Source organism: Carcharhinus amblyrhynchos, chromosome 7, assembly GCF_965287045.1.
Source record: "Carcharhinus amblyrhynchos chromosome 7, sCarAmb.v2.hapA, whole genome shotgun sequence".
NCBI classification, from domain to species: Eukaryota; Metazoa; Chordata; class Chondrichthyes; order Carcharhiniformes; family Carcharhinidae; genus Carcharhinus; species Carcharhinus amblyrhynchos.
The window spans coordinates 95,341,581-95,469,101 of record NC_137330.1 but is presented as its reverse complement, the minus strand read 5'-3'; the positions used below and the strand labels follow the sequence as shown (position 1 = coordinate 95,469,101).

Below are 127,521 nucleotides of genomic sequence, written 5' to 3'. Positions count from 1 at the left end.
CTAGACCAAGCAAGGCCTGTAAGCAACCTGCCAAACTGTCCCCAGTGGGACACCTAGCTTACCTGAGCTCTGGGGCCTCCATGCTACTTTTGTATTGGACCTCCTGCAGTCCCATCAATGAGCACAGCTCTTAGCCCCTAGGAGAATTTAGTTATAGAGTTATCTGGATCATTGGACCTGAAAAGATGATTGAAGGTCTGATCACTGGCAGCTCTTGGAGGCAGGTTCTCATCCTGAAGGCCCCTGGAACCCTGATGTTATTAGGCAGGAATGTGGTCTGGAGCTCCAGAAAATGGCTGAGGTGGGGATGCCTCCAGCTCTCTGGCTGGTTGACAGAACCATTGCCACGGCCATTACATTCAGCCGATAGTTTCCAATCCAATGCCACAATCCACATTCATTAACTTCAACAAAGAACAAAGAAGATTACAGCACAGGAACAGGCCCTTCGGCTCTCCAGGCCTGCTCTAACCATGCTGTATGATTGAACTAAAACCCTTTACCTTTCTGGGAACCATATTCCTCTATTCCTGTCCTATTCATGTGTTTGTCCAGATGCCCCTTTAAAACTCACTATCGTATCTGCTTCCACTACTTCCCTGGACAGCGAGTTCCAGGTACCCACCACCCTCTGTGTAAAAAAAAACTTGCCTCCTGCATCTCCTTTAAACCTTGCCCCTTGCACCTTAAACCTGTGCCCCTTAGTAACTGATTGCTCCACCCTGGGAAAAAGCTTCTGACTATCCACTCTGTCAATACTTCTCATAATCTTGTAGACTTCTATCAGGTCGCCTCTCAACTTCCGTCGTTTCAGTGAGAACAAACCAAATTTCTCCAACCTCTCCTCATAGCTAATGCTCTCCATACCAGGAAACATCCTGGGAAATCTTTCCTGTACCCTCTCTAAAGCCTCCACGTCCTTCTGGTAGTGTGGCAACCAGAATTGAACACTATATTCCAAGTGCAGCCTAACTTAGGTTCTATAAAGCTGTAACGTGACTGGCCAATTTTTAAACTCAGTGCCCTGGCTGATGAAGGCAAGCATGCCACTTTCAGTGACCTGTGTACCTGTACACCCAGATCCCTCTGCTGATCAGTATTCTTAAGCATCCTGCCATTTACTGTATATTTCCTATCTTTATCAGACCTTCCAAGATACACTCACTCACATTTTTCCGGATTAAATTCCATCTGCCATCTGTCCACCCAAACCTCCAATCGATCTGTATCCTGCTGTATACTCTGATGGTCCTCATTGCTATCCGCAAATCCACCAACCTTTGTGTCATTCACAAACTTACTAATTAAACCAATTACTTTTTCTTGCAAATCATTTATATATAATATATATATTACGAACAGCAAAAGTCCCAGCACAGATCCCTGAGGAGTGCCACTTGCCGTAGCCCTCCATTCAGAAACACACTCTTCCACTACTATCCTCTAGCTTCTATGACTGAACCAGTTCTGTATCCACCTTGTCAGCTCAACCAATAATTTCCCTACCACTGATGTAAGGTTCACCGGCCTGTAATGAACTGGATTATTCTTGCTACCCTTCTTAAACAAAGGAACAAAGTTGGCTATTCTCCAATCCTCTGTATATGCCCTGTTTGTGATCAGAACTCCCCACTCACCTGATGAAGGAACAGAGTTTCGAAAGCTCGTGCATTTACTACCAAATAAACCTGTTGGACTTTAACCTGGTATTGTGAGACTTCTTACTGTGTGACCTCCCCTGTAGCCAGTGAGGATACAAAGATTTCTCTCAAGGCCCCAGCAATTTTCTCTCTTGCCTCTCTCAGTATTTTGGGGTATATTCCATCAGGCCCTGGGACTTGTCTACCTTAATGTTTCTCAAGAACCCCCATACCACCTTTTTGATCTCAACATGAGTCAAACTATCTACACACCTTTTCCCAGATTCATCATGCACCAAGTCCTTCTCTTTAGTGAATACTGTTGCAAAGTACTCATTTAATACCTCCCCCATTTCCCCTGGCTCCATTCATAGATTCCCTCCCCTGTCCTTGAGTGGGCCAACCCTCTCCCTGGCTACCCTCTTGCTCTTTATTTAAAAAGCCTTCATTACACTTATTGTCATTGCCTCAGAGATCCTACTTAACATAGAGAAAAATCATCTATCTCTGTTTTTAGCCCTTTTTTTCTGTCTAAAACATACATTTTGTATATAGAAGAGTCATCATTGAATCACAGTAACCTACAGCTCAGAAGAGGCCATTTGACACTGTGTTAGCTCTTAAAATAATTGTGATTAGTCCCACATCCTGCCTTTTGTCTTTAACTCTACACATTCCATAGCCTTGAAAAGCAGCCTGACTCCCATTTAAAATTGTTAGATGAAATCAGCTTCAGTCATCTTTTCAGGTCCAATGATCCAGATAACTCTAAATAAAGTCTCCTCTCAATCCTTTTCCAATGATATGAATCCATAAACTTTTAATGACCTATTGGCCTGGGGAAATACTTTATCAATATGCCTAATCATCATGAACGTCACCATTGATCACCTCTTAACCCTTATTTGTTAGGGAAGAGTTGTAACTTTTCCAGTCTATCCTTATAAATCCTTCATCCCTGCTAACATTCAGGTAGACTTGCATTGCACTCTTTCCAAGGCCTTTATAAATTTTCCTGAAGTGTTGTGCATGAAATTGCTTGCAGTGTTGCAGCTGACTCCAACCAGTGATGTATTAAGTTTTAGAATGATCTCGTTGCTTTTTTTTAAATTCTGTTTTTCTTCTGATAAATCCAGGTAAGCTTTTCAACTTGCCCTACCACCTTTAATGTATTTAAGGACACCAAGGTCTGTCTGCTGTATACTTTTCAAAATTGTGCTATTTATCATGTACTGTATTTATTGGAGCCCCCCACCCCCCCCCAACCAAAGTTCATTTTATACTTACCCACATTTAATTCCATCTGCCATGCTTCTCTGCCCATCTCAGTCAATGTCAGTCTGAAGCTTATAACCGTCATCAACTACTTTGCCAAATTTCATATATGTATTTATCATAGTTCCCCCGCAAAGGTTACTTTACACTTATCCACACTTAATTCCATCTGCCAAGCTTCTCTGGCCATCTTGCCAGTCTGAAGCTTATAACCATCATCAACTACTTTGCTAAATTTCATATAATTGGTAAACTTTATGCCTTAGATCTTTAATCCTGAGTCTAGGTCACTTAAAAAAATTGCAGAGGCTGTTGAATGCAGTGGTATTTGCAAAGTAGTCTGAAAATCATTTATCTTCCTATTGCTGTGCCAATTTTGCCACTTTCAACATTAATCAGTCATCAATTTGATTTATATTTTGGAAACAGCAGGTGGTTACATATTCTCTTGTGAATATTTGGACAAAGTAGACATTCAGCATATTCATGATTCCCTACTTAACCTTAGATTCAAATTCATTTTTATGCCAACCCAATGCGGTTGTGTAAAAGATGATCGTCTGTTACACTTGCCCTCAGATGTTTCGCAGTTCCCTTCTCACCCCATTCTTTGTCTTCTTTGATTTTTGGCCAACAGTTGGAAAGTAACAATGTTATTATATAGAATCTTATCACATCTCAAAAGAATCTCCAAGCAGTTCATTTAAAAAGTACTTTCTCATAGTGTTACCTTATTCAAAGGGCCCCTTTGCATAGTGAACTGCAACCCTAGGACAATGTGATCCTCCAAGCAGTGTGATCTGTGAGTGGCCACTCTGCTGCTGCTCTGCCCTCCAGCGGCTTCCTGCCGACAACTTTTCAGTGCCCACTTAAACACAAGCTTAATGTCTTATTTTTAAGTGACTTACTTAACGATGCATTTTGGACAATGATTCAAAGCAAACAGTGTACCTGAGCAGCCAAGGTTTCTGCTGAGTAGGCAGCAGCACCAATTTGTTCCTTTGCAAAAAAAAGCTTTTAAAGTTAGTTCATCTGGTTGTTTAGATGTTTTATGTGGCTTAATTTAGTAAATTTTTCTTTATTAATAGTTGACATTTATATTGAATCTAAGTTACATATTTAATTTTTTCCAACAATAAAGGGCATTTATATTTACAACCAAATTAATTGTTGCTGGCAGAGTGTCCACATAGACATGTTGGGTAAGTTTTAGGGCTGTTTCATCCCAACGATCGAACAGTTAGTAGCAGTCACTGCCCAAGCACGTCCATTAAAAATGGTCTTTTGGATGACGCACTTGGGCAAAGGACATTGTGACTAGCAAACTCTTAGAATATGTTGCATGCATTTGAGAAGGGAGAGACAATGGGTTAAAACATTTAGAATTTGGCATTAACTTAAAGAAATGCATCATTGTTAAAGGCAATTTGTGACTTGAAAATATTTTTAACCTGAAAAATCTATATGGAAATATTTTTGAAATTTGGATTTATCTATATCCAGGAGAATAATCTGACTTATCACTTCTCCAGAAGCAATCTGAACAGTCAAGTAACTAATAGGTAAACTAGATGGATTTTGGTACTGTTTGGCTTGTAAATCCTATGTCATGAAACAGAAAATTGCAAGCAAGAGGAAATAGAATTAAAAATAGTAGGACCATTGCTCTTTCTGCAAACCATGTATTTTAAGTTATCACCATCAGAGAAATTCTCCAATAAATATTCCTTCTTTTAAAAGGTTATAAACTATTCAATGAAGAGATTAACCTAATCAAAAATAACTTCCAAAAATGCCCGTGAAGCCATTGTGTATAATCATGGAAACCATTCTCGTTAAAGTATGACTATTTTTATTTTGTCTAGCCTCTGGCACCAAACCAGGCCTTTGGCTTTCAACTGCACACCTACATTTGACAGCATCTCTTTAAATAAATGATGTTGGCACTTTATTCTGTGAAGACACAGCACTCTAGGCCTTAATGCAGGTTATCTGTCTTTCAAGTTGTGCTGATTCCACCTGCTTTCAGATGACCTCAGTGATACCTGTGGCTACTGTTATCAGACAAATGCAGAATATGGATGGTTGTATGGAAACTACAAGAGAGCAACACAGTTGAAGTAATTTAGATGATGTCAGATTAAACAAATATTTCTTGTCACAAGAATTCAATTATTATTTCCTTCAGTTCTGAATTCTCTCTACCACTTAGTGATCACATACAAATAAAACAGCAGTTGGTACAAGTTCAAAAGTTCAGAGGCCTTAATACTTGTTTTTTTTTATTTTTATTCTAATTCAATCGAATCAAATCCAATTCAGAGTCTCAACAAATTAAGACATTCCCGATCCAAGCTGACAAGACTGGGCTCTCACCTCCTGTTTTGGGCTTGATCTACATGACCCAAGCTGATTGGAGTAGGCATAGCTCTTCCTCCAAGGCTTGATCTCATTTGCAACTTATCCAAAAGACTGAGATGCTGCTTTTAAAAATTGCTTCAAATGAAGCTAAAATGTAACCTAATGACTTCAACCAAGCACAGCATGTCAATATTACACTTGATCTTAGCCGAAAGGTTGAGAAGAGCTGGCTGTAATCTTTCTTGGTGTTATATAAAATGCAACTAAACTTAAATGATACTGTTTCATTTCATTCAAAGTACAGTAAAATAACGTAAGCCACTTGGAAATGGTTAATAAGGTGTCAGTCAAAGGATACCATGAATGTTTTGAGCTATGAAGAATTATTTTTTATGTTCCATCCATCTTCAAGATTACCTTATAAAACAGCTTAGGTCATTATTGCCTTGTTATTTTATAAATTACAATTATGTTAATTGCAAAAAAACCCCTTCAGTTTCACACTGATATTATTCCATTTTAATTTTTGCTATTAGTGAAAATTTACTGTGATTCAGTACTTTTTGTAGCAGAAATGGAGGCTGTTCACTCTTATAGGACAGTGATTATAGACAGCTCATTACCTTGCTTATTCTGTTTTTTTAAGCAAAGATTGCTGGCTTATATATGTTTCTTCTCACTGACTCTCTGCACAACTCACTGTGTGAAAGTATCCTAATCCTAGTATGACAATCGCTTTACAATGCAGCTTAATATACTGTAATGACATTATATCTCTGTGCCTTTTTCATGAATGAACAAACCAGCTTTTTTATGGTGCGAATAAGATTGATACTGGGTATGCTTTATCTAACACAAACAAATGTCTTTCAAGAATTTTGCAGGCGTACAACATACGTTTCAGAATACACCTGCTCTTAATCCCGCAATTTTGTCAAAAGAGCCACAGTAATCCTCAGAAAAATGTCATGAACTGCATTTACATCCTTTTGCCTGCATTCTTACTTTTCCACCTAAGATTGTCGATTGTGAGACTCCCAATGAGTCCCTCCTTAGTTATATGTTATACATAACCAATGGTGTCCAGACTTTGGTCCATGGTAATCCACTCCACAAGGCTTGTGCAACTTTTCCTGCTTTTCCACCACAATAAAAGTTATAATTTCCTCCACCACATTTCAACAAACTTTAAGTACAGAACACCATTTATTATGCTAATTGTACTGAACCTTTTTACTCAGAATAAATACTGAACTGGAAAATAGTGAAACCAATTGCTGTGCAAGACCCCTCATTTTCTGATGCTTCACTTCAATGTTTCTGTACTTTAAAAACAAATGCATACACTTAAAAATTTAATGCTGTACTTTTGCCAAAATTCTAACCAGTTTGATTTATCCAGTTTGTGAAAATGTAATGCATGCTTTAGAAAAATAAATTGTTAGCACATTGAGACTCCCTTGAGCAGTTTCTTATTAAGCTGCTGATCATTGTTGAAACAGGTTGTGTTTTAAAGATGCAACATTAGAACATTGAAGAACGATTTATAATTGTCACCCGTTTTGATGGGTGTGAATTAAAGTGTCCATTTGATCCACAGAGCGCACTGGGTTTCTAGAGTGAAGTTTGGTATTTAAATGAAATAAAACAGTTAAAGAAGACATATGCAGCCCCAAGCACCTTGTAGCTTTGTTTTCCCAAAACAAGTTTACCATTTACCCAACTTCCACGAGTCAACCATTGTTAAACAAAACTTCAGCTGCGGACGCTCTTATGACTGTGAAGAGGCCCTGGGATGAAAACATGGATTCCAGAGAGATAGAGGTAGGTCAGGGGTATTAAAAGGGGTCTCCCATTTAAGACAGAGATGAGATGAGAAGAAATTATTTCTCTGAGGGCTGTGAATCTTGGAACCCTCTGTCCCACACATTAGTAGAGGCAAAGTCACTGAATATGTTTAAGGCAGCGGTGGCTAGACTCTTTTTACTGACGAGGGAGGGAAAGGTCATCGAGGGAGGTGGAATGTGAAGTTGAAGCCGAAGCCATAATCAGATCAGCCACGATTTTCTGGAATGGTGGAGTAGACTAGAGGGGCCAAATGGCCTACTCCTGCTCCTAATTCCATCACAGAAGCTATTCACTACCTGCTGCACTGAGATTGAAAGGCTTCAGTGCTCACTTTGAAATGCACTTCCAAGTTTAATGCCATGTTAGGACTGTAAATCACAGCATTTACAGAATTACTATTAATATGCAGCTTAAATGGGCAACAATAAGCATCAAGTCAATGGGAAGTCTCATAGCAAGCGCAAACTTCTATAAAGCTTAGCAAGACTGATGGCAAAGAAGGAAATCATCCAACAATTTAAAGAAGCATGACACATCTTGTTTTGTGATTTGATGGATTTTTTAAATAATTAATTAATAATTGAAGATGTCACTCGTGTAGCATCTCAACAATTCATAGCTCCATTACTCCAAAGCATTCTCTATTTGGTTACGTTACAAACTTCTCTAACATAACGAACATACAAATTAGGAGTAGGCCATTGGCCCCTTGAGCCTGCTCTGCCATTAAGCCCATAAGCTGGTCTGATTGTAACCTCAACTTTACATTCCTACCAATCCTTAATAACCTTTCACCACCTTGTTAATCTCAAAATCAAGTTGGATTTTACTATAAACATTGCCATCAAAACAATATTGAAACAGAGTTAGGGATCTTTGTAAAATTTAGTTCTTTGAATATTTATCTACCATTTGAGATATGCCACAAGAACTGTTGTAAGTACCAATACTGCTTTACCTGAGAGACAATAAAAACAGGATTCTGCCGTGCCAAAATGCACATTGGAAATATATTTTTAAAAGTGTTGTGCATGGCCAAAAAAAATTAAATTCCATTGCAATAATCTTAAGATAATGCACCAATTCCATTAAAAATCATACCAAAGGATGGTTAAGATCCTCATATCAAAACAATATGTTCAACAGTAAGCAGAGATGAATGGCTTATTACTTTGCTTGTAAATCATGTTTGCTCATTTGTACTTTTCCCTTCAGTTTGGGCATATCCCATTTATGAATAATCATTCTGAAGATGTCCTTCCCCCTTCAGTCATAAATTCTCTGACACTTTTGCAGGTAAAATAACCCACTTAAAACAAATAGATTAAAATACCAAAGCATATTTTGAACAACCATGTGGTATTTGTATAATTGCAAATGGTATAACTTCTATGCTTTTGGGCAACTATTGTAAAGAGAACAAATTTGCAGGGTTTACAAAGAAATGGTGGCGAGGTATAGGGAAAGGCAAGGGAACTGGGAAAAGGCGAGTGGACTGGGAAAAGATGGGGGATCTCCTGAGAAAAGGTTGGAGGGGGTGCGAAATGATGGGCAACTCTTGCAGGGAGTTGGCACAGACACAATGTAACCATGCTATAATTCTATTCTATGACTCTATTCCAAGTGTTTACTATGCAAGAAGAGGTAAAAACAATGCTATTAAATAGATTTGAGATTTATTATGTGTTGAAATACCAGGATATGCTGAGGGTTCTGCCTGAATAAGAGAATGTAAATGTTCTCCATAATAGTCTTATAATAGTTTTAGGCACCAGCAGTTTTTAAACAAAACAGATTAGGAGCAAGTTGTGATAAGCACATTTGTTTCAAACAATTATCATCTTTGCACAAACAACAAACCTTTCACGAACGAGCAGCATCATGGCACAGCTTCAAAGGCTGTACCTTTGCATGCGAATACACATCCCAGGGAGGGAATTCATAACAATACAAGTGGATTATTTCATCGTATTACAATTGCCTAGCAAATGATGAGATATTTTGTCTTGAGGAGCTAGGAGCTGGAATAACAACCCCTTGTCTCTGCAGTTCACGGAGGACATCCAGTATCGAGTCCAGCTCTGTTCTGAAATTTTCCAGTTCATGGTTTTTAAACTGTGCTAGTTTCTTCCATTTCTCGATCTCTTGAATTTGTTCTGCATCAGCACTCTGTCGAGCTTGTTGAATTAACTGTAATAAATTAAACAAAAAAAGCGCAACTGAAACCTGATAATTATTTAACAATTACTCCTTTAATAAAAAAATGACTCAAACTGATGTTACATGGCAGAAAACAGCATTAATCAAGAGACAAAGAGTAGAGGTTACAAAGAACATCAGAACACCCAGTTTTATTGCTTAGTGCACAAAGGATTGTTTGATTTCGATACCAATATATTTTACTTATAATGAAACATTATGGGTGTGATTTTCCAGTCTTGTCTGTGGCAGGTTCCACGAATGAGAACTGAAAATTTGGCGTTCCAGCCAAAACTCCATTCACTTTCAGCCACAAACGAGGACAGAACATTTCAGCCTTATAATTCTGCAAACAAGTCCAAAGAGGAGCAGATTTGTTGGCTTGGCCATGGTAAATTGCCATTTAGTGTACCAAGGTGTGTAAGTTGGGGGGGGAATTAGGGGGGGTAAATACATGGGATTATGGAAAGGACTTGGTGGGATCTGCTGTTGGCGAATCAGTGCAGACCCACTGGGCCAAATAGAACCCCCACAATGCAGAAGGAGGTTATGATTCTAGGGCTTCGAAATCAAATATGCTGCACTGCATATAACTTGCATTCCCTATCATTAGCAAGCATCTCCTGGGTCTTGCCTGATCACTTTTCGTGAGATGGAGAGACATTTTTGACAGAAGATTTTGAAATGGCTACTCTGTCTTTTGACAGAGATACAGATGTGAGAGCAAAATAAGGTGGACATGGGGACATTTTAACATGTTTGGATTGGCTCTCTTAGGCCTGCAATCACAATGGGTACATGAGAGAGAGCTCTAAGCTGATTGTTGAAGGACTGGCTAATCTTTTTGGTTCACTGCGAGGGGGGGACAGGAATGGACTGAGGGGGTGGGGAGAGTGGTGGGGGGGGGGGGAGCAGTAGTGAGAGAGACAATTTATCTTAGCTATTATCTGCCAATTTCTATCTTCTTCAGAATAACGCCCTTTGTTATACAGGATAACTGAGGTTCCGTTTAAAAAAGGTTATAAAAAAACAGGCCTGCAAAATGTTTTACCTCATCAAACAGAACAATGAACTACTGAAAGATGTAAACATTTTATTTAGAAAGGTTACAGAGAGAAGTTTACCACAATGCTTAAGGTGAAGCATTTCAGTTATGAGGAGAGATTGGAAAAGTTAGGACTGCTCTCAAAACAGGGAAGAAGTGATCAAGTAGATAGAAATTATGGATCAAGAACCACTTAAAATCATTGACAAAAACTCCATAGAATTGCTACAGTGTAGAGCACTCTACCTAGGCCTACTCCCCCAGCCTATCCCCGTAACCTTGTGCATTGATCATGGCCAATCCACCTAATCCAGACATCTTTTAGGAAACCAGAACACCCGGAGGGAACCCATGCAGCCACAGGAAGAATTGAATATTTTTCTCTTAAATAATTTATACATGTTGATTGTGTACAGAGCTCTCCTTTCCAAATTTTCTGCCTGGTTTTCAATCAAATGGCTTCCAAACAGGGTGAAAACTACTCCTGTTATTATGTATTCCTCCCTCACACATTGCAAGCTTTACACATAGGAACACAAAATTCTCCAAGTGAAATTTGAAACTTAGCTTTCAGCTAACTGGGTAAAAAAAGAGTTTTACAGCATAAGAGGAGGCACTTTGGCCATCGTGCCTGTGCTGGCCATTAAGTACCTACCTATACTAATCCCATTGTCCAGCACTTGGTCCATAGCCTTGTTTGCTATGGCATTTAAAGAGCTGAGTTAATACTTGAAACAATTTTTGTCATATGGGTAAATGGGCGGCACAGTGTTTAGCTCTGCTGCCTCACAGTGCCAGGGACCCCGGTTCAATTCTAGTCTTGGGTGACTGTATGGAGTTTCTGATGCAGATGGAGGAGGAGAAAAAAGTGCGAGGGTAGGTGAAATTACAGGGTCTAAAGTAAAGGAGAGGGTACAGGTACAGGAAGAGGCCAAGGATGTCCCAATAATAAAGGGAGTGGGGGTGTGAGTAAGGTTGGTAGCATTCCTGCAAATAGGGTACAGGTGAAGGCTGGGATGAAGGCACTTTATCTAAATGCACGAAGCATTTGGAATAAAGTGAATTAGCTGGTGGCGCAGATCAGCACAAATGGGTATGATCTGGTGGCCATTACAGAGACGTGGCTGCAAGGCGACAGGGACTGGGAGCTGAATGTCCAGGGGTATCAAGTGTTTAGGAAGGATAGACAGGAGGAAAAAGTGGGGGGGGCGTAGCTCTGCTGATTAAGGACAGCATCAGGGTGGTAGTAAGGGAAGATATAGGAGCCAAAGAGCAGAACGTGGAATTGTTGTGGGTGGAGATTAGGAACAGCAAAGGGAGGAAGGTGCTGGTGGGTGTCGTCTATAGGCCCCCAAATAATGATCTGGAGGTGGGGTGGGCTATTAACGCGCAAATAAATGTGGTGTGCAGGAATGGAACGGCGATAATTATGGGGGATTTCAATCTACATATTGATTGGCCGACCCATGTTGGACGCAGTGGGCTTGAGGAAGAGTTCTTGAAATGCTGCTAGGATAGTTTCCTTGAACAGTGTGTATTGGAGCTGACGAGGGAGCGAGCTATCTTGGATCTGGTGTTATGTAATGAGGCAGGTAGAATTAGGGACCTTGTGGTGAAGGATCCTCTTGGGAAGAGTGATCATTGTATGGTGGAGTTTCTGATGCAGATGGAGGAGGAGAAAGTGGGTTCCCAGACCTGTGTCCTTTGTTTGAACAGAGGGGAGTACGATAGGATGAGAGAGGAATTGGCGAATGTTGATCGGGGGAGCACATTGGAAGGTAGGTCTGCTGAGGAACAGTGGAGGATCTTTAAGGAGATCTTTCTTGGTGCTCAGCAGAAATTTATTCCGATGGTTAAAAAGGATTGTAGGAGGAGAGATAATCAGCCATGGATAACGAAGGAGGTAAAGGAGAGTATTAAATTAAAAGCTGATGCGTTTAGAGTGGCTAAGAGTAGTGGGCGAGAAGAGGATTGGGAGAGGTTTAAATACCAACAAAGAATGACGAAGAAGTTGATAAAGGAAGGATAAACTATGAAGCTGGGCTAGCGCTAAATATAAAAAAGGATAGTAAGTTTTTATAAATATATAAAAAGGAAGAGGCTGGCTAGGGTGAACGTTGGACTCTTAGAGGATGAGGGGGGGGGGAACTTAGTGGTGGGGGATGAGGAAATGGCTGAGGCCTTGAATAACTTTTTTGCTTCGGTCTTCACGGAGGAGGACGTGAATAGTTTGCCAGGTGTTAGCGATGGAAAGATGGTAGGAGTGGAGGACCTGAATGACATTATTGTTACTAGAGAGGTAGTGCTCGACAGACTAGAGGGACTGATGGTGGACAAGTCCCCAGGACCAGATGGAATGCATCCGAGGGTTCTGAAAGAAATGGCGGAGGTGATAGTGGATGCCTTGATGATTATTTTCCAAACCTTGCTGGATTCCGGGGAAGTGCCGGAAGATTGGAAAACTGCTAATGTTACGCCGTTGTTTAAAAAGGGGAGCAGACAAAAAGGCAGGGAATTATAGGCCGGTTAGCTTAACGTCTGTTGTAGGTAAAATGCTTGAATCCGTAATCAAGGAGAAAATAGCGAGGCATCTTGAGAATTGTTTGATAGAGCAGACGCAGCACGGCTTCGTTAAGGGGAAGTCATGTCTGACGAATTTATTGGAATTCTATGAGGATGTGTCTAGTGTGGTGGATAGAGGAGAACCGGATGTGGTGTTTCTTGATTTTCAGAAGGCGTTTGATAAGGTGCCGCACAAGAGGTTGTTACAGAAGGTTAGGGGGCATGGAGTTGGGGGTAGGGTGTTAGCATGGATAGGGGATTGGCTGTCAAATAGGAGGCAGAGAGTTGGTATCAATGGGTGCTATTCGGATTGGCGGTTGGTGACTAGTGGAGTGCCCCAGGGGTCGGTGCTGGGGCCTCAGCTATTTACCATTTATATAGATGATCTGGAGGAGCGAACCGTGTGTAAGGTGTTAAAATTTGCTGATGACACAAAGATTGGTGGAATGGCAAATTGTGTGGAGGGTGTGGAAAGTCTGCAGAGGGATCTAGATACGTTGGGCAAATGGGCTGGGAACTGGCAAATGGAATTTAATGTTGGCAAGTGCGAGGTTGTCCACTTTGGTAGGAATAATGGTAGGAAGGACTACTACTCACATGGCAAAAGCTGCAGCATGCTACGGTGCAGAGGGACCTCAGGGTCCTTGTGCATGAGTCGCAAAAACCCAGCCTGCGGGTGCAGCAGGTGGTCAGGAAGGCGAATGGGATGCTGGCCTTCATAGCGAGGGGGATTGAATATAAAAGTAGGGAGGTCTTGCTGCAACTGTACAGGGCACTGGTGAGGCTGCAGCTGGAGTACTGTGTGCAGTTTTGGTTGCCGCACTTACGCAAGGATATTTTGGCCTTGGAGGGAGTGCAGAGGAGGTTCACTAGGCTGATACCGGAGTTGAGGGAGTTGAGCTATGAGGAGAGGCTGAATAAACTAAGCTTGTACTCGTTAGAGTTTAGTAGGATGAGGGGAGATCTCATTGAGACGTACAAGATGATGAATGGGATGGATAGGATAGAGGTGAAGAGGCTCTTCCCACTCAGAAAGGACAGTAGGACTAGAGGGCACATCCTCAAGATAAGGGGGGGGGGGCGGGGAGCGGTTTAGAACGGAGTTGAGGAGGAACTTCTTCACTCAAAGGGTGGTGAATCTCTGCCCGTTGAAGTGGTGGAGGCTGCCTCGCTAAATATATTTAAGACGCGGGTTGATAGGTTTTTGATGAGCAAGGGGATTAAGGGTTATGGGGAGAAGGCGGGAAAGTGGAACTGAGCCACTTCAGATCAGCCATGATCTTATTGAATGGCGGGGCAGGCTCGAGGGGCTAGATGGCCTACTCCTGCTCCTATTTCTTTTGTTCTTATGTACATTGTCCTCGTGTCTGCATAGGTTTCCTCCGGATGCTCTAGTTTCCTCCCACGGTCCAAGGGAATGCAGGTTAAGTTGATTGGCGATGCAAAATTGTTCCTTAGCATGAGGGGACTAGCAGGGTAAACACATGGGGTTATGGAGATAGGCCTGGGTGGAATTATTGTTGGTGCAAGCTTGATGAGCCAAATGGCCTCCTTCAGCACTGTAGGATTCTATGATTCTAATTGATTAAAAAATTTAAAAACGACCCACTTTCTCATTCCATTTCTGTAATCACTTTCACAGTAACTTCATTGCAGTGTTAATGTAAGCCTTACTTGTGACTAATAAATAAAACGTCTAGATGATGAAAAGAACCTGGAACTTGGGGGCACAATTTCAATAAAAAGGAGTCTCTCTAAAACAGAAATGAAGAGGAATTTCTTCGCAGAGAGCTGGGAAACTTTGGAATTCTTTATTCAGAGAGCACAGGGCGGTGGGGGGGTGGTTATTGAATGCATTCAAGTCTGAGTTGGACAGATGTTTGATCTACAATGGAGTTTACTAGGAGGCAGACAGCAAAGTGCAGTGAGGCCACAAGTAGATCAACCCCAATCTTACAGAATGGTAGAGCAGGGTCAAAACCAAGATTTACACATTACCTGTTGGAATTCTTGTTCTCTCTGAGCATACTTGAATTCCATCTTCTGAATTTTCCTTTCCAGAGCTAAGAAGTGCTTCATCTCTGGACTGTGATTCTCTTTAGCTTCTCTAAGTTCTTCCAGAAGTTTAGTTACCTAGGAATTGAAATTTAATCAAATATAGATCACAATTCATTTTCACAAAGAAGTATATACTTTATTATAAAGAGCATGAACATATGATTCTGACCAAAAACAAAGGAAAGATGCACCTCAATATAATGCCTTACACTAGAAACATGAAAGATGAACAAATCACTACTCAGGCAAAAGTGACAGTTTTTACGTACAACAGCATCAATAGACTCACCATCATCATTAGAATTACTGATGAGTAATAAGTAAGAGCACCACAGTGGTTAGCACTGGGTTTGATTCCCAGTTTAAAGTTGAAGTCTATTTATTAGTCATAAGTAAGGCTTACACTAGCAACGCAATGACATTACTGTGAAATTCCCCTAGTTGCCAGTCCAGCGCGTGTTCAGGTCAATTCACCTAACCAGCACATCTTTCAGAATGTGGGAGGAAACTGAAGCACACAGAGGAAACCCATGCAGATACAGGGAGGACATGCAAACTCCACATGGACAGTGACCCAAACCAGGAATCGAACCTGGGTCCCTGTGAAGCAGCAGTGCTAACCACTGTGCTGCCCACACGTTTGGGTTTGGGTCACAGTCTGTATGGAGTTTGCATGTTCTCCCTGTGTCTGCATGGGTTTCCTCCGGGTGCTCCGGTTTCCTCCCACAGTTCGAAAGATGTGCTGGTTAGGTGCACTGGCCGTGCTAAATTCTCCCTCAGTGTACCCGAACAGGCGCCGGACCTTGGCGACTAGGGGATTTTCACAGTGACTATATTGCAGTGTTAATGTAAGCCTATTTGTGACACTACTAAATAAACTTAAAACTAAGGTTTAATTTATTGCCTAACCTTGCATGAACATTTTAAAATAGTCATCATAGTATGATCCAAGTTCAATGCAGTACTTTACAATGTAAAGGGAAAACACATTCTACATTTAGGTATGCCTGACTTCAATGTCTCGAGACAAAGATTGTGTACAGCAAACTGGGGAATTCTGCTCATGGATAAAAAGGTGCAAGACTAATGGGAGGTGATGAAAAAAGTGTTTGCAATACAAAACTAGTCTATACTATTAAGGGGAAAGAGCTCTACACAATAAAAATATGCAATCATTAGATGGACAGAGGCACAAGAGACGACATAAACTAACACAAAAGACATACAATCAACAGAGATGCAAAGATGCATCAAAACAGATGGGAACTACGAAGAGATACTTGTAAAGGATATCAAAGTCAACCCAGTTTTATTAGGGCTGCTCCTTAAGGTTGTGTTATGCTTTATTGGAACAATATACACAATTGAGGATGGAATGGTCAGTGAAACTGGAGTGGAGAACGGAAATCGCAAACAACTGGAAGTTTATGGTCACACGAGTGGACCGAACAGAGGCATTCAGCAGAGCAATCACCTAATCTGCATTCTCACTGTGGAGAGGCTAGAGCAAATAGTGTTCAGAAGAAGCACAAATAAAACTCTGAGAAGGTATAAACCAGTAGGAAGAACAATTTTTTTCTATTGTGGGGACGCTACAAAAATTAACTATGGTTGTACTGGTGTACACAGTGCTACTATCAATAAAATATGTAAAGATGGAGTTGCCATAGTCCCAGATGACCACAGACTGCTCTCCCCTCTCAGGGAGAAAGAGGTGACTGACTGCTGGAGGATCACCACACCTCAGGCGAGAGGCAAGATTGAGAAGGTGGGGCCCTCATTAGTAACCTCAGCCGGTATGGGAATTGAACGCATGCTGTTGGCATCACTCTGCATCACAAACCAGCCATCCAGTCAATTAAGCTAACCGGGGAGATTTCCAAATGTTGAAAAGCTAATGTCCCTGTTCCCCATTAGTAATGGAGATCCTGACTTCAAAAGTCTGTTTGCATATCCATGTACAGTATGCCCCCATATTGGGCTCTCCATGCATACGGTGTGCCTAAATTATGATGGATTCTGTTCATCAGGTGCACAGCTAAGTACAGCCTCCAGGGGGAAGAGGATTATGCCCAGGTAGCACCCTAGCACTGCCTCCTGCCAGGCAGCCATGCTGGGGGAGATTTCAGGCAGTGCTCTCTTTTTTATTCAGTTGGGGCTCACAAGAGTAAATACTCTAAGGGGGCAATCTTCCTGGCTGATCATGCCAGTTGATGGATGGCGCGAGCCTGTAAGATCATGCTAGAGATGAAAAATTAGGTTTGCGCCCAGTTTCTTGCCTCTACGATCTTGCCGGCCCCAGATTTCCAGTGCAGGGCTGATTTCAAGATTTAAATCCTCATTTCCATAGAATTAGTGAATACGGGACACAATTGTCCAGCCTCTCTTGCTGGTGAAGGTCCTCAGAGGTGAGGATCATGTATAGTCCCCATCAATGCAGACCTGATACGGTGGCCTCACCGATCATACCAGAAGCCATTGAGGCCCTGCCCCATCAGGCAGTGCCAAGAGAGTGGTACTTGAGGGGGGTGTAAGAGGAGGGGGCAGGGCAAAAGGGAAGGCAGGCCAGGCCAGGCCTGGTGTACCGCAAGGATCTGTTTTGGGGCCAATACTTTTTGTCATTTTTATAAATGACTTGGATGAGGGCATAGAAAGATGGGTTAGTAAATTTGTGGATGACACTAAAGTTGGTGGAGTTGTGGACAGTGCAGGTTACAGAGGGACATAGATAAGCTGTAGAGCTGGGCTGAGAGGTGGCAAATGGAGTTTAATGCAGAAAAGTGTGAAGTGATTCACTTTGGAAGGAGTAATAGGAATACAAAGTACTGGACTAATGGTACATTACTTGGTATGTGGATCAACAGAGAGATCTCAGTGTCCATGTGCATCTATCCCTGAAAGTTGACAGGACTGTTAAGAAGGTATACACTGTATTAGCTTTTATTGGACAGGGATTGAGTTTCAGAGCCACAAGGTCATGTTGCAGCTGGACTTGGAGTATTGCGTACAGTTCTGGTCGCTGCATTATAGGAAGGATGTGGAAGCATTGGAAAGGGTGCAGAGGAGATTTACCAAGCTGTTGCCTGTTATGGCGGGAAGGTCCTATGAGGAAAGGCTGAGGGACTTGAGGCTGTTTACGTTAGAGAGAAGGAGGTTAAGAGTTGACTTAATAGAGGCATATAAGATGATCAGAGGATTAGAAAGGGTGGACAGTGAGAGCCTTTTTCCTTGGATGGAGGTGGCTAGCACAAGGCGACATAGGTTTAAATTGAGGGGTGATAGATATAGGACAGATGTCAGAGGTAGGTTCTTTACTCAGAGTAGTAAGGGCGTGGAATGCCCTGTCTGCAACAGTAGTGGACTCGCCAACATTAAGGGCATTTAAATGGTCGTTGGATAAACATATGGATGATATTGGAATATTGTAGGTTAGAGGGACTTTAGATTGGTTTCACAGGTCGGTACAATATTGAGAGCTGAAGGCCTGTACTGCGCTGTAATGTTTTATGTTCTAGGCTGGGGCTACCTGCACACTCTGCAACCACCTCTGCAATCAACTGAGCGGTGGTGGGGTGGGGAGCTGCAATCGACCAGCCTGGGGGCAGGTGGTTGTGATCAAAGGGACAGCAATTGGCAGGAGGGCCCCAATATCCGATTGTGCCCTCTGGTGTGAGCAGCTGGCTTTCCCGCAAGCTTAGGCCACATCCCCTCCCCCTAATGGTGGGAATGAAATTTTGCATTATTTTTGCCATAATATTTAATTTGTGGCCTAGCCAGAAAAACAGATCTGAAACTCCCACGTTTTCAGGCTCATTTGGCACTTACAATTTGTTTGGTGATGTTGCCCCCTAAGGGTTATATTGTGAGAAGAGATAACACAAACTATTTCCATTTCCTGAAATTTAGATGGTCATAAAGGTAGTGGGATTGAAGTTTTCAAGACATCAGGGGAATAGATAGGGTAGATAGACACCCAAGAAGCATTGAGTCTAAGATTAAGGGACATGATCTAAAATTTATACACAGGTCTTTTAGTAATTAAATTAGGAAACACTTTAACACACAAGGATAGCAGAAGTTTGGAAATCTCTTTCACAAATGGCAGTTGAAGCAATGCCATTGTTAACTTAAAATCTGGAGATTGACAGGCTGTTATTAATTAAAAATACTAAGGTGTATCCTAGGGAAAAGGCAGGTATATGGAGTTATTCATCTTGCACATCAGGCATAATTACAATGAATTGCAGAACAGACTCAAAGGGCTAACTGTCCTACCCTTCTTCCCGTGTTCTTAAATGAAACTAAATTTAGTGGCATTCATTAAGTGAGGAATCTAGGAAAAATCTTACCACCGTTTACTCTATCTATACCCTTCATAATTTTATATACATCTATTAGATCTCCCCTCAGTCGCCGTCTTTCAAGGGAAAATATAAGGGCAGATATATGGCAAATGGAGTTTAATCCTGATAGGTGTGAGGTGATGCATTTTGGCCGGAAGAATGTAGGGGGGAGTTATATGATAAAGGGTAAACCTATAAAGAGTATAGAGACATAGCGGGACCTGGGGGTGCAGGTGCACGGGTCTTTGAGGGTGGCAATACAGGTGGAGAAGGTTGTGAAGAAAGCTTATGGTATGTTAGCCTTTATAGGAGGGGGTATAGAGTATAAGAGCTGGAGTCTAATGTTGCAGTTGTATAGAACGTTGGTTGGGCCGCATTTGGAGGACTGCGTCCAGTTCTGGTCGCCTTACTACCGGAGGGATGTGGAGACCCTGGAGAGAGTGCAGGGGAGGTTTACCAGGAAGTTGCCTGGTATGGAAGGACTGGGTTATGAGGAAAGATTGAGCAGATTGGGGCTGTTTTCCCTTGAAAGACGGCGGCTGAGGGGGGGATCTAATAGAGGTATAGAAGATTATGAAGGGTATAGATAGAGTAAACAGTGGTAAGCTATTTCCCATGTTAGAAACGCACAGTACGAGGGGCCACGGGCTTAGGGTGAGGGGGGAGAGGTATAACACGGATATTAGAGGGCGGTTTTTCACACAGAGAGTAGTTGGGGTATGGAATGCTCTGCCAAGCAAGGTGGTGGAGGCAAACACGCTGGAGTTGTTTAAGAGTTACTTAGACAGGCACATGAGTGGATTGGAGATGGAAGGATATAGAAGATTGTTTTAAATAAGGTTCATTAGCATTGGGACGTCCCTGGTAATGTATAAGGATGTGGAATGATACTAATGTTTTTCTCTTTTAATTCACAGGTTTTAAGTCGGATCACCTTGTTGTCCAACGAGGGGCATACGCGTGACGGGTCGTACAAGAGCTGCTCTTGGATGTTCGAGAATAGCCTAGTGCTTCATGTCGTTAGTGTACGCTTAAACTGGACCAGATGCTGGGCAACACGACAGCTCAGTGACTATCGCTGATTGCTGTGCAGACACATGGATTTGGGCTGGTGTCTGTGGGAGTTTGCGCATTCTCCCCGTGCTTGCGTGGGTTTTCTCCGGGTGCTCCAGTTTCCTCCCACACACCAAAGATGTGCTCTTAGGCTGATTGGAGGTAATAAATTGTCCCTAAATTAGTTTTCCCTCAATGTGGAATGCCATAAGCATAGATAAGGGTCATGGGTGGAGGGGGGGACTGGTAATGTTAAAATGGCGGCGTGGGCTCGTTGGGCCGAAGGGCCTGTTTCCCGGGCTGTTTTTGTTCTTTGTTCTTTGAATGCTGGTCGGCGATTGAACTGACTAGTGATGCATCAGTGGTGAAGATATTCTTTTGAAAGAGGAGTGCTATCACGTCATGAAACAGCTTGCACTAATGTATCTGCAATGATTTCTTTTTCAATACAGGAAAACCACTACTAAACCTGATATTGAAAAAGTAAAATGCCTATTAACTTAGCAAAATGGAACCTAGATTACCAATCTCGTCAGATAGACTATACTTAAATCTAAGATTGAGTTAAATGAACTCCAAAACAACTCAGGAACATTGTTGGATGCTGCTTCTTTCTTTATACAGATTATAGAAGCAATTTCACAATATGGATGCAACTGCCCAAGGCAGAATACCACCAACTCTGTCTTGACAACCAGGTATGTGCAACAGCCTTGCCTATAACATCCATACCCTGCAAATGACATTTTAAAGTTGGTATATTAAGAAGAGGGTAATGCCAAATCTAAGGCTCACTTGGGAATGCAGACCAGGATTGTGGTTTAGACTCCTGAGGATCACAGGCTTATAGATTTTTTTTCATGTTTTATATGGCTGCTGGATTGAAAATTTAACTGTTTTGTGGGGGATGTCAGTCCGTCTAGCCAGATGTTTCAACTGGAGGCCGGGTCAACATTAATGGGCCAGCCTCATGCCCAACTTGCTAGCCTGCTGCCTGCCAAAACAAAAATTCAGGCATGTAGGAATTAGGAGCAGAAGTAAACAATTCAGCCCTTCAAGCCTGTTCCTCCATCCAAATCAGGTTGTGGCTGACCTGTCCCTGGTCTCAAATCCACCTCCCTACTTGCTCGAGTTCTTTAAGGATGTAACCATAGGGGAACTCATCGGAATATTCATTTGAACTTTGGGCTAACGTCTGAGGTTACTTATGATAGCAGGGTGGTGTGTTGAAGTGGCAAGCAAGAGGAAGGTCAGGGTCCTGCTTGCGGATGGACCAAAGGTGTTCAGCATTCAATTTTCAGTGTTCAGTTTTAACACGGTCTCGTCTACATCAGAGACCAAACAGAGACTGAGTGGTCACTTTGCTGAACCTTGACCTTAAAAGTTAATCATTAGAATTTTGCGGTCTTTGAGGGTATAGATTTACTAAATGGAATACTTTAAAAAATAGTGCATTATACAATTTATCGTAAGTAACGGAGATTTACTAGTTTAAAATAAACACTACAAGCAAACATGTGACATACTCTCAACCCACGTCCACTAAAATATAGGACCCTATAGGACCAGTGTTTTGTTTTTAATTAACAAGTGTCTGTCATTTGCTTTACTGCAGTGAATTGCCAACAGTCTGTAAAGACATCCTTCAGCATCACCAAATTTTCAATTTATAAACTTGAGAAAAGCAGCAAATCGAATTCTAGGATTGTGCATCAATAGCAACTGTAAATTAGCATTCTGTAGTGTTTAAGTGTGTAACTGGGCAATAAATACTTGCCTAGTTCCTTCATCAAAATTCTCAAAGTTGAGAGTTTGGAGCATTAAATTTCTTGGAATTGATTTTGATAGCTCAATCTTGTTGAATTCTCATTTAAGTATTGTAGAATTTTTACAAACATCTTTGAATTTTAACCAGATACATGTCTTTAACTGTTGTTTACATAGACAAGTCCTTTATAACTCTTTCCCTTCTCCATGTTATATGGTTTATTTGATATCTTTTAATGTTATGAGAAGTTGAATGTAGAACTTGTAATGAACTTGACCTGTCTCCAAAACACCTTTGTTCACTTTTACCAGTCAGAGATCTGGAACAAATATGTCAGCTTCTTTTGGCAGTTGCTGCTCTAATGATCATTATTCTTACAGTTAGCGCATTTCAAACTTAGCTTTGGTTACATTTATGATAAGTCATGTTGCACTGTCTTTCCTTTGCTTTTCCTTGTAACCTACCTGAAAATCTTAAATACGGCTTTTTTGGCATTCTGATATTGTTGGAGATTTTAAATACAAGATTTGCATCAGTACCGACATATTCACATCATCTGTTCCCAAAACAGTTAAGTGTGGAAAGATACAAAACTGAACGATGTGTTAGAAGTACTGTCCGTAATATTTCTGTTCTTAGCACACTGATTCTGAAAGTCTTTGAATATCTTGTGTTTGAGAAGAGGCTCCGGTTAGTCAGTCTTCAATATTATTCTTATGTTAGGTTCAATTAACTTATGTCTACTTTTCCCTATGGAGTTTAAAATCCTCTGATTTTCCACTTGGACTTGGCTGCAATTACATTTTTCCACTTCTGAACTTGCACTGCTGTGAATGCAAGCTAGTTTCAATTGTAAAAAATGTTTCATAAGTACCTGAGTTTGCAGGGTTTCTTCACGGAGTTTTACAAAGGAAAGAGCTTCTCGGTCTTTCTGTAGCTCATTAATTTGTTCTCGAAGATGTTTCAGCATAACCTACAATTGAAGAGTGAAGGAAGAAGATAGTGCACAATTATTTTCAGATCTGATTTGTAAAATAAATCATTTCCATCTTGTTTTTAACGATGAAGTGCTTCACAGTTGACATCAGATCCAAGGAAGAGAAGCAGGAAGGAAATTGGGGGAATAGACTGAAAGTTCTCTGGAAAGGGTTTAAACAGTCTTTTAAAGTAGAAGATTTTAGGAGAAGTGAGACAATTAAAGATTGTATCACAAGTGGTGGAATAGCAGTTTAGGGGGCATGAAAGATCAGTAGAGCGAGTATACAGGTATGACTGGAAAGGTGGAGAACTTGCAGATGTAGGGTGGAGCAAGGCTATGGAATGAATTGCAGAAGGGAACAAGAAATTTGAGATGAATTGGGGCAACAATTGAAATCATTTGGGGCTGGGGAGATTGGTAAGCAGGACCTTGGAGAGGACAGGATACAGAGTGGAGTTTCTGTAGGGTGAAGCCAGCAGTGAAGATTTGTTTTATTTGGAATTGGCAATGGCAATGGATTATGGTTTCAGCAGCAGTAAGACCAACAATATTTTAAACAATGTGATTAGGCAGTCTTGTCGATTACTGGATTTGAAGAATAAAACTCAATTTAACAAGAAAACAGCTGCTGTATACAGATTTTACAACAATGATAAAACTAAATTATCATGCTTTTCGAAATTAAACTGGGTTTAACAAGATTTATCTGAACATTTCAATATTTTAATGAATATGGTATTTTAGCATAATTTATCAGACTTTTAAAATGTTTCAAAATATCGCTTTTAAAAAGGGTTCATCGGATTTGTGAAGTGTATGTTGATTCTGAAACTCAACCAAACTTTTATAAAAAGGCCAATTGGCAAAACAGAGGTAGTCTCACTATGAATGGTTGGTTTAGCTCAAAAACAGATTAATGCATTCGGCTCTATGGGAGGTTGTTTACACAGCTCCAAAATCTACTAGCTTTGATTGGTGGCTTTGTAAATTGGTAATTAGTTTATCTTTCTTCAAAGTGGTTTTTAAATGCCAATTTATTTGGACAAGAGTAAGAACTGCTAAAAGGGTTTTTGTTTCAATGGGACTTTCATTACATGTGTTTAGAAACAGAAATTAGCAGCAGGAGTAGGACATCAGGCCCACTGAGCCTGCTCTACCATTCAAAACAATCATGACTGATCCTCTATTGCAATGCCATATTCCCATTCTCTCCCCAAATCCCTTGATACCTTTAGTGTTCAGAAACCTATCTACGTCTTCCTCAAACACATTCAGTGACTTGGCCTCCACAGTCTTTTGTGGTAGAGAATTCTATAGGTTCATGACAAAAAGAAAAGATTTCCCCTCATCAGTCTTTGGGCACAGAAATGGCAAATGGAGTTTTATCTGGACAAATGTGAAGTGATGCATTTCGGAGGATCAAATTTAGATGTTAGTTATACTGCAAATGGCAGAGCCCTTAGGAATATTAGCATACAAAGTGATCTAGGTGCACAGGTCCACAGTTCCCTAAAAGTGGCAAAGTGGCAACGAACAGATTAAGAAGGCATATGGTATGCTTACCTTCATCAGCTGGGGCATTGAGTACAAGAGTTGGGAAATCATGTTGCAGCCAATATCTAATCTTGATTAGGCCACTTTTGGAGGATTGCGTGCAGTTCTGGTCACAACACTTCCAGAAGGATGTGGAAGCTTTGGAGAAAGTGCAAAGAAGGTTCACCAGGATGTTGCCTCATCTCAAGGGTGTTGACTATGAAAGGTTGAATAAATTAGGATTGTTTTCACTGCAAAGACAAGGCTGAGGGGAGACTGATAGAGGTTTACAAAATTATGAGAGGCATAGACAGAATGGATGGTCAGAAGCTTTTTCCAAGGATGGAAGTGTCAATTAAAGAGGGCATAGGTTCAAGGGGAAAGAGGAAATGTACAGGAGAAGTTTTCATACAGTAGTGAAATGCATTGTCAGAGGATGTGGTGGAAGCAGGCATATTAGCACCATTTAAGAGACATCTGGATAGGTACATGAATGGACAGGGAATGGAGGGATATAGACCATGTACAGGCAAGAAAATGTTAGAGAGGCATCTGTGTCAGCACAGACTTGGTGGGCCAAAGGGCCTGCTCCTGTGCTGTTCTTTGAGATGTGCAAGGGAAGCTTTTCATGCCGAGAATGGTGCCTGGAACCCACTGCCAGAGGAGGTGGCGGAAGCAGGCAATTAGCAACATTTAAGAGGCAACTGGATGGGTACATGAATAGGGAGGGAATAGAGGGATATGGACCAAGTAAGGGCAGTAGGTTCTTTCTTTAGTTTAGTTAGGGCATCAGGATCAGCACGGCACAAACTTGGAGACCTGTTCCTGTGCTGTACTTTTTTTCTTTTTGGTTCTAAATGTCCTACCCCATTATCCTGAGACTGTGACCCCTTTTCCTGGACACCCTCTCCATGCCAGTGGAAACACTATTCCTGTGTCCTATCTGTTCAGGTTTGTCAGAATTTTTATGTGTCTTAATGAGATCCCACCTCATTCTTGAATGGTCGACCCAATCTTTCCTCATGTGATAATTCTGCTATCCCAGCAATCAGTCTAGTGAACCTTTGCTGCGCTCCCTCTATGGGAAGAGCATTTTTTTTTAGTTAAGTTGACAAAAGCTGCACACAGAACTCCAGGTATTGTCTTGCCAAGACCCTATACAGCTGAAGTAAGACATCCTTGCTCCTGTGGTCAAATCCTCTTGAAATGAAGGTCAACATACCATTTACCTATCTAACCATTTCGTGCATCCGCATTCTTGGAGTGGTGTTCAAGGATGCCCAGGTCCCTTTGAACATCAACATTTCCCAATCTATCAGCATACAAATAACATTCTGCTGTTTTGTTTGTCCTACCAAAGTAGATAGCTATATTTATCCATGTCGTATTGCATCTGCCATGTATTTGCCTATTCACTGAACTTGTCTAAATTGCCTTGAAACCTCTTCCTCCTCACCGCTCACAATTCCAAGTTTCTGAATAGTTGTGGCCTAAGCATAGATTGTGTGGTACCCCATTATTCACTGCCTTCCACTCTGAAAAATACACAATTATTCCTATCTCTGTTTCTTGTCTGTTAAACAATTCTTAATCTATGCCAGTATATTACCCTCAGTCCCATGAAATTTAATTTTGCACACTAACCTCATATATGGGACTTGATCAAAAGATTTGTTTGACTGGCAACTGCATATGAATGCAAGAAGAGTATTTTTTTCAAAGGGATTTTTGAATGATTGATTACTTTTTTTACTTTATGAGCATTTGAAAAACTTATAAGCGTCAGCATATGGCTCACTTTTTTTAAAGCTTGGTTAATACTGGGTGGGCGGGCACAGAGGAAGCATAAAGGGGACGAGGGGTGGGCTGGTGAATGTTACAGGCCTTAACCATGAACTGGCTTGCTCAGCCATTTCAAAGAGCAGTTAACAGTCAACTACGTTAGTGTTGTTTTAGAGTTGCATGTAGGCGAGACCAGGTAAAGATGGCGGATTTCCTGGCCTAAACAAATATTAGTGAACCAGGTGGGTTTTCATGACAAGCAAAAAGTTGATAAACACAGTAAAAAGTCTGACAACATGTTGGCAAGTGTGAGGTGGTCCACTTTGGTAGGAAGAATGGTAGGAAGGACTATTACTTACGGGGCGAAAAACTGCAGCAGGTGATGGTGCAGAGGGACCTCGGGGTCCTTGTGCATGAGTCGCAAAAACCCAGCTTGCAGGTGCAGCAGGTGGTCAGGAAGGCGAATGGGATGCTGGCCTTCATAGCGAGGGGGATTGAATATAAAAGTAGAGAGGTCTTGCTGCAGCTGTATAGGGCATTGGTGAGGCCGCAGCTGGAGTACTGTGTGCAGTTTTGGGCGCCGCACCTGCGCAAAGATATTTTGGCCTTGGAGGGAGTGCAGAGGAGGTTTACTAGGCTGATACCGGAGTTGAGGGGGTTGAGCTATGAGGAGAGGCTGAATAAACTGGGCTTGTACTCATTAGAGTTTAGAAGAATGAGGGGAGATCTCATTGAGACGTATAAGATGATGAATGGGATGGATAGGATAGAGGTGGAAAGACTCTTCCCGCTCAAAAAAGACAGTAGGACTAGGGGACACAGCCTCAAGATAAAAGGGGGGCGGTTTAGAATGGAGTTGAGGAGGAACTTCTTCACTCAAAGGGTGGTGAATCTCTGGAATTCTCTGCCCGTTGAAGTGGTGGAGGCTGCCTCGCTAAATATTTTTAAGACGCGGGTTGATGGGTTTTTGATAAGAGGGGATTAAGGGTTATGGGGAGAGGGCGGGAAAGTGGAACTAAGCAGTGACAGATCAGCCACGATCTTATTGAATGGGGCAGGCTCGAAGGGCTAGATGGCCTACTCCTGCTCCTATTTCTTATGTTCTTATGTTAAGTCCAACCGATTTATTTGATAGTAAACTCACTAGCTTTCGAGGTTTCCCTCTTCTTCAGGTAAATGGAGAGTTTGTAATTCATTTTTGTACGTGTAGACCTGAATATGTATGTGCATGAAAGTTGGAGTGTTTTTTATTACTTTACTTAAACTGGTTAAGTACAATAAAAGCTATTTTTTCCTTTTAAAAAAAAGCAGAACTCTCCATTCACCTGAAGAAGACGAAGACCTCGAAAGCTAGTGAGTTTACTATCAAATAAATCGGTTGGACTTAAACCTGGTGTTGTCAGACTTTTTACAGTGTTTACCCCAGTCCAATGCCAGCATATCCACATCCACAGGCCACAGAAATCTCAGATCAAAACACTTAATAGAATCTTTTCAAACTGATTGCTTTTGATAATGATCCTTCTTTTGAGTTTTGTTCTGTGATCTCTCCTACCCAGCAGCGGCCACACTAACACTGTGCCAGAACAGGCATGGACAAAAGAGTCAAGCTTCTGACTGAATTGTTAATGCATAGCCACATTCTTCTATTACAAAAGAATGCGTCAGAATCTTTTGACAATGCTCCAGGTCTCTTGGGAGGACGAGTTTCAATTCCTTGCCCTGTCCTCAAGGAGACTGTCAAGCTATAGACAACAAGAAATTTGTGAGGACCAGTGTATTTGGTACCTCTTCTCCCAAGATGAGGAATTTCAGATCCTAGGAATATAGGACTTAGAGGCAAGAGTAGGCTATTCAGCCCTTTGAGCCTGCTCCACCACTTAAGATCATGGCTGATCTGGTTGTGATCACAGCTCTACTTTTCTGTCTGCCTCATAACCCTTGACCCCTCCTGTTTATCAAATATCTGCCTAATGCTGCCTTGAATAAATTCAATGACCCAGCCTCCATTGCTTTCTGGGGTAGAGAATTTCACAATTTGATTTGACTTATTGTCACATGTATTCATGTACAGTGAAAATGGTGATATAAAAATTGGGGGAAGTAGCGGATAGCGAGGAGGATCGTCAGAGGACACAGCAGGATATAAAATCGGCTGGAGACCTGGGCTGCGATGTGAGGTGATGTGATTTGGAAGATCTACTGCAGAAGGAAAGTACACAGTAAATGGTACAGCCCTTAGAAATATTAGCATATAGAGGGATCTAGGCGTGCAGATCCATAGTTCCCTGAAGGTAGAAACTCAGGTGGACAAGGTGGTCAAGAAAGCATATGGCATGCTGCCTGCATCAATCAGGGCACTGAGTATAGGAATTGGAAAACCATGTTGCAGCTGTATAAGACTTTGGTTAAACCGCATTTGGAGTAGATGTTGATGCATTAGAAAAGCTGCAGAAGAGATTTACCAGGATGTTGCCTGGTTTGGAGGATATGGACTATGAAGAAACGTTAAACAAACTTTGATTGTTTTCACTGGAGTGCTGGATGATGAGGGGGGACCTGATAGACCTGATTTACAAGATCTATGATGGGTTGGATAGAGTGGTGCCATCAGACTTTTGAATGGACCTCCCATATATGAAACTGACCTTTCTTTACACTCTAGCTATGACTTTAACACTATATTCTGCACCCTCTCCTTTCCTTCTCCACTCTGTGTTCTACAAATAGTATATTTTTGTCTGTATAGCGCGTAAGAAACAATACTTTTCACTGTATCTCCGTACATGTTATAATAATAAATCTAGTCAAATCAAAAGGATCTCGGTAAGGTCAGTAAATGGGCAAGGAGTTAACTGCTCTTGCCACTACCTGCAGTCCAACAGATGGACTGTAGCGGTTCAAGAAGGTAGCTCACATCATCTTCCCAAAGGCAATTATGACAGGTCACACAACACCAGGTTATAGTCCAACAGGTTTATTTGAAATCACAAGTTTTTGGAGCGCGTTGCTCCTTCGTCAGGTGGAGAGAAGTGCGCTGGCACTGAATGTAGAGGTGGAGTGACAATAGCTCCTATGCACTCCACATCAAGGGCAATTAGGAAGAGCAACAAATGCTGGCGAGCAACTGATGCTCAAATCCCTTCAAAGAATTAAAAAAAATCCAACCTAGCTCAGATGAAAATCCTGGCTATCCAATCCCACTGATACTGTTTCTGTACCTTTGATCTCCCAGCCCCTCACCCATATAATCTGTCTTCTTGTAATAAATAATGTTGCAACATCTTTAATATCGATCAAATTCCATCATAAAAAGCTGCATCAAATAAAGCTCACCTTGCCCACTCCATTAATCCCCCAAAGCCCATAATAAACACACACAACAAATTACTCAATTTTTAAATCCCACATTGTTCATGAAATTCAGAATCTCTCTGCCTGGAGACACTCTTGAACACTAATACTGAAAAGAAATGCTTTTCAGGAGCACTACATTGGAAGTAAATTGTCAGTACCTCTTGAGTGGAGATTTTATTTGTCAATTCAGCCACTTTGGAGGAGGAGTGTTCCAGTGCGTGCTGTGTCAATAACTGTTCAACCTCTTGCTGATGAACTGCTTTTAATGCTGCAACATGCTCAGCAATACCTTCTTGCGCCCTGCAGTGGCAAGAAAATAATTCAAATGCCTTATTTTATAAAAGCTATTAGCAAACAGTGACCATAAACGAGAACATATTAAAGTTTTTTTTTTAAACCCAGCAACATTTTTAAGACACAGTTCCTCATTATTTTTCATCAGATGTCAGTTTAACCTCACCGAGTTTGACTGCGTGTGCAAGCTCAACTCCAGAACTGGAGTACATACCCTGGATCAACACTTTAGTCAAGTGCTGCGAACAGTCCCATCTTCAAGACAGAATGCCATTCCAATGGTTCAGGCAGACATTAAAGGTCCAGCAGAACCATTTGCTTTTTACCTTGGGAGTGGGAAGGGTGGCGGACAGGTGAGGGAGCAGCCCGGAGCAGGTGCAGATAACTTAAGGCCAAGGCTTGAGGCCTATATTTACCTTGGGAGTTGGAGAAGCACACCAGCTACAATGAATTCAAAAGATCAGAGATAAAACAAATTGCAACATCATAGGAAAACCACAAATTAATTGGTTGGTAAGAAACTAATGTTAGGCACTGTGTTTAAAATGTTGCAAATTAGGAGAGCGCATTATTTTTACAAAAAAAACAGCACAGGAACAGGCCCTTTGGCCCTTCAAGCCCATGCCAATCTATTTCCTCCCTATTCATTTACCCATCCAAATGCCTCTTAAATGTTGTTAATGTGTCTGCTTCCACCACTCCTCTGGCAGCACATTCCAGCACCCACCACTCTGAAAAATGTCCCCCGCACATCTCCCTTAAGCTTTTCTCCTCTCACTCTTGTAATTGATACTTTCAGTCTAGGAAAAAGCCTCTGACTTTCCACCCTGTCTATGCCTCTCATAATCTTGTGGACCTCTATCAGGTCTCCCCTCAGCCTCTGGCTTTCCAGTGAAGACAGTCCTAGTTTATTCAACCTCTCCTCCCAGAGCCAATACCCTCAAGATCAGGCAACATCCTGGTGAACCTCCTTTGCACTCTTCCACGTCCTTCTGGTAGTCTGGCGACCAGGACTGCATGCAATACACCAAACGCAGCCTAACCAAGTTTTTGTATGGCTGCAACATTGTTTGCCAATTCTCGCACTTTATGTCCTGCCTGATGAAGGCAAGTACACCATATGCTTTCTGAGTCAGCTTGGCCAACTGCATTGCCACTTTTAGGGAACGGTGGACCTGTACGCCCAGATCGCTCTGTACGTTAATGTTCCGAAGGGTTCTGCCATTTACAGTATAATTCGCATGTAAATTTGATCCTCCAAAACGCATCACCTTGTATTTGTCTGAATTAAACTCCAACTGCCATTTCTGTGCCCAAGTCTCCAATCTATCTATATTCTGTTGTATCCTCTGACAATCCCCAGCACTATCAGTAACTTCACCAATCTTCATGTCATCTGCAAACTCATCAATCAGATCACCCACATTTTATTATTTTTAAGGAAGTAGTTACACTTGGATTTAAGAAGGAAACTCTAGGAATAGTTAATGTAAGGGAACTAAAGCTTAGCTATGGCAGGGCAGCTCGGCTGATGGAACGTGAAGCCTACAATACGTGGGAAGTTAAGGATGCTACCAGAGTTATGGGCAACCACATGAGTAGGAAATTTTGACAGCTGCAAAAATTTAAGTCCTGGGTTTCAGAGCTGGAGCAGCAGCTGGGGTCATTGTGGCATATCTGCCAGGCTTAAAAGTTTTGCAAGATCTTAAAGATCAGCAAGGCTTAAAGTTCAGCACGTTCAGAGAGGTGGTCACCCAGCACCTAAGGGGCCTGGAGGCAGAAAGGGAACTGCCTTGACCAAGAGAACCATGCAATTCATGGAAATGGCTGGAAAGATGATGCAGGAGGAAGGACTTTAGAGTCTTGGGAATTTACACATGTTGGATGGGTTGAGGTTTTAAATGAATACTTTGCATCTGTCTTCATCTTGGTAGTTGATACCAAGGCCATAGTGACAGACAAGAGAACTCTGTCACTAGACCTTCAAAACCGATAAGGAGAAAGCGTTGGATAGACTGTACTTAAAACTGACGAGGCATTGGGCCAAATGAGTTGCACCCAAGATTACTGATGGAAGTGAGAGTGGAAATTAAATAGGTACTGGCCATAATCTTTCAGTCTTCCCCGAGGTGCCACAGGATCGGAAAGTTATAGACGTTATGCCCTTTCGTTCAAAAAGGGTTGCAAGGACAAACCCAGCTTCCAGACCAGTCAGTTTAATTTCAATGATGGGGAAGTTTCCAGGAACAATTATTCTGGATAGAATTGGTAGACACATGGAAAAATGTGGGTTGATTAGGAAGAACCAGCATGGATTTCTAAAGGGAAAATGGTGTTTAACTAATGAAGTTTTTTGAAGAGGTAACAGAAAGGGTCATAGAGGGCAATGATGTTGATGTTGCACGTGAACTTACAAAAGACATCTGATACAATACCACACAACAGAATTGTGAGGAAAGTTATAACTCTTGGAATAACAGGGACAGTCGCATCATGGATACAAAATTGGCTGTTTTTCAGGCTGGAGGAAGGTATGCAGTGGAGTTCCCAGGGGTCTGTAGTGGCACCCTTACTTTTCCATATGCATATTAATGGTTTAGATCTAAGTGTGCAGGGGACAATTTCAAAGTTTGCAGATAACACAAACCTTGGAAGCATTATAACTGTGAGGACAGTGTAGAAATTCAAAAGGACATTGACAAGTTAGTGGAGGGCAGATAAGTCACAGATAATGTTTGATGCAGAGAAGTATGAGGTGATCCATTTTGGCAGGAAGAACATGGACAATACAAAATAAGGGGTACAATTCTGAAGAGGGTGCAGGAGCAGAGTGAGAGAGACCTCTGTACATGTGCATAGATCGTTGAAGGTGGCAGGACAGTGGAAAGAGCAGTCAGTAAAGCATTTAGTATTCTGAGCTGTATTAACAGAAGTATAAGGGGCGATCCTCTGACTCCATTGAGCTATTTTTCTAGCGCAGTGGGGTAAGAGAATCTCAAGGCCAGGCATATGTGGGATTCGTGCATGTGTCCCCACCACATACATCTCAGTGACGGATTTCCAGCACCATGAGATCCGTGCTGGAAACCAGCAGGAAGATAGGTAAGTTCTCTCAATCTTACTTAAATCTATTTCTCATGTAATTAGTGACTGGGGACTGAATTTGCGTGTTCCACCCCCCCCCCCCCCCGCCCCCCCATTTTCTCTCCCCTGGAAATACCCCAGGAGTATTTCACTCTAGTGGGGATTACACTAACTCCCCACTTTTGAGGAGCTAGCGGCCTAACCCCGCTGGAGTGGGGTGAAGAGGGGACAATAAGGCCGCCACCCCCCCCCCCCCCACCAGGGGTCGGACAGTTGGTAGTGGTGCTGCCTGGGCATGGCCACCCTGGCACTGCCCAAGAGGCAAAGTGCCGATGCCTTGGGGGCACCTTGGAACTGCCCATCGGGCATGGAACAGTGTCAAGGGACCGGGGGGGCGGGGGGGGGGGTGCGGTCCTGCTGCCATTCCATGTTGGGATTGATGGGGGCGGGGGGGGGGGGGCCAGCAGCTGGGGCGGGCTGGGAAGTAGGGGTCAACCGGAGAAGTGGTTTGCCTGCAAAAGGGAGGGGGCGGTGGGGAGGAGGCTGTCTGCACTGTAGGGGGTAGGAGAGGTTTGGCTCTGCGGGCTGGAGATTGAAGAGCGCCAGTGGGGGAGGGGGATGGAGGAGTTGAGGTTTGCCTGTAATGGCAGGGAGTCAGCACTGCAGGAGTCCTGAGCGGGCCAGCAAACAGGAGACTGATAGTTCGTGGCCATTACGCATATGCAAAGGCCTACTGGTTTCAGCCTCTCCGCAGGGATAGGTCTCATCCTGTGAAATCTAACGATATTTATGCTGGTGGCCTTTGTATTGCACAGAACATGGGAAATTCTAGTGTGAACTCCCACTGAAGAAAAACAGCGTAACTTACTCCAGTTTTCCTGCAAATTCAGCACTTCAAATTTTTTTGGAAGAATTCTGGCCATAGAATCTAAGAGCAAGGAGATTATGCTGAACTTTTGCAAGACAATAGTTAGACCTCTGCTGGAGTACTGTGAACAGTTCTAAGTGCCATATTATAGTAAGGTAGTGAATGCATTGAGAGTGCAAAAGGGGTTTAACAATTGTTTGAAGGGTGAGAAACTTTAGTTATGAGGATAGATTAGAGAAGTTATGACTCTTCTCCTGGGAGAGAAGGGTAAGAGAAGATTTGTTTAAATTTTATTTTATTAGTGTCATAAGTAGACTTACATTAATACTGCAATGAAGTTACTGTGAAAATCCCCTAGACGCCAGACTCAGGCAACCTGTTTGAGAATTTAGCATGGCCAATGCATCTAATCAGCACGTCTTTTGGGCTGTGAGAGGAAACCAGAGCATCTGGAGGAAACCCACGCAGGCACAAGTAGAACGTGCAGACTCTGAACAGACAGTGACCCAAGCTGGGAATCGAACCTGGGTCCTTGGCGCTGTGATGCAGCAGTGATAACCACTGTCAGAGATGTTCAAAGTCATGAGGGATCTGGACAGAATAAGTAGGGAGAAACTATTCCTGCTTATAAAAGGACTGAGAATGACAGGACATAGATTTAAAGGGAATTGCAGAAGCAAATGCAGTGTGAGCAAAACTTTCTGATACAGCAATTGGTTTGGATCTGGAATGACTGCCTGGAAATGTGATGGAGGCAGGTTTAATCAAGGCATTTATGATGGCGTTAGATGATTTTTGAAAGAAGCAATATCCAGAGAGAGGAGAATGGCACTAAGTCGTAATGCTTATTTGGAGAGATAGTGAAGAAACAATGGGGCCAAATGGCCTCCTCCGTACCGTATCACTTGTGATTTAAAAATAGACGTATTCATCCCACATCCTGACTTGCCTTGCATGATGACTCAGCCGACCTCACCGACATCTTGCTATACAAAATGGTTGTCATGATTGGAGTGCAGTGATTATTGCATAGACAAAGTAATTCAAAGAGAAATAACTGATGTCTTTGTTGCATGTATAAATAAGAAAAAAGTCGTGAGGTATATTTAAAAGCTTGATAAAGCACCACAGCTTAGAAATTCAGGAGCACCGAATAGTGAATCTTGATGTGCCCTGACTTTGGCTCTGGACCTACTTTACAGAGGCAGTGAACTGCCAAGAGTAACACGTGGCTCAACCTGAAGCACAACTGAACAGCTGTTCGCTTGTCAGAGGCTCTCAGGTAAGTGATGGTTAGCCTTTGGACTGGAGGAGGGTTGACAGCGTCATCTTAGCTCTTCCTAAAGTGCGTGCTTTAGTACCACACCACATACTGCACAATTTCCTCAAATTGTAGTTTCACAGAAACACATCAAAAAAGTTAAATCTCATCTTTACCTCCTTGCTTCATTTTCAAATTGGGCCAATTTTGCTCTTTGTTGGTCTATTTCCAAAGAATATCTCTTGATGTTGTTCTTCAGCATGTCATTTTCCTTCAGAACCTCAGAGATATGAGAACCAGAAAAGTCATTTGGCTGGTAAACCTTTTCGTCGATAGTTGCTGGGAAAGACTCTGGGATAGACTCATTGTCCTTTTTGGATTTCTTGGTTGGCTTGAGTTGTGCATATTTGTCAGCTAGTATTTTATTATTAAGGAGCACCCTCCTTTCTCTCTGTAGATGTTCCAAAGTCTTTGAAAGCTCTTGTATTTCTCGGTTTTTGGAAGCCAGTTCTAAGTTGAGATGCTCTATCTTGGCTTGCTGATACGTCTGCTGCATATGCTGGTCAGCCACTCGCAGGGAGCTTTCTTCCCTCTCCATTAACTTTAGTTCTGTCTGGTAGAGTTGATTTTTCAGCTTCTCAATGTCATTCCGGAGTCGATTTTCCTTGGACTTGTGGGCCTCTTTTAACTTGAGAATTTCTTCTTCTAGTACCTTCATTTCTGGATCAGGGTCATCAAAATTTTCTTTCTCATGAGTTGGCTTGTCCACTAAAAGCTGCTCAAGCTCCGAGACTCTCTGTTCATACTGAATCTGGAAAATATACAGAAGTTTAATGAACTTTGTGGTCATAAGAGTGATGGATCAGTGAGATCTAGTGTGTGATGTGAAATAGGCAGCAGAACTTGTTTAGGTCGAAGTGTTAGGTGCATTACAAGTTTTACTGAAGAATTCATTTTATGTTTAAGACTCCACTTCATGGGTAAATGTTCTGCAGAATCTGTTGAAATAAGAAATTGTTACAGAATATCACAAAGCAGTTTGAATGACCAAGGCTACTTTGCAAAGATATCATATAAGTTACTCTGTGTAACTTTCTAATAACTATATTTATCTGTCAGACGACAATATGCTTACTTTACTGCATATCCATAATGACTGTTAAGAGATCACGCTCTGCAGTGCTAATGTAGGTCTGTCTAAACCAAAATCATCATAAAGGAGACATGGTCTTTTTAATTATAAAAGTGAGACTACTGTTTAAGAAAATGTTAGGAAAGATCCAGAGGATAGTCATCCTATGACGGATCTCAACAACTGCGCAACATTTCGAGCAACCTCCTTTTTTTAAATTCATTTGCTGGCTGGCCAACATTTATTGCCCATCTCTAGTTGCCCTTGGAGGGCAATTGAGATTCAACCACATTGCTCTGGAGTCATACGTAGGCCAGATCAGGTAAGGAATGCAGATTTCCGTCCTTAAAGGATATTAGTGAACCAGATGGGTTTTTCTGACAAACAACGGTTTCAGGATCATCAATAGATTATTAATTTCAGATTTTTTTTTACTGAGTTCAAATTCCACCATCTGTCGGATTCAAATCTGGGTCCCCAGAACACTAGGCTGAGTTTTTGGATTAATAGTCTAGTCATATTACCATTTGGCCATCACCTCCCTAAAAAGTCCCCTGCATTGTCTTTATGAATTCCTCTAATAATACTGATATGCAAAGATTCTGTGTCTAGCACTTCAGTTTCTGGCACAAAGGCAAGGGCTCGAAGTTTGTCCTTCTCATGTTGTCAACAGATACTTGGCAAAGTGAAAGTGGAAACATTTGAACTAATTAAGTCTGGAGGCAACAAAGGGCTGAATGACACTCCCAGCAGCAGAGACTTAGGCAGGTCTGAGGGGATAGGCAAAGCCACAAGGAAGCAGTATTTGTGCTCAACAGGGTGTGTATTAGGTCAGAAAACAGCTTGGGGTGACTTGGGACAAGTAAGAAACAGTCACGTTAAGCCTAAGACATTGGGCAAAGAAAGTGGGTCACAAAAGAGTTAAAGGTACTATGTATTGAAATGAACAAGCCATGTGCAACGTAAACAAATGAGAAGAAATACTGTTGAGCACCAAAGGTTAGTTTTGAATTAATTAAAAGTTGTTTAATTGCATCTTCAAATAGTATTGACTAAAGGCAGCATTTCCAACATTTTACACTGGAACAGGATATCATAACCATAATAAAACAGTATGCACAGTTCTCACTTCCAATTTTTTAGTTCAAAAGATTATAGAACACTCACTGTGGCATGTCAACTCTGGTTGATTTTCTATATGCATGTCAGCAGCATCTGCTGTTAGCGAGACAGAGTTAATGGCTTCAGGAGGATAACTTTACATCAGATCCTGAAATGTCATTGACCTGAAGCATTAACTGTGTCCTTCTCTCCATAGGTGCTGCCTGATCTGCTGAGTATTTTCAACATTTTCTGACTTTATTTCCAGAACCCACAGTTTTTTTTTTAAAATTAGACTGCATCTTGTTGAGGCCAGTCAGCTCAGTTGGCCAGCTTCTGGTTCAGGATAATGCCAACACTGCGGGTTCAATGCCTGTTCCAGCTGAGTTGTCTTAAGACTTGTCTCCTCGCCATGCTCCTGAAAGTGGAAGGCAATGGCAAACCAGCACTGACAAAAACTACCAACAAAAACAACTTAAGGTTAAGCATTAGCACACAATGAGCCAAGGATTTTCCTTTGAGCACAGCACACATAAATGAGTGAACATTTTGTTATAATATTGCTTTAATCAATACTTAAAGGCAAAATGTCTGTTTTTGTTGGCAAACTCCTCAGAGGACCTTGGGCCAATCTCAACTAAACCTGGTGGGATGATATCTTGAACCAAGAAGCATGGGGAGTTAACATCTAACCATTTCCAACAGGGACTTTGGCCTTCTGACAGGGGATTCTGCGGTCCTGCCTTTGGTCACAGCATAATTCAAACATGAGTTAACTAAGCTTAACTATAGAATGTCACAAATTTACAATATAAATCCTCAATGCTCTTTCATATTTCATTTGTTTTGTTTTCTCTCCTTTGATTTGCTGCATGCAAGTTATGTTCTGAGACACTACCCATTATTATGTGTTAAGTGAAAGTGATAGGTGGTGTGCAGAGTCAGGCAAGTCGAAAAAAGATAAAACAAAAATACAAAAAGTTGACAGAAAGTAGCAGGCAATAATTAGAGAAAGGAATGATGAGGAGGCTGGAGCAAGAGGTTGACTGAGAGGGACAGAATGCAAGAAATGCCAGGGCTGCAAGTAAGGGACCAAGACTCTTTAAGGAAGCTTTTATCTATGATGCTCATCACAATTGGTGTAAGAGTAGGGATGTAGGAGTAGAGCTGAGAGAGAAATCAGGAGGGCAAAAAAGGGACATGAGATTGTTTTGGCAGATAAGGCAAAGGAGAATCCAGAGTTTCTACAAATACATAAAGAACAAAAAAGAGTAACAAGGGAGAGAATAGGAGCCTCTTAAGAATCAACAAAGTCATCTATATGTGGATCCAGAAGAGACGGGTGAGATTCTAAATGAATATTTCTCATCAGTATTTACTGTTGAGAGGAGTATGGGTGTTAAGGAACTTGGGAAAATAAACAGTGATGTCTTGGGAAGTGTACATGTTACAGAGAAGGTGGTGCCAGAAGTCTTAAGTGCATCAAGGTAGATAAATCCCCGGGACCTGATGAAGTGTATCCCAGGACACTGTGGGAGGCTTGGGAGGAAACTGGGGGTCCCTTAGTAAAGATATTTGAATCATCAATAGCCACAGGTAAGGTGCCTGAAGATTGGAGGGTGGCAAATTTTGTGCCTTTGTTTAAAAAAGGCTGCAGGGAAAAGTCTGGGTACTATAGGCCAGTGAGCCTCACATTTGGGTGGGTAAGTTGTAGGAAGGTAATTTGAGAGACAGGATCTACAGGCAATTAGAGATAGTCAGCATGGCTTTGAGAGTGGAAAATCATGTCTCACAAATTTGGTTAAGGTTTTTGAAGGGACAGCCAAGAAGGCAGATGGGGGCAATGCAGCTGATATTGTCTACATGGACTTTAGCAAGGCCTTTGACAAGATACCGCATGGTAGATTGTTGCATAAGGTTAAATCTCATGGGATCCAGGTTGAGGGAGCTAAACTAATGCAAAATTGGCTTGACGACAGAAGCCAGAGAGCGTTTGTAGAGGGTTGTTTTTCAAACTGGAGGTCTGCGACCAGCAGTGTGCCTCAGGGATCAGTGCTGGGTCCACTGTTATTTGTCATTTATAGTAATGATTTGGATGAGGATTTTGGAGGAATGACACCAAGATTGGTGGCACAGTGGACAGTGAAGAAGGTTATTTCAGACCGCAACGGGATCTTGATCAATTGGGCCAGAGGGCTGACAAATGGCAGATGGAGTTTAATTTAGATAAATGAGAGATGATGCATTTTGGTAGATTGAACCAGGGCAGGACTTACTCAGTTGGGGAGAGTTAGAGCAAAGAGATCTAGGGGTACATGTTCATAGCTCCTTGAAAGTGGAGTCACAGGTGGACAGAATGGTGAAGAAGGCATTCAACATGTTTGGTTTCATTGGTCAGAACACTGAATCCAGGAGTTGGGAAGTCTTGTTAAGTCGTACAAGACATTGATAAGGCCACACTTGGAATATTGTGTACAGTCTGGTCACCCTATTATAGAAAAGATATTATTCAACTAGAAAGAGTGCAGGAAAGATTTACTAGGATGCTACCGGGACTTGATGGTTTGAGTCATGAGGAGGGGCTGAATAGACTGGGACTTTTTCCTCTGGAGCATAGAAGGCTGAGGGCTGATCTTGTAGAGGTCTACAAAATAATAAGGGGCAAGGATAAGGTAGATCGACAATATCATTTCCCAAAGGTAGAAAAGTTTAAAACTAGAGGGCACAGATTTAAGATGAGAAAGGAGCGTTACAAAAGTGTCCAGAGGGGCAACTGTTTCACACAGAGGGTAGTGAGTGTCTGGAACAAGTTGCCAGAGCTAGAAGTAGAGGTGGGTTCAATTTTGTCTTTTAAAAAGCATTTAGACAGTTACATGGCTAAGGTGAGTATGGAGAGATATGAGCCAAATGTGGGCAATTGGGACAAGCTTAGAGCTTTAAAAAAAAAAAGGGGCAGTATGGACAAGTTGGGCTGAAGGGCCTGTTTCCATGCTGGAAACCTAAATGAATTGAGTCAGACCCAGATATTGGCAGCAGTCGGAAGTATTTGAATATTTTTGTGCAATAAAATGGAAAAAAAAAGCTACCTTCAATGTGTTGTGCAAATAGTAAAGTATGATTGCCACCTTTTGTGAGCCTTCTGACACACTGAATGTTCTTGTTCAACAACAAGATCAAAACACTTCTTGGAAAAACATCAGGAAGTATGCCAGCCATGTAGCATCACTGAGAAATCTCTTAACTTGGCTCAAGAAGCAAGAACATGGGGGGTGATTTTGAGCCCATACTCTCCATCTACAGGAATGGTGGCGCATTCTCAAAATCTGGAGAGCATGATTCATATCAGCAAGTCTCTGAGCTCCGATCTCATCAGCTCCTCATCGGTGGAGTGATGTGAAACATGTTGCGGGACCACAGAAAGCTCATTTTAATACATTAGCAAGCACTCTCCAGGACATTTCTCCCCACCCCCACACAGACCGTATATTCAGCAGGTGCCAGAATGACACCACTCTGGCCCCATTTACAATTGGTTCATCTGGACTGAACCTATCATGAGGTCTCCCTGGGTCCTAAAAAAGTGTGTATAGCCCCCCAGGTTGTGGCCTGGCAATGCCCCCGGCACTGCTCCTTGATGCTCTACATCAATTGGTATCAATGTAGATTTTGATTCTGAGGATTTTGAGAACAACCCTGAAGACAGAGAATGATTAGGAGAAATTGCACAGTAAAGATTGTATATCTTAGTAAAGTCAAGCCAAGTGAAGCAAAACAGATGAAAGTAAATTCATTGTGAAAGGAAGTATTTTCCTTCCAATAATAATCATAGAATCCTACAGTGCGAAAGGAGCATTCAGCCCATCGAGTCTGCACCAACCACAATTCCACCCAGTCCCTATCCCCAATGTTGTTCAGCAACATTGCTTTATTTTCCCATTTAAACCTCTTTTCACCAACTGGTAAAGACCCAAATCTTTATTGCAACAGTACTTCTTTAAATGCAGAATTTCTAGTTATTATTTTACTGACGACGTTAATAGAATTAAAACTTTCTGCGCTAGGAAAAAACTACATAAAGCTAGGTATGTGTGAAAAAAAACAGCCCAAGGAATATAAATACAAGTTTTATCACGTGTCTTGCCTTGTGATCTATTTAAATGATAGAATATGGAAATCTAAGGGCGGCACAGTTGTACAGTGGTTAGCACTGGCGCTTCACATCATCAGAGAACCAGGTTCAATCCCTCAGGTCATTGTCTTTGTTTTTGTGGAGTTTGCACATTCTCCCTGTGAATGCGTGGGTTTCCTCTGGGTGCTCTGGTCAAAGATGTGCAGATTAGGTTGACTGGCTATGCTAAATTGACCTAGTGCTAGGGGAACCAGCAGGTTAAATGCGCAGGGTTACGGGAATAGGGCCTGGATGGGATTGTGATCAGTACAGACTCGATTGTTCGAATGGCCGCCTTCCGTACTGGAGGGATTCTATGATTCTAATTGGGGATTGTTCTCTCCCAGTTGAAAAACCAAGTTTACATCTGATGGGTTCAATATTATTCAAGGAATAAACACTCTGCTTCCTTGAAATCTCCGTTATAATTTAAACATCTAGCAGCAAATACAACAGTTCCCCATCTCGCAGTTTTCTTCCAATTCAAGCTTTGCAGCAACATTATAACTGCTTCTTCACTGAGTCCATCCATAGAGTGGCATGCTATCATTAAAATAATCTATCGGCTGGGTATCATTAATTGGGCCTCTTTTTTTAAAAAATTCAAAGCCACAATCCAGTGATATGAGCTAGCAGACAAAGATGGCTACACATGTTGCATCACTACCTTTCACATTCCAACACCATTGAGATAGAGTCTACACATCTGCAAAAACCCACCAAGGACAATAACCTCAGGGAAATGTGAACGAACCATGTTCTCTAGCCCAATAGCACAACGTCCAGTCATCTGGGAGGAGACAAGCTATTACACATAATCACTTGGACACTGGTACCCTAGCTGAGAGAGAGATTCCCAGGCACGAGCTAACCAAGCTACAACTGGAATACACTGGTCATGCCCTTATTTGGATCACCAGGTAGTTGGAGAGGAAGGTTATGAGACAATCCAACCACTTGTGTGTTTTGAGCACTACTTTTTCTGCTGAACAGGACAAGCAGCTGAAGCATTGGAGGAACAAGAACCTGAGTGGGTTCTTCCTCGCCACCCAACTTGAATCCAGGCGGCACAGTCACAGCATTTTGAAAGAAATCAACCCAGTACTAGTGCCTCCAGAAGACCAGAAATCACCCAACTCCATCTTTAAATTGCCTTGATGCAGGAAGCATCAGGACCAAGTGAAAATAGCAGGAATGACAAATTCAGCCTGAAGCTAGTCAAGTCACAAAGTCAAGTATACAAATTGCACACTTTAATTTTACTGGACTCTAATTTGCTTCATCTAAACTTCTCCACTCTTTATGAATGTATGTGGCTGTGTTGGATGCGCATAATATTTTCATTGTACTTAACCCAGTTGAAGTAAAAACTACCCTTTTTCCTTTGCTAACACTCAATAAAACCTGTCATTGTGCATTTTGTGATCACAATGCATAAACAGTTACTAAATTGGCAATCTTATCCATACAACAATAAAATCTGTTCCTGTCAAATGATGAGAGGGAATAAAGGAACTAATCAATCTCTCTTCACCTGATCATAACATACTGTCATTGGAGTTGGTCTGTATAAATACTCTGGAGGGTTTATATTGTTACCATCTTATCAAAGATGTCACCATCTTTGCTGATCTATTCTTTTAATTTACCTGACAACTTTTCTAAAATGCTTGCTATCAAATCTAGCAACCTTCGCTTTAAGCAAAAATAGTTTGAATAATTATCCAATAACAACCCTGCTATTTTGCCACACTTAACCAATTCTATCATCCCATCCACCCCCCCCATGTCACTCCCATCCCATTCCCACCATCCACACGCTATCCCTACCCCTCCCATCAGTGCCACCCTATATCTCACAGGAACAATCTATTAGGCCATCGGGCTTCTCCTGTCTTTTGCCTTTTTATCTTGTCTAGTAATCATCCCTCTCCGTCCCACCCAACCCAACCACTGCTGTCTCCAACGATTATTGATCTCTGACAGCCTAGATACGAGCCAGAGAGTGCAATCCTTTGCCTGCCTCCCTGTACGCATGGCACTGCCCACTAACAGATTAACCCATAACCAATCAACGCATTGTGGATGGACAAAAATAGAGTATAATGATAATAAATGGCAATAAAATGCAATTCCTAAAGAATGGTAAAAGCACTGTAGCAATTTACTTACATTGTATCTTGTAACATCTGAGTCATCCTGCAGACTGCACAGGCAGCTGAGGATTGTCATGACTATACTGATGCCACCTTTGTGACATCAACCATATGTCATTACATTTAACACAAGTTGATGGGAAAGCAAGATGTTCCCAAGGAGCGTGAAATATTTCAAAATGTACAATGCTTGTTAATTGGGCAGATCAATAGCAGAGGTGAGAAAGGGTGGTTAAAGAACTGGGCAGATTAAAGGTCACATTAGCATATGTATTCATAATAATCATTAAACAAAACGCTTTGCGGGGAAAATAGTTCAATGTGCAAGTTGATTAAAGGTTCAGAGAATTGAGGATCAAACAGAGAGAATTCAACTTGGAAGCGCAGTGTTTTTAAAATTATTATGGAAATTCAAATTGAAGAAGATTTAGCGAAGACATAAAGATCGATCTAAAAGCAGAGCAAAGAAAATAGGAAAATAAGACATTTAAAATAGCAGCAAAATGTGAGGGAAAGTAGATGAATAATTTTTAGGATCTTTTTAAAACTTTCTTGCTTGAAGTTTAAACTCTTAAAATTTGAAGTTTTTAAAGTTTATTCATTAGTCACAAGTACGCTTACATTAACACTGCAATGAAGTTCCTGTGAAAATTCCCACACTCTGGCGCCTGTTCGGGTACACTGAGGGAGAATTGAGGATGGCCAATGTACCTAACCAGCACATCTTTTGGACTGTGGGAGGAAACCTAAACACCCAGAGGAAACCCATACAGACATGGGCAGAATGTGCAAACTCCACACAGACAGTGACCCAAGCCGGGAATTGAACCCAGGTCTCTGGCACTATAAGGTAGGAGGGTTAACCACCATGCAGCCCTAACCACTACAAAAATGGTTATAATTATAAGTTGAATGCTGAAAGATGTATAAAAATATGGTAAAACCAAATAAGATATATTACTGTATAAGCTAAGATAAAATAATAATATAAGCTAAGTTAAATTAGAAGAACATTTCCTGACAGCATACAACAAAGATAATACCAATCTAACCTGCTGTTTTTGACATTGCAATTCGCTGAAATAACCGAGAAGAACGAGAAGCTTACAAACACATTTGCGAGAATCAGATGCCATCTCCTATGGCTCTGAAGGAAACTGGAAAGGAACTTATATTCTGGTGTGCAATCCATCAGTGGGCATTCAGTGGGTGAGGTTCTGCAAGCCTGAAGGCAAGGTAGTATGATGAAAAATCCACAGTAAATCCTCTCAAGGGAACTGCCGTGCAAATAATTTATTAATAGGCAAATAGTTGAAAAAATGGAAATAATAAAAATGGTGGAGAATAGAAGTGTACCTTTGTAATAATACCTTCAACCAGAGTAGCCAACATTATCTTAGCAAAGGAAGATCCTGTCTGACAATATTCTTGGCTCTTTAAATTACTGTTTTCCCTATTGAGCTTAGATGAATTTTCGGACAGTTTTAATAAAGGAACATGTGAAATGTCTCTATGAAACTGAAAGCTCCAGGAAGCCAGGCTAGAAATTAGGACCAGTTTTAGGTGTAAAAAGAAGCCGAGAGCATCAAGGGGAATAATGGCAGAATTGTAATAATGTGGTATGGGGTGAGGTCTATGCTACTGGGGTTGGTGAAAATAAAGTTGAGTGGGTGAGTCACTCAGGGCTTGGATCTCTTATTTCTGACCTACATTAACAACCTAGATATAGATTTTAAATGCCAACTTGTCAAATTTGCTGCTATGTGACAAATTGGATTAGCAAAGATGATCAAGTTAAATATTTGGCATAGAACATTTAAAATAAAATGTAAATAATTACACATTGACCACAAAAATGCACATTGTAAATGTAAACTACTCGTACTTGATGCAGAGAGGGAGTCTTAGAAATAGGTTTAGATTAACTCATCACTTTCAACATCTGGACAACCATGTGGAGGAGGAATACAAAATACATTTAAAGTGGCTCCAAATTGTCGTTGGCTTTACAGTACATTGATCGGTAACATTTGTGGATATTCTTTTTCATTTTAGTCAGCAGGATAGCAGAAACACTCAAGTTGCTATGAAGGACAAAAACAGGGACTTCAATTAGTAAAGAGTTGAACTGCAAGAAAAGCTGGATCTCTATAGCTTAGAAAGAAGTTCAAGTGGGGTGTTGTTGGGATGCACAAAATATAGAACAATACAGGTAGGGCAAATCTGATGCATTAATTCAAATTAAGCAGGAAAGATAGTCTCCGGATATACTAATTTAAATATGAAAGGAAGGGTTTTAAAACAGTCTCAGGAAAAATTATTTCATTCAGAGTTTTAAAATATTTAAATGGGGAGGGCAGTGGCATAGTGGTATTGTCACTGGACAAGTAATCCAGAGACCCAGGGTAATGCTCAGGGGACCCAGGTTTGAATCCCCCTCATGGCAGATGGTGAAATTTTGAATTCAATAAAAAAAAAGTCTGGAATTAAATGTCTAATGATGACCATGAAACCATTATCAATTGCTGTAAAAACCCATCTGGTTCATTAATATCCTTTAGGGAAGGAAATCTGCCATCCTTACCTGGTTTGGCCTACATGTGATTACAGACCCAAAGCAATATGGTTGACTCTCAAATGCCCTCTGAAACAGAGGGCAGTTAGGGACGGGCAATAAGTGCTGGTACAGCCAGTTTGATGCCGACATCCCGTGAATGAATTAAAAAAAAAGTCTTGGGGCCAATCTACTAGGTGTAGTAGCAAAAATAAAACCAAGAGAGCCTCTTTCTTATTTTTCAATTGCCTTATATTTTTGTGTAAATAGTTGCATTAAAAAAATCTCAATCTTTTGGCTGAGATCAAGTGTCAGATCAAGCTCAAGATGGGATGCAATACCTTATCGTGTCAGCTTGAATCTTGTTTGTCTCATTTTTTGGAGACCATGAATTGGATTCAATTGGATTTTGAATTTAGTTTTTGGAGTATGAAAGGAATGGATTTGGGGTTGCCCAATCCATTCTAAGCAAGCACTAGCTTTGTAACTTTAAGGATGGAGTAAAAAAAATTAAAAATGAATACCGTTATTAAGAGCCTCCATCTCGTTGAGTTGACTTCTGACTGCTGTCAAACAAGCTGCTCTGGAAATTCTACTCACATTTTGACATTTGAGACAGTTCATTACATTCAAAAACAATTAACGACATTCTAAATAAAACAACCCACATCTTCATCAACCAAACAGGGGCAAAAACATTGGGTCAGATATTCTACCCATCCTGCGTGTTTTGCAGCGGTGGAGGTGGCGTGCAATTGGCTAGTAGAGGCATCTTCTGGTCCTGCCACTGTCAACAGGACTTCCCGTTGAATGCACCCCTTTCCAGAAATCCAAGACAAGGTGCAACATCGGTGAGAACGGCCAGTAAATTCCAGCCATTATCTCCCTCAGCAGCAGAGGTTATGAAGACATCACAGAATACTGACTAATAAAAATAATAAACATATTGAAATTTGTTTGCAAATTAGATGTTTTCTCTAAATCTTCTCCAAATTGACATCTTAGTGTGAAATGACAATAAAATATACCTTCATTTTTTGGAATTGTTGTTCCATTACTCTTAAACTCTTCTTCGCTTCTTCATCTTTTCCTTCAAGATCAGTTTCTAGTTTCTTGATTCTTTTCTCTAGCAATGTTCTTGAATGCAGTTTGCCTGCCATTTCAGAATCTGCTTCAGGTACAGATGCAGCAGCATATATAAGAGCAGGCAAGGAGTTTGGATATCGCCTTCGAATTATTTCTTCCATTTCCTTCACCTGTCAGAATTAAAACAAGGAATTAGCTAGTTTTGTACTTACATGTCATCATGTATTGACCCAAGAAGGGTATTTTTGTTCTTTTTACTCCTCATCTCAGAATTAATGGATTATTATAATTGTGAAAATGGTTTTAACAACAAATGGTAATCTTGCCTCCTTTTAGGTTTTCATATCCAATTCTGGCTAGGCCAACATTTATTACCCATCTCTCATTGCCCTTGAGAAGGTGGTGGCAAGCCATCTTATTGAATCTCAGAGCCATGCGACCTAGTTATACCCATAGTGCTGACAGGAGGGAGTTGCAGGATTTTGATATACTGATAATGAAGAAGCTGCAAAATATTTACAAGTCATGAATCTACATAATTTGGGGGGGAATGGTATACCCAAGTTTTGCTCACCCTTGTTCTTCTAGCTGGTAGAAATCGTGAGTTTGGAAGGTGCAGTCAAAGGAGCCTTGTTGAATTGTTACAGTGCCTCTTGTACATTGGCGCACTGTGGCAGCAATGTGTGCAGTGATGGAGGGAGTGAACATTTAAAATATTGTATAGTGTGTTGAGAAAGTAGGTTGCTTCATCTTCGACATTGAGTGTTGTTGGAACTGTACTCTTTAGGCAAATGAAGAGTGCTCCAGCTTACTCCTGGGTTCTACATTGGAGATGGTGGACAGATAGGCAGCTACCACAGCTTTTGTAGCCACAGTAATTATGTGGCTGGTCCCATTAAGTTTATGGTCAATAACATTCAGTGCATTACCACGGTTGAGTCACTCACTGTTGTGTATTATAGACATGACACCCTGGCTGAGAGAGGGACTCCCGTGCATGAACTAATCAAGTTACAATTAGAATTCACTGGTCATGCCTGTATTTGGATCCTTGGGCAGTTGGAGAGGAAGATCATGCAAGCCAACCACTTGAGTGTTTTCTCCATCTAAAACAACAGTCTGCTTCTTTAAAATTTTCATGAGGCCCAATTCTCCATTGGTTATCACGACTTCAGCCTAGTTCAGTCAAATCATCTCCAGCCATACACGATCCATCAACACTGGAATGTTTCCATTCACTCTCTGTACAGGCAAATCTGCTGTTTGCCCATTGAGCTGCACAGCCACTTCAACACAACCCAAAGGAACTACCTATGTATGTTTCCAGCACTATCCTTAATGGCCTTAAGGGAATGTATTGGAGTTTAGATTGACAAAGAAGTTGATAAAGAAGGGTAGGAGAAACTATGAAGCTAGGCTAGCGCTTAATATAAAAAAGGATAGCAAGAATTTTTATAAATATATAAAAAGGAAGAGGCTGGCTAGGGTGAATGTTGGACCCTTAGAGGATGAGAGGGGGGACTTAGTAGTAGGGGATGGGGAAATGGCTGAGGTCTTGAATAACTTTTTTGTTTCGGTCTTCACGGAGGAGGATGTGAATAATTTGCCAGGTGCTAGCGATGGAAAGATGGTAGGAGTGGAGCGTCTCAATGACATTATTGTTACTAGCGAGGCGGTGCTTGACAGACCGGAGGGACTGATTGTGGACAAGTCCCCAGGACCGGATGGAATGCATCCGAGGGTTCTGAAAGAAATGGCGGAGGTGATAGTGGATGCCTTGGTGGTTATTTTCCAAGTGTCGCTGGATTCCGGGGAAGTGCCGGAAGATTGGAAAATGGCTAATGTTACGCCGTTGTTTAAGAAGGGTGGCAGGCAAAAGGCGGGGAATTATAGGCCGGTTAGTTTAACGTCTGTTGTAGGTAAAATGTTAGAATCCGTCATCAAGGAGGAAATAGCGAGGCATCTTGAGGGGAAATCGCTTGATAAAGCAGACGCAGCACGGTTTCGTTAAGGGGAAGTCGTGTCTGACAAATTTATTGGAGTTCTATGAGGACGTGTCTAGGGCAGTGGATAGAGGAGAGCCAGTGGATGTGGTCTTTCTTGATTTTCAGAAGGCGTTTGACAAGGTACCTCGCAAGAGGTTATTGCAGAAGGTAAGGGGACATGGAGTTGGGGATAGGGTGTTAGTGTGGATAGAGGATTGGTTGTCAAATAGGAGGCAGAGAGTGGGGGTCAATGGGTGCTATTTGGATTGGCGGTTGGTGACTAGTGGAGTGCCCCAGGGGTCGGTGCTGGGGCCTCAGCTATTTACCATTTATATAGATGATCTGGAGGAGGGAACCGAGTGTATGGTGTCAAAATTTGCTGATGACACCAAGATTGGTGGAACGGCAAATTGCGCGGAGGGTGTGGAGAGTCTGCAGAAGGACCTAGATAGGCTGGGTGAATCGGCCAGGAACTGGCAAATGGAATTTAATGTTGGCAAGTGCGAGGTGGTCCACTTTGGTAGGAAGAATGGTAGGAAGGACTATTACTTACGTGGCGAAAAACTGCAGCAGGCGACGGTGCAGAGGGACCTCGGGGTCCTTGTGCATGAATCGCAAAAACCCAGCCTGCAGGTGCAGCAGGTGGTCAGGAAGGCTAATGGGATGCTGGCCTTCATAGCGAGGGGGATTGAATATAAAAGTAGGGAGGTCTTGCTGCAGCTGTACAGGGCATTGGTGAGGCCGCAGCTGGAGTACTGTGTGCAGTTTTGGTCGCCGCACTTACGCAAGGATATTTTGGCCTTGGAGGGAGTGCAGAGGAGGTTTACTAGGCTGATACCGGAGTTGAGGGGGTTGAGCTACGAGGAGAGGCTGAATAAACTAGGCTTGTACTCGTTAGAGTTTAGAAGAATGAGGGGAGATCTCATTGACTCATACAAGATGATGAATGGGATGGATAGGATAAAGGTGGAGAGACTCTTCCTGCTCAGAAAGGACAGTAGGACTAGGGGGCACAGCCTCAAGATAAAGGGGGGGGCGGTTTAGAACGGAGTTGAGGAGGAACTTCTTCACTCAAAGGGTGGTGAATCTCTGGAATTCTCTGCCCGTTGAAGTGGTGGAGGCTGCCTCGCTAAATATTTTTAAGACGCGGGTTGATGGGCAAGCGAGGGGATTAAGGGTTATGGGGAGAGGGTGGGAATGTGGAACTGAGACATGACAGATCAGCCATGATCTTATTGAATTGTGGGGCAGGCTCGAAGGGCTAGATGGCCTGCTCCTGCTCCTATTTCTTATGTTCTCATTGTACACTGTCTTTGACACCAGCGTGATTGCTGCCCCAGCGTCAACTTTCATCCTCGATAACTGTCCATCCAGCAGTCTCAGTATCTGTGTGTAGTAGGAGCAATGCTGAGAACATTTAGTGATAGCTCCTCCATCGATTGAGCCTCTTAGCAGGGATATTTTTTGTTTATTTTGTTTAAATGCTATCATGGTTTGTTCTTGTTAATTTTTATTCATAGCTCATCTTTTCTTCCTCCAGGCATGCTTTATGCGTTCTTTTTTCCACAGCTTTGACATTCTTTATCGTTACAACAGCATTCAACAACAGAATGCTGGGGGGGAGCCACTTAGCTCGGCTGGGGGGACGGAGGGGGAGGGGAGCCGCTTAGCTCAGTTCGCTGCACAGCTGATTTGTGATGCAGAGCGACGCCAACACACATTCAATTCCTGTACAGGCTGAGGTTATTCAAGAAGGCCCGCCTTCTCAACCTTGTCCCTCGTCTGGAGTATGATAATCCTCAGGCTAAATCACCACCAGGCAGCTCTGCCTCTCAAAAGGGTAGAGCAGCCTACGATCATCATGGACCATGGCAACTTTACCTGGCTTCGCAAACTGCTAACATGTACGAGTTTTGGTGACTTTGGGTGCCAATTTAGCATACCTTTTGCGTTTTCAAGTACACAAACTTAATTGCTGAGTCTTCTTTGCAGCCAGTTTCATAGAAACAGTGACTTTAGTGGCCTTCTGCAAAGTAAGATTACTCTCAATTGACAGATGTCTTTGTGTCGCTTCAGAAACAAAGCTGTCCCAAATAGACATTCAGCATATCTCCAAACTCTTAACATTCTGCAAATCTTTTAAGCACTACCATGAAATGCGCAATCGACTCTTCCTCCTCTGGGTTTTTTTTAAATGGAATATGAAGTTCTTTGTAATCGCCAGGGGTTTCGGAGTAAAATTAACCTGCAGAATGTTTACAATCAGTTTGTACATTTTAGTGCTGGGTTTGTCAGGTTACACTGAATTACGGAGCAGATTAAAAGCTTTTCCCTCCATCACGCTCAGGAAAGTGGGCAGCACAATATCTTCAGCTATTTTGTTTGTCTGTGCAAAATAGTCAAGAAGCTTGGTATAACAGCTGCATCGTTCTCCATTTTCATCAAAGGGTTCCATAATACGGAGAACTCTTGCTATTTTGTCACTTAAGCAGGTTTCCCTTATGCATGCTTCACAACAGCTGCCTCCATTTTCTTACACACACAGTCCATATAATTGAACATCTGCCTCTTATTTTCACAGCCAGCTCTACATTCTGCTTGCAGGATATTGTTTACTCACATCCATCTAGCCCATTCGTTTCTGTAGCACATGTGAAAATTTTCTATTTTAATTTCTACTTTTCCTTGCTTAATTTCTTCACTCTGGGTGGCTAGCAAGCGCATGTCTGTAGTCCACATTGCTAGTTTTTGTTATGTATTGGCAATGTGATATGCAGTCCAGATTTTGGTTAAAAGCGGCTATTGCTTTATTAATGGTTCTTCTCTCCCTGTTTCCCACGCTATTCATTTTTGGCACATATATTAATATAGCAGAGCTCCAGTGATAGGAATAAATAAATACATAATATCCCCTAGCATCCTGAGGATTAACAATGACCATAAAGTTAACTGAACCAGCCACTTATCAGCCCAAACCTGAATGTTGTTGAACATGGGCACGGATTGCTTTATCATCCAAGGACTTATGAAAAAAATTGAACACTGTGCAGCCATCAACAGACATCCCCACTCTATGCTGAAACTGTCTTGGCCAACCTGTATTGTCAAGTGTTGTTTTTTTATGGGTGATCATCACATTGTTTCTTCTAAACATATGGGAAGAATTCATTTTGTTTGTTGGAAGAAACAATGTGACCATCACCCATAAAAAACAATATTCTCAACAATGCAGGTACATGGTGCCACACATGATCTCATGCAGCTTGGCCACAACGTTATTTACCACACTGAGTTCATTTTCATCGATGCACTGTAAACCTATTGCATTTTCTCTTAGTCTAACCCCAATCAAAACCTCATGATCTCTTACTCCAGTATGACCTTGTTTCTCCCAATCCTTTGTGAATCTTGCCTCTCCTAATGCTTTTCTGGTGTCCTACAAGTTACATCACCCTGTCAAATAACTTAAACCTTCCAGAAAAGCTAGTGATATTAGTTCCAACTCATTTTAGGTGCAACCAGTCTGGTTTGTAACGATCCCGATTCTCCCAGAACGAGTCCCAATTTTCCAGCAATCTAAAGTTCTCCCTCTTGCACCATCTCCAGCCTCTCATTTATCTGCTCTCCCTTTTTGAAGACACCAGCGACTGGCACCGGCATTAATCTGATGAGAATTATTTATAAGGTCTCTTTCCTAGTTCCCCAAAATCTGCAAGCAGGACTTAATCTTTGTCCCCTTAATCCTGATTAAATACTTTATCAAAATTATACAATACACAAAATCCAAATTAAAGTTTTATGTATTTTATCAAACTTAAGTTTATTTATTTGTGCACAAATAGGCTCACATTAACATTGCAATGAAGTTAATGTGAAAATTCCCTCGTCACCGTATTCCAGCACCTGTTCAGGTATACCGAGCAATTTACATAGCCAATGCACCCAACCAGCACATCTTTCAGACAGGGAGGAAACCAGAGCAACCAGAGGAAACCCACACAAACATGGGGAAAATGTGCAGACTCCAGATAGACAGTGACCCAAGCCAGGAATCCAGCTGTGTCCCTGACGCTGTGAGGCAGTAGTGCTAATCAGTGTTATTGTGCTGCGACCATTGGCTACTCTTAGAATTAATGCAGATTAATTGATCTCACATTTTCTGGGTTGTTTAAATTAAATTTGTTTGCCTGTAGAGTCAGAGCATAGAAAAAGGACCTCTGGCCTATTGTGACTGCACTAGCCATCAGGCACCTATTTATTCTAATCCCATTTTCCAGCACTTGGTCCACAGCCCATGTGTCTCCTTGTGCTGTGCTGTCCAAATGTGATTTTATTTCTTCCCGGTCAGTTCCCAGACTGGGAGAAAGACTCTCTCTTTATCCATCCTGCCCACTGCCTCAGCTTTTCTGGTAAAGGTACTCTATACGTGCAGCTGTAATTGACATACTATGGAAAACAAATCTGAGGAAGAATTATATAAACTACTTGATTCACAAAGTTGTTTATCCTAACCTCGGTAGCTGAGAACTGAACAGCTGATCTAAGAGAACACTATAATTTATAGATGTTAGGCCAACTATAATCGAGAAGGATTTTCACTTTTGAGATGTAATGAGTTTATATGAACCCAGTACATCCCAAAAGTGCTTCACAGCAATAATGTACTTCTGAAGCAGAGACACTGTTGTAGTTTAGGAAACAAGATGGCCAATTTTGGATACAGAACGGTTCCGCAAACAATGTGCTAACAACAAGGTGATCCATTTTAGCCATTTAAGTTGAGAGATAAACATTGGCCACGATAAAAGGAGAAACTGCTATCTATTTTTTTGAAATAGTGCCAAGGGATTTTATAGATCACTCTGAGAAGATAGATAGTGCTTTGGTTTAATGTTTAATGTTTGATCTGAAATATGGCACCTCAGAGTGCAGATTTCCCACTGTATTGCACTGAAGTATCAGTCTAGGTTTTGTGCTCAAGTCTCTCGAGCCTTGAGTGGATGGCGAGCCGAGATGACAGTTTGTCAGAGAGTCCTGACCCCAGCAGAATGAGCAGATGCAGCAGACTCATTCCCCAGTGACTAAGCAGCTTTCAGGAAATAAGCTCAGTCCTCTTCTCATAGACTGGTATTCATTTATTTTTAAAAGAAACTGCTGAACAGAGACTGCATGTACCTGACCTTTATCCCTTAACTGATCAATTGCTAGGTGAAATAGATAGTTGCAGCTGTATCCAAGTGGGGTTAAGAAATTGCAAAGTACAACAAGAAATTCATATGTACACATATCCAGTACCAGCTCACGTAAGGAGTAGAATTTTGTCTTTACTGTCTCGGTGGAAAGGTTGATAGGGAAACAGAGACATAGTAAATTACAGCAGGATTAGGCTATTCAGCCCTTTGAGCTCCATCCAACAATATGATCATGTCTGATCCTCTATCTTAACATCATATTTCTGTGCTCTCCCCTTACCCCTTGATGCATTTAGAATGTAGAAATCTATCCATTTCCTTCTTAAATATATTCAGTGACTTGGCTTCCACAGTCTTCAGTGGCAGACAGAATTCCACAGATTTACTACGCTCTGAGTGAAGAGGTTTCTCCTCATTTCAGTCCTAATAAATAGCCTATCCGGTATCCTGAAACTATAATCCCTTGTTCTAGACACCACAGCCAGAGAAAACAACATCCTGGCACCCAGTCCAGTCTGTCAGAATTATATATCTTTTAATCAGATCTCCTCGCATTCTTTTAAATTCCAGCGAATAAAGGCCTAGGAACATTCTGGAAGCAGATGGTGAGGTCATGCTACACATTATTACTATAGCTTAAAAAGGGATGAGGTCCTGAAAGCTGAACATGGGGAGTTAGGTGATAAATTAAGAAGGAAGACCTCCAGGGTAGTAATCTCAGGATTACTCCCAGTGCTAGTGAGAGCAGAAGTAGAATAGACAGGATGACTGTGTGGCTAGAGGGATGATGTAGGATGATGGGTTTTGGATTCCTTAGACATTGGGATAGGTTCTGGGGAAATGGGACCTCAGAACCTATCCTAAATGTACAAAGAGGATGGGTTACACCTCAACAGTACTGGAACTAATATCAGTGTACAGGTGTTTGCTAGTGCTATTGGGGAGTGAAGAGATTAAAATCACTAGGTGCAGCAGAACTCCCCTGTGAATTGAGAACAGGAGAGTCCCCCTGGAAAAGTGCTGTGAAGTTTGTAGCTGCAGATGGGCTGTATACACAAGATGAACAAGGGAAAAGAGGATGAGAACTTTGATAAACCACAAGGAGGTAGCTGTTACAGTCAAGGTCTGCAGGTGTGGACATTCAGGTTATGTAGCCATGTAGACATGCTTGGGTAGTAATTGATTATAATAATTAGGCAAGCATAACAAGGTTGTATCTGGTTAACTAGATTCACCTGACAAATGAAGTAATCAGATTATAAGCTGTGATTGGATGTCAATGACATCAGAACAAATGTATATGTAAATTACTTGGAAGATTACATCAGTAATTACACCTTTGGTTATGTATCACTCAGGAAGTCTACATGCTACTTTGTGGCAGCAGACTTTCCTGCTACAGCTAGAATAAAGGCCAATTTAAAACTCTAAGTTTTGTCTGGTCTCTTGAGGGAAGTGAAGTATATGATAGCTGAATAGTTGTGAAGCTCCACAATAGGAAGGATTTAAACTAATATGGCAGGAGCAGGGAATTCAAGGAGACAGAAACTGGGTTAGAAACAAAAGGCAGAAAAAGTGAAAGCAAAAGAGGAAAACATAGGAATAAAAGGCTAAAGAAAATCAGTGGCTCTACTGGAATAAAAATATTGGACAAAAAAAGGAACTATAAATGGATGTGAGCCTCAGAAGTACAGGATCCTGCATCCCAAAATCCAGAAGGAGCTGAAAACTGGGTCCTGATCTAGAAAACAACTAAAATCCACATTGGACATTGCTGAATGGCTAGTGGCACGTTGGTTGCTTGTCTTTTGGGTTCGGGATTAATGGTGGAATCATTAATCCGTTATCCCTTTGGATCCCAGGAGGGTTCAGCTTGGTGGAGAAATTCAGCTAAGTGGGGAAGGTATTAAATTTTCCTATTCTCCCGACCTCCCCACCCTAGGACACAAAATCTGGAAAAATCCCTGTACGCAGTATACATCCGGTCCTGAGTTTCCCAGATTCAGGGTCCAGTACCTGTATCATATATAGATCATGTAGTCCAACTGATTAGTCTGTTCATGCAGGACAGAAAGAAAATCAAGCTCCCACGAGGAACAATGATTGATATCAAATGAGATGACACATCACTGAACAAAGGTGAAATCTTTTGATGAATCTCAAAGATTGCCTTGTCTGAATGTCAAATAAAACAGGCAGATTGATATCATTAATTTAAGATCCCAATCAGAGGCAGTAACAGCCTAACAACCCACCATGTCCAAAGAACTCACATAAAACAGGGAAATCGGAACAGATTTTCCAAAACATTGACTTAAATAATACTAATTTTAAAATCATTGCCTGGGTTACTGCAGAGGTTTTGAAGCATAACATGAGACAGGACATGTAGAATCATAGAATCCCTACAGTGCAGAAGGAGGCCATTCAGCCCATCAAGCCAGCACAGACAACAATCCCACCCAGATCCCATACCCGTAACCCCACGCATTTACCTTGTCAGTTTCCCTTGCATGTAGGGATTTTTAGCATGCCCAATCCACCTAACCTGCACATCTTTGGACTGTGGGAGGAAACTGGAGCATGCCTGCAGACACAGAGAAAACATGCTAACTCCACATGGACAGTGACCTGAGGCCAGAATTGAACCCAGTCTCTGATACTGAGACAGCAGTATTAACCACTGTGCCACCACGCCATCCACATAGGCCAAAAATTTTCCAGCCCATCCACTGTGAAAATCGTAGTGTGTGAGGCAGAAAATTGGGTAGACCATTTTAAGGTCACTGAGCTCAGGTGGGAATTTCCAGTCTTGGGGCATGCCTGCCTGTCCACAAATGTATAATATTGCTAATAACAGGAAGAAAGTTTAAAATTTAGAATTAAGAAACAATACGAACCTGCCGCTCAAGGTCCTGAATCCGCTTGGCTTCAAGAGCTCTTCCTTTTGCACGTTTCTCATGAGGTGAATGGTTCTCTTTGGAATAAGCTGCAAGCTTTTCTACCTGCCAAAGTAACAACGTTAAAAATTACAAATTCACTAATTTGTGCACTGAAAACAAAAATTTGAGTGATGCAGGAATTTAAAATGCATTTTATTAACATACAACAATAATTTTTTCTTATTCATGGGATTTGAGCATTGGTGGCTGGAGGAGCATTTATTGCCCGACCCTAATTGCCCTTGAACTGAATTAGGCCCATTTCAAAGTCAATCACAATGGATCAGGAGTCATATTATGGGAAGGCAGTGGCCCAGCGGTATTATTACTCGACTAATAATCCAGAGATGCAGGTTGACACACTGGGGACCCCGATTTGAACCTACCAAGACAGATGGTGAACTGTGAATTCAATAAAAATCTGAAATTAAAAGTCTAAGGCCGGGATTCTCCAAAAAAAATTATAAGTGCCAAATCTGCGTAAAAACTCGAGTAAATACCACTGTTATTTTCAGGAGAATTTTCCAATTGAAACTCCCACACTCCATGTATTACAGAGCGCCTCAGCGTGAATCACGATAAAAATCTGTGGGCAGGGCCTATTCCTACTGGAGAGGCCAGCAGAATAGCTCTGAGGAACCATTGCGCATGCGCCTATTTGTCAGCACCGAGATCGGAACATGCACAGTAGTCCTGCATTGCTAGTCTCCCGATCGCCAGCCCCACAACCCCACAATGCTGCCTTTCCAACCTTCCACACTGTAGGGATTCTATGATTCTACCCAGGCCCTATCCCCATGTATATACCCTGCTAATCCCCCAGGATGGTGTGTGGGTTGCACACATCCTGGACATTAAGGGGGGATTCAGCATGGCCAATCAATCAATCTAACCAGCATACCTCTGGGGTGTGGGAAAAATTGGAGTGCCCAGAGGAAACCCATGCAGACACAGGAAAAACGTGTAAACTTCATATGGATGGTCACCCAAGGCCAGAATCGACCAGGGTCCCTGGTGCTATGAGGCAGCAGTGCTAACCACTGTGGCACCATGTTGTTCCTAATAGTTGACAAAGCAAATGCTACGGGGACTGACTAAAATTCATTGATTTGATGTTTACGTGCATAATTGTACCCATGTAACTTGGAGTCTACTGGCCATACCAACTTAGATTTTGCATACCTCAGGTGATTCACCAACAACCATTCAACTCTGAAGTTGAACTATTGGAAGAAAAGGCTCAGAAATTTGAAACTCTTGGTTCATTGGCATTTATCTAAAATAAATAAAGTTACACTTAAATTCTGCTAAGTATGTTGTGTACCTGTTCCTTCAGCTTCTCAATTTCGACATTTGCTGCTTTAAGTCGTGCTGCATCTTTATCCAGCATCTCCTGGTTTTCCGCATACCACTGTAACCTCTTGTTGAGACGATGGATTTCTTGTTTGTGCTGTTCTTCCATTATTTTCATCTCAAACTCTTTATCACCTAGATAATTTTTTTACACCATGAATATGATTTGTAATTAAAAATACACAAGATAAATTCAAATAAACAAAGGCATTTTACGCATTTTCATTCTTCCAGCCATATCTCCAAGTCTCCCCAGAGCAATATCCAACTGTACCTTCAGTCAATTCAGGATTTTCATCTTCACTATTCTATCTGGGTTCATTTCACGTTTTGATTTCTGCCTCTATATCATCTTCCCCATCTTTAAGATCTTCTGTACAACTCACCTCTCTGAGGTGGTTTCAGGTCACCCTCACAACTTCCATCCCACATCTTTGGCCCAGCATTCATTCTTTTTTTATTATATCTCAGTGAACTGCCTTGGTTTTTATTTGGTTTAAGGCAATATGTAAAGTAAAATAGGTATTGTTAGATGGGTAGATTCAGGTTTCAGGCAGAGTAATGGTATTGTTCAGTTTACACTTCATTCTCTGAAGTCAGCTTACGAGCACAGTTCCTAGTTGTAGATCTGAAGGCTGCAGAGTGTACTGGTGGCTAGAGATAATCAGCTACAAGTAAACCTTAGAAGGTTCAAGAGAAGTAGCAGAACAGGAGAAAGAAGTATAAAATATATCAATAACAAATGGAGAATAACAGATGGAAAGTAAAGCCAGAAAGTTTCTTTAAAATAGGCAACCAATTGGCAACATCTGTCTAAAACACCACTACTTTAGGGTAATCTCAAAATATAATCAAGGATATCTTTACATTTGCCAAATTGTGTTCTAAAACTACTGATTTCACAAAAATGCTGGAACCAATTAATCTTCAAGTCTACTGATGGCTTTCTGTCTTCCAATAATCCAGTCGTCTATTATTTAGCTTTGAAACACTAAGACCAACAACAGCGACTCAAGAACTTCTATATGATCTAAATCACCATGACAAGATTAAACTGTATAACTTGCCTGAAGCATAACTAAGTTGTACTTTAGCCATGTTACATTCTTTCTTCATCTTTTCCAGGTCCATCACTAATGCTTGTTTCTCTTGCTTTAGTTTTTTAATCTCTTCTGTTTGTTTGGCTGCTTCTGTCTGAAAGCAAAGGGTTAAATAAACTGAATACAAGAGAGGCGGAATCTTAAATTCTTGCTCAGAAGACCTGCTTGAAAATTAGTGGCTAGTCAAGGTTGATGAGGATACAATTCGTGAAAGCATGCTGCTTCATGCTAGATGGTAGGAAACAGTAATAAAACTGACAGTCTTGTAAAATAAAATAAATTTCAAATTGCATATTACAGAACAACACTAGAAGCCAAGTAGAGCTTTATAACACAGACTATCCTGCAAAACATTTTAGAGAACGTGCACAAGTCTGTGAAGGAGCAAACTGATTTTAAATAAGGGAACTTAATGAAAGTCAAAAACAAAGTACACAGTTTGTCAACGTTTTAAAGTTAACTTTCAGAAAATTTAAAAGAAATGTCTACATGGGGAACTGACGTAAATTGTTAGACATTATATAGCAAAACGAGAAACTGAGCAAGGCTAATATTTAAAACATCTCACTAGCCTTACTTAAAAGTAAAAGATAAATGAACCAGTTATTTATTATTCATGCTCAATGTTTTTAGTATTGTTAACCTGGTAGACTCAGTCCCTTAATGTCATTGCTCACCAGCCCATTAATTTTTGACTTCCCTGTGATGTGAAACCTAGATTTTTGTTTCTGAGCATGGTTCTAAATCCACAGCCTGTGTAATGGAGAAGGGCTAAGCAAAAGTACAATGCAGCTGAACAGGACTAAAAACAGTGCAAAAGCATGAGTTCAGAGGAGCTCAGCTGGGCTAAAAAAAAATGGAGAGAAAAATTGTGAACTCAGAGAGCTCTGCTCAGCTCCAATCTCTGGAATGCACACCCTGCATTATGCAGGAACTCCAGAATGCTTTGTGCTGGAAGTGTCATTAGTTGCAACAACTTCAGCACCACGTTCACTGCTTGTATTTTAACCGCCCTCCCCCTAACCCTGCCAAAAGGGCAGTAGACAGTGGGGGCATAAAGTCCAGTCCCTTATTTCAGCATTTACCATATTCCCAATCCTCAGAATTTTCAGGCGGAGATTAACCTACCAAAATGAAACGCATTTTCTTCCCAAACAGTGGATGTGGAGTCCACATTTGGGATCCAGTCCAGAATTGTGACCAACTCCAAAAGGTTTTTTTTAAGTTGGCTCTTACAGGAATTTACACCTTCTTTCTGAGGAGCATCCAGCATCCAGCTCCCTTACTCCCCAATCTCAATCACCCTCAGAATGATCAGAAAATTGATTAATGATGCTGGTTTCTTTCCTACAATATTTTGTATCCTGAAGTGTTCCTACTGGCTCAGGCCACTGGAATGATATCAAAAGAATCTTCCCTCAACCCTGCAAACCTTGGTAGTGCATCTCTACATTTATATTGGCATGCGCATACCCAATGGCTATTAGAGGCCTATAAACAATGATCTTTTCAAATGCTGTGACACATTAATTACAAAATTATTACCACATCATAACATGCTTTTTGGACATGACAAATAAAACACTTTCTCTCCATGTGTCTGTGGAAATGTACATCATCTTTTGAGACAGGTACTACTTGCCTGTGTTACTCTCAACTGTGAAAGCAGGTCAGTAATTGTCTGATTTTTAATTTGTTCAGATGACTGTACATCATTGACTGATGCTTGCTTCACATTATTCTTGTCTGACTGTTCCCTAATGAGGAAAATGCCAAAAAAATTACACTTCTTAGAAATTAAATACTTATTTCTTAGATTATTCTAAATACAATTAAAACTAAGCATTCTTGACTAAAACAGTCAATTTATTCAGTGCAGTGACCATTTAGAATTTAATAACCTTTTAAAAGTGCATTTTACAGGATGTAGCTGAAGGTGGAGAGGCCAGTGTTTATTGTCCATCCCAAGTTACCTTTCAGAAGGTATTGGTGAGCTGCCTTCATGAACCGCTGCAGCTCCAAGATGTAAATACACCCAGAATGCAGATAGGGAGGGAGTTCCAGGAGTTTTGACACAGCAACACTTAAGGAACGGTGATATATTTCCAAGTCAGGATGGTGATGACTTGAATTCATTTCATTTATTGTTTTCATTGTATACTCATACATGTGACAAGTATAGTTTCTTGCACACTACACAGACGAAGTATACCATTCACTGAGTAGGAAAGCAGAGAGTGTAGAATGAAATGTTACAGTCATAGCTAGAGTGTAGAGAAAAACCAACTTGGTGCGAAGTAGGTCCATTCAAAAATCTGTTCTTGAATCAGTTGGCATGTGACCTCAGATCTTTGTATCTTTTGCCAACAGAAGTAGTTGGAAGAGTGTGCATCGGGTCATTAATTATGCTGGCTGCTTTTTCCGAGGCAGCAGGAAACGTAGACAAGTCAATGGATGGGAGGCTGGTTTGTGAGATGGATTAGGCTTCATTCATGACCCTTTGTAGTTTCTTGCAGTCTTGGGCAGAGCAGGAGCCATACCAAGCAGTAATACAACCAGGAAGAATGCTTTCTATGGTGCATCTGTAAAAAGTTGGTGAGAGTCGTTGCCGACTTGCCAAATTTCCTTAGTCTTCTTAGAAAGTAGAGGCGTTGGTGGGCTTTCTTAACTATACTGCTGACGTGAGGGGAACCAGGGCAGGTTGTTGGTGATCTGCACACCTTAAAACTTGAAGTTCTCGACATTTCTACTTTGTCCCCATTGATGTAGACAGGGGAACTCCCTGTAGGAGAGGGACCTCCAGGTGGTGGTGTTCCCAGGCGTCTGTTGCTTTTGTCCTTCTAGATGGCATGGTTGTAGGTTTGGAGGGGGTTGCCTAAGGAAACTTTGTTCAGGTGAAGACAGCTTGCAATATCTTTCAGAGACAATTATGCCCCTTTCAAAGGATTCCACTGCAATAATACAAGTTTTTTTTTGCTTATACTATTGAATAAGATTATTTAAAGTCAATTCAGAGTATCAATGCAAACACGAACTATAGAAAAAGCAAACTTAAAACCTTACTTTAGTCGGTGCATTTCAGCCATTAAATGCTGAGTTTCTGTGAACATTTTCTCTTCATTTCTTTTATTAAGAGCCTGAAGCTCTTTCACCTGTGTGTAAAGTCTTTCATTTTCCTGAAACATAAATGTTCTTAAATGTAGTAATAGAAGACATTCCTGTCACATCAAATAATCTGTAGTTTACAAACCCAAAATACTTATGAAAAGAGTGAGAGTCCCAAAAATAAAATACTGCTTTCCAGTTACTATTTCAAAAAGTAGTTTTAAATATTGACTTGAATTTATACAGTGTTTTGCATAATTGTTTGGCATTTCAAAGTGTTTTATAGCCACTGAAGCACTTTGAGAGGTGTAGTGATTTGTGTCAGGCATGAAACGCAGCAGCCAATATAACACAATTCCACCAACAGCAATATGATAATAACCAGATAATCTGTTTTTTTTATGATGTTGATCAAGAGGTTATTGACCAGGATATTGGGGTATAACTCACTTATTCTTTTAAATAGTGCCGATAGAATGGGGTCTTAGTTTAACATCTTATCTGAAAGACACGGTGCATGGTGGCACTGTGGTTAGCACTGATGCCTCACAGCACCAGGGACCCGCATTCGATTCCCAGCTTGGGTCACTGTTTGTGTGGAGTTGGCACATTCTCCCCGTGTCTGCGTGGGTTTCCTCTGGGTGCTCCTGTTTCCTCCCATAGTCCAAATGTGTGGGGCTTAGGTTGATTGGCCATGATAAATTGACGCTAGTTTCGGGGGAGGGGATTAGCAGGGTAAATACGTTGGGTTACGGGGATAGGGTGGATGTGTTGTTAGTGCAGGCTTGATGGGCCAAATGGCCTCCTACTTTACTGTAGGGATTCTATGATTCTACAATTCCAACAGCACAGAACTCCTGCAGTGCTGACTGGAGTGTTGGCCTTCATTTTTGTGCTCATTGAATCACAAGGTTCCAGGTTCAGAGGTGAGTCACAAGATTCCATAGGAGCCATGGTTATTTAGAGAAGGAACACACATTTAAGTCAAAAGCAAAAATAACACTTTTGTCCAGGCAAGAAAGGAACAAAAAAAAGGAAGGGGTGAGCGCAAGAATGATTACACGTGAAAAGTAATGATAAAAAATGAAACAAATATAGAAGCAAAAGATGGGTCCAAGGTTTTAAGGTTACAGCAGAATAGTTGCCCATCATAATCAAGTGAAACTTTTTCACTATTTGATTATACGCTATATCAATGGAACCACGACTTTTCCAACACACCCACTAGAATTATTTTTCTAAACAAAATCAATTCGATATAGAAAGAATAACAACATCAGATATTTACAAAAGTCTCAATGGTCATTCACTATCTCTACGTTTGGTGTGAAGCCAATCACCTCAACCTTCTCGAGAGGATACTAGCAGCCTTAAGGTGGAAAAAGTACACATCTTAGTAGTTTCATAATTGACAGAGAAAAGGCTAAGCTGTACACCTGAGAGCAGTAACATTAATGAGTTGTAGCAAGTTGCATTGCAGCATTCCGAAAATATGAATAGATAACATTACAATTAATTTCTTTATCTGATATGTGAAATATTTGGGGGGTGGTTCTCCCAGCCTCGAATAATGCAGTGGGCTGGGAGGCATCAACGGCAGCCGTTTTGCGGGATTCCCTCTGGGGGTCACAGCCTCTGAGTCTTCCAGTCTTAAGTTTTGTGACATAATCAGCTCCACGCTGGAAATCAGCAGACAGCAGATTATCGTATGGAAATGTCATTGAAATTGAAATTTCCATATGATTGGTGGGCCCGGGATGGAACTCTCCAGGCCTGGTAGTGCCCCACCAGCCCCTGGACCACTAGGAGTGGTTCCCTCCAGCAAGGTATACAATTTCTTCTCACTAAAGGGGAGCAGGTGGCCTGATCCCGCTGGAGGGAAGAGAAGCCATTGAGAACACCCCCAGGAGGTCGGCAGCAAGGGCAGGGTGCCTCTTGGGCATAGCCAACCTGGAAGTGCCAGCCTGGCACCACTCAAGTGACACCTTGGCACTGCCCATCAGGCAGTGCCAAGACAATGGGACCTATGGGTGAGAGGGGGAGGATCTGTTGGAGGGAAGAAGGGGAGGCAACCTGCTGCCATTCTGCAACATGGATCACTGGGAGAAGGAGGGAATGAGGGTGATCAGGGCTGGCCATCCAGGGAGGGGGAGGTGTGGCATAGGGGCTGGCCAGCAATCAAGCTGGTCAGCAATGGGGTGGGGGATGTGGGGGGGCACTGCGTATGCATTGTGGCCCATTCAGCGCTTTGCTGCTTATCTCTCAGGCAGGAATAGACCCTGCCCCCTACTTTTCAGAAGGAATCACACTAGGGCACTCTGCAGCGCTCAGAAGAATCGCTCTGGTAATTACACTAAAAAAAGCAGGATTTACTCCCCTTTTCCCACACGTTAGGAACTTCTTTTCGTGAGAATCCCAGCAGTTATATACATAGGAACAGAATGGGGTGAGTGATTGAGTAATCTTGCAGATTTAAAACATAACTCAGCAGTAACTGGAACAGACCTTTTGATAAAATATAACTGGAAAAAAAACAAACTGTGGATTAAAGTCTTGTGTAATATGATTTTTAAATAATGATAATTGAGAATTAACAATGAAAATAAAAACAAGGGATAAATCATGAAGGCAAAACTATAGATGGGTCACTCCATGCACAAGGCAGATACAGGTGGCCAAGTGGCAAGGCATTGGTCTCGTAAACCAAAAATCATGGATTCGAATCCCATTTGTGCTCGAGTGTAGTTGTGACGCATTTACTTATTCCGGCAGCACGGTAGAAGAGTGGTTAGCACTGCTGCTTCACAGCACCAGGGATCCGGGTTCAATTCCAGGCTTAGGTCACTGTCTGTGTGGAGTTTGCACATTCTCCCCATGTCTGCGTGGGTTTCCTCCAGATGCTCCGGTTTCCTCCTACATTCTGAAAGGTGTGCTGGTTAGGTACACTGACCCAAACAGGCACCAGAGTGTGGCGACTGGGGAAATTTCATTGCAGTGTTAACGTAAGCATTACTTGTGATGAATAAATAAACTTTAATTTTTCTACTTAATAACCAAATAAAAGACAGTACAACATTCAGATAGGAGAGAGAAACAACATCTTTGTTCTAATACCTGATGGTAGCCTCGAATCAAAGTTTCTTGTTCTTGAACCTCCTTTTCAATTAACTTCAGCTTTTCTTCAGTCAAGGGATCCAATTTTCCTTCAAATATCAATTTCTTCCTGCTGGTCTCCAGGCTGCACAGCTTTCAGAAAAAAGTTGCACCATTAAAAAGAATGAAAAAAAGCAAATCTCTCCCGGCACTACAAATCTGGAAACTGAAGTATGCAAGTCCTCATACATCAGATGAAGTTCCAGTGAGAAGCATCTGCTGACAAAATATGCAAATGTCACAAGAAATTGTAGCATTAAGCCAAGTTTGGCCCATTGAAAAATAAAGAGGCAATGACACCATTTGAACAGGAACAAGAGCTTCTCCAAGTGTCCTGAGCAATATTCCTTCTATTACCAATACCATTAAAAACATATCAAGTTAATTATCATGTTATAGTTTGAGAGATTATGGACTGTATCTTCATTTTCCTACAATAAAACCGTTGTTACAGGTCAAGTTGATAAAGTTGTTAAAGAGTGTGAGGGGTTTGGCTTTATAAACAAAGGTATTGAATACAAATTCTTCTAAAACATTATAATTTATTAGTTCAGGTTGAGCTGTAGTGTCATGTTTAATTCAGGGCATCACACCTTTCGGAAAGATGTTAATACCTTTAAGTAGGATTTACCAAAGCGATACTGGGGACGAAGGGCTTCTATTACATGACGTGGAGATGCTGGTATTGGATTGGGATAAGCATAGTAAGGCGTGTAAGACTTCTATTACATGGGCAAACTCAAGCAGCTGGAGTTGATTTTCTTGGAACAAAAAAGACTAAGGGGAAATTGAATGGGAAGTTCAAAGTTCTATTAAGTTTTATTAAAGAGCAAATAAAGAGAAACTTTCCAATGACAAGAGAATTAGACCCAAACTTAAAATAATTGTGAAACAAATCCTTAGGTTTTGGTTTAAAAACCTATCACGTTCTGAAATACACTGCTTGAAATGGTGGTGGAAGCAACTTTCAAAAGGGAATTTGATATTTGGTTGAAAAGGGAAGCATTGCATGGTTACGGGAAAAGCAACAGAGGGGTGGGATTAACTGGATAGCTCTTGCAGAGAATGAGAATTGGCATGATAGCCTGAATGGTCTCATTCTGTGTTAGTATGATTCTATGACATGAAGTTAACAAGTCCATTGACACCCTGATTTTCCCCCCAAAAACAGACATTTTGCCTGTTATCACATTTCAAGTAACGTTGATTATGATATAAAACTTTGCACTTTGTGCATTTCCTCCATCTACATGGTTTGTAGTTAAAAATGCAATTTAATTTTTTTAAAAAACAGTAAATCTCTTTGCCTATATTCATATGTGAATATAATGGATAGGGTCACTTTTGTCCAGTACAGTATTTCAGCAGTTTACAATTTGTTAGTAGATTTTGAAAATTAGTTAACTGATTATCATAACCAACATAACTGCAACAATGGCTACCCATGATGCATTTAAACCATGAATAAGTGTTATAAAAATGTTTATCTTCTTTATTCGTTTAATTATGAAGAAAAGCAATTGTCATTGATTTTGAATACAAGTTTAATTTTAAATATCAGTAACAATTTATTTTAAAGCCATGTCATGATAAAATAGGGCTCTCCTGACATCTCTGCAGTCTCACAAGAATCCACCAAATCTGAAATGGTGTGCAATGTATGCATAAGTTCTCAGAAGAACATTTGTCTGCATTTGGGAGCTTCATCCACCACAAACAAATTGGAAAAAGCAAGACACACCCTTTCGGTTTTTTTGTGTTAAAATAAATATATTAACACATTATAACAATTGTAATACATTGTAACAAGTCCAATTCAAAAGTACTTAATTGGCTGACGACATAAAGAAGACCTTATCTCAGTGAAGACTAGCGTTTAACAAAGCAGTGTCAACACATTAACACTTCATCTTCCTCATTACTGCATGTCACCTTCAGTAAATTATTCGTAGACATGGAGGTAATTTATAGTGAGCGAGGTCTTCCTTTGGGCTGATGGTGAACAATCACAAACAGATATATGATGACATCAACAAGTTCCATCCCATCACCAGACTCACCATGGACTACTCTCCGGAATTGGCTGCATTCTTGGACACTTGCATCTCCATTCAGGACAGTCACCTCAACGCTTCATTGTACCGTAAACTCATGGATAACCTCATGATCTCCACTTCTCCAGCTTCCATCCTAAACACGTTAAAGAAGTCATCCCCTAGGACAAATCCTCCATACACACAGGATCTGCTGAGATGAGGAGGATTGCAACAGACACCTCCAACGCTGAAAGATGCCCTCATAAGAGCAGGATATAGCGCTTGACTCATCGATTGACAGTTCCGACGCGTCACAGCGAAAAACCGCAACAACCTCCTCAAAAGACAAACACGGGACACAGTGAACAGAGTACCCTTCGTTGTCCAGTACTTCCCCGGAGTGGAGAAGCTACAACTTCTTCTCTGGAGCCTTCAACATGTCTTTGATGAAGATGACCATCTCACCAAGGCCATCCACACACCTCCGCTTCTTGCCTTCATTGTCCGCAGCAAACTACCCAGCCTTCAGGAGAACAGTGACCACAACACCAGACAACCCTGCCACAACAACCTCTGCAAGACATGCTGGATCAATCGACACGGATGCCATCATCTCACGTGAGAACACCATCTACCAGGTACACAGTACATACTCTTGCAACTCGGCCAACGTTGTTTACCTGATCTGCTACAGGAAACATAGAAACATAGAACATTACAGCACAGTACAGGCCCTTCGGCCATCAATGTTGTGCCGAGCTATGTCCAATCCCAAGATCAAGCTATACCCTCCCTATAATTCTGGAGTGCTCCATGTGCCTATCCAATAACCACTTGAAAGTTCCTAAAGTGTCCGACTCCACTTTCACAGCAGGCAGTCTATTCCACACCCCAACCAGTCTCTGAGTAAAGAATCTACCTCAGACATCCCTCCTCTATCTCCCACCATGAGCCTTATGGCTATGCCCCCTAGTAACAGCTACACCCATCTGAGGAAATAGTCTCTGCACGTCCACTCTATCTATCCCCCTGTCCCGAGGCATGGTACACTGGGGAGACCATGCAGACGCTACAACAACGGATGAATGAACACCGTTTGGCAATCACCAGGCAAAGGTGTTCTCTTCCTGTTGGGGAACACTTCAGTGGTCATGGGCATTTGGCCTCTGATCTTCGGGTAAGCGTTCTCCAAGGTGACCTTCATGACACACGACAATGCAGTCGCTGAGTAGAGACTGATAGCCAAGTTCCGCACACAAGGATGGCCTCAACCAGGATCTTGCGTTCCTGTCACACTGTCTGTAATCCCCACGACTTGCCTGGGCTTGCAAAATCTCACTAGCTGTCTTGTCTGGAGACAATACACATCTCTTTAACCTGTGCTTAATGCTCTATCCACTCACATGGTATGTCCCTTTAAGACCTGATTACCTGTTAAGACTTGCATTCCAACCACTGTTTTGTAAATTGAGTTTATGTCTTTATATGCCCTGTTTGTGAAAAGCATTCCCACTCACCTGACGAAGGGGCAGCGCTCCGAAAGCTAGTGGCTTTTGCTACCAAATAAACCCGTTGGACTTTAAGCTGGTGTTGTGAGACTTCTTATAGTAATTTACAGAACGGAGGGAAACTGTTCAATCTAGGCCAAATTCAATCCAAAACCAAAATCACTCCAACTTCAGTCACTGAGCTCCAGTATGCAGATGGTGTTTGTGTGTGTGCCATTCAGTTCATTATCAACTCCTCCAAAGCAAATGGGATTTCACAAAACACCGAGAAAACTAAGGTCCTTTTCCAACCAGCTCCCGCAGCACAACACATTCCCCAATCGATTAAGACCAATGGTGAGATCCTGGAAATGTAGACCATTTTCACATTTTAGGAATTTTCTTTTGACAAAGCTGGACGCATGATGAAATTCATCATCTCATTCAAGGTGCCAGTTCAGCCTTTAGCCAACTATTTGAGGAGCAGGATCTGAAACTCGAGGTTAAGGCCATGGTTACCACAGTGCAGTGATCCCTTCTCTAAATGAGGATGGATTCTGACTTGGCATGATCTTCAAATCCTGTCACATGCCAGCAGATAGTGCTTGGAAGGTGAGGTAGATGAATTGATGAGAGGTTCATACACTTCGTTCTGACACCTCAAAATTTGCCTGTGTTCCCAATCCACCTCTGCGTGTTCCTAATCCACTCTGTTGATGTGTTTGGTGCCTTCCCAGATGAACTTTCTCCATTTTGGTCAGTCACAAGCCAAGGGACTCTCACGAATTGGCAGGATGTTTGCCCCTTTCCAGCAATATTTTAACAAGGGCTTAGGAGCTAGAGTAGGCATTTCAGCCCTTCGAATCTGTGCTGCCATTCAATAAGATCATTCATGGCTGATCTGGTTGCAGTCTCAGCTCCACTTTTCTGTCTACCCCAATTCATGACTAAGTATTATATTGAATAAAATGCATCAAAAACATATAAGGAATAGGATTCATTTGGGAGAGAGAAACTGAGAAAAAAAATTTGTGTGTGTTGTTTTTTTGTTAAGTGTAGCACAAAAGGCATAGGTGTATTGGACAGTATGCTGAGAACAACAATAAAGCTGACTTCACGTGTGGTTACGTTTAGAGATGAGCCATAACAACAGATTAGAGAAGCACAAGTTCCATAGCTGAGAAAGGAAACAACTAAGAGACTGCTCTTAAGATGCATAAGCTATTAAAGGCTATAGGGAACATAACCCAGAGAAGCACAAACATATAAGAACATAAAAACGTAAGAAATAGGAGCAGGAGTAGGCCATCTAGCCCTTCGAGCCTGCCCCGCCATTCAATAAGATCATGGCTGATCTGACGTGGCTCAGTTCCACTTTCCCGCCCTCTCCCCATAACCCTTAATTCCCTCGCTTGCCCATCAACACGCGTCTTAAAAATATTTAGCGAGGCAGCGTCCACTACTTCAACGGGCAGAGAATTCCAGAGATTCACCACCCTTTGAGTGAAGAAGTTCCTCCTCAACTCCGTTCTAAACCGCCCCCCCTTTATCTTGAGGCTGTGCCCCCTAGTCCTACTGTCCTTTCTGAGCAGGAAGAGTCTCTCCACCTCTATCCTATCCATCCCATTCATCATCTCATATGTCTCAATGAGATCTCCCCTCATTCTTTTAAACTCTAATGAGTACAAGCCTAGTTTATTCAGCCTCTCCTCATAGCTCAACCCCTCAACTCCAGTATCAGCCTAGTAAACCTCCTCTGCACTCCCTCCAAGGCCAAAATATCCTTGCGTAAGTGCGGCGACCAAAACTGCACACAGTACTCCAGCTGCGGCCTCACCAGTGCCCTATACAGCTGCAGCAAGACCTCCCTACTTTTATATTCAATCCCCCTCGCTATGAAGGCCAGCATCCCATTAGCCTTCCTGACCACCTGCTGCACCTGCAGGCTGGGTTTTTGTGACTCATGCACAAGGACCCCGAGGTCCCTCTGCACCGTCGCCTGCTGCAAAGGAGAAGAGTAGACCCAGAATACAATTTTAAAGAGCTGGTTTTACTGCTTTTTGTGACACTTATGTGCACATTTGCATTGTCAAGATATTTTGCAAATATTAGTACCATACTATCTGTTGGTGTGAAGACTTTGATGTTTTCCATATGAGCAATGATCAAAGTTTAGCTCATATTAATTGTTCTGTTTTCTTACTGATGTGTGTTTCACGTAAAGTAATTCAGAATCTAAACCTGCAAGGATAACAGTATAATTATCCCTGTCAATGTGCAAAGCTACAATTTTATACATTCTGACATGCTTTTAAGTACATTTCCCACAGCTTCTTTTCCTCATATGGCAGCCTCTAAGCACCCTACATAGCACAGTTACCTTTGTTTGAAGTATATAAATCTCCTCATTTAGTTGAGGAATTTTCTTCAGCTCTTCATCTTTGTCAACAAGTTCTTTTTCTTTCAATGCCAATTTTTCATTCAACTCCTTGACCAGGCTGTGCTCTGTGTTCCATTTCTCATGCGCTTCTTCCAGTTTTTGTAGCAGAGAAAGCTCTCTTGTTATATTGCTGGGTTGCGGCGAATTCTGCCCATATGCTTTTGACATTTCATCATCAGCTCCTGTAACTAACTATCAAAATAAAAATCATACTTTAGGAAATACACAGAAAAATCTCAAAAAAAAATGGCATCAGAGAAGATCTTTCCTTGGGTAATACATAACATAATGTAAATTCATGTTTGGGTACCAGTATGGACTGAACTGGCTGATCTGTTTGGGTGTTGATGAGGCTGCTATAACTGGGTAAACTTGATTTGTCCTCATCATCATTTCCATTCTCTTTTTTCAAACATTCAGCATTTTTCCGAGCTTTGTGTTGAGAGAAAATTTGAATTTACTTCCCTGATTCCAAAATTTAAGTCCTCAGCAACTTGGATTCTATTCTATTTCCCACCAGCCTTGTTATGATATAGCAGTTGGTAATTGGCAGGCAAACCAAATCCCAAAGGAAAGCTTGATCAAGCTATCTCAACAGTTTACAATTTGTATTTTATTACAAAAAGTTACCTGTTATGAAGTCAAGAGTAAGAAATCCAAAATACTTTGAGATTTTAGATATTAAACTAAAGCATTTACTAACAAGAGAAAAGAAAAAAACTTAAACATACAAGATTATAGTTGCACGATTAAATTTAGTCTTACAGCATTCCCAAAGGTTTTCTACTTAGCTAGACTCACAAATAAACACCATTTTCCAGACAACCTGTTCCTATAGATATTTAATCTATAAAAATCCCAGTAATTTAACGCAAGGCACCATTGTTGCCATGGGGAGGTATCTCATGACATTTCTCTCTCTCTCTCACCCCCCATCCCCTCCCTCAATCTGATGATGGAAATCCAAGGCTTGTAACAAAAGCTTACATCCTGGAACAAACAAGCACTTTTCTGGGGGTGGCTAGAGGTCACTTACTACACAGCTCTGTAGTCACACAGCACATTCTTCAGGATGTCACGTGGTTCTCTTAACAGTTTTCAATTATTTCCTTAAATATGTTCTTTCTCCTTCATCTTTGTCCCATTAATCCTAACTTTCCTTTGGAAATTACCTTTCCCAGAACTTAAAAATCTTTCATGTTCTTTTAATGGCTGCTATTTTCAGGAAAAATAAACTGAATAACATGGTTTTATTGATTGATGCTCCTCGCCAAATTTTAAACCTTCCTTTCATCCCTTTAGAAATTTACTAAGTAAACATAGACAAACCTCCTTCATCTTCTCGTGCAAATTTCCACCCACGTTATTTACTTATCCCATCTCAGCGTTGCTCATCTCCTGCCTGCTTTTACACCAAACTCTTTGATGATTTAAATTTTACAGTCTGTCTTCAGTCAAATCAACTTGGTCAAACACACAAACATACGCACAGACCCCTACAAGCCTGCTTCACAGTATCCCAAGGTAATATTGGAAAATTGATATTTCTTGACAACATCCAAAGCTGCTAAGCTTCTTAGTCTGTTTCAGTTATTTAACTATAAATGATTCAAAATTATCTTCACTTAAAGTTGATGAAGCCTACTCATCCTTTTCATCTTTTGCTAGTACCCAAATGTTTCTGATCCTGAATCCAGTGGTGCTGCGTTTAAAATGTTCTGCACAAATTTGAACTCAGCTTCCTAGTCCCCAACTGCTCTGTCACAAGTTTACATTTTATCACCAGAACACCAACTACACACATCTCTGCCTCCTTTCCCATTCTTACATTTTACAAGCCTTTCCACATTCATCTTTCAGTTAATTAATCCTTGATTCTGCGTTCTATGTCTGCTCAGACATGCCCATCATTCCAGGTCCCCTTTAACTTATCAAACAGGTATTAAGATCATGTTCAACTCATGCATATACTATATCTGGTGAAAGGTCACAAACCTGAATCTGTTTCTCACTCTACAGATCCACCTAGATCTGCTGAATATTTCCAACATTTTCTGTTTTTATTTCAGATTTTCAACACCCACAGTAATTTGCCTTTGCATTAACCTTGTGCCTTTCTCTAGCCTCTTTTCATTGGTAGGATTTAGGCTGAAAACTCTTATATATAGTTTCCAATTCCTACATTTCTTTTGCTCTCTATTCCATTACAAAAAGTTGATTAGTTGCTCAATATGGTATCAACATGTGAAATGTTCTAAAGAAAAAATTTCATCTCATTAATTTCCTCCTTGATCACACAAGTCCCTTCTTTATTTTCTTTTTGGCCACGCATTCAGTTTCCCTACCCCTACATTTCTTGCTTTCTTCTATATAATTTTCCCTTTTCACAGCGATTAGAACTCTTTTCTTTAACCCATAAATACTATTTGACACCGCCTGTTTGTTGTCAAAGTACAAGTAGATATACAATTGCTTTAAATTTTACCTCATCCTGCATGTGGCCACGAAGTAACATTGCGTGGTCTGGCTTACTGTTGACTTGGTGCTGAAGGTGTGAAGTAAATGACTGAACTGAGGTAAGTAACTGACTTCCATGGCCATTTTCAGTAGGCTTCTGCTTTGTTGATCTGATTGTCCGGGTTGCTAGTAATTGCCCTGTTTGATCAAGAGTGAAAGGTAAAGTTCAAAAGACACACTATGATCAAATTATATATTTTAAGCATAGAACTGTCCTTTATTCTGCCATTAACACTTATTCCGTCTGTTCATTACAACCATTACTATTGTCTTTGCCTTTTCATCCACGACATAGAGCAAAGAACAAAGAATAGTATAGCATAGGAACAAGCCCTCGGCCCTCCAAACCTGTGTCGATCATGATGCCCTAATTAAACTTAAAAAAACAACTGCCCCTACTTGGTCTGTATCCCTCTATTCCCTCCCTATTCATGTACCCATCCAGATGCCTCTTAAATGTTGCTAACGTGCCCGATTCCACCACCTCCTCCAGCAACGCGTTCCAGGCACCCACCACTCTCCGCATGAAAAACTTTCCCCCTCTCACCTTGAACCTGTGCCACTTGTAATGGATGCTGCCACCCTTGAAAAATACCTCTGACTATTCACTGTCAATGCTTCTCATAATTTTGTAGACCTCCATCAGGTCTCGCCTCAGCTTCCATCTTTCCAGTGAAAAAATATCTTTGACATTTCATAGAATCCCAGCAGTACAGAAGACAGCTATTTGGCCCATTGAGCCTGCACCGACAACAATCCCACCCTATTCCTGTAACCCCACGTGTACCCTGCTAATCCCCACCCCCCTCCCCCTGCCAAACTAGGGTCAATTTACCTGGCCAATCAACCTAACCTGTGCATCTTTGGACTGTGGGAAGAAAAGCAGCACCTGGAGGAACCCCACGCAGACATGGGAAGAATGTCCATGTAGAGTTTGCACAGTGATCCAAGCCAGAAATCAAAACTGGGTCCCTGAAGCTATGAGGCAGCAGTGTTAACTACTGTGCCACCGTGCCACCTCATTATGGGAGAACTTTCTCATCTCGTCCGCCACGGGAACTGTAGTGGGCAGGGGCCACACCACGCAAAGGTCTGTTGACCTGGAGTGGGATTTTCCAGTTTTTGGGCAAACGCAGCCGGAAAATCTTACCTTTAATCTCTTTCATTCTCTAACCTATCCCTGCCTGTTTTCATCCACCTGAATCATTACACCTCATTTGTAAAAGCATAACCTCTACCTCTTTTCAGTTCTGCAGAAGAGTCATATGGGACTTGAAAAGCTAATTGTTTCTATCTCCACAGACCTGTTAGATTTTTCCAGCTGTTTATGCTTTTACTTCTTCAGAACAGAGCATGTCTCAAACTTTAAGTTAGTGCTGCTGAAGGAGGAAAGAAGAACTTGTCTGGCAAAGACGTCTGTAATGTTAGGCAAATTACCACAAAGAGATTACTGAAATTAGATTTAAAAAAAAAATGAATAACACTAAATCAAATGGTCTGCCAGCATCTGAGGAAAGAGAAACAGTCAAAAAGTGGGATTTTCCAGCCTCGCTCGCTCCAAGGCCGGAACATCTCGCCATGATCAACAGACGTTTACATGGTTACAGCTCCTATGGCGGGAGGGACAGGAAAATTTCATCCTCAGTTTTGAGTCCAATATGACTCTTCTGTGGAATAGGATTTCAAAGAAGTCACTTCCTGTCTTCACAGGTGCTTCCAGTTCTGAGTTTTTCCAAGACTTCTGTGTCTATTTCAGACCTCCAGCATCTGCAGATTTTTGCTCTTACAGATTTTCCAGCTTTTTTTTGCAGATTTGAAAAATCTGCAAGATTTTGTTTTTACTGAATCAAATAGTGCTATGTTTAAAAAATATCTTGCGCTGCACATTCTAAGATTACTCACGACAGACATTGCAGCAAAGGCAAAGTTAGTGTTGCACAATAATGTGTGTTATAGAGTTCAAAATAATCATATTAAAGTCAGTCATTTGCTCTCGCCAGTAGACACTTACCTGGGCTTCCACAAGAATAGCTGACCGCTTGGTTGGTTTATTTAGGAAAGGGCGTAATGCTGACAATTCCTGATTTAAAAATCCTAGACTTTGACTTGGTTAAATATTTTCAAATAAAACTTGGTTAATGATCCTTCAACAATACTGAGTCAAACTTCCCCAATAACTTTTTTTTTAAAACGGAGTGTAGCGTTTCAGACTTCTTCTCAAGAGCAACTAGGGACAGATAATAAATGCAGAGCTTCTTAGTGATGCTTATCACTCAAACAGGAAAAAGAAACGGTACCTTTCGATTTGCTTTTTGTATGCTGAGATGGGGAGCTGGCTTTAACATCTTTAATTGGCGTAGTTTGCTTTGGCCGACTCAAACGAGTTTGTCTTTCGCCAGCACCAAGGGATTCTTTCTTTGATGGATTGATTTTGCCATACCCTGAACTCTGGACAGATGCACAGCTTCCACCAAAAGGTTTCTTGTTTTTCAGCTTGGGGCTTTTGGTCTTAGCTGAAATCTGTATGTTAATAACAAAAATGTATGATGATATTATCCCAAAGATGGAGAAAATCACAAATGCCCACAACATCATCATTAGAACATATTCATCCAGTTAACTGACACATAGAAACATAGAAGACAGGAGCAGGAGGAGGCCATTTGGCCCTTTGAGCTACTCCGCCATTCATTACAATCATGATTAATCGTCCAACTCAGTAGCCTAAACCTGCTTTCTTCCCTGAATCACATTCACCTCCAATACTATATCTAGCCTATAAACATCTAAAAATTAATCTATTGACCAGCAAATCTGACAAAAATGAACACTAAACAAATATTTAGATCAAACGGTCTCAAAGACAAGACAAAACAATATTTTTCTTATAAAGTTGCTCTGCATCTGAGTGAGGTAAAACAAATCCTGCTATCAAATGGATCAGGTGGTTCTCAAAGTCACCACTGTCCTCAACCTTTATGGATCCTTCCAGGGCTCAACCCGATACATTTGCAAGATCTTGTATTTGGCAGCACACAAATGCATACAACATGTCATGGTTTTTTTATTTTTTGCCAGGGTGGAGAATGATGTCAACTTTGGTGCCAGTCAGCTTTGTGGCTCCATCCAACTCTTCAGAACTCTAGGATGTTACTGACTGCATACGTACGGCAATTAAGGCAGCCCTAGATCACCCAGGAATATATATCAACCTCAAAGACTTCCATTCAATGTGCAGTTGGTATGTAATCACACATCTTTAAGAACATAAGAAATAGGAGCAGGAGTAGGCCATCAAGCCCTTTGAGCCTGCCCCACCATTCAATAAGATCATGGCTGATCTGAAGTGGATCAGTTCCACTTTCCCGCTTTCTCCCCATAACCCTTAATTCCCTTGTCTAATCAAAAACCTATCTACCCGTGACTTAAATATATTTAGCAAGGTAGCCTCCACCACTTAACGGGCAGAGAATTCCAGAGATTCACCACCCTTTGAGTGAAGAAGTTCCAATTCAACTCTGATCTAAAGTGTTGAAGAGCAGAAGGATCTTGGGGTCCGGGTCCACAGGACTCTTAAATCGGCCTTGCAGGTGCAGGATGTGGTCAAGAAGGCGTATGGTGTACTGGCCTTCATTAATCGAGGGATTGAGTTTAGGAGTCGGGAGGTAATGCTGCAACTTTATAAGTCCCTTGTCAGGCCCCACTTGGAGTACTGTGCGCAGTTCTGGTCGCCTCACTATAGGAAGGACGTAGAAGCTATTGAAAGGGTGCGGAGGAGATTTACAAGGATGTTGCCTGGATTGGGAGGCATGCCTTATGAAGATAGGTTGAAGGAGCTGGGACTCTTCTCCCTGGAGAGGCGTAGGTTGAGATGCGACCTGATAGAGGTTTATAAAATGTTGAGGGGAATAGATAGGGTGGATTCTCGGAGGCTATTTCCCAGGGCTGAAATGGTCGCTACGAGAGGACACGGGTTTAAGGTGCTGGGAAGCAAGTACAGAGGAGATATTAGAGGTAAGTTTTTCACTCAGAGGGTGGTGAGTGAGTGGAATCAGCTGCCGTCAGTGGTGGTAGAGGCAAACTCGCTGGGGTCTTTTAAAAGACTTCTGGATGAGTATATGGGATTTAATGGGATTGGGGGTTATAGATAGGTATTGATGTGATCGGCGCAACTTGTGGGCCGAAGGGCCTGTTTGTGCTGTAGTGTTCTATGTTCTAAACTGCCCCCCTCAAGTGTATCTTTAAGTAGATGCACGCAAGATCTAGAGTAGGAGATAAAATGCTGGTCTGATTTCTACACACTTCAAAGCAGGCTGGCTGGTCAGAGATAAGCGATGTCCATCATTGCTAATAACATAGATGAGGAACCCAACCACTGAGGCCCATGAGAGATACAATGAAAAAAATATGGCAACCCAGATGTGTGATTGAACAAGCTATCAGCATGTTTAATATGCATTTCAGGTGCCTGGACAGATCTGGAGGTGCCCTTCGGTATCCAGTCTTCAGAATGGTCATTGTGTGCTGCAGAACAATGCCCAACAATAAGGTTTGAACATGCAGGAGGAACATGGCATAATGGTGGATGATGGAGGAGGCACAGCAACAGCACTACAGAGCGCTTGCTGTGGGGTTAACTTAGCTTCCAGTGTTCTGACAGCCTCATGCAAAAGGCACTTCCCATCTCTCAATTTATTTCCCTAATACAAAGCAGTCCCACGAACAACAAAGCATCCTGGTTTGCCATTAATCTGAATCTTGCCATTCATCACAAGAAAAAAAAACACATTTGCCAGGAAACAACCGATAATAGGTAAAACAAGAGTGGTGGGAGAAATAAATTTGATGAGACTCAAAAATGAAAATTATCAATATAATATTTTGCAGCAGGTTCGTGTGTATACCATTGTGCAACAAGAAATCTTTAATCTTTCACTTACTAGCATTTCTGCGTGAGCTTCAGCAGAGGTAGAGACAGGCTGTTCACTGCTCTGACTGCGCAGATGCTCTTGGCCAACATCCTCTGGGTTTTGGACCCGGTGAGGGTTCTGCCAAAGATTATTCCATCTACACCTGTGAAGGACTGATTTTGGTCACTGATGGTTACTCCTGAGATGGGGCCAATGGGTGATCCATGATCATTTTCAGCAGCACACTTCTCATGACTTACCATACCTCCCTGGTAGCAATGAGTTGGAGGAGTTTTGCTGCAGATCAGTGGGGTGATGAATTAAAATCAGAGTATCTCTGCTCTATTTAAGGTGGCAATTTATAGTCTGCCTGCATGCACACATTTGGTTGCTGAGTTTGATAATCTACGAGGGTGGCCACACTTTCCATAGATATTGACACAATTGCAAAGACCTGTGACATTATACGACTCATGCTTAAGATAAAAACCTTCCAATCTCTCTGCAAACATGCACCATGTAGCCAGCAGTTCAAGGGTAACTAAGGATAGGCAGTAAACGCTGGCTTACCCAGTGAAGCCCAAGTCCCAGGAATGAATAAAGAAAAAGCCAAATATGCTGATTCTCCATTCCACTAATGCCCAGCATCACCTCCTCTGCGGCTGTCAGCAGAAAGGTGACTAGTGTGTCACTTTTGCTTCTTTGTCTGTCATATTCTGTGTTCTCTCCTGACGGAGGGGAAGAAGAGGGACACAAGTGAAAGCAATGGCATGTACTGAACATTTGAATAGGGATCATTTGTTGAGGGTGACTATGACTGAAGCTTAAGTGACATTTCATAAAGAGGAGGGTGAGTGTCAGTAATGGATGAACAGATGGGGACATGAGGAAGTTGAGAGAGAGAGAGAAAGAGAGAGAGAGAGAAAGGAGAGAGACAGGACTTGGCATATCTGTAAGCTAAGTTGTTGAGAGGGGTAAGATCTTTTTATTCATTCAAGGGATGTAGGCTTTTCTGGCTAGGTCAACATTTACAGGAACATTTTAGGGCAGGCTTGAGAAGATAGAGTGAGCAGATTAGGATGACAGGCACATTAAGACCTAGGTGAATGTGCCACTGTCGTTCTTTCTTCCTGCCCTGCTGAGATGATCAAAACGCTTTCAACATTAAATCCATAAGCGCGACTCCACAATTCTGCTGCTGACTGCATGGGAACCTTCCATTGCACTCTTTTATTCACTGGAATACTTCTTCTTCCATCAGTGCAAACAGTATTTCCTGTAGACTCTTCTCTGCCCCAGCATTACTAAACCGAGGCACAGCCATCAAACATCTTTGTTTTTCTCCTAAGCTCATTAAATTGCATGTTTGAAATGGTATTTTAAATATTGCAGTTCAAATCAGTATCTTCATCTCCATTCATACTAACTGGCTGGAAAAACTGGGAATAATATTGTACTGCGTAGGTAGATTAAAAGCCACTGGCAGACATGTTGCACTTAATTCTGGCTTTTGACAAGCTACAGGACCCCACCACTCCATCCCCAGCACCGAACCCCCATCTCTGACCTTTCTATACATGTCAAGAACATAAGATCCAGTTCAATTGCTCAATAAAAATGAAAAGCTGCATTGTTCAAATGGTTACTTGGTACAGGCTGGGGAAGTAACATGAGGGAACATTTTCTGCTTTTAATATGACAAAAGGTAGTAGTTTTTACTCTTGTACTTAAAGCTGACATCAAAATCAACAACATTGACTTTACTATTCTGGTGTTTTACTTCATAATAATCATTCTTATGGTTTCTGAGTGAAACTTGGAACTTGCTGCCAATTAGCAATGAACTTTGAGTGGTTTGTTGCTGTGGGCCAGGCCCATTGGAACCAATTAATTTTTCTTTGGCATTTTACAGCTAACTGGGAGTGAAGCAATGCACAACAATAATTTGCATGCACACAACAACTTTACTTTGGAAAAATATCCCAAAACACTTGAAAATATATATGTTAGGATGAATGGAAAGATTTAGTAAAAAGGGGGCAGAGAGCTGACACCCCTACATCAGAGGTTTCTTGTATTCATTCATGGGATGTGGGTGTCGCTGGTTGGGTCAACACATATTGCCCATCCTGAGGAGTCAACCACATTGCTGTGGCTCTGGAGTCATATGTAGGCCAGACCAGATTTCCTTCCCTAACGATCATTATTGAATCGGATGGGTTTTCCTGACAATCGACACTGATTTCATTGTCACTTTTAACTCCAGATTTTTATTGAATTCAAATTTCACCATCTGCCAGGATGGGATTTGAATCAAGGTCCCCAGAGCATTACCCTGGGTCTCTGGATTACTAGGCCAATGACAACATCAACGCCTCCCCAGAGCACATGCTAGTCATGCTCACGGGAGGTGATGGCCTCATGGTATTATCACTAGACTAAGTGGGCAATTCATTAGCAATTTACTAATTTGTAAAATGCTATTAAAAGTAAGTTCAGTACACTCAATGACAACTCTTGTTGATGGGCTTGCTGAATACTTAGAAGAGCAGGCTTTCAGCTCTTTGGGCCTGCTTCATCGTAATTAGATAACCTTCAGCTGCATCGTACTTCCATTTCCAGCCTTTGGTCAATAATCCCCTTGATATCCTTGCCTAGCAAAGATTTCTCTCAATCTTGAAAGAACCAATTGTTCGAGTACCTGCAAATTTTCATGAGAAAGAGTTTGACATGTATGCCATCTATTGTTAGAATATTCCTTTTAAATAATTGTGGCACAGTGGTTAGCACTGCTGCCTTACAGCAGCAGGGAGCCGGGTTCGATTCCCAGCTTGGGTCATTGTGCAAACGCCACACAGACATTCTCTGTGCCTGCGTGGGTTTCCTCCGGGTGCTCCAGTTTCTTCCCACAGTCCAAAGATGTGTTGGTTGGGTGCATTGGCCATGCTAAATTCTCCTGTGTATCCAAACAGGCGCGAGAGAGTGTGGTGACTAAGGGATTTTCACAGTAAGTTAATTGCAGTTTGAATGTAAGCTTACTTGTGACTAACAAATGAACTTCATTACTCACTAAACCCAACATTTCAAACACGATTTGGGCTGCAGTCGATCATCACTGCTGTTTCACAGTGCCAGGGATCCGAGTTCAATGCTAAATTGACCCTTAGTGTCAGGGGTCCAGCAGGGTAAATATGTGGTGTTACAGAGATAGGACCTTGCTGGGAATGTTGTTGGGGCAGGCTGCTTGGGCCAAATGGCCTCCTTCTGCAGTGTAGGGATTACTCTTGAAGCAATATTTTATACGGCGCAGCTGCCTGCATTGAACAGGTTGCTGCAGAATATTTGCCCTTTTTCATCTCAACGACAGGGAATGAAGCATGTCTGCAATCAAAACAGACAGATATTTGCCAGGACTTTCTGGACCCACTGTGCAAGATTGGGTGCCCAGCCAAAAGTCCATGGATGGAGTTTTCCATCAACTGATTCAGAGATTTCACAAACTTCAACATTCAAAAATATTCTGTGTATAACTACAGGAATTTCTTCCGTAGTCTAATGGTTAATTTCTCATTGTTGCATTGATTCATTAGATGACTGAAAAATGCACAGAAGGTTACAAATTACAATTTACGATAACACAAGCTGGTAAATATCGTGTGGCAAGCATCTCTGATATTGGCATGATTGTATTGAATTGTCTCAAACTCTATTATCTGCCTCTAAAGAACTTGGCATGAGAATAGAATACGAGACAGCAAATTGAAAATATGTCCTTTTCTGCAGCACTGTCCTTGATGAATTTCTCCAAAGAGATGCGTAATACTAATAAGAACAGAACAGATTAATGCAAATCATCTCAAAAGCACATTATGTTATTGAGTAACTAGAAAAATCCAATTACTAAAATTGATCCAAACTAAATGCCTGTATAACACACAAATTAATCACATATACCTGAGCATCCTGGCAAGGAACTGTTTGTGAAGCAGAAGCTGTGAGACTGTGTTTAGTTGCAAAATCATATTTAACTTCATTAATTAATGTTTCCACATGATCATCACAAATTCTACTCATGCGGTTCTGCTTTTCCTTGAATGATCTTTCAGGCAATTCTCTGTATGTGTTTTGTCTTCCAGATAAATGATTGGAGTCATACTGTGACTCAGAAGGAACATCATTGTTGGAGTCCTTAGCCATCAGTTTGCAGAATATTTCTGCTGCTTCAAAGTCCTGCTGTGCATTTACACTGCAGGAAAGGGATGACAAAGAAAATACCAGTATTTAGTTTATGTAATTTGAAAACAAATGCCTAATAAACTTTAAGTAACTTGATCTCTTACATCAAAAAAAAAGCAATATTGATTACATAGCCTCTTATCACGGAGGTATTTCGATCCCATCAAGCCTATTTGTAATCTTAAAAATTGGAAAGCTGAAATAAAGTAGAAAATGCTGCCAATACATATTAGGTCCATTAACATTTGGAAAAAGGAATATTATCATTTCAAGTGGGAAACTTTTCCAGCACTGTATAGCTGCAGCACATGCAGTGCTACAAAGATGGATAAACCTGTCCCAGTGCTAATGGTATCACTATTGAAGCATCATACTCAAGGTCATATGTATGGAAATGAATGCGATAGATTTAACAAAGAATGGAGAATGTATGGAAAATATTGTCAGAAGATAGTCCCTAATATCAAAAGGAAATAGCAAACATTTGACAGAGAAAGCAACTGAGCGTTATGATAAATAGGATTTCTGGATGGACCTTTGGGACTAATTAAATAAAACATCATGGTTTGTTCTCACTATACGATTCTAAAATGGTTAAATCGAGTTGGCTCATTCAAGTCAATGGAGAAGTTGCTTATTAACAGCAAGCATCCAGATCTTTCAGAACCTGTGAGTCAGAGCCTCTACAGAAGGGTCACATTGACGATTATTATATTTTACATTTTGATCATAGAATCCCTATAGTACAGAAGGAGCTGAATCAGCCCATTGTATCTGCACCGACGCTCCGACAGAGCACCTTACTCAGGTCCTCTGCCCCGCCTCATCCCCGTAACCCCACACATTTTACCATGGCCAATCCATCTAACATGTACATCTTGGGACATTAAAGGGTAATTTATCTTGACCAATCCACCTAGTCTGCACATCTTTGGGTTCTGGGAGGAAACTGGAGGACTCTGGGAGGAAATCCACGCAGACACAAAAAACTGTGCAAACTCCACACAGTCACCCAAGGCTAGAATCAAACCCGGGGTCCCTGGAGGTGCGAGGTGGCAATGCTAATCACTGTGCCACATTTCAAAACAGCAAGATGCTGTCTGGTTTGGGGGGGGGGGGGGCAGATTTTCTGACCTCCCTGTAGTGCGCAGTGTGTGTGTTTCTCACGGCAGGCGGCAGTGCACCGTTTGCTGGTGGCAGGGTTTCCCATTGACTGCATCCCACGCCACCAATTGTGCGATGTGGCGGGACCAAAACATCCCGCCACCAGAGAATCCCAAACATCACCTTTTTTGCATTTAACACTGTCAGGCTGAATTTAAAAAAAAAACTTACATTACCTTACTAAGTCATATCCTCTTGGACCAAGAGCTTCCCCTTTAATAGGTTTCATTAGTTCTTCCACAGTGAGTAAATCTGGAAAATATCATGGAGATTAATTGGTAATCATTAAGAAATGAGAGAGAACCACAATGTTTAACTGCAGATATCGCACCTGCTTAGGCAGTCACGTGTTTCATCTGCTCATCCTCTTCGAACTTCAAACCCATTTAGATATTAATATGTTTTTAAGTGAAAACTTGAAATTATAGAGCATATTTAACCTGCTCAGAGCATCACAAAACAACTCAGAACCAAGTAACTATTTCGGAAGTATAATCACAACATACATATTAGTAAATAAGACAATTAAATTGCAAGGCTTGTAACAGCAAGTAACGTGACAGACCAATTAATTTGCTTTGGGATGTTGTTGAATGGATAAAATGCTGCAGCAATAATGAACAAACTTCAAGCACTTCTTCAAAAGGTGCTCTTTTACTTCCACCCCAAAAGCTCATAGAAATGACAAAGCTCTACTATCTCCGTACCATTCATACTTTATTTATGTTGATTTGCATTCCCTCCTGACGCCACTCAACAAAGGGGCACAGTTTCAGGGTAAAGGGGCCAATAAATTACAACTGAGATGGAGAGATTTTTCTTTTCTGAAAGCTCTGTGGATCTTTAGAAAGCATGTCATGGGACTGTGTACGCACACCATCACTGAATCAAGTGATATGGGAAGCATGCACAAAAATGGTGCGGAAGCCCAAGACCCGTCATGATTGTATCAAATAGCAGAGTAGGCTTAATGGGGCGTATGGTCTTCTCCTATCCCTATTGCTTATGTATTAACCATTTGCATCTAGATATCGTAGTGGTAAACCTACATTATGTTCATTTCACAGCCAATATACTGTCTCAAGGGATTGTGCCTAGAACTACACACAGTTTTCCATTCCTCTCCTCCCAAGGCTTTATAAAGCTGAAGATTGATGTCTACCTCCTTGCATTGCAAACCTCCAGATATGAAGTCCAATACACATTTGTCTTCTTGATTATTTTCTAGAACAGGTCATGACATTTTAATGTTCTATGTACACAAACACCAAACCTCGTTAGATTTCCATTCTTTCTAGCTTTTTACCATTCAGAAAGTATTCTGTTCCATCCTTTTAGGTCCAGGATGAATTATTTCACAGTTACCAACTTTGGAATTCATTTGCCACAGTTTTGTCTGTTCATTTAATCCATCATGTTTCTTTGTAATTGTATGCTCCCACCTACTCAGATCATAATACCACCTATCTTCGGATTATCCACAAATTAGAATTTGTGACTTTCTATGCTATTCATCTAAGTCATTAGCTAACACTCTGGATAGTTGAGGCCCCAAAATAGATCTTTAAAGGACACGACTAGGTAAATGCTGCCAATTAAAGTAATTACATTTTATCCCTTTGCAACGTGTTTTCAAAGAAGCCCTGGTGATTGCATTTGTAGCTGGTATATACTGCAGCCACTGTGTGCTGAGGATGGAGGGAGTGAACGTTTTACTAGGTGGATATCTATTCAATCTACTAAATCCCTTTGTCCTATGTACGCATGTAAGTAGGGTTAACATTTGGTTTAATCTCATTTGATTGGAGCTCTTTTTTAAACCATTAAATGGCTTGTGGATTTTACTGTGGCTGTCAAGAATAAGAGATAGAGTTGCTCATTTTCTGTCAGTTATTCAGTTAACTGGGTGGTTTGGTTTCTACTTAAAGTGTATGGTTTGTGATGTGACTTTTTTTTAAAATCACCACACTGTGAAATGAAGAAGCCAAGACAGTCTTGAGATGGATAGGGCTGGTACGATAAAAATGTAGGCACCTGCTGTTTTGCAGGAATTCTCATTTTGTAGAGTTGTGTTCACTATAACATTGTCAAGCCAGAAAGAATCAGCAAGAGGAATGTGTTTGGCTACACACCTTTAAAGAACTTGAGCTTTCCTTCAGAATTTATAATCATGATCAAAAGGATCAGTGAATGTTACTTCTCTATTCAGAACTAAAGCAGTGTGGCTGCGTGTATTTCTCTGCATGTCTATCAATTACAGGCACTATATGTGGCAAAGACTTTTTAAAACCCAATTAAAAGGTTTGAATTGCAAACCATATGACTGTTAGATTCAAACATTCTTATGTATTCTGGGCCACAAACCTTGAGACTCCAGTAAATACTAGGAAAAAAACTTACTACATTCATGGGAACTAATCCAAGGGTCTTTATCTATGTGATTATAGAATCTGTGATTTCACAGTGATGTGAACAATTCATACCCAACTCAGTTTTATGCTTACCAGATTCTGCAGTGGAAACATTCTTTGCTGAATCCTTAACAGAACTTGGAAGATCTTGAACAAAGTTGGTGTTTTTTCCATTTAATGTACTTTGCCCTCCATCTGTGCCTTCTAGAGATTGATCAATGTTACAATATGCTTGATGCAAGGCCTCAATATCACTATTACTTTGGCCATAGGAAACACCTGAAAAGAATTTTACAAAATGTAAAACCTTCCCAAATCTGATGCCCTATTCTTTATATTGATTTCTGGTTGTCTCTAGGAAGAAAGGTTGAACCTGTTTCCACTGGAGTTTAGAAGAACGAGAGGGTGACTTGATTGAATGGTCATGAAAAAATGTAACACAATATTAAATAACAGAACCATTTACTTGTTACATCGATGTAGTCAGTTCTATTGCAATATAAAAAAAAGTGTAATGTTTCTAAAACATGCATTACTGCTCTGCAGCTGAAAAAATCCTCTGAATTTTAAGAGTCTTCTTGACGACCTGCAAAAGGGTACAATTAGCAGAAACTTGATTAATTCAATCTCAAGCTTGGCTAATTTTGTGGAAGGGGTCAGTTTCTCGTGTGATGTTTTTTCAATTAGTACAAAAGATTGCAAAATCTCAATTTGTGCTCAACATAATTTTTACTTGGAAATTCTCAATCTTTTGCACTGGTTTGACTAGATGTTGATAAATTACACTGAAGAAAGCAGCACAAATTAGCAGAAACTACTGCCCTTAGTCTGTGTGGAGTGAATTAACAATAATGAAGACAGCAATGAGAACAGAAGAGTCAATTACAATTTCATTGGGTTAGGCCGATCTGCAACACAGTACAACTACAATGCACTAAATGATCTGATTCAATACTGTGATTTCTAAGACACTGTAAATCCGTAATGCCTTCTCATGTAAATAATCTGATAATCTTTGCTAGGAAGCACTGGGCATCAATAGATAGACGCATCCTGTTTGACTGTCCCTTTATACAAAGATGTCTACTTAAGGTTGCGCATCTTTGCCAAGGGTCTTCGTGTGACTGAGCAGGCTGATCCTTTACATGCAGCTCTTTGGATACACATATAGGATGTCCCACAAGATAGTTGGATCCAGACTGCAGGATTTGCTTCTTTTTCTTTCCTTCTCTGTCACCACTCTGCCTCATCATTATATGTAAAGTTAAGTGGGGGAAGTGATGGCCTAGTGGCATTATCAGTAGGCTATTAATCCAGAAACTCAGCGAATCTTCTGGGGTCCTGAGTTTGAATCCCACCTTGGCGGATGGTGGGAACTGAATTCAATAAAAAAAAAATCTGGAATTAAAAATCTGATGCTCATGAAACTATTGTCAATTGGCAGAAAAACCCACCTGGTTCGCTAATGTCCTTTAGGGAAGGAAATCTGGTGTCCTTACCTGGTCTGGCCTACATGTGACTCCAGAGCCACAACAATGCAGTTTGCTCTCAACTGTGCTCAGGTAACTAAGGATGGGCAATGAATGCTGGCCAGCCAGCAACACCCATGTCCCTTGAATGAATAAAAAGTAAAAACAGTTTTGCTTGTATGGAAGTTGATAACGGATTGATACAATAATTTTCTTTACTATGTAGGCAGTAGAGAAGATCATTATCATAGGCCTGCATGGTGGCACATTGGTTACCACAGCTGCCTCACAGCGCCAGGGACCCGGGTTCAATTCTGGCTTTGGGTGACTGTCTGGAGTTTGTGCGTTCTCTCCGGGGTTTCCTCTCAGTCCAAAGGGTGCAGGTTAGATGGATTGGCCGTGCTAAATTGCTCCTTTGTATCCAAAGGTGTGTAAGGTTAGGTGGATCAGCCACATAAATGTAACAGGTTCTGGGTGGGCTTCTCATTCAGAGAGTTGGGGCAGACTCGATGGGCCAAATGGGGGGTCTTCTGTAGGGATTCTAATTTATTACTTACTAATGGTACACATTTGAGATGCTCGGTCTTGCTGGTCATGTTTTTCATCCGTTGTTTGTCTCTTCATTGATCCGTTATCATCAGACTGTAATAACTTTTGCACATCAGGTATTGAGTCCAGTGAATCCAGCAGCACAACTACAAATTATAAAAAGAGATATTTATAGATCGCACTAAAGAGAATTTTGTTCTTAAAAAATCTAAACAATTTTAAATCATCTTAATTCTAAAGTACTTTTGCATACCCATTGAAATAAAAGTTTTCAAACAAAATCTTTTTTCATCAATATGCTTATCAATAAAATACACACAAAAATATAGCCCCAAGCAACAACCCAGACTCTAGTAAATTTAATTAGATGAGAATTTGGGTGTACTTGTGTCATAGTTTTTATTGCTCAGACTTGTATTTCTTTATATCCTAAGAATTTCAAGCTACAGTCGGTTTCTACAAGATCTTGCGCTCAATCATGCTGTGGTTGAGGAGTAGGTGTTCATATTAAATAAGAGTGCATTGTACAGAAACTGAGGAAGAAGATTTAATAATACTAAACAATAATTAGAAGACAAAGATGGATTTCAACTGAAACAGAGAAATAACTTATGAAGTGAAATTAGAAACTGAGTCATGTCAAATAGTCTCAAACATATGCCCAAAAGCTTGATCAGATGTAGATTTTAGTGAATGTCATATAAGATAGATAGGCAGACAGAGAAGCAAAGAGGTTTAGGGAGAGGACTGTAAAGCTTAGGGTGGCTGAAATCACATTCCCAATGATGGAGCAATGAGGATTGGTGATGTAAGTGAGGTTTTGCAAACCCAGGCGAGTCACGTATATTATCAAATAAATAGGTTGGACTAAAACCTGGTGTTGTCAGACTTTTTACGATGTTCAAGAGGCCAGAATTACAGCAGCGCAGATATCTCGGAAGATTATAGGACTGGAAGAGTTTGCAGAGAGAGGGAGGGATTAAACTTTCCCCGACCAAGTTCTGACAATATGGAAGATGCTACCTAGAAGGCTATAAATGCAAAGTCAACTTTACATATTTAATGCAGGACAAATTCTTACTTGGGAAGCAATAGTATTAAGGGATCAGGAGAAAAGGCATTGGTGCTCAGTTTGGTTTCCACTAGGCCAGTCAGTTCATGACCTCAATACAGCCTTGGTCCAAACATAGCCAAAAGAACTGATTTCAACAGATAAGGCGAGAATGATTCACTGGCCACCACTTACCAGCAGTAAGAAGCATTTGTGCTACGCAGTGGCACGCAATGACTACTGCCAACAAGAGAACCTAACCTTCTCCCCTTGACATTCAATTACCATCACTATATCCCCCACTGTCAACATTCTAGGTGCAACCATTGATCAGGAACTGAACTGGGCTGGCTATATAAATACTGTGCCTACAAGACAAAGTCATAAGTTGGGAATTCTTCAATGAGTGTAACTCACCTTGTAGCCCTCCAAACCCATCCACCATCTACAAGGCACAAGTCAGGAGTGTGATGGAATACTCTTACTTGCATGGATGAGTTTAACGCAACAAAAATTAAAAAGCTCAACACCATCCAGGACGAAGAAGCCCACTTGATTAGCATCCTATCCACTTATTTAAACATTCACTCCCTCCACCAGTGGCATACTGCAGCAGTAGTGTGTACTATGTACAAGATGCACTGCAGCAACTCATCTAGGCTCCTCGGACAGCACCTTCCAAAGCTGCAACTTCCACCACTTCGAGGTACAAGGACAGCACATATATGGGACTCCCAAGATCCCTTCTATACCACACATCAACCTGACTTGATATTATATCACTGTTCTTTGACTTCCACTGGGTCGAACTCCTGAAATTTCCTTTCTAATAGCACTGCAGATATGCCTACAACAAATGGACTGTAGGTGTACCCACACCAAATGGATTGCAGATGTACCTACACCAAATGGACTGCAGATGTTCAAGGCAACTCACCACCTACTTAAGAGCAATTAGGGATGGCAAATAAATGCTGGGTAGATCCCATGAACAAAAAATTCCAATAAAGAATTTTGACTTAAAATTATAAAAATGAAAAAGGTAAATGAAATAGATAATCCTGTATCTCAGCTATGACATCCCTTTGACACATGAAGTTAAAATGCACGATTACCTGATTGCTCCATTCCAAATGATAACAATCATCACACAATTTCTCCCACATATGTCCTCTAGTGTCATCTTTGTTTAATGAAAAGAGTTTTGAAAGAAGTTGTCCCCAGGAATCACTGATCATGAAAATATGGAAGGGTCTTGACCGTTTGTGGGATTTGCAAAGGATGGGAAGCAGGACAAAAGTAACAGAAGAACATGAGAAATAGGAGCAGGAGTAGGCCATCTAGCCCTTCGAGCCTGCCCCGCCATTCAACAAGATCACGGCTGATCTGAAGTGGATCAGTTCCACTTTCCCGCTTTCTCCCCATAACCCTTAATTCCCTTGTCTACCAAATACCTATCTACCCGTGTCTTAAATATATTTAGCGAGGCAGCCTCCACCACTTCAATGGGCAGAGAATTCCAGAGATTCACCACCCTCTGAGTGAAGAAGTTCTTCCTCAACTCCATTCTAAACTGCACCCCCCCCGCCTTACTTTGAGGCCGCGCCCTCTAGTTCTGGTTTCCTTTCTAAGCGGGAAGAATCTATCTATCTCTACCTTATCTAGCCCCTTCATTATCTTGTAAGTCTCTATAAGATTCCCCCCTCAGCCTTCTAAACTCTAACGAGTACAGGCCCAGCCTATTCAATCTCTCTTCATAAGCTAACATTTCTAAAAAATTATTTCATGGGATATGGCTATCACTGGCAATGCCAACATTTGGTACCCAACCCTAATTACCCATTTCCGAGGGCATTTAGGAGTCAACCACATTGCTGTCCTTAGGTGATCTGGTCTCCATGTGACTCCTGATGCACAGCAAATTTCTTCCCTAAAGGACATTTGTGAACTAGATGAGGTTTTATGATAATCAGAAATTCACAGTCATCATTAGACTAATAATTCCAGATTTTAATAGGAATTCAAATGCTACCATCTGCCCTGAAGCTGTGTCTCCAAAACGTTACCCTGGGTTTCTGGATTACGAGGCCAGTGACAATAGTCACCATACAAAGTAAATTAACATTGAGCAAGTTCTGACACTTACGAAAATTGCCATGATTCAAAGAATTCGATATGGTGTAAAAGTTAGGCAAACTTATTTTGGATCTTTATAAAACTTATAGCCAATGTTTGAAAATGGACCCTTCCATCAGCAAATATTAAAAAAAGGTGAATGGAAGAAGTAAAACAATTCTCTTCGAATTAAATGATCATTCAAGCGTATCATGAATAGAAAGAGATATCACTTACCTTTTGCTAGCATGCCAGGCTCTGCTTCCTAAAACAAAAGCATAGTAACAAACTTGATTATCTCAAACTTCATGTAGTCTTCGAAAATATTATTTTCCAAACTTTAATTCTAGGTCAAGAGACTCCAACTCGTGTTTCACCAGAAAGAATAAGACTTAGAAGATGTCTATTTTGTATGTTGGGTCGTGCATGAGGAGAGATGTAATGACGTGTGAGGGAGTGGGGGTAGTAAAAAAGAGGACTGATAGTGGAGTGGAATAAGTAATTTGAAAATTTAACAACTTTTATTTATATAGCACCTTTAGTATAACAAAATATTGCACTGTACTTCATAGAAGCATAGACATAGAGCCACATAAGGTGACACTCATGCTGATGGCCAAAAAGCTTGGTCAAAAAAAGAGTGGATTTTAAACAGCATTTTAAAAAAAGGAGAGATAGGGACATGGAGAGAGTAAGATAAGGAATTCCAGAACTTAGGGCTGCTCAACAGCTGCAGTCACTACCATCAAAGGCGAACAATTAAAATTAGGGATCAGAAGTGAACAACACAAGATAATGGCACACAAATAGGCCTCTCAGCCCAACCTATCCATGTCAACATCTGTCCTCGATTTAAGCTTCCTCTGACTGACCTTCACTGAAATCTACCATCATAATCAGTTATTCCTTTCTCCCCCGAACGCTTGCCAAGTTTTAGTTTAAGCTAAACTAGTCATTTCAACCACTACATGTGGTACAGTGTTCTACATTCTCATCACTCTGTGTTAAGGTGCCTTCAGAATTCCCTGCTGGATTGCACGATGACTATCGTAAACCAATGGCCTCTAGTTACGCTCATGTAAATATATGTTAAAGTAAAGGTGGAGACAAATTCCCAGTGAACCAGTAAAACTCAATTCTAATACTTGTAACTCTCCATCATTGAATCCTGGTATAAATTTTGTTCCTTTACCGAGTCTGGAAGTTAATTCCATACATTTTTCATGCTGAGTTTTGACATCGGCCTGAAATTTTCTCATCCATAATTTTAATTTACGTCCCTTACTGCAGTCTTATTCGGAAATAATAATTAAACCTGGTTTGTTTTTGCACATGGTATCAGTCTGGCCCTTTGCAATGATATTGCAGCGTTGTGGTCAAATCTAGAGTCGTACATAAGAACATAAGAAATAGGAGTCACTGATCTGACTCGTGCCCTTTAAAATGTCAGCATTCTTTAGCCCATCTCTAATTGGCTAGTTCTTTGAGAGACCACAGGTCACCTGAGTTACATTATTATATCACCTACCTCCCAGAACACCATAACTGGATGCCTGGCATCTTTGTCTATTTTCCTGATTCTCAGCCACTGAGCATTTAACTCCCTGGTCAATCTCCTCTGCCCCCAACCTCCCAACCCTTTGGCCTGCCTTGCCTACTTGGCTGTTCAATTGTCTGGCCTTCCCATTTAGTTGAAGTTTTTTAAAAATAGGTCAAAACTCATCTGCTGCTCCCAATTCCCATCCCTAAAAAGCTTTCTTCTACTACCTCTAGTAACAAAATGCTAGATGTACATATTTTCAGTTCAGTAATATTAAATTCTTGCATCACTTCACTGCCCCAACTATTTGTGTTTAAACTCATCTGGTAATTTTAATGCTGGCTTTTCCCCATCCTACTACTATGTCTGTCCTTCTTCCCTGCTGCCGTCAGACTTTTGAATGGATCTATCTTACTACGACTATAACACTACATTCTTCACCCTCTCATTTCCCTCTCCCCTATGTACTCAATGTTTTGTCTGTATAGTGTGCAAGAAATACTTTTCACCGTATGAGGTTCAGGTTCAGGGAATTAGGAGAGGTTAAAGATCTTGAGGAGTATAAGAACTGTAGGAAGGAACTTAAAAGGGAAATTAGGAGAGCCAGGAGGGGTCATGAGAAGACCTTGGCGGGTAAGATTAAGGAGAATCCCAAGGCCTTCTATAAATATGTGAAAGGTAAAAGGATAAGAAGAAAAGGGATAGGACCTATAAAAGGTGAGGGGGGAAAGGTTTGTGTGGAACCAGAAGAAATGGCAGAGGTGCTTAACGAGTACTTCGCCTCAGTATTCACAGTGGAAGCTGATCTGGGAGATTTTGTTATGGATTTGCAGCAGATGGAAAAGATTGAGTACGTGAATATTAAGGAGGAGGATGTGTTGGAACTTTTGAATTCTATCAAGGTAGATAAGTCGCCTGGACCAGATGGGATGTACCCCAGGATACTGTGGGAGGCGAGGGAAGAGATTGCAGAGCCCCTGGCGATGATCTTTGCGTCGTCAATGGAGACGGGAGAGGTTCCGGAGGATTGCAGATGTAGTTCCTATTTTCAAGAAAGGGAACAGAGATAGCCTGGGAAATTACCGACCGGTGAGTCTGACCTCAGTGGTTGGTAAGCTGATGGAGAGGCTTCTGAGGGACAAGATTTACGAACATTTGGAGAGGTTTGACATGATCAGGAATAGTCAGCATGGATTTGTCAAGGGCAGGTCGTGCCTTACAAGCCTAGTTGAGTTCTTCGATAATGTGACTGAACACATTGACGAAGGAAGTGCCGTGGACGTAGTGTACATGGACTTCAGCAAGGCGTTTGATAAGGTTCCCCATGCAAGACTTCTTGAGAAGGTGAGAGGGCATGGGATCCAAGGGCCTTTGGCCTTGTGGATTCAGAACTGGCTTGCCTGCAGAAGGCAGAGAGTGGTTGTGGATGGGGCTTTTTCTGAATGGAGGTCAGTCACCAGCGAAGTGCCTCAAGGATCTGTTCTGGGACCCTTGTTGTTTGTCATTTTCATAAATGACCTGGATGAGGAAGTGGAGGGATGGGTAAGTAAGTTCGCTGATGACACTAAGGTCGGTGGTGTTGTGGATGGTCTGGAAGGATGGCAAAAGTTGCAGCAGGACATAGATAGGATGCAGGACTGGGCGGAGAAGTGGCAGATGGACTTCAACGCGGATAAATGCGTAGTCGTCCATTTTGGCAGAACCAACGGGATGAACAAGTACACTATCAAGGGCAGAAGTCTGAGTAGTGTTGAAGAGCAGAAGGATCTTGGGGTCCGGGTCCACAGGACTCTTAAATCGGCCTCGCAGGTGGAGGAGGTGGTCAAGAAGGCGTATGGTGTACTGGCCTTCATTAATCAAGGGATTGAGTTTAGGAGTCGGGAGGTAATGCTGCAACTTTATAAGACCCTTGTCAGGCCTCATTTAGAGTATTGTGCGCAGTTCTGGTCGCCTCACTATAGGAAAGATGTAGAAGCTATTGAGAGGGTACAGAGGAGATTTACAAGGATGTTGCCTGGACTGGGAGGCATGCCTTATGAAGTTAGGTTGAGGGAGCTGGGACTCTTTTCCCTGGAGAGACGAAGGTTGAGAGGCGACCTGATAGAAGTTTACAAAATGTTGAGAGAAATAGATAGGGTGGACTCTCAGAGGCTATTTCCCCGGGTTGAAACGGTTGCTACGAGAGGACACAGATTTAAGGTGCAGGGAGGGAAGTTCAGAAGTGATGTTAGGGGTAAGTTTTTCCACTCAGAGGGTGGTGAGTGAATGGAATCGGCTGCCGTCAGTGGTGGTGGAGGCGAACTCGCTGGGGTCTTTTAAAAGACTTCTGGATGAGTATATGGGGTTTAATGAGATTGAGGGTTATAGACAGGTCTGTAGGTTGGTAGGTGTTGATGTGATCGGCGCAACTCGTGAGCCGAAGGGCCTGTTTGTGCTGTAGTGTTCTATGTTCTATGTATCCCAAGATGTATAGCAAAAATAAATCAAATCAAATCCCCCACCCTGTGCACCAAGTACCAAGCCTGTGACTCCAAAGCCCATGGACTTTGATCTGCCTTGAGTGACAAATCCCTATTTCCAGCTATTTCTGAAACCTACTTCCCAGTTCATTCATCAGTGCTATGTGCAGTCATTAAATATATTTGGGGGCAGGAAGAAATTGAGATACACCAATTCTGAAAACTAAGAATTAAGATTATCTTCCCAGAATCAAACTTTTCAGAGGTCCTTCACTATATTGTTTTATTTTCAGATAAATTGAAATGACCAGTGAATATCACTTACACTTAAGTGCCTTGTACAGTATTGTTCCCCTGTTTTATCTGAGATTGAACTATGCAGGCATATTTTGTCTCATTTCCCTGCTTTATCTCAAACTGACATTATGCAGGCACGTTAAAACAATTAACTGGAACAGCATCAGAAACAAAGAACACTGGGTAATTTGCAGTATTTTAATAGATGCTGTCTTTGTTACAAAAACATTACAATTGCAATGTATTAAACCTCATACAAAGCCTGTCCATCAGCAAGTTACAACTAAAGCCTGAAGAAATGCTGTAGTAATGAAAATTTAAACAGTAACCTTGCCAACCATCAATTAAGTTTATTTGAAGATGATTTGGCTGTTTTTTTGATCTCATAATGCAATTCAATTGATAGTACAACCCTTTAATTATAATAGCTAACTACAAGCAATATTGTGCATGTTGCTCCTCCTCAAAACATCAATAAGCTCACCTACTAATACAAACAGAATTTTCCTTTAATGTTGTGTGTCTGGAGTCTGCTTTTGTTTTAACATTGTTCTTTTTTTCCCTTATAAAACAACAACACTCAAAGTATTCCATTGTGTCAATATTGTGTGAAATAATTTCTATTCTTCAATACATTAAATTTGTTACGTATATCTATCTGAGCCTGATTTGAAATCACAATTCTGCTAAGATTGTCCCCAGCTACTTGCCATATAGCATACCTGCAGATGCACACTTCAACCAGAGACAGCTTCATCAACTCAGCACTAAATATACCATAAAGGAAGTTGAGTTTGACCTTGGTTTTATAAATTATATTTGCACCAGCATGTATCTTTTTGAAAGAGAAGATGACTTTGAATAAGTATCATTGCAAGTAATTACTTAGCCACTGCCAAAAATCTCTGACCTCCATGAATTTCCCAGAGGTTTCCCAAACATTTCCAGTTGCAGAATCCAACCTCCCAACAGTATTGGGGGAACTACTGAGAAACATTCTTATTATTATGTTGAAGAATTAAACCCCAAAAAGTAATTGTCATTTCACAACATACAAAATCACATTTAGAAGATATTTTCTGTGTCTTACACACAAACCTTTATTATAACAACAAAGTTTTGTTATTAAACAAATACTTCCAAGTCTTTTACATAGAATCTCGAAGTGTACCAACAACTGAACAACAAGGAACACTAAGACAGTTACCCACAGATCCGACCAGAGAACACACCTGTCGGTTCAGCAGACCGATCAAGACCTTGGACCTGGACCAGTACTCCTTGCGCTGGAAATCACTACTGCCTCCCAAAGATACACAAGGCCAACACACCCAGCTGTCCCAATGTATCAGGCAATGGGACCCTATATGAGAACCTCTCTGGCTACATTGAGGGCATCCTGAAATCCATCATACAAAAGAACCCCCAGCTTCTGTCGCAACACTACAGACGTCTTACAGAAACTCAGCATCCATGGAGCAGTTGAACCAGGAACACCTTTCGTCACAATGGATATCTTGGCACTCTACACCAGCATCCCCTACTACCTCAGTATTCCACGCCAACAACTGCCAATCTCCAGATGCGATTCTAAAACTCGTTTGCTTCATCCTGGACCACAATGTCTTCATCCAGGCACATGGAACAGTCATGGGGACCAAATTCGCACCTCAATATGCCAACCCTCAATGCACAGGTTCGAACAAGACTTCACTGCACAGGACCTTCCACCAACTCTATACACTAGATACATCAATGACATTTTCTTCCTTTGGAACAATCACTGAAGCATTGTACAGAGTTGGTTGAAGGTCCTGTGCAGTGAAGTCAACAAGTTCCATCCCACTATCAGACTCACCATGGACTACTCTCCAAAATCGGTTGCATTCTTGGACACACGCATCTCCATCAAGGGTAGTCACCTCAGCACTTCACTGTACTGCAAGCCCACAGATGACCTCACGATGCTCCACTTCTCCAACTTCCACCCTAAACACGTTAAAGAAATCATCCCCTACTGACAAGCGCTCCATACACACAGAATCTGCTCAGATGAGGAGAATTACAACAGATAACTATAGACACTGAAAGACACCCTCGTAAGATCAGGATATGGTGCTCACCTCATCGATCGGCAGTTCCGATGTGGCACTATGAAAAACTGCACAGACCTCCTCAGAAGACAAACACGGGACACGGTGGCAGAGTACCCTTCATAGTCCAGTACTTCCCCACAGCGGAGAAGCTATGACATCTTCTCCGGAGCCTTCAACGTGTCATCGATAAAGACAAACATTTCGCCAAAGCCATACCCACACCTCCACTGCTTGCCTTCAAACAACCGTGCAACCTCAAACAGACCACTGTACGCAGCAAACTACCCAGCCTTTAGGAGAACAATGGCCATGACACCACACAATCCTGCCACAGCAACCTTTGCAAGACGTGCCGGATCATTGACATGGAAGTCATCATCTTACGTGAGAATACCATCTACCAGGTACACAGTACATACTCTTGCAACTTGGCCAACATTATCTACTTGATATGCTGCAGGAAAGGATGTCCTGAGGCATTGTACATTGGCAAGACCATGCAGGTGCTATGACAACAGATGAATGGACACTGCTCAACAATCACCAGGCAGGAATGTTTCCTACTTGTTGGGGAACATTTCAGCAGTCAAGGGCACACAGCCTCTAATCTTCAGGTAAGCATTCTCCAAGACGACCTTCATGACACACGACAACGCAGAATCGCTGAGCAGAAATTGATAGCCAAGTTCTGCACACATGATGACAGCCTCAACTGGGATCTTGGGTTCATGTCACACTATCTGTAATCCCCACGACTTGCCTGCGTTTGCAAAATTTCATGAACTGTCCTGGCTGGAGACAATTCACACCTCTTTAACCTGTGCTTAACCATCTCTCCACTTGCATTATAAAGACTTGATTACCTCTTAATACTCACATTCCAACCATTATCTTGTAATTGAGTTTGTGTGTGCATATGCCCTGTTTGTGAACTGAACTCTTCACTCACCTGATGAAGAGGCAACGCTCTGAAAACTCATGCTACCAGATAAACCTGTTAGACTTTAACTGGTGTTGAGAGACTACTTACAGTGCCTACCCCAGTCCAAAGCTGGCAAATTCCACATCATAGAATCTCGAAGATTTTAGATTCAACCAACCATTCAGCTCTTCAGGCCTACTCCCCCATTCAGTTTGATCATGGTCATCAAATTCAATATCCTGGTCCCCCTTTCCTCCCATGTCCTTTGATCCCTATAGCCCCAAGAGCTATATCCGATTTCTTCTTGAAATCAGACAACATTTTGGTCTCAACTACTTTCTGTAGTAGTGAATTCCACACATTCACCACCCTCTGGATGAAGAAATTTCTCCTCACTTCAGTTCTAAAAGATTTACCCTTTATCCTTAAAATTATGACCCCGAGTTCTAGACTCCTCAAACATTGGGAACATTCTTTCTGAATCTACCCTGTCTAACCCTGCTAGAATTTTATACATTTCTATGGGATCCTCTCTCACTCTTCTAAACTCCAGTGGACATAATCCTAACTGACTTAGTCACTCCTCACGATAGATCTGCCATCCCAGGAATCAGCCTGGTAAACCTTTGCTGTATTCCCTCGATAGCAAAGACATCCTTCCTCAGGTAAGGACACCAAAACTGCACCCAATATTCCCGGGGTGGTCTCACCAAAGCCCTAGACAAATGCAGCAAAATATTCCTATCCCTATACTCAAATCCTCTCATTATGAAAGGCAACATACCATTTGCTTTCTTTACTGCTTGCTGTACCTGCTCACTTACTTTCAGCAATTGCTGCACGGGGATGCCAAGATCTCATTGAGTATTCACCTCTCTCAATTTACATCCATTCAGGCAATAATCTGTCGTCCTATTATTGCTACCAAAATGGATAACCTCACATTTATCCACATTATACTGTATTTGCTATGCAGATGCCCACACACTCATTCTATCCAAATCACGCCAGGACATCTCTGCATCCTCCTCATAGCTCCCCAACCAACTTTGTATTATCTGCAAATTTGGAAATAATACATTCAGTTCCCTCCTCCAAATCACTAATACATCATGTGAACGTTTGGGGTCCCAGTACAGATTCCTGTGGAACCCCACTAGTCATTGACTGCCAATCAAATAAAGACCCATTTATGTCATGTTTTTGTTATTTTTAATGGGACGACCCACTCATATACACTTTCTCATCTCACCCCTATCCACACCCTACCCATTCCATCTCTTCTCAGGCTCAACTGGCCATGGCTCTTCGAGGTCCCTAGCAGCCTCAATTCTTCCAGGATTTTGTTAAGTTCTGAACTGAAGAAGAACATATGCAATACAAATACAAGAAGGTACACAGCTGAGCAATCAGAGAAGAAATGAATACAAAACATACTTGTTTCCCTTCAGTGAAATACATTTTAAAAACACATTCCCAGAAAAGGAGTTAAGCGCGTGCTGATTGTTGTATTAAAAAAAAGGAATTACTGATTAATATCTGGTAAAATACAGGATTAAAGAGTCTCAAACAAAGACAGACAACATTCTGATGTTTACTGTGCTACTGAGTCATTGGTTGAATCATCTGCACAATAGACTCATCATAGGTGGGTTGCAATATTGGATTCATGTCCTGAAAGTTTACTCGTACATCTTTGGGAATTATAGAGAAATGTCAGTGATTAAAGTTAGAAACATAGAAAAAGCAGTAAGCTATTCAGCTTCTTGAGTCAGTCACACCATTCAATTAGATTTCAAAACTCTTACTAGTCTGTTGCTGCCCTCAGGAAATCTAGCGAACTGGATCAAGATTTGCACAGAATTGAATGCAGTATATAGAGGAAGAAGAATTAAATAAGACATACTCTTAATTCATCTTTTATACATTCATACGAGGCATCATAGGCTAGGCACATTTGAGTAACATCAGCCTGAAGGTCCCTCTTGAACATACTGCTTCACAGAAGTGTGACAGTGCTATTCTAGACAGAACATTGGCATTTAACAAACAACATTGTTCTATTCCAAGGAAACATTACAACCAATGTATATCAAGTTATGTTTGAAGTCTTCATGCCAGAATCAAATTTACAAAATTGTTGCAGTACCTGCTTGTCTGACTCCTTTTCACTTTCAATGCTTTTTGGAATACATTCAGTATTGGCTACATTGTCATTATCTGATCCAAATCCGTCACCTCCAAATTTGGCATCAGAATAATCATCAAAATCATCACTGTACTGTCTTGAAGCTAAAATCCAAAGTTTAAAACAATATATTTCAAGTTACCAGCATACAATCGAAAACAAATTTCTAAATCAAAATGTTTGCCAATTAAAGGATTTGCACAAGCATGGAATAGTAACAAATTAACATTATTTTCGTGGATTAAAAAATGTATTCTTGAAACACAGCTGGTTGCACATCCCAAATTAAAACTGGCTGATGGTTACATTTCAAATGTTAATTACATCTACTTAGAAACAAGCTGCAAAATTTCTTGAAAAATTAATCTGCAATTGAGACCACGTACTCAGCAGTTTGTACTTCTAAATTTAAAGTTTAAAGTTTACTTATTAGTGTCACAAGTGGGTTTACATCAACACTGCAATGAAGTCCAAAGATGTGCAGTTAGCTTGATTGGCCGTGCTAAAATTGCCCTTTAGTGTCCTGAGATGCGTAGGTTAGAGGGATTAGTAGGGATATGGGGTTAGGGCCTGGGTGGGATTATGGTCAGTGCAGATTTGATGGGCCAAATGGCCTCTTTCTACACTGTAGGGTTTCTATGATTCTATGAAGTTACTGTGAAAATCCCCTACTCGCCAAATTCCAGCTCTGTTTAGGTACACTAAGGGAGAGTTTAGCATGGCCAATGCACCTAACCAGCACATTTTTCAGACACTAGGAGGAAACTGGAGCACCCAGAGGAAACCCACGCAGACACAGGGAGGACGTGCAGATATTGACCCAAGCTGGGACTTGAACCCGGGTCCCTGGTGCTATGAGGTAGCGGTCCTAACCACTATGTCACCATGCTACCCTATGACTATGTGAGTCATGTTGAAGACAACAAAATGACACAGATTTCTACAATTTCTGCAAACAAAAATTCACCTAATCTTTTAGGCTCAAAAGCATTGACCCTCTCCACCTTTGAGAGAATGATTCATTTGTTCCATTCTTCTGCTACTTCTTTACATATTTTCATTACTTCCTTTCCAAAAGAATATTTTTCCACTCCCCTTTTAAAAATCGTGAGGGATTCCATTACTAATTATGCTTCATGTCCAAATAACTTTCACTATTAAAAGTATGTTTACTAACTCTTCCCTTTGTTTTTTAGGCAATGATCATTTTAAATTTATGCTTCCCTGCTTGCCTAATCCAAAGCCTTAACGTTTTCAGATCTTGTCCTAACTTGCTCCATTGCAGCGAGAAGACCCCAGTAATGCTGTTACTGAACAATGCAATCAGACCTGTCTTCCTTTATAAATGAAAACAACAAAAAAAAATTGATTTAACAAGCTACTGGCTATAACAGGTATTTTTCGGTAGTAATTACAAAGAAATTTCAATCATGCATGGTGCATATTACTGTTTTAATAACATTACCCGTGAGACTTTTAGGTCTGGACTCATCCTCCTCCTTTGCTTCCTCATCCTCCTCCTTTGCTTCCTCATCCTCTCGCACTTGTAACTTGCCTTCATTTCTAGAAATAAAAATCAAAATGTAAAGTGCTGCGCCCTTGTATAGGTCTAAAGTCTTGAAATGAAAAATAAAACTACCACTTCATCAAATTTTCAAACACTGCCTTGTACAGGTACTCATTCTGCAAACTCTTAGGGATAAAGGGATCAAGGGATGGTGGGGAAGGCAGGGGTCAGGATATTGAATTTGATGATCAGCCAAACATCTTTAATCACTCTCTACACCAATCTAAGGTTCCTATCTTCAAGAAGATAACCATCATCCCAGTATCAATGAAAAGCCAGGCAGTGTGCCTTAATGACTATCGCCCAGTGGCTCTAACATCCATCATTACAAAAGTGCTTTGAAAAGTTAGTCAAGGCATGAATCAATTTGGGCATCCTAGATTGCCTGGATCCACTACAGTTTGCCTATTGCCGCAATAGGTCCACAGCAGACGCCATCTCCCTGATCCTACACTCAACCCTGGAACATCTAGATAAGAAAGACGCTGACGTCAAACACCTTTTTGTTAACTAGAGCTCAGCCTTCAACACCATTATACCTACAGAACTCATCTCCAAACTCCACGGCCAGGGGCTCGATTCCTTCCCCTGCAACTGGACCCTGGACTTCCTATCCCACATGTCACATGCCGCATGCTGTAAGGATAGGCAACAACACCTCCTCCATGATCATCCTGAACACCAGTGCTCCACAAGGCTGTGTCCTCAGTCCCTTACTATACTCCTTACACATCTATGACTGTGGCCAAAATTTTCTCCAACTCGATTTACAAGTTTGCTGATGACACCACCATAGTGGGTTAAATCTCAAACAATGATGAGATGGAGTAGAGGAAAGAGACAGAGAATCTGGTAAACTGGTGCAACAACAACAACAATCTCTCCCTCAATGTCAACAAAACAAAGAATATAGTCGTCAACTTCAGAAGCGTAGTACAGAAGATGCCCCTGTCTACATCAGTGGGCATGAAGTGGATATGCCGGCGTTGGACTTCACCTGACGAAGGGACTAACCCAAAAGCTAGTGAGTGCACTATCAAATAAATCGGTTGGATTTAAACCTGGTGTTGTCAGACTTTATACATCAGTGGGGCCAACATGGAAATGGTCAAGAGCTTCATGTTTCTAGGTGTCCAGATCACCAACCTGTCCTGGTCGCTCCATGATGACACTATAGTCAAGAAGGCTCACCAACACCTCCACTTTCTCAGAAAGTTAAGGAAATTTGGCATGCCCGCTATGACTCTCACCAACTTTTACAGGTGCACCGTAGAAAGCATTCTTTCTGGTTGTATCACAGCTTGATATGGTTTCTGCTCTGTCCAAGACCACAACAAACTGTAAAGGGTCATGAAAGAAGCCCAGTCCATCACACAAACCAGCGTCCCATCCGCTGCCTCAGGAAAGCAGCCAATCAAGGATCTTATGCACGCTGGATATACTCTCTTCCATCTTCTTCCATTCGGAAAAAGATACAAAAATCTGAGGTCATGAGCAACCGATTGAAAAACAACTTCTTCCCTGTTGCCATCAGACTTTCGAATTAGATTGAACTTCCTCTAAACCCTAGCTATGAGTGTAACACTACATTCTGCACTCTCTCCTTTCCTTCTCTACGTATGGCATGCTTTGTCTGCATAGCATACAAGAAACAATACTTTTCATTGCATACTAATACATGTGATAATAATAAATCTATCAAAATCATGATCATACTTAATGGCAGAGCAGACTTGAAGGACCTATTGTCCTAATTCTGCTTCTAATTTCTAAGTACTTTTCTATTCTTTAGTTGTTAATTCTGAGGGGAAATTGCAGCGTTCCGCTATCAATCATTTTTGCTGAACTAAAGCATAGTGATAGTGTCCTGGACTTAGTGCAATGGTTCACAGTTGGTGGCATCTTAACATGTACAGGATACAATCAGACATCCATAAAAAGATACAACAAAGTCAGATCAAAAACATTCCCAATTTTTTATTAATATGAATATGCTGAAGTTGATTTTTTTAAAGAAACTAATTTCAGGGCAACTTAAAACTGCAGTTGTATTAAGTGAAGTTAAAACATCATTTTACTGAACATGGAGCCACACCCTCATCTCTTCAGTAGCGCATTTCAGAAATTTACACTGCCCATCATTATCAAAACATAATAGTTGGGACATTACGATAGTATATCCCTGAATTATTGAAATGTACTGTCTCAGGTGAAGTGATCCTTGAATTTCTTTCAAGTTATGCTAATAAAGTTCTGCAATTGGATTTACTGGATAATCAGATAATTTTAGTCTTGGGGGGTAAAAAAGCGTAGGCTATGAAAGAGTGCAACAAGGGAAACATTTTTAAACGCTGAAACATGCAAAATTTGATACTTGTCACATTTACAAGTTAATTGTATGGAACAAATTTAAACTCCAGTTTTCTCCTCTTAAAGTAAGAAAGAGCACTTATATGGTAATACTCCAAATACTGAGTTTTAGAAGAATTGTTGCAATCTCCCTGGATAATTAGCTTACCGGTTCAAAGTGGTCAGAGGTGTAGAATTTGTTGATTCAAGTTCTTTGTTTAGCTTGGAATAGTCAACAGTAGAAGAAGCTCCCTTCTCAAGGTTAGCAAAGAACTTTTCTTTCTCCTCTTCTTCTTCAAGTGTATCCAGTCCAATTCCTGGTGTACTTTGCCGAGGTCCTGATGCCATGACAGAGTCTAAAAATGAATAAAGGCACCTCTGTTAGGTTGGAACAATACTGCAAATCACAGTCCGTAGGATGCAAACTAATTACAAATCATGATTTGTTCAGCAAAGGGTCAGGGTGAAGGAGAAAAAGTTTAAAGGGAATATTAGGGTGGAGGGGGGAGTTCTTCACACAGAGACTGGTGGGAGTGACGAAGTGGTGAAAGCGGGCCCACTTTTAACATTTAAGAAAAACTTGGGACAGGTACATGGGTGAGAGGGGTATGGTGCAGGTCAGTGGGACTAGGCAGAAAAATGGTTCAGCACAGCCAAGGGTCAAAAAACCTGTTTCTGTGCTGTAGTGTTCTATGGTTCTAAAGCACAAACCCTTAATTTAGTTGCCACTTTTTATCACTATAGGACAGAAATTGCTTCTGAGCAACTTAAACTGTAGCATAATATAATTAGGTTTGTGTTGGAAAGTAACACATTTATAGTGCACATAATATATTGTGTACTAGAGTCATAGAGGTTTATAGCATGGAAACAGGCCCTTCGGCCCAACTTGTCCATGGCATTTTTTTTTATATAAACCCCAAAGCTAATCCCAATTGCCCACATCTCTCTATTCCCATCGTACCCATTTAACTATCTAAATGCTTTTTAAAAGACAAAATTGTACTCACCTCTACTACTACCTCTGGCAGCTTGTTCCAGACACTCACCACCCACTGTGTGAAAAAAAAATTACCCCTCTGAACAGTTTTGTATTCTCCCTTCTCACCTTAAACCTATGCCCTCTAGTTTTAGACTCCCCTACCTTTGGGAAAAGATATTTCTCCATCAAGCTGATCTGTGTCCCTCATTACTTTATAGACCTCCAGAAGATCATTCCTCAGCCTTCCACGCTTCAGAGAGAAAAGGCCCAGCCTATCCAGCCTCTCCTTATAACTCAATCCATCAAGTCCTGGTAGCATCCTAGTAAATACTTTCTGCACTCTTTCTAGTTTAATAATATCCTTTCTATAATAGGGTGACCAGAACTGCACACAGTATTCCAAGTGTGACCTTACCAATGTCTTGTACAATTTCAACAAGACATTCCAACTCCTGTATTCAACGTTCTGATCGATGAAACCAAGCATACCAAATGCCTTCTTCACCACTCTGTCCACCTGTGACTCCACTTTCAAGGAGCTTTGAACATGTACCCCTAGATCTCTTTATTCTGTAACTCTCTCTAACACCCTACCATTAACTGACTAAGTCCTGCCCTGGTTCAATAGACCAAAATGCATCACCTCGCATTTATCTAAATTAAACTCTATCTGTCATTCATCAGCCCACTAGCCCAATTGATCAAGACCCCATTGTAATTGGAGATAACTTTCTTCACTGTCCACTACACCACCAATCTTGGTATCATCTGCAAACTTACTAACCATGCCTCCTATATTCTCATCCAAATCATTAATACAAGTGACAAATAACAGTGGACTCATCAGGCAAAATGCTGGTCACAGGCCTCCAGTTGAAAAATAACCCTCTACAACGACCCTCTGGCTTCTATCATCAAGCCAATCTTGTATCCATTTAAATACCTCATCCTGAATCCTGTGAGGTTTAATCTTACGCAAAATCTACCATATAGTACCTTGTCAAAGGCCTTGCTAAAGTCCATGTAGACAACATCAACTACAGTGCCCCCATCTACATTCTTGGTTACCCCTTCAAAAAACTCAATCAAATTTGTGAGACATGATTTTCCACTCAGAAAGCCATGCTAACCGTCCCTAATCAGTCTTTGCATCTCTAAATGTCTATAGACCCTGTCTCTCAAAACACCTTCCAACAATTTACCCCCCACAGATGTGATGCTCACTGGCCTGTAGTTCCCATGCTTTTCCCTGCAGCCCTTTTTAAACAAAGGCACAACATTTGCCACTCTCCAATCTTCAGGCACCTCACCCGTGACTATTGATGATTCAAATATCTTGGCTAGGGGACCCACAGTTTCCTCCCTAGCCTCCCACAATGAACTAACACTTCATCAGGTCCCAGGGATTTATCTATCTTGATGCACGTTAAGACTTCCAACATCTCCTTCTCTGTAATCAGTACACTCCTCGAAACATCACTATTTATTTCCCCGAATTCCCTAACATCCATGCTTTTCTTGACATAAATAGAGATGAGAAATATTTATTTAGGATCTCACCCATCTCTTGTGGATCTGCACATAGATGACCTTGTTGATCCTTAAGAGGCCCTACTCTCTCCCTTGTTACTCTTTTGCCCTTTATTTATTTGTAGAAGCTCTTTGGATTCTCCTTTGCCTTATCTGCCAAGACAATCTCGTGTCCCTTTTTGCCCACCTGGTTTTTGTCTTAACTCTACTCTTACACCCCCTATACTCTTAAAGGGATTCAATTGATCCCAGCTGCTGATGCTCATGGGGTCAAATAGAACTATTTGTCTTTTCAATACATGTATACTAGAACAAGTTGTTTATTTCAACTCTATTTTCAAATTATTTTGTTTGGAGCATAGCAAATGCTGCTGCATGAATGGTTACACTTTCCACTTGAAATTGCCAAATCTAAGCATTTAAAATAGTAATTCAGAAGTTTATTAAATTCTCTCATCATTGCTGGTAACAGAGCACTATTCTTCAATGTTTTGCTCTTGAATCTAATGTAGAGTAGGTTTCTATTTATTTAAATGGTGCGACTAATCAGATACATTTCATTAAAAGGTGGAAGTATTAAGTGATATTCCAGGACTGTAGAATTAATTTAACATGGTGTCTGCTATTTTTCTCCCATTTCAACTCTTTAAACAATATTCATAAACTATTTCATACCATTTGACTCCAAACTGTCTCGGCTGATAGACACTGACATCCCCTTGCTTTCCTGAATCTGAATCTTCTCCTTTTGTTTCTCTTCTTCAATCCCTGCAATGGACTGGGAGAACCTCTGGGATTTGAGAAAACTCCTGTTCGTTCCCAGCACATCTGGCATTTTATTAAGAAAAAATGATATTTATTAAGTACAATGTTAATTGGGCAAAATTCTCCAGCACATAAACATTGCAGACAATACTTAAGTCACAAAAGGAAAAACTTTACAGACTGGAAGCTGTGGAGGAGCAAAATGGCTTTTGCACATTCATATACAAAAATCACTGGAGATACCAAAAGTATTCAAAAAGGCTAAAAGAACAAGTATAGCCTGTACCTCAAGCGGGTTGGAATATGAAAGTGAGGATATAATACGTCTAACATTCAGAGCTCTCAGAAGACCCCATCTATAATACTGCATTCAGTTTTCAATAGCTCAGGAAAAAAATATTGTCCATAATGCGGGTGACAACACAGATTCACTAGAATAATATTGGAACAGGAGTAAATTGCAAGAACTGATTGCATAAACTTGGCTTGTTTCCCTTGAGCTTAGACAGTTGAGAAGTGAGATAATTGAAGTTTGATCCACTTTTACTCCAAATCCCTTGATATTCAACTACACAGTTATGTAGATTGTTTAAGCTTGCGGGCAAGGAATTGGCAGATGGGAGTATAATGTGAAAAAAATGTGAAGCTATTCACTGTGGCAGAAAGAGAAGATAAAGACTGTATTAAATTGGAAGAAGATGGTAAAACTCTGCAGTACAGAGGCATCTAGTACATGAATCACAAGATGTTAGTATTCAGGTATAGCAGGTGATTGGGAAGGCAAATGCAGTGTTGTCGTTTATTGCAAGGGGAATGGAATGCAAAAGTTGGGATGTTTTGCCACAATTGAATAGGACATTAGTGAGACCAACACCAAAGTATTTTATACAATTTTGGTCTCTTTTCTTGAGAAAGGATACAAATGCATTAGAAGCAGTGCAGGGAAGGTTCACTCAACTGATACCTGGGATGGAAATTTATTGTACAAGACAAGGTTGGACAGACAGAGGCTCAGGGTAATGTTCTGGGGACCTGGGTTTGAATCCCACCATGATGGAATGGTAAGATTTGAAATCAATAAAAATTTGGAACTAAAAGTCTAATTATGACAACAAAACCATTGTCAATTGTTGTTTTTACATTTGATTCAGTAATGTCCTTTAGGGGAGGAACTCTGCCATCCTTATTTGATCTGGCCTACAGTGCCACCAGATCCACAGTAATATGGTTAATTCTTAACTGTCCCCTCTCAAAGAGCAAATAGAGATGGGCAATAAATGCTGGTCCAGCCAGCAATGCCCACATCTCATGAACAAATAAAGAGAAAGCTCGGCCTGCAACCGTTGGGAGTTTAGAAGATTGAGAGCCAATCTAATTGAAACATGCAAGATCTTGATGGATTTGAAGCAGGAGAGACGAAAAGAATGCTTCCCCTATGCGGGAGGAAAACATTTTCCTCTCAGAGGGTCACTGGTTTGTGAAATTCTTCTCTCCAGAGGAATAGAGGCAAAGTCACTGAATAATTTTAGGCTAAGCTGGATAAGTTCCTGATTGCCAAGGGAGTCAGAGATTATAGGAGCTAGACAGAAAAATGGATTTGATGCCACAAGCAGATCAGCCATGGCCTTAAGAAACAGCGAAGGAGGCTTGAGGGGCCAAATGACTATTTCTTTGAACATGTCTAACTGTTGAAAAACAAAACCAAAATGGATGCTGGAAATCTGAATAGAAACAGAGGTTTGGATTTGCACTTCCCACAGGGCAGGCTGGAGTTGAGAAATTTCCTGGCTCACTGCATCCATTTTAACAGAAAGGAATCCAAATAGAACTTAGAACATTACAGTGCAGTACAGGCCCTTCGGCCCTTGATGTTGCGCCGACCTGTGAAACCGATCTAAAGCTCACCTAACCTACACTATTCCAATATCATCCCCATGTTTATCCAATGATCATTTAAATGCCCTTAATGTTGGCGAATTTACTACTGTTGCAGGCAGGGTATTCCACACCCTTACTACTCTGAGTAAAGAACCTACCTCTGACATCTGTCCTATATCTGTCATCCCTCAATTCAAAACTATGTCTCCTCGTGCTAGCCATCTCCAACTGAGGAAAAAGGTTCACACTGTCCACCCTATCTAATCCTCTTATCATCTTATACGCTTCTAAATGGTGTAATCTTCCCTTCAGGGTGGGTGCAGGATAGAGTTGGGTCCTCAGGCCATGGAATTGGAGCAGCAGTGTGAGGCTTTCTACATGTCAGAAAAATATTAATGCTATTTAAGTGAACTTTACCATCCATTAGTAATTCATTAGGTTTGAAGAGCTTTGGGACAACCCAAGGATGTGAACGGTGCTATGTAAATGCAAGATCTCTCTTTTTTGCTACTGCAAAAAACATTCAATTTTTATATATTGTTAAAGAGCTTTATGTTTCAGGACAAGTATAGCTTAGTCACTGCAGTGAGAACTTAATACTTTACGGTATATTCTCATATTATGAAAAGCAAATACACTCCTGGGAACCTGGAGTTTCAGACAGTGCAGTTCCAAAATTCTCTTCGTCAATTTCTTTCTTCGTTGTTTCAATGCCAGTGTCAACTACTGCTGGCTGTCTTTTCAGTTTGGAAAACCTCCTGGGTGGGGTTTCTTGGATGAAGATGGTAAAAAAGGAGCCAGGAAATGCAATTAATACAAAAGGAAGCAGAGAAAAGTAAATTAAAGATAAGCAACAGGAAACAGACCAACTTTTGACAGATTCAGTTTAAATGCATTAGGAAAATATAATTTTCAGAATAGTATAGCATTGGCTGGCAAAGTGCAATGCACAACCTGGCAGAAGGTTGTTTCTCCCCTCTTTACAGAAAATGTCCCCAGCTGAGCTAAAATAAAGAAAGTAACAAAATAAAATGTGTTCTCAGGGGGTCTTGGGATGCCTTGTGTGCCCTCTTCTCTTTCCAAGTGTCTGGCAGGAGGTAACAGAAGGACCCAGCCCAAGGTAAGCTTAAAGATAACTTCAACCAAAAGGGGTATGGGAAAGATGACACTTTGGATACCTGTGGATGTGACCAATAACTAAAAGGCATGACAAGTGATGGACATAATGTAAAACTGCAGAAATTAGCTTCATTCATCCATTTGCCCTCCAAGACCAATAAACCCTCCCCTTTGCTAGGATCAAGTCTTTTTCTGTCTATTTCAGCTTATACATTATAGTTAAACTGTTGTTTCTTAATAAATTACTTAACACTTAAGTATTATTAATTTACACCACCAACGGCTTCAACCCCATTTTGGATAAACTGCGACTCCTGAGTCCAAATTTTACAGAATGACCCATGAAATAGAAAATCTAACATAAAAGATGACAGGGCGACACAGTGGTTAGCACTGCTGCCTCACAGTGCCAGACTGCCAGGTTCAATTCTGGCTTTGGGTCACTGTTTGTATGGAGTTTGCATGTCCTTCCCGTATCTGCATGGGTTTCTACCGGATAATCTGGTTTCCTCCCATGGTCAAAAGATGTGCTGGTTAGGTTGATCAACCATGCTAAATTGCCCCTTGGTGTCAGGGGGATTAGCAGGATATTACGTGGGGTAACGGAGATGAGGCCTGGGTGGGATTGTTGTCAGTGTAGGCTTGATGGGCCAAATGGCCTCCTTCTGCACTGTAGGCCTTCTATGATTCTATAATGTAAAATGAGGACCATATAGATTGATGCATTTTAGATGCTAAAATAAAACACTTAAGAGTCTTCCATGTTACTTCAGTGCAACCCTCCTGCGGCCAGCACCCGTGGAACAGATGCCATGCTGTGGCTGTACAAAGACAAAACAGCTTCTTACGTTCTTCATCAGAATCATCATCATTAATCCACCATGGTTTAACATCTCTTTTGATTTCCTTCCTAGGACGCTGCCCCAGTGAATTCGGGACACACGATTTTGGCGAATTTACCAGGTCAACCGATTCATCTGAAACAGACTGGAATACGTGCACATAATGATCAGAACAAAAAACAATGTGGAGTCAGAGAAGGTGGCAAATGGATGAAATATTATTTGTCATATTTCACACAGAAGAGTGAAATAATGCTATATGTTCTATGGACAATTATAAATTTACTGAGATGATACTTTTCACTCTTGAGACCATAATTTGTACAAGAAATAACTTATTAAAATAGGATACAGTTTCAACAGAAAGCTGCATACCTGTGGACCATGGGAGCAAATGCACACAGACATGGGAGAACGTGCAAACTCCACACAGTCACCCTAGGTTGACACTTTTGCCATCTTTGCAACTGCAAATTTCAAGCAGGTACGTTTTAACCCATGTTCAGTGGAGCATATACTATATCAGTGTGATGTTTTGATTTATGCCAAGATTAATTAAAGTGTAGTTTGGGGCTGCAAGTTCAAATTCTCAAGTAACTGTGCTGAAACCGCCCACACACGCACTTTGGTTTTGCCTTGTTAATGTAGGACATGGAGAGAAGGTTTTCAATTAGCTCATGCATGGTTTCAAGCCAGGTCTCAAAAAAGGTAAATTAAACAATGCTCTAATATGTTACCAGCAGGGGTCATCCCCCAAGTGGCCCAGTTAGTAGCTGTCCTCCTCCAAGTTGGAAAGCCCTGATTTCAAGTCTCACCCAAGGATTTGTTGGCCCCTAAAGGTGCATTCACATAGCTCAAAACAAGTTGCTAATCAGTCTACAGCAACCTTCCTGAATCCCACACCATTCTCCAAAGGAGAAAAAGAGCATGAAAATATACAATGCAAAAAAAAAAACAAGCTTCTTAATAACTGTTCAAATGAAAGTTCTTATAGTTGAGTGCAATTTACTTCTACTATTAAAATCGTGGACCATTGAGTTCATCTTAAATTCAAACATCTTTGATGAAAATAGAATTTCATTACAGCAAAACAAAACATACCTCCTTCAGGAATTGCTCAAACTGTTCCTCTATCTCCTCCTTGGTGAGTTTGTGACTCATGATTTCAATATAGTACACGCTGATTGTTCAGAATAAAGCTCTAGAATAAGAACAGTAAATGATATTAATCTAAGATTCAATACATTTGAGGAAAGGCTTATGAAGATGCAGGCTGCTTGATCTCAACTTCTGCCCTGACCCTATCATCTTCACCCACCTACAATGTGTTGAGGCACAGATTTCAGTGAATCTGGCACACAACTAGTTTAGCTGTCCATCACCCGATCTGGCTGGATCACATCAGAAACATAGAAACTAGAAGGAGCTGGCCATTTGGCCCTTCGAGACTGCTCACCATTCATTCTAATCATTGCTGATCATCGAATTCAATATCCTGATCCCGCCTCCCTCCTATATCCATTGATCTTTTTAGCCCCTGAAGCTATGTCTAACTTCTTAAAAATCAGGCAACGCTTTGGCCTCAACCACATTTTGTGGGAGCAAATTCCATACGTTCACCACCCTCTAGGTGAAGAAATTCCTCCTCACTTCCGTTCTAACAGTGAACTCAAACTATGACTCCTAGTTCTGGACTCCCCCAGTATTGGAACCATTCTTGCTGAATCTACCCTGTCTAATCCTGTTATAAATTTATAAGTTTCTATGAGATCCCCTCTCATTCTTCTAAACACTTGTGACTATAATCCTAACCAACTTAGTTTCTCCTCATATGACGGACCTGCCATCCCAGGAATCAGCCTGGTAAACATTTGCTGTACTCCCTCTATAGCAAGGGCATCCTTTCTCAAACAAGGACACCAAAACTGCACACAATACTCCAGGTGTGGTCTCACCAATGCCCTACACAATTGCAGCAAAACATCCCTATCCCTATACACATATCCTCTCACTATGAAGGCCAACATACCATTTGCCTTCTTTACTGCCTGCTGTACCTGCTCGCTTACTTTCAGTGACTGATGCACTTGAACTCCAAGGTCTCGTTGAGTATCCACCTCTTTCAACTTACAGCCATTCAAATAATAATCTGCCTTCCTATTATTGTTATCAAAATGGATAACCTTGCATTCGTCCACACTATCAGGTACGAGCACGCTGTTCCCCCACCAGAAACACCATATATCAGTATGTCATTATCCTGGACAGTAAAATTTACCCCCCCCAATTATTTCCATATACACTTCTTCCCCACCCTCAAAGCCGTTAACTTCACAAAAGAGGAACTTGTGAACCTCTATCACCAAAACTGCCTCCAACTTGTCTAAAACAGCTACCACATCTCCCAGCCCCAACTGTGAAACTTCCTCTTATGCCATTTTATTTAAACTCATCTTGTCAATGAAAACACCTCCTGCTCACATTCCATTCAGCTTAACTTTCTGAATGCCACTCCAACTAACACTGTAAATGTCCCTCCCTTCTCAGCAACTGTCATCTGCCTCAAACATCCCACCCTTGATCCCTATACCTTTTGTAAACTACCTTCCTATCTCCAACTTCCCTTTACCTTCCAAAGCTCTTCAACGTCTGGATCTTTCAGATACACAGCTGTTTTTCCTGTGATTCCACTACACCAAAGTAGCTTATTCATATTCTGTGTGATTGTGATGCATTCTAGTGCCTCATGCTTATTGACCTCTCTGTACCATGACACAGAGGCAGAGTTTTACAGCACAGAAAGAGGCCCTTCGGCCCAACTTGTCCATGCTGCCCTTTTTAAAAAAATCTTTAAATTAATCCCAATTGCCCGCATTTCGCCCATATCCCTCTATATCCATCTTACACATGTAACTGTCTAAATGCTTTTTAAAAGACAAAATTGTACCTGCCTCTACTACCACCTCTGGCAGTTTGTTGCAGACATTCACCACTCCGAAAAAATTGCCCCTCTTGGACATTTTTGTATCTCTCCCCTCTCACCTTAAACCTATGATCTCTAGTTTTAGACTTCTCTACCTTTGGGAAAAGATATTGACTATCTAGCTGATCTGTGCCCCTCATTATTTTATAAACCTCTATGAGAGATCACCTCTCAGCCTCCGACGCTCTAGAGAAAAAAGGCCCAGTCTATCCAGCCTCTCCTTATAATTCAATCCATCAAGTCCCAGAAGCATCCTAGTAAATCTTTTCTGCACTCTTTCTAGTTTAATAATATCTTTTCTATAATAGGGTGACTAGAATTGCACACAGTATTCCAAGTGTGGTCTTATCAATGTGTTGCACAACTTCAACAAGACATTCCAACTCCTGTATTTAATGTCCTGACCAATGAAACCCAGCATGCCAAATGCCTTCTTCATCACTTTCAAGGAGCTATGAACATATACCCCTAAATCTCTTTGTTCTGTAACTCTGCCCAACGTCCTACCATTAACTGAGCAAGTCCTGCCGTGGTTCAATCTATCAAAATGCAACACCTTGCATTTGTCTAAATTAAACTCCATCTGCCATTCATTAGCCCATTAGCCCAATTGATCAAGATCCCGTTGCAATTGGAGATAACTTTCTTCACTGTCCACTAAGCCATCAATCTTGGTGTCACATGCAAATTTACTAACCATGCCTCCTATATTCTCATCCAAATCATTAATATAAATGACAAACAACAGTGGACCTTGAGGCACACGGCTGGTCACAGGCCTCCAGTTTGAAAAACAATTCTCTACAACCACCCTCTGGCTTCTGTCAAGAAGCCAATTTTGTATCCATATAGATACCTCACCCTGGATCCCGTGAGGTTTAATCTTATGCAACAACCTACCATACATAAAGGTCAAAGGCCTTGCTAAAATCCATACAGATGACATCAGCTGCACTGCTCTCATCTACCTTCTTGGTTATCCCTTCAAAAAAGCTCAATCAAATCATGGAGGAAAATGGTATGCTTGATCAACATCTCTCCTCCATTGTCCAGCTCAGGAGAACTGAAATTTAATACAGGAAAGAGTGAAGTGATTCATTTGGGTCAAAGAACGAGGAGAGGTAGTATGAACTGAAGAGTACAATTCTACAGGGAGTGCAGGAACCTGGGGTATATGCACAGCAATCACTGAAAGGGGGAGGGAAGGTTGACAGAGCAGTTCATAAGGCTAGAGAATCAAGGGCTTTATAAACAGAGGCAGGGAGTGAGAAAGAAAAGCAATGAAACCATGATGAACCTGTATAAGACACCCTGCTTTGGCTTAAACTAGCATGCTCATATCAAGGCAGCACACGGTAGAAGGATGTTAAGGTATGGAAAATAATTACAAGAATGGTTTCAGCAATGAGGAATTTTAGTTTTCCTTAAAGAGAAGATTTAATAGGGGAATTAAAAAACCAGGAGAGGTCTAAATAGAGAGAAATTGTTCACACTAATGGATGAATTCAAAAACAATGGGACACTGAGTTAAGATGGTTGAATCAAAAATTGGCAGAGTTGCAGATGGTGACAAGGATTGTCAAAGGATACAGCAAGATATGGATAGATTGCAGACTTGGGCACAGAAACAGCAGGTGGGAGTTTAATCCAGACAAATGTTAAGTGATGCATTTTGGAAGATCAAATTCAGGTGCGAATTATACAATAAATGGCAGAACCCTTAGCAGCATTGACATACGCAGGAATCTGGCGTACAATTCCACAGACCCTTGAAAATGGCAACACAGGTGGATAAGGCGGTCAATAAGGCATACAACATGCTTGCCCTCATCAGCCAGGGCTTCAAGTATAAAAGTTGGCAAGTTATGTTACAGCTCTTTAAAACTTTAGTTAGGCCACATTTGAAATATTGTGTGCAGCTCTGGTCACCAGAAGGAGGCGGATGCTTTGAAAAGGGTGCAAAGAACGTTCACCAGGATGTTGCCTGGTCCGGAAGGTTTTAGGTATGAGGTGACATTGGATAAACGCGGATTGTTTTCACTGGAAAGATGGAGGCTGAGGGGCAACCTGACAGAAGTCTACAAAATTATGAGAGGCACAGACAGGGTGGAGAGTCAGAGACTTTTTACCAGGGTGGAATGGTTGACTACAAGAGGGCACAGGTTTAAGGTGAGAAGTGGTAAGTTTAGGAGAGACACTGGGAAAAGCTTTTCACACAGAGGGTGTTGGATGCCTGGAACACACTGATAGTGGAGGTGGTGGAAGCAGGCACATAAATCTTGAACGATGCCAATCTTAATAGACACATAAATGGGGGATGAACAGAGGGATAGAAATCGTGTATCGGTGCTGGCTTGGTCATCCAAAGGGCCTGTACCTGTGCTGTATTGTTCTTTTTGACAGATGTGACACAAGGAGAAATATTTTTCTGCAGCAAGTGGTTAGAATCTGGAATGCTCTGCCTGAGAGTGTGGTGACGGCAGATTTAGTCTAGAGTTCAAGAGACTTTGATAAATGTGCAAAGAGGAAACAATTGCAGGGCTATAGGGAAAAGGTTGGGAAGTACAACTAGGTGAGTTGCTCTGGCAGAGAGCCAGCCCAATCACAATGGGCCAAGTGGTTACAGCAGGGGAGACTGCCGTGCTATAATTGCCCGCCTGAGCTCCATCTCCTCCAGAGCGACTTGGTCCCCTAACACAATGCTAGCCAATTCACAGCAGCTCTCCATCCTTTAACACACTAATTTCAGAATTCTCAACATCACTTATTTCTACCTTGCACATATAGTCTCCATTCTTTCAAATGTGGGCTACTACACATTCCTTCCTCCCTCCCTCCTTCATTCTCTTGTACTATTAGAAACTGAAGTGGGGTAATAAGATTAGTGAGATTTTTAAAATCAGTACACATTAAGACACTGACAGAACTAGCAGTATTCAGTTATATAGCTTTAAAATAAGCTAACAAGAAGCAATTTACACGAGATGCAGTGACAGACTCAAATAAATGATTATGATTGTAAAACATAAATGCTGATATTTTAAATGTATTATTGATTTTAAGGAATATCGTTCACTTTCATCAAACAGCATTTTACCACAAGGCATCATGGGAAAAATTATTAGGGCAAAGCCATATTTTAAGAGAATATTTGAACCTTGGAAATATGTGAGTTTTATCAATTGAAGTTTCGGATGGGAGAACAGTTAGAACAGTTAATTGCATTTGATGAATAGGGCTTATTCACAATCCAGGGGAGATGAACTAGGTGCCCAGATACGGTGTCACAAGTTTGTCTGGTTAGACAGTGAATTTTAAAGGGAACCCACGAGAATGTAATTTGAACTCTAGACTGAGCATCTTAGGTTGAGAGGCAATCAGGGTGTGGGGGTCAGCCAAGACAGGAGTTAGCTTTCAGAGTTCATGGACTAAGAAAATACCGTTATGTTGAAGAGTGGAATGCAATTGGCCAGACTATTTGACAAGTATTGTTGTTGATTTGCGTACTTGAAGATGATTGATTTAAAGTTATTGTAAGGCTGGAATGATTGATAAGAAAAATCTATAATTGGTCTGTTTTTCGATGACATTGTTACAGTTTCAATGGAGAAGTTTTGCTGCTCAATGCCAGAGCTACTTATCACTTTGAAGATCTCCTGGTGGTCGCTAGTTTAATAAAGTTATGTCTTTATATAGAAAAACATTGACTTAGAATATAAGAACTAGGAGCAGGAGTAGGCCATTTGGCCTCGAGCCTGCTCCACCATTCAATACGACCATGGCTGATCTTCTTGCAGACTCAGCTCCACTTACCCACCCACTCATCATAACCCTTAATTCCTTTACTGTTCAAAAATTTATTTATCCTTGCCTTAAAAACATTCAATGAGGTAGCCTCAACTGGCAGGGAATTCCACAGACTCACAACCCTTTGTGTGAAGAAGTTCCTCCTCAACTCAGTCCTAAATCTGCTCCCCCTTATTTTGAGGCCATGCCCTCTAGTTCTGGTTTCACCTGCCAGTTTTGCTTACAGTACTGGTCACCTCAGTTATCCCATAACAGTAACAAAACCTTCAGCCAGACATCTTAATACATAGAATCCCTACAGTGCAGGAGGGCATTTGGCCCATTGAGATCACAGCGATCACAATCCCACCTACCTGTCCTCATAGCTCTATGCATTGACCCTGCTAGTCTCCCTGACACTAAGTGATAATTAACACGGCCAATCAACTTAACTTGCACATCTTTGGACTGTAGGAGGAAACCAGAGCATACAGAGAAAACCCACGCAGAGGAGAATGTGCAAACTCCACACAGTGACCTAAGCTGGGAATCGAATCTTGGTGCTGTGAGGCAGCGGTACTACTCACTGTGCCACCATGCCACCCCTGAAAAGTTGATTAGTGTCACAAGAACATAAGAACATAAGAAATAGGAGCAGGAGTAGGCCATCTAGCCCTTCGAGCCTGCCCCGCCATTCAATAAGATCATGGCTGATCTGTCGTGGCTCAGTTCCACCTTCCCGCCCTTTCCCCATAACCCTTAATCCCCTCTCTTATCAAAAACCCATCAACCCGCGTCTTAAAAATATTTAGCGAGGCAGCCTCCACCACTTCAACGGGCAGAGAATTCCAGAGATTCACCACCCTTTGAGTGAAGAAGTTCCTCCTCAACTCCGTTCTAAACCGCCCCCCCTTTATAAGTAGGCTTACATTAACACTACAATCAAGTTACTGTGAAAATCCCCTAGTCAGCACACTCCAGCGCCTGATCAGGTACACTGAGGGAGAATTTAACATTGACAATGCACCTAACCAGCACATTTTTCAGACTGTGCAAAGAAATCGGAGCATTCAGAGGAAACCCACAAAGACATGGGGGATGTGCAGACTCCACAGACAATGACCCAAGCTGGAATCAAATCCAGGTCCCTGGCACTGTGAGGCAGCAGTGCTAATCACTGTGCTACCTTAGTGTTGCAGGGCAACACAGTGGTTTGCACTGCTGCCTCACAGTGCAAGGGACACAGGTTCAATTACAGCATTGACTTTGCACATTCTCCCAATGTCTGTGTGGGTTTCCAGTTTTCTCCCACAATCCAAAATGTGCAGGTTTGGTGGATTGGCCATGCTAAATTGTCCTTTTGTGTCCCAAGGCATGTATGTCAGGGCAGTTAGCAGGGTAAATGCATGAAGTCAGGATAGAAGGGACATTAAGTTTAAGTTTATTTATTAGTGTCACAAGTAGGCTTACGTTAAAGTTTAAACTTTATTTATTAGTCACAAGTATGGCTTACATTAACACTGCAATGAAGTTACTGTGAAATTCTCCTTGCTGCCACACTCCGGCACTGTTCAGGTCAGTACACCTAACCAGCATGTCTTTGGACTGTGGGAAGAAACTCACACAGACACAGGGAAAACACGCTAACTCCACACAGACAGTGACCCAAGCCAGGAATCGAACCCGAGTCCCTGGCGCTGTGAGGCAGCAGTGCTAACCATTGTGTCACCCACTGCAAACAACACTGGGAGTTACTGCGAAAATCCCCATGTTGCCACACTCTGGTGCCTGTTCAGGTACATTGAGGGGAACACACTTAACCAACACATCTTTCCAACTGCGGGAGGAAACCAGGCACCCAGAGGAAACCATAGGTAAGATGATCTATCAGAAACTCTGTGCAAACCTGATGGGCCAAATGTCCTCCTTCTGCACCGTAGGGATTCTCAAACTCCAGAACATCCCCTTCCTGTCCAGCTTCACGCACATCTAAATGCTTCTTAAACCTTCCACTTGTGCAGGGCAGTCAACCACTTTTGCAAGAAAAAAGACACACTTCACAAGTTCTGCAGGGCAGTGATCCCCTGACACATTTTGTTATCAGATGCACCAACTGCTCATTCATGCGCCTGGTGTTTTGAGGGGGCGGGGTGCAGTGGCGCCTCCTTCCTGCACCTCTGAGCGGGCCCAGTGCCGCCTCCTGATTGGCCGCCGCGCTGTTGCCCACGTGCTTTCCCCGCCGCTGACGTCATAAAGGCGGCGATTTTGATTGACAGGCCGAGCCAGCCACTCAGCATCCACAATCCTGCAGCTTTCCGCCAATCCCCGGGAGGAGGAGGGGGCAGACCCCCTCGGGACCACTTCAACCCCCTAACTCTAACCCGTCCTCCTGGAAACGTCTTCCGTGTTTTCGGTGTGGATCACGGTGGACTCTCTGCTTACCTGAACGCGCGGGCCTTCTACTCTGAGGGCCGCCAGCCGTTAGGGGCCGCTGCGGGTTGCGAGGCAACAAGACGCCGTCAAGCAGCTCACAGTTTGCCCAGGCGACGGGAAGCGCCAAGGGGTCAAAATGCATTCGGGCGGAAGCTGCTCGCGGATTCAATTCGAAACGGCAGCGCTGGAAGCAGCCGGCTGGGAAACGTCACAATAACCACTGTCCTGGACAACTACAGGCACAGCAGGAGGCCATTCAGCCCATTCTCTCTGTGCCAACCTCAAAATATTTTACCCACTAATTCACGCAACTCAGGACACTAAGGGGCAATTTTAGCATGGCCAATCAACCTAACCTGCACATCTTTGGATTGTGGGAGGAAACCAGAGCACCGGGAGGAAACCCACGCAGACGCGAGGAGAATGTGCAAATTCCACACAGACAGTGACCCGAGCCAGGAATCAAACCCAGGTCTCTGGAGCTGTGAAGAAGCAGTGCTAACCACTGTGCTGTCCCAGGAGGGAGCAGTGCCTCTCTTTTCCCCTCTCTAAATTTGGAGACTGGAATCTGATGGGAATTAAATCTCTTTCTTTGAGATTTTGTGTTTAGGTATGGATCTTTCTTTAGAGGTTGCTGTATGAGAATCACAAGACAGGTGTCTGACTGGACCTCTGTCCAGAGGTGTTAAAAGGCTGGAAATTTAGCATCTACATGAGCATATTGGTTTTTGGTGCTAACTGCTTCTGAAGAAGGGGAGATACTGCTTACAATTGGAACTATAAAGATATCTAGCTGTTAAGAATTATAATTTGTCATGTTTAAGTATTTAAATTGGTAAACAATTATGCTAATTATTTTGTAATGTTCGAACTGTGTTCTTAAATAAATGTGTTTTGATAAAAGCTTCCTGGTGGGTCAATTGAATCATACCTGGAATAAACCATCTACTGCCAATGTTAAAAAGAAAAGATAGAGTCTAGGCTAATTTCGTAAGTTAGTTTAATCCAAATCGGGTAAACTTCTCCACTGGTTGGAGTCATACCAAGCACAATGGAAGACAATCATGATTGTTGGGGACCAATCATCTCAGTGTCGGAATATCATTGCAGGAGTCCCTCAGGGTAATGTCCTGGTCCCAACCACCTTCAGCTGCTTCATCAATGGCCTTCTCTCCATCATAAGTCAAAAGTGGGGGTGTACGCCTCAGATACTGAAGTAGTCCGTTTATACTTGCTGCAAAACCTGGACAACATTCACGTTTGGACTGATAAGTGACAAGTTGCATTTGTGCCATACAAGTGCAGTGCAGTGATCAGCTCCAAAGAGAGAAAATCTAACCATCTCCCCTTGGTGTTCCATGGGATTACCATCATTGAATCCCTCACCATCAACATCCTGGAGAGCAGCATTGCAGAAAATAGCTCAACTACTGATCCCCCAATCCCTGTCCACCATCTACAAGGCACAAGTCACGAGTGTTATGGAATAGTCTCTTTACATGGGTGAATGTAACACTAGAGAAATTTGACACCATGTAGGATAAAGCAGCAAGCTTGATCATTACCCTATCCACTGAAACTAGAAGCAGGAGTTGGCCATTTGGCCCTTCGAGCCTGCTCCACCATTCATCTTGATTATGGTTGATCATCAAATTCAATATCCTGATCCTCCACCCCTTCTCCCATGTCCCTTGGTCCCTTTAGCCCCAAGAGCTATATCTAATTTCTTCTTGAAATCAGAGAATGTTTTGGCCTCAACTATTTTCTGTGATAGTGAATTCCACACATTCACCACTCTCTGGGTGAAGACATTTCTCCTAACCTCAGTTCTAAGAGGTTTACTCCTTATCCTCAAACTATGACCCCCAGCTCCAGACTCCCCCACCATTGGGAACATTCTTTCTGAATCTACTCTGTCCAACCATATTAGAAGTTTATAAGTTTCCATGGGATCCCCTCTTACTCTTCTAAACTCCAGTGAATATAATCCTAACCAACATAGTCTCTCCTCATATGACGAGCTGCCATCCCAGGAATCAGCCTGGTAAACCTTCGCTGTGCTTCCTCTATCCTTCTTCAGTTAAGGACACCAAAACTGTATACAATTCTCCAGATGTGGCCTCACCAATGCCCTATACAATTGCAAAACATCCTCATCCCTGAACTCAAATCCTCTCATTATGAAGGCCAACATACCATTTGCCTTCTTTACTGCCTGCCCTACTTGCTCACTTACTTTCAGCGAATGCTGCATGAGGACTCCAAGATTTTGTTGAGTAATCACCTCTCTCAGTTTACACCCATTCAAGTAATATTCTGTCTTCCTATCATTGCTACCAAAGTGGATAACCTTACATTTATCCACATTAAACTGCATCTGTCATGCAGTCATGCTAATCACAATGCCACCATGCTGCCTGTGGATTCCAAGCTCCCTTCATCTATCCAAAATAGACCAAAAATTCTTTTAAAAGCCTGAGACATTCAATGCGTCTTTACAATGCTTAGCTGATTTCCATGGGAAGCTAAGGGATCAATATGATAGCTAAAGGAACAGACATGTGTAATCAGTAAGTTATGTTAAAGATAATGATGATTGGTTTCGATGCTCCTGAAGTAAGATGTGTCATGTTTGAAGTTAGATGTGGGTAAAGAATTGAATTGGTTAAAAATCTGATATGTGCTTACAAGAATTTCTATGAAGCCGCTGTGAGTATACATAAAGTAAAATTATGGACAAAGGCGATCACTTTGGTATCCACAGGGGAGTCTCAAGCCACTGCTCCAAGAGACAGTTACAGAAAGTCTGGGACTTTGAATTTGTGCTTCATTAACAATTGGATAATATATAGACGTGTCTTATTAGTGCTCAGATATTTTAATTAGGCAAATGTATTGATGCTGTAACAGGTAGCAGGTAGGGTTGAAAAGGTGGTTAAGAAAGCCTGTGGAATCCATTAATTTATTAGCTAAGGCATAAAAAATAAGAGCAGGTATATTATTTTATGTTGAAACTATAATAAGACATTTGTCAGGCCACAACTTGAGTACTGTGTGCATTTCTGGTCATCTCATTGCAGCAAAGATGTAATTGTATAAGAAAGGATGCCGAGGAGATTTGTGAGAATGTTGCCAGGACTGGAAAATTGCAACTATGACTGGCTTAAAATTTATATGCCCTTGAACTTAACTGTGTCACACTTTCTTTGAATTATGGGATAATTTTACACAAATTGACCATTTTCAAGATAATAACTGGATATATGGTATGCTCATAAATCCCATCCTACCAATTTGATGTAGCAATTGAGCTGTTGTTCTCTTTGTTATCCTTTATAAGAACATAAGAACATAAGAAATAGGAGCAGGAGTAGGCCAACTAGCCCTTCGAGCCTGCCCCGCCATTCAATAAGATCATGGCTGATCTGTCGTGGCTCAGTTCCACATTCCCGCCCTCTCCCCATAACCCTAAATCCCCTCTCTTATCAAAAACCCATCAACCCGCGTCTTAAAAATATTTAGCGAGGTAGCCTCCACCACTTCAACGGGCAGAGAATTCCAGAGATTCACCACCCTTTGAGTGAAGAAGTTCCTCCTCAACTCCGTTCTAAACTGCCCCCTAGTCCTGCTATCCTTTCTGAGCGGGAAGAGTCTCTCCACCTCTATCCTATCCATCCCATTCATCATCTTATACGTCTCAATGAGATCTCCCCTCATTCTTCTAAACTCTAACGAGTACAAGCCTAATTTATTCAGCCTCTCCTCATAGCTCAACCCCCTCAACTCCGGCATCAGCCTAGTAAACCTCCTCTGCACTCCCTCCAAGGCCAAAATATCCTTGCGTAAGTACGCAATTCACCACCTAACAGCTGCTGTTGCTGTTGTTACAGCCATGTATCTGCTTCATTCCTCTTCATTTGCAAAAGTCTGTCTCTCCATTTCAGCTTCAAGTTCATGCTGCTTTTTCCTTATTTAAAAAAAGAGACATTGTGGCTCTCAATTTCTTATTTTAGGATGTCGTACTCATATACGGTTTAAATGTAACTTAATTTAAACTTTGAACAGCCTGAAGTAAGTTGTCCCCTGGATAAAATGCATGGTATCACACACTTTCATTACCTCAAAGACAGAAGATAAAACACAAAAGTGCACAGGCTAAACAACTGGGGATATGGTGAGAAAATAGAGTCGAAGATTATCATATCAGATCAGGTGGAGCAGACTTGATCGGCTGAGTGGCCTACTTCTGCTCCTTTAATAGACCATTAGACAACCTCAATTGATGACTGATCCCAGTTCCATGAAAATGGCCCAATGGCAGGGTAGTAATGACAATCTAGTACAGCAGCCTCCAATGTGAATGTTTGTGTCTGCCCACTGCCCTAATCAACTCCACATCACAGAATCACACAGTGCAGAATAGGCCCTTCGGCCTTTCGAGTCTGCACTGACACTGACATACGGGGGAAAACCCCACTCATAGATATTAAAACCATGAAATACTTAATATACTCTCCAATTAGTCCATGTGGGTCAAATTTGTCCCTTTTTCAGTAAGTTTCTTTCTGTGATCTTCTTGCCCATCAAATAAAGAAATCATTTTTGTTTTACAGAATTTCTGAAAAGATGCTACACAAAAACAACACACGTTCCCTATGACCACAAAGTTCATAGCTTTTATGACAAGTCTAGAGAGAAAAATGTTTTAAAAAATTTCAGTGTTGAAAGGTAATGATAAGTATATTTAGCTGAACCTTCAGGCCTTGCCAAGCATTCAAATTAAACTGGACTGGGCCTGAAGATACTGGTGCTAGCTGGTGGGAAAATGATCAATTAATATAATTGCAAAATTCACTAAGAGTTCATTAACAAAGGGTGTTGAGAATTTTAAAGGGGGTGGCATGGGATACATATGATGTCTGGGGCAGTCTAAGTAAAAGGAGATGGTTACAGAATAGGAAACCAGCTGAGGCCATCTGAGACCTATAAAAGTTTTGATGCCACAGTGAGGAACTCAGCCACTGGGATTCATTTGCCCTTGGCACGTGTATGTGGTGGGAGAG

At 41.4% G+C, this 127,521-nt stretch overlaps 1 protein-coding gene across 1 annotated transcript; it reads right to left on the bottom strand.

The window, feature by feature from the left end:
• Positions 1-8,149: 8,149 nt before the first annotated feature.
• cep162 (centrosomal protein 162) lies at positions 8,150-122,168 on the bottom strand. The gene is made up of 28 exons (XM_080192814.1): positions 121,932-122,168; positions 114,358-114,457; positions 113,263-113,401; positions 111,944-112,066; positions 109,328-109,480; positions 106,310-106,496; positions 103,690-103,787; positions 102,186-102,328; positions 92,960-92,987; positions 89,565-89,702; positions 87,632-87,817; positions 85,304-85,379; positions 83,682-83,973; positions 77,115-77,337; positions 74,786-74,955; positions 72,241-72,492; positions 66,299-66,430; positions 63,143-63,255; positions 61,718-61,836; positions 60,047-60,169; positions 58,951-59,114; positions 57,585-57,689; positions 47,450-47,677; positions 35,487-36,121; positions 29,962-30,103; positions 23,027-23,125; positions 14,929-15,063; positions 8,150-9,314 (listed from the first exon to the last, which is right to left on the bottom strand). The coding sequence occupies exons 2-28, from the start codon at positions 114,415-114,417 to the stop codon at positions 9,096-9,098; spliced, it is 4,482 nt and encodes a 1,493-aa protein (XP_080048940.1). The 5' UTR covers positions 114,418-114,457; positions 121,932-122,168; the 3' UTR covers positions 8,150-9,095.
• Between the last annotated feature and the right edge of the window lie 5,353 nt (positions 122,169-127,521).

What these genes read in the sequence shown, in the direction of transcription:
- cep162 (XM_080192814.1), bottom strand. Translation starts at nt 114,417, where the DNA reads ATGAGTCACAAACTCACCAAGGAGGAGATAGAGGAACAGTTTGAGCAA. An exon ending in TGATGATTCTGATGAAGAAC is followed by an intron (nt 112,067 to 113,262) that starts GTAAGAAGCTGT and finishes TCTTCATCCAAG; the next exon opens with AAACCCCACCCAGGAGGTTT. An exon ending in AACAATTCCAAAAAATGAAG is followed by an intron (nt 36,122 to 47,449) that starts GTATATTTTATT and finishes TATATTTTCCAG; the next exon opens with ATTCAGTATGAACAGAGAGT.